Below are 115,642 nucleotides of genomic sequence, written 5' to 3'. Positions count from 1 at the left end.
GTTTTATCCCTCCACGAATCAGCTTGGAGGGGTTTTTACAGCCCCGCTGTCACCCTGACGTGGTGGAAGCGTGCTTCCCGAGGGTTGCACTTGCACTGACAGACCTAGGCTGCCTGCAGACTGCATGACATCCACACCCGAGGCATGGCATGGAGCTGGATGGCCTTCTGAACAGCCTTGAGGGACAGCGCTGGTGTTTTTCAGAAAGAGAAGCAGAAAAGCAGGTGTAGTGTAGCATCTGGGGAGGCGGGAGAGGAGGGGAAAAAAACGCCCAAATGGGAAAACCTCAAGTGGGGAGAGGAAAAGCAGCATAAAAATTAGGCAACTGCAAATACAAGTTGAAAAAAAAAAATCAAAAAACAAACCCAACAAACAAACAACAACAACAAAAAACCCCACAAACCAAAGTTGTAGAGGTTTGGTGTTCCTCTGAAGCTTAAAAGTGGCATGTTGAATAGACCCTGCTCTTAGCACGCTCTTGCCTGCCTTAATTAGCACCACGAGTGCATCAAGTGACACATTCAAGAAGAATATTAAGGGACTGAAAAGAGCCCTGTCAGACCTACAGCAAAGTTCAGAAGATTACTTGAATCATGTTCGCATATGTCCCTCTTGCGACTGCTCGGTAGGTTACTCTTCTCCTGTACTCGGCCCTGGTCAGGCCACACTTTGAGTACTGTGTCCAGTTCTGGGCTTCGCAATTCAAGAGAGATGTTGAGATACTTGAATGCATCCAGAGAAGGGCTACAAAGCTGGTGAGAGGCCAGGAACACAGCCTTGTGAGGAGAGGCTGAGGGAGCTGGGGGTGTTTAGCCTGGAGGAGGCTCAGGGGTGATCTCATTGCTGTCGACAACTACCTGAAGGAAGGCTGTAGCCAGGTGGGGGTTGGTCTCTTCTCCCAGACAACCATCAACAGAACAAGGGGACACAGTCACAAGTTGTGCCTGGGGAGGTATAGGCTGGATGTTAAGAAAAAGTTCTTGACAGAGAGAGTGATTTAGTATTGGAATGGGCTGCCCAGGGAGGTGGTGGAGTCTCTGTCCCTGGAGATGTTCAAGAAAAGACTGGATGAGGCACTTAGTGCCATGGTCTAGTTGACTGGCTAGGGCTGGGTGATAGGTTGGGCTGGATGATCTTGGAGGTCTCTTCTGACCAGGTTGATTCTATTGATTCAATTCTGTGATTCTATGGTTCAGACTAGCTTGTGCCATTGCTGTAACAGCCAGTCCTTCAACCTTACTTAGTGAAGCAGATGATGCTAGAAGGTGGAATATTTCCTGGTGGAATTTGCTGCTCTACACCCTTACTCTCTCCCTGGGCCAAGGAGATTCAGCACTGACCAGGATGGAACAGAGAGGTGAGACAGAAGTAAGAGCCCTGAGGAGGGTGAACATGGGAGGATGGCATTTTGCTGCCTACTCCAGGTCCAGACTTGAGGACTGTTCTCTCACTTCTCCTCCCACTATAGGAGATTATGGAGACTGTAAGAGAGCCAGGAGAGAAGAAAGGTAAATTGAGGGAGCAAACTCATTAACAAATACATGTAATATTATAATCTGGATAGCAAGATCAGGACTGGAAGGAAGTTGTGCTATGAACTTATATTATTTTGCTAACCCAACACATTTTCACACCTGCCAGTTTGTTCATGGGCAATCCAACCAGGCTCTGCTCCCAAAGGTGCACCATTAAGTCCATGGTTGCTCCAGGCAGTCTCATGATGATAAGGTGTGCACCAAAACTCTGCATTACAACTACTGTAGGAAGCTTAAGTCCATTTGGCAACAGGTTTTCCTGCAATCCAAGATGACAGAGATTCAGCAATCAATATACTAAGCTTCATGTTAGTGCTACAGATAAACAGAAGCTAAGGAAGTGCTTCTGAACTTCACCTGTATCCTAAAAGCCGATTGTCTTTAAAACTCAGTGTCAAAATTCCCAAGGATTTCTGTAAAGATGGAGCAGAGCAGGTTTACACACTTCATTTGTGGCAGCTGACTTGACGGGGCTGTTTATGGCTCTTGTGGCAAGTGGTTTAATATATGTTTGGTGGAGTCACTCCCTTTGGGAGCTATGACAAAACACAGTCTGCTGCGTCCCACTAAAGTGGGACAAACAAGGTCAGAAATCCAGAAAAAAAACCACCCTCCTAAATCTATCTTGTGTAGTCACAAAGGCAGGTGTGCATGCACTGTGAAGGGACAGCTAGCAGCAGCAGTGGCAGTACCAAGCTCTTCATTGTCAATAAAAATCAGACCTTTGACTCCTGAGCTATAGGAAACCTCTCAAAGGTAAACAAAGCTATCAAAAGTCCCTCCAATCAAATTCAAATGAGGGGTGAAATTTAGAAAAGGCATATAGAGTAAGTTTTGTTATTGAAGTCATAACTGCACTGAAAACTCTTATTTATAATTCAGATGCAAGCTGCAATTGCCTCCACAATCCACACTGAAAGAGGAACCTCAATAAATCTTCATCTGTCTCAAAACTCGAGCAACAGTCCCATGGGAACGTTAGAGTGAAACAATACTACAGAGGCTAATTCTGACACAGACCTGTTTACAATGTAGGTATTTCTTCCACTAGTGTGTGTTTGACAGCATCTTATGCAAAATGTGTCTTTTATACCTGGAAAAACGAACAAACAAGAAGTATTTAGTGATTCTGCTGTCCTGATTTTGGTGTTTGAAAACTAAGATGTGTTTATACATGCATAATACACACTTACATACACACATGCACAACATATATATATATACACACATATATATGCATTTTTATACAAGAGGAGCCTCAACAACCTAATTTCTCTGTGCATTAAATACAGTGACTCCTTTTTAGAATCACAGAATTATTTTGGTTGGAAAAGACCTTTAAAATCGTCAGAAGTCCACCCATGAACCCAGCACTACCAAGCCACCACTAATCCATGGCCCTAAGCATCATTGACATAGAATCATAGAATCAACCAGGTTGGAAGAGACCTCCAAGATCATCCAGTCCAACCTATCACCCTGCCCTAGCCAGTCAACTAGACCATGGCACTAAGTGCCTCATCCAGTCTTTTCTTGAAGACCCCCAGGGACGGTGCCTCCACCACCTCCCTGGGCAGCCCATTCCAATGGGAAATCACTCTCTCTGTGAAGAACTTCTTCCTAATATCCAGCCTATACCTACCCTGGCACAACTTGAGACATGTCTTTTCAAAACCCCCAGGGCTAGTGACTCAACACTTCCCCTGGGCAGCTTGTGCCAGGGCTTTACAACCCTTCTGGTGAAGAAATTTTTTTCTAATATCCAAGCTAAATCCCCTGGCGCAATTTGAGGCTGCTTCCTCTTGTCCTATTGCTTGTTACTTGGGAGAAGAGACCGACACTGCAGTACAGTCTCCTTTCAGGTAGCTGTAGAGTGAGAAGGCCTCCTCTCATCCTCCTTTTCTCCAGAATAGAACAACCTGTTCCTTCACCTGCCCCTCGTAAGACTTGCTCTCTAGACTTTTCAGCAGCTTCAGTGCCCTTCTTTGGATGTACTTCAGTACCTTACTGTCTTGTAATGAGAGGTCCAAAACTGAACACCCCATCCAAGGTGTGGCTTCACCAGTGCTGCATACAGAAGCGTGGTCATTTGGATCACTGCCCTACTCCTGCTGGCCATGCTATTTCTGACACAAGCCAGGATGCTGTTGGCTTTCTTGACCACGTGGGCACACTGCTGGTTCGCCGTCAGTCAGCTGTCAACCGACACATCCAGGTACTTTGTAGCCAGGCAGCCTTCCAACCACTGCCCCCAGGCTGTAGCACTGCATGGGTTGTTGTTGTGACCCAAATGTTTTGCTTCTCTGTTGATCTTGATAACACTACCGGTAACACCCAGTAATGCTGGCTTGCGCAGTAACTCCTGCATCACTGGACCACCCTGTTGTATGACACCTCAAAATTATTCTGGCCTCTCTGCCAAGATGGATGCAGTGGAGTGGGTGGTTGAGGTGACTGCCTTTCATTTGTACCCTCACTAATACAGTCCACAATCAAGCCTTAATACAAGAGACTGATCTCAGGTCTTGCTGGCACCACTCTGGGCTGCAGCACTGAGAGTCACTCAGTGACACCAACAGCATGACAGCTGTTTGTGCCATAGCCATGCACTCTAAAACCAGAAGTGAGTGGATCTGTGTTAAACCCTGTCCCTTGCATCTTAATAAAAAAAACCCAAAAACCTAAAGATCCAAACCAGTCCAGAGTGAAAAAAAAATCAAATTCAATGCTACTAATTCACTAAAGTACAGTAAGAACCTCAGGAACTTCAGAAAAGAGATATTTTCTTCACTAAGAGAACTGGTGATGGCATTCAGCTTACTAAAATTAGTGGCATTTAAGAGGGGCTATGTCTTTGCAAATTATTTTCACAGCTATATCTGTTGGTTTCCTGAATTTTATAGGACATATTTATACAGCTGTTTTGCATTTGGCTTTTAATGTTTTCCGTTCATTAAATCACAAAACTAATACAAGCTAAATGATCGAGATTCCTCCCACAGTACAGGAATGCTCCTAAAGCACAGTGTTATAATTTAATAAGCATCTCAACTGACTATTAAAACCCACACTATGATCAGAACTGTAATTCCAAAGATGAGGTCTTCTGAAAGCTTAAATTTACTGTGGTGAGAAGGGGCAGCTGCTCCAACTCAGCAAAATTAGCTTTTTAAACTTAGATGCCAGGGAAAACAGATGTAGATGAGACAATAACAAGACAAGCAACACAATCCACCATCAGCATGCAGCTTCATTTCTCATCACCAGAAGATTCAAAACAGGCTTCTACAGATAAATCACCAGCAAAAAGCAGGCAAGGGAAAATGTGGACCCAATAGAGAACATAATAGGGGGAACGTTTTGACAAAGTACATGGAGAAGGTCAAGTGCCATGAATCCTCTGCCTTGTGCTTTGCTGGCATAGCCTATTCTCTGCTTCTCTGCACAGAGCATTGAGGGCTAGGGCCACAGGGAGTGCAGTCAGGTTTTAAGTATCTCCAAGGACTGAAATTTCAGTCTCTGCACCCTGCACCCCATTTCCGTGTCTGGCCATCCATATTCTGCAGAATTTTGTCTTTAATAGGAGTTTTTCTTCTTGCAGTTTGTGCCTCTTGCCTCAGTTTTGCTGTAAACTTTCAGGAAGTGTTTGGCTGTCTTCTCTTTCTTCCCACATTAGGTACTCAAAAGACAGCTGCAGGATCTCCCTGGAGCCTTTCCTTCTTCAAGCTGAGCTGTTTTCTCAGCATTTCCTTGTGCACCATGTGCTTCAGCCCCCTCATTTTAGTGGCTCTCCACATAACTCAGGATGTCACCATCTGCGCTGGGAAGCTTAAAACTAGACACAGTGTCCAGATGTAATCTCACAAATTGCCTAACAGAGGTGAAGAACCACTTCCCTTGACCCTGCATTCTTGCCAACACAGCCCAGCCTGTAGTCAGCTCTGTTCACTCTAAGTGTGCACTGCTTACATTCCAGTTGTCTGTTGATTCCTTTCCTGTAAACCAACTTTGCAGACAGGCAGGATCCAACTTGAACCTCAGCAAAGGGCTACACCATGCCAGGTATAGCACTGACAAGAACCTGAGCAGGCAGGTTGGCAGGAAACCCTGGAAGTTCAGCAGTGGCAGCCTTGCCCTCTGGTGGTCAGGAACAACTGCACTTTCTACTGCCTATCCCAACGCTTTGAGCCTGGCAGTTCGTCCTGTTTCTCGGTTTTTTGCAGTCTGCTTATCTCAGAAGGTAAAAGCCTTATTAAGGTCAAAGTGGAGGCTACATGTTGCTCTTCCCCAGTCTGCAAAGCCATTCCACCACAGAAACTGAAGATCTTGGCCAGGCCCAGTATTCCCTTCGTAAATCTCTGCTGGCAGTTCCCAGTCATCTAGTCCTTAGTGTACTTAGATGGACACAGCAAATCCAGGAGGATCTGAAAGAGACTGAGATCCCTAAATGCCTTTTTTTCCCCTTGGTGAAAACATTTGCCTTTTTCAGTCACAGGGAATCTCTCCTGGCACCAGCATAGATGGCAGCTTTGCAGTCACGTTGGCTCCTACAGATAAATTCCACAAGGTCCCAAGGACTTGAAAATGCCTTCTGTGGTCTCTAGCTAAATCTCCTGCAGCAGGAGAGCGTAAAACATCTGTTCCAAACCAAATTATTCTGCAAGTTCAGCAGTGGTGGTAGGAGCAATCCCCCACTGACCTACAACAATAAGGAATGTGCATCTGAACAAAGACCTAGTACTTACCTTAGAAGTATCAGAAGCATTTTTTTCTTGTTACTGTTTGCTCCTCTCTGAAGGCTGGAGATGAGGGGCAACAGCTTTTTGGTGCCTTAAAAAACAACAGCACGCAAAAGCACAAAACAGCTGGAGTATCAGCATTAGCTTAAGGATGTCTTGGGAGACAGAAGGAAAGATGTAGTGTGATCTGGAGATGGGACAGGCAATAAGGTGCATACCTGGAACCAGAGTCAGGTTCAGCTTGTGCTGAAGTGCTTTAAGCTGCTGCTGCTAGAAGCAAAGCAAGCCAGCCTAAAGCTAGTTTAGACACACTTGGAGGAAATCCTCTACGTGGAGGACACATGGTGTGTTGAGAGACAAGTGGCATGGCACTGCCTTCCACAAAAGTAAGTCCTGTCTCTGATTCCAGGACTCTGGTCAGTGTCAAGCTTTGGACAACTCCTACCCACCTATTGAGGCACTGCAGCCTGGTCTCTGGCCAGCATGAGAAAACAGTCTCAGGACCACAGCTGTCCCTGATTTCTGAGCAGTGGTGCCACTAGACACCAATGCCTTCAGAAGTACCAGAGACAGATGGATCCACCACAGCTGGCCCTGAGCACCAAGAGCTTAAAAAATAGAAGCTCTTCCTTCATGGTTGGTTCTTGCAATGCCAGCTGACCTTAGGAGTTAGTGAGCTGGCACACAGATTCTATTATGCTCCTATTGAGGGTCCTACAGCTCCCCAAAAGCCTCTTGTTCTCCCCTATAAGCACCCTACCTTGGAAAAACGCCTATCCAAAGGCTGAACAAGAAGATACCCTGTTAACCTTTCCTCTCTTCAAGCACCAGCCACAGAGGCTGCCAATCACATCCTGTGGTCAAAACGCAGACGTACATCCAAAAAGGGGACTCTTCCCAACTGTTCATGAGACATTTCAGTGAAAAATCAGTACAGCAGTGAGCAGAGGCCATTGTACCCATCTGCTCCCACCACAGTCACTGAGGTTGGCTGCCCTATCCCTGTACATTCACATACATTTTCCTGTCTCCTAAGTAGAAAAAGATCAGTCCTCAATTTCTAGCAACAGAAAGCAAAATAATAACTAAAAAACCCCAACCACCACCACAACTGACCCGTGCCCAAAAAACAACCAACCAACAAAACATGTTCTGACTTCATATACTGCCACAACAGACAATTTCAAGAGTGTTACTTTTCCCAGATGCAAGGGGAAAGCAAAGGCTGAGGAAACCAGCATATTAAAGAGATACTAGCTTTCCAATATATGCTGCTGATCAAATGTATTGATAATATCCCAATTATTAAATCTGTCATTTTTAATCTCCACTCTTCTCACAACTTCAGTGCTCTACCAGCAGCCTTCTCATACAGACAGAGGGATAGATGCTGGTGCTGGCAGAGGTACCTGTATATGCAAATGAAAGTACATTATGTTTGTTATAGATGGACACAGCTAATAGAATGAGGAAAATTCTTTGCTTTTCATAGCTTTTTGATGCCAGAATCTCAAAAAATCTTGTTTAAAATAAGATCTTTAAGTGTCTTGCTCAAAGGTTCATGACTTGAGACTTGCTAGTCCAGTACAATACACCCTCCCTACAGCCTTTGTTTCTTCTATAATCTCTTGTTCAGCTAAACAAGTCATAAAATTTCTTATACAAATTACTGCACTCCTTAACTGTTGAGGTGATGCTAACAGAGAACTTCCCAAGTCAATAATCACCCACTCATCACTTTGGGATCTAACTTTTGGCCACCAGGAAATATAGGAGAGGCTCTGACCATCAGTTCACCTGAGAGAGATTCTGCTTATATCTGGCTTCAGCAGCTGCACAGGAAAGTTATCCTTGCAAAGTCCAGTCGAACACAGTCCTTGACATGAAAGGCTGATAAGATAGTTGTGGATTTTAACTCACCTTGCTGGCTAAGCAGCTTTCTTCTGCACACCCTTCCTCTTGGAGGTGAACCTTCTATCACTCAAGACACGTCTAGGGAAGAAGTGTTGGTTTTCACATCTATTTGATGAACTAATCAACAATAACAAGTGAAAAACAAACAAAGAACCAAAACAGTATCTTACTGAGTACCAGTTTTACTGCTGAGGTTGAGCTTCACACACATATCTAGCCCACAACAGATTTTTTGTAGGAAGTGCTCAACACAGAAGTACTCAACTGCCTTGCACACCTGATTATCTAGTTCAGGAGTTTCTAATCTAATAAAATCATTTAGGTAATGACAGTCTTGTCATGACCACAAGGAAAGTGAACAGCAGCCAGCTCCAGTTTTTTTATCAAGGTACAGGAAAAACTTCAACAGCAAGGGAAAAAAATGAATTAAATCACTATCTTTTTGTCTGTGTTATTTGATGCTTTGTTTTCAGAACTGCTGTAAGAAACCTAATCATCTTTTTTTTTTTTCCCCTCCCAAGCAAAGCCTAAAACTCAGTTACTGATGTGTTGAACATGCAACTTGCAGACTTCTCCAGGAAAAGGAGCATGAGGTTCTGCGCAGGTTCAGGCTACTCCAAAGGAGAGGGGTTAAAAAAAAAACAACAAAAAACTAGCTTTGCAAAAAGTACCTGCTGTGAACACTGTGTGGAAAAAAGATGAGCCAAGTTTTGCCATAGTTATCATCAGGATCAAGACTGGAAATTTAACCTTAGGTGATGCACATGACTGGTTCATCTCCAGTGATTCATTTTTCACAGACAGAAGCTCTTGTAGTTCTTGCTGTGATGATTATCCATGCTTTTCTTCTTCCTGTTTTTTTCTCCTTAAGGAGAAAAGCTTAAGAAGAGCTGTTTGAGTGAAGAGTGCTCAGTCCTGCTCATCAGAACAGCATGGCTTGCTGGGCAGAGCAGTGAGCCTGCTGCAGCAGTGCAGCTTACCATGCTGTCGGAGAAAAGACAGGTTCCAGCACCCATTCCACATAGCACAGACATGAACTCTCCCCCAGCTTACAGCAGACAGCCAGGAGAACCTGAGCAGCAAACAACTCAAACTACATACTTTGTGTGGATAAAAACAAAATGAAGTGGACCATACACTTAGAAATAACCTACTTGCCCCCAGTTTTCAGAGTCAGGTGGAGATATTCTAGATTACCACTGGACATCACAGTGTGCAGAACTGATCAAAGGAGTAGTAACAACCATCAATACAATTACACTTGCAATAAAATAAAAAAGGATTTATCCTCTTTCCAGTTTGTAATTCAGCTAGAAATAATAAAAAAAAAAAGCTCATGCACTTCTACAAGAGCAATAAAAAAAATTAAATATTTATTTTGAATAACAAGCTGAAGTCCAAGCTGCAATGTTGGCAAATGTAGATTTTTAAACACAGATCACGAAAGCGTGCAGAAAAATGTATTTGAGCAAAGAACAAAATAATACTAAGAATTATGCTAAACAGCAGCTGATTTTAAAGAAACAAAAAGGCCCTGTAATCACTATACAAAATATAAAATGTATTAAACACTACCATCCACAGAACAGAGGTTTATTTTAGTTTGATTATATTTAAAAATTATTTGCGTGGTTATTTATATAGTGAATTGTAAATGATTATTATACATTAACCTCCTTTTGGTCTGCAAAACCTTTGTTGCACTATAGCACATCCAATCACATTGCAGAAAGAAAAAAAAGAATTATTTTTTCCCTTACTATCAAGAAAGAAAACAATCATTGATAATACAGTAAATATTGTCAGGTCTACAAATAATGAAATTAAAAACAACTCCTTTGACTCTTAAGCGCTTTCCATGCAAAGTCAGCACTTGCCTGTTAACAGAGTGCACTACCAAGCAATGTCCAGGGTTGGAAATGCTCTTGGGTAAGACTAAACCTTACCAAAAAAAAACCAAACAAACCAAAAATTAAAGAAAAAAATAAATCAAAGATTGAATGTAATCATGCAACCCTCATACTACTGAGTATACCCATTGTGTCGCTTATCCATTTATTGCCTTTCTAGGATATCACTCAAGGCATCAAAATTAGACTTGTGATAAATATACATATAATGAAAGGACACAAACTGCTATTTGACACTACTACTGGTAATGTCTGTGCTACGTGAAAGCACCTTTAAAAAGAGCCTATGCGGCAAGAGATAAGTGTCTAAAGATTCAAAATGAATCAACAGTATTGGATAACAATATAATTCTCAACTCAGAAGCTGCCTCAAGATTAGGTGCATCTTCAGTTAATGTAACAGGAAAAAAAGGCAATGGATTTTATTTCACTAATTGCATCCACTCATAAACTGACCTAAGGCCACCAGATGTGCAGACACAACAAGTTTCTTTTTCTTTTTTACAGTTCTTTAAATTGTAGGATGATAAAGGAATAGATCTATTTAAAAACAAACACCTAATTTCATCTACATTAAGAGGTGGCACCGGGGGTTGGGTTCACGTTCTGGGTGGCCACCTGTGGTGCAACTTCAATGATTCGTGGTTTGTCTATGATTCTGGCGGTGCGGTTGCCCTTCTCTACAATGCCAATAATCCATGCTTGGTGTCCTTCACCATACTTTGGAGACTTGATCTCAGCACAGAAACGTGCTGCCTGTTCTCGTGGTAAACAGATGAGGAGGCCTCCTGTGAAGAAAAAAAAGGAGAGCATTAAAATATCTGATTGTAAAGCATTTCATCCCTGATCTGCCCAATCTCTAATTACACAAGCAGTTGGTGACTTCAGTGGATTCTGTTGAACTCCAAAGACTCCAAGAGTGGAGACAGTAGAAGTCCAAGCTCTTGCTTTACAGAAAAAAGTTTGCGCTCAAATTCACTGGGTACAGAAATGAAGCCAAAACCACACAAAAGACACTGGCAAAAGGACATCAAACTGATGCCAACAAACGACATACTAAAACAACACTGGCATTGTAAACTTTCAACAGAGGACTGCAAAGTGCCTTTACGCAGAATCATTTTGGATAAAGGTCATATTCAGATACCTATAACCACATATTGGTAACAGTTGGTTCTGCAAGTAATCCCACTGAAAGCCATGAAATCATTCAGAGTGGGACTATTACCAGAGAATGCAAGAAGCAGAAAACTGAACAGAAGCTTGGTCAGAACAGAGGCTTGTGACAGACCCTTTTGACCTCTTTGAGAATTTTCTAATCTTTCCAATAAGATTCCTGTTCCCAGAGACAACTGAAAAATACTTTATTTCCCAAAGAATTCTTTTCAGAAGCAGTACAATAACCAGTCTGCAAGCTCATCTTTCAGTTTTTAAAGCCTAAGAACACTTCCATTCCAAGAATCTCTAAGGTGGACCGGCAAGTGACTTTTCAAAAATAAATTCCACTGTCAGCTCTGGCACAAATTTTCAGGAGGCTCTGACCAAACCATTATATATTTTGGTGATATTCCTTATTATTGAATATTCAGCTTTTCTATATCTCTTACCTTTTTCACATTTAAGCTGTTACTGATGCGTGAAGCACTGCAACACAGAGCAGCAAACTCATCTGCAGAAACTTGTGCAGTTTGCGCAGCTTGCACCTGGGCATCACACTTCTCTCTGACACACAGCATCCCTTCTAAGGGATGTTAAGTTATCATATCCCACTGGAAAATGTTTGGAGAACACAGGCAAGAGACTATATTCATGCAAAAAGGAATTTAGGCATATGCTTACTCTTAGAGATTTAGTTGACCCAAAGTCTTCTGTCTGGGCAAAGGGCATCAGTCAGCAGCCTTAGTTGTGGCACAGGCTCTGAGCCAACGCTAGGGGTGAAAGGCCACCTGCTAAGCCAGCCATCTTGGACTCGGTGCCACTTCCTCCTCCATAGCCCTTGGATAACTTCTTAGCACCTCTAACGCCTTTATGTTGTGTTTTCCAAGCAAACAGTCCTTTCAGTGCTTGAGTAATGACACCATTAATTTGAGGGCAGGAGGAAGTAGCAGCTACTGAAGCACATGAACATGGAAGCACAGAAGTTATTTTTTAGGTTCTATATGAAGCAAACAAGTGTGCCACACAGAAAAACACCTATCCCTCTCAGATGTTTCCAAACATCCAGGAACTTCCTTTAAAAACAAGAAAAAATCCTGGAAGTTTGAATGACAACACTTAAACTTCTCCAAATGTATCAGACAAATCAACTGCAAAGGAATTATGTGTCATTCCCATGGAAGGCTAACTCAAATTGAAGAGAAACTTATGTAATGGTGCAAGGACATAAGAGAAGAGGTTGACGAGTGGCAGCACAAGGAATGTGCTGTCCAGAAAGGAGGTGCAGAAGTATAGTGAAGAGGGAAATAAAAAAAGAGCACAAGAATAATCTTCAATTATCTTTTCCATACACACTGTCTCTGCATTTTGGTATCACTTAAATCCACACACTCATATCCACGTCCTGGTAACATTCCTTCACAAGACGATAAAAATGTACAAAATCCCAGTTTACAATCAAGAATCACTTCCTGCCTGCTGATGACATCTCAGTTTGATCAATAACCCTTAATAGAGGCCATAAGCTATTGTTGATTGGTAGCAGGATTCCTGTCTGCAGGAACTGTAATTATTTCTCTGGTAGACTGACCCATCTTTTTAACCCTTTGGGTAAGTACTCACGGTTTTCCACTATGTATTCTACTCTGTTTTATGTTACTGGCTCTTCCAGCTGCTCTGGTGTTTATCCAAAAGACAACTGCAAGAAGTTTCCATTTGTAGCAGGACACGGCCAACAAGAGTTTTAAGCTGCTGCAATGTGCCTGTGTCAGATGAAGGGGCAGTAGCACTCTACACTGAGGCAAACAGCATTTCATGGTGCATCAAGTTTAAGATCTGCTTCGCCTTCAGCAGTGGCTGAAGAAGATGGGCTGCAGATTGATTGAGCAAGCCATCATGGTGGTTTGAGAACGCTCTGTCCTCTTCCTTTGGGGGTTGAAAGGACAGTAGTATTTGATGCCTAACCTGACTTCCCTTTCTGAAAATCTAAGAGCTTTTTTGGTAGGAGGTTTTGAACACTGATGGTTTTAACTGTTCTGCTGCAAGCAGGGACATGGACAGAAAACTTCATAATGAGATTAGACAAAGCTTTGCAATTAAGAACAGAGATACAGTTCATGAATCAAAACCAAGTGTCCTTGCTCCTGTTAATGGTTTTCTCTGACAATAACTAACAAAGGGATGAGATCATTAGCCTTGCCTCTTGTCAGACACTAACACAGCCTTTCATTTCTGCCCATCTGCCTATTTCCACAAAATCTGCACAAGTACCATGTTGTTGAGATACCTTTTCTACACTGGAAAAATTGGCTGACACCAGTCCATGGTTTATTAGAAGAGGACTGGTAGAAGAATTCAGTAACAGCCAGGTTAATAAACCAAATTAAATATTTAGAAACTGACTGCCTGATTGCAACTTTAACCTTATCATAGTTACCTAAAAGAGAGAGCAAAATCACATAAAACTGTAAGGAAATACACCACAAGCAAGTGTGCCTGAGAATGGAACAGATGACACACTAGATCTTTCCAACAATAACTTTTGTCAACAGGTGCCGAGAAAATGCACTCTGGAAAAAACCCAGCAGTCTTAAAATCGATTCAAATTCTTTTCCAGTAAATTTCTCATTGCCTGCCCACTCTGCTGAAAGACATCTGTTCACTAAAGGAGAAGCTACAGACAGAATGTTTCTGGATGTTTAAGACAAAGAACATGTATCTGTATTATGGTATGGCCAAGCCCCCAGAAAGCATCCTCACACTGGTTATAGAGGTGCAGCAAAGCAGATGCTCGTCCAGGACACCACAGCCCTGGTCTGAAAGTTAACAAGCCACCCTGGCATACCATGCCCAAAAGCATGCTGCTGCAGTGTGCTAGGCTCCCCAGCATAAGCCTGTGGGACTGCAGTTACACAGCTTTCTCTTATTTGGCAGACACTATCCTGTAACAAATCTCTACAGCCACTTCTAATGCAAGAAATGCAATGCTGTGTTGAAATCAAATATGCATGTTCTGAGGCACCCAAAGTTCACAAATAACAAGACAAGTCTTGCTGAGTTTGCCATTATTATCTATATTGAAACATACACCACTCTATGTTCAAAGACACCTCTTGCTCTCAGTCCCAAAAAGAGATCCTGAAGTCAATTGTATTCCCCTTGCAAGTACTCTTACAGCAGAACATACAACCATAATGCTTTGCATCCCTTCAGTGTAAAACCAGAATGGATATCCTCAGGGTGCAGGATGGGCAGTTCTGAAGATTTGAACACTGGGTTTGCAACTAAACCATGCCCATGCTGACTGCTATACAAGACTCTGCCATGGCCACTCACCTGCAACAGCATCTTGCAGGTCCAGATCCGTGTCCTTGCTATTCTTCGGACTCTCCGCTACTGACAATCAATGCTACTAGCACTTCGATTATGTGGACTCCTGGGCAGTAAGAACCTGCTTGCAGCTCCCAGCCTTACTGACACAGCTTGCCATGCTGCCACCAGATATTTCTGGTTTCTGCTGACTGATGCTGGATTGGAACTCTCAGAAGGGTTCACATCCCATATTCTATTACACATCATACGAGTCATTCAGTCTCTGCAGAACAGAGCGTCTCTTTAAACACAGATGGCTAAGGAACAATTCTGCAGCTCATGATAAATTGTGTATTCACTAGGGAAAACGTTTATGGCTCTAGCTGTGGTGCTTCTTTCCAGAGCTTTGGACTGTTTTGCTCCAAGGGGCCCCCTCTGTTGTGAGCTGCAGAGAACTTGGATAATATGTTTGGAGAGCAGGAAGAGGGTGGAGAAATAAGATAACAGAAAAGAAAGATTTGTTGCTACATCTTCTTTGCTTCCCAAACAAAAAGAAAAACAAAAGAGAAGACAGAAGACTGAAGGAGAAAAAGTAGATACTGAAACTTCCATCAGAAGGCAGTGATCATGCTAATAAGCAGACTTTCTACACTTATTTTTAAGGCAACTTTCAAGTTGTATTCACTACTACTGCAAGTGACAGCTTTATTAAGAGATCTCGAGTAATAAATGGGTCAGAGAACAAATTCTTTTTTGTGCTGCTAGGCACAATCCCTGTAAGTCAGATTTCATCTACATAAGGAAGACAAATATTCCTGCATGTCTGTATGCTGTGGGCAGAGAAGTCTTCAGGCTCTGCAACAGGGCCATTTAGCACTAAACTTCACACATATTTATGATGAATACCAAACCATCACTCATCTGACTGGCAGGTGTATTGCAGATATCTTAAAGAAAACTGTGCTGGGATTTTCAGATATTGGCTGTTCTGAAGCTAACAGCTAAGAGAAAAACAGAATCTCACAATCATTTTAGTTGGAAAAGACGTTTAGGATCATCAAGTTCAACCCTTAACCCAGCACTACCAAGTCACCACTAAACCATGTCCCTAAGCACCACATCCACACATTTTTTAAATACCCCCACAAACTCAGCCAGTTCATGGGCAGCCTGTTCCAGTACTTAACAGCTGTTTCAGTGAAGTTGCATCTCCTCTAGTGCAACTTGAGGCCATTTTCTCTTGTCCTTTCACTTTATGTGGGAGAACAGACTGAGTCAGAGTTGGCTAAAATCTCCTTTTGAGTAGCTGTAGAGAGTGAGGTCTCCCCTCAGCCACCTCTTTTCCAAGGAAAAAAAACAACAAAAAACCAAAACAACACCAACTCAGTTTCCTCAGCCACTCTTCAGTAGACTTGTTCTCTAGCCCCTTCACCGGCTTTGTTTGTGTTTCTTTGGACACACTCCAGCACCTCAATGTCTTTCTTACAGTGAGGGGCAAAACTGGACACACAATTCCAGGTGCAACATCAACAGTGCCAAGTACAGGAAAACAATCACTTCCCTACTTCTGCTGGGCATGCTATTTCTGACACAAGCTGGGATGCTGTTGGCCTTCTTGCCACCTGGGCACACTGTTGGCTTATGTTCAACCAGCATCCCTGGGTACTTTTCCACTGGGCAGCTTTCCAGCCACTCTTCCCCCAAGCCTGAAGCATTCACGGGGCTGATGCGACTCAAGTGCGAAGTCTGGCATTCGGCCTTGTTGAATCTTGTTATCATTGGCATTGGCCCATCAATCCACCCTGTCCAGATCTCTCTGTGGTGACTTCTTACCCTGAAGCGGATCAACGCTCCCACCCAAACTGGTGCTGTCTGCGAACTCACCGAGGGTGAGTCTGACCCGCACATGCAGACCACTGATAAGGATATCAAAGAGAACAGGCTCCAACACTGAACCCTGGGGAGCACCAGTTGTGACCAGCTGCCAACTGCATTTAACTCCATTCATCACAGACCAGATTTCAAAAGAATTCAGAATCATCGCTAACTTCACAGCAAGGGTTTCTATAACAGGGTTTCAAGAGGAATTAGAAGGCACTCACAATAGGATGGTGGTTTGGAACTTAAGCTGAGGAAGTTAATTGTGAACAGTTGTGTAGCTAACACTCATTAGCTTGGCTGTGTGCCAAACCAACAGTGATTCTGAATGCAAAGCACATGAGTTGTACATTGAAATCTTAGGAAATTCTAACATGGAGGTGCAGGTAAGGAAGAGAATGGTACAACTGTCACCTACCTGAAGTCTCTGGACAAGTCCCATGCATGAGGCCAAACATATTGCCACAAGCCTTACTGACAGCAGCCATCTTGGCAAGAACAGGAAGGTTATGAATAACAAAGGACACCTCATTTCGCTGCTGCTTGGCGAGGTTTTGTGCATGCCCCAGGATTCCAAATCCCGTGATGTCTGTAGCTGCATGTGCGTTGAAAGTGTGCATCAGTCCAGCAGCTACAAGAGAGGTGGGAAAAACAAAAAAATAAACAACCAATTCAGGAAAAAAAAATAAGCAGGAAAAGCAATGCTTCAACAATATTGTGCAGTCTGAATGAAGCTGCATACTTCTAATTTGAATCAGGTTGGATCACTGTTTTAATTCATTAAAAAAAAAAAATCAACAACAAAACCCACCCATGCTTGTAGGGAACTGGAACTCACCAATATTGCATGTAACTGCTAAAATAGTGCAATTTATCTTTAAGGTATTAAATCACGCTGAAAATCCAGCAGCATGAGCATGATCTTTTAGATGTGTGCCACTCATTTATGAGTGGTCTAAATAAACAGGGGTTTGCTCCAGATTCAAACTTCCTGAAAGTGAGGACCAGAGACATTCTGAGCTCAGCTTTGCTTCCTTAAGGGAAAAGACTAGACTCATCCTGGGTAAGTCGTCTCACATCTCTTCTCTGGCCACTCTGTAAAACACCAGAACTTAAGTTCTGGACGCTTGCAGTTTGTGAGCTCAAGATGGAAGCCTGCAGGTTGTGGGGGAGGGTCCCAGCCTCCACACCCGCACATTCATTAAATTCTTGGGCATTTGCAACTAAAGAGCTCTGAATGGGAGAAGAGCCCCTCTGCAAGCAGGACAACAGCTCCAGTTAATATTATTTAAGTGTCGTTAAAAGGTGCCTGACAAGATCAAGTGGAGAAGAATAAAACCAAGAATGCTTTGTCTTTCTTTGGAGCTTCCCATTGCATGAGCAGGACCCAAGTCCTTTTTCATAAGACAGTCATAGTCATTTATTTTTCCCAGAAGATTTTATGAAAGAATGAAAAACTGGTGGGGTGACATAACAAATGAAAACTGAATACATGAGTGAAGAGGTATGTATCCCTGTTCCTTCAGATGAGAAGAAACACCTAACTTCATTCTCTTCTCCTCGAAAGACACTTTGAACAAAGAAGGAAAATCCTGAATTACAGTTTCTAGGGTAAAAGCAGAACCTTCCCCCTGTTAAAAAGAGAAAAAAACCTCCAGGAAACCCAAAATCAAACCCAAGGAAAAAAAAACCAACTAGTAAAGAAATCATGTGCTACACTTGGAAAAGCACACAAAACTTAAAAAAAAAAAAAAGGAAGTGTAAAAATAACTGAGACCCTCTCCTTTTTTATGTTATTTTCATTCCTTTAAACCTTATTACAGTTAGGGCCTCAGAGTTGTCTAGGCAGAGAAGATAAGCAGGAAGAAATCCAACATATTTCCCTTTAAAACATCCTCTACCTCACTCAGATGTTACTTGCAGCACTCACATGAGTCATAATCATCTCCAGCAGCTTTTGTAATTTTGCTGTGTAATTAAAAGAGGATGTTTGATTTTAATTTGCTTGCTTCACAAACACTGAACAGCAAAAAGATGGGATAGAAGGGATAAAGCAGCTGTGTCGCATTTCCACACAGCAGTGAAATGAAGTTAAATATGAAACTGGAAGAGCCCACTGGAAAACCTCCCCTCTGCTCCCCACAATGCACGCATCTCTTCTTACCTGTTCTGTTCAGTCGTGCCATATTCATCATTGCTTCCTGGTATGCTAGCTCTACATCTTCTTGTGTTACCACTAGTTTGATTTTATTCCACTTTTCTGGCTAATGGATGAAATAAAGATGATTCTTTTAGATTTATAGCTGTATGTTTTAAAGCACATCCTTCCCAATCCCTCATCCAAAATGAACTTCAAAAATTCAACTGAAGTGGGGGAGAAGGTTCAACTCTGTTGTACCTCTGCCAAGCTCATTTAAAGTGTCAAGCTCTTCAAATCTTGCTTTCAGTAGCAGAGTGAAATGGAATAACCTAACCTAGGAGGAAGAACTCCACAGCCAAATGAAAAGAACTTTGTTTCTGGATGCTGGTATTTGTAATCTCTGGCTTCTTGGTTACTTAAGTTCTTAATTTCACATCTCGACACTTTGATCAGGAAAGGCCACTGATATCTACAAGCCTGGGTCTGAGGGCTGTATGCAGAATGTAATCACTAAAGCAGTTTCAGGAGATTCCTTTACAGTTTAATATCAGCATGTTCTTCCACCCATTCTCCAGTGCCTTGTATGGACTCATGTCTCCATTACATGCTAAGCAAAGCTTTTCACCCCAAAAGGGTCTCAGAACAATTTCAGAAATGGTACCTTTATAAAGGGCAATTGTTTCATTCAAAGCTGAAGTAGTTCCAGATCCAGAATGAAACAAAAGCAACCATTTAGCTGGGCAACACTACAAACTGGTTTCATTTTTTAAAAATTTTTTTTGCAATGGAAATAAAATTAGAGAGAACTGAAAGAAAACAAAAAAAATCCTTTTTGAAGCCACAATGCCTACAGCCATTCCACAGAATAAATGCATAGAACAAATTTCTTACTAAATCAAAAGTGCACAACCTACTAAGGACTGGTATATGATGTTGCATTGGGGAAGGCTCTTGTCAAAAACGCTCTTATCCTTAACAAATGAGCACTGACTTTGAGGGGGTGTAAGACAGAATCCAGACATGGCAAGAGGGAGAAAGACTGGTCAGCCAAAACAAATCATTTGTTGAAGAGCAAGGAAGTATAGCAGTGAGATCAGAGCTTCTGAAACTTGGTTGAACTGGGTCTACCAATTAAGTAAGAGAGAGTGAATAAAAATAACAAATGAGGCTATTAGAGAGGGGACAGAAAAGTGATTATTCTTACTGGGAGGATGACTGAAAAACCTCAGCAGTCATTCTGCCTTAGTTTTCAAAATCATGTTTCTGAGGCTGATTATGTGACAGAAACTGGTCAGATTATGGAAATGGAAATCACAAATGAGGTGGAAGCAGAATTCAAGACTGAGGCTAGATGAGCCACAAACACAGGTAGGATACAAATTAGATGCAAATTCCCCTCCAATATAGCAAGCAGATACCGGGGCTAGTGGACAGAAAATAAAAGGCAGAAAAGTTCACAAACATTCCTGAACATTATTTTAAAGCAAGCTTAGATTTCCAGATGGGCAGGGTCTGTAGAAAAGGGCTAGAAAGCCCCTTCTGAGGGGGCACATCACAGCAACTGCTTTCAGGCCTTTCAGCTGAAATAGGAAAAAGCAACAGGATGCCCATTCCCAGCTGTAGACCAGCTTAATCAGTCCACATCAGCAGCCTGGCAGCCAAAACCAGAGCAAACAGCTTCAACACCCCAGCACATCCCTGACCCTGGCCCCTGGGGCCCTGTGCCTGCAGAATCTTTGCAGTCTCTCACTTTGCACCCTATGGCAGCTGCTGCTAGCAACATGGCTGGGGTGTGGTGGCAACAATGCTGGCAGTAACCAAGCAAAGGAGGCACAGATTTTTGCCTCCATTTGGATGTTCCTATTACTTGTCACCAAGAGCTCATTTCCTACTGCTCTTTTTAAATACCTCAGCTTCTATGGTTTAGGGTTTTTTTTTCATCTGTTTTGCAGCCACACATGTCAACATTACACTTTTCTTTTCTTGCCTCAGCATAAATTTGCTGTGTTATGCACCTTCTCTCTCTTGTATTTCAATGGAAAGCCAAATTCCCTGCTGAAATTTGATTTATGAGAGGATTTGTGATGGGTAATTCTAATTTCACTTTCCCTACTCTTTCACAAAACAAAGCTGAAGAAAAGACAGCACAGCTACGCAGAAACTTTCCTACCACAACCAAAGATATATGCTGTTTACGTGTAATAGGAGAATTGATTTCCTTGCTGTCCTCGTTTTTCAGACTAGAAAGTGTTTCTGGTTGACAGTCAAGGAAATTAGAAGTACTTGAAATATGTGGAAATTCAGAATACCCTTAATTTGCAAGTCTGTTTGTCAGTACAATAACAGATATGTTAAGAATTAAGATTATGGCCAGAAAACATACTATAAAATTGGTGTCTTGCTGTTCCACTTCATTTTCATTACCAAGATTATCTGAGACCTTGATTCTTCTATTTGATTGGAAAAATGCAGAGGTCAAAATTGCTAGGCCAGACCCTACAGTGGTCTCATTCTTATCCTTCAGACTCCAATGAAGGTTTAAGCTGGTGCTCTCACATTCTGCTAACATAGGCTTTGTAAATAGAATTCATCTGACAATGAAGTGGCCAACAGCCATGACAAAGTATATTCCAGCTTACTCCTCTGCCAGTCTATTAGCTCAGTAGTCCCAAAACTAGAAAGGATGTATCTTTTTGAAGTGTAAACTGAGCAGTTACAATTCTCAAGACATGTACTGGGGGCGAGACAACATAAGCAGATGCCAATTTTGCAGTCACTTTTCAGTTCAGTAGTTACATTTTTGCCTAACAGATGGAAGCATGTCTACATACATAATACTGCTAGAAATATTCTTATGGAATGCACAGGGTAATATATGTGAAACATAGATATATTTCCATGTGGACAAGCAGAAAGCCCATGAATGCAGACAGCAATCTTGGCCTAATTGCCATCAATAAACTTTTGCCAATTACTTTGGCAGTGGAGTAGGACATAATTTTACCCAAGGTGCTAGTCTGTTGCTCTGTTAGTAAACAAATCTTATTACAGTAATGGCTAAGAACTAATGAAGAATTAGATGCAATGAAGATGAACATACTAAGCATGGAATAGTAAACTGGCTCTACTCTCAGAAGTTCTGCATGTATATTCAGATAAGGCTGGTACATATCAAGGAGACAGAGGTAGTGGATCTTTCTCAACTGAGCCCTTAGTGTACCTACTACACTGCTGAACTTTGTCATTTTGAGGGAATGAGGAAGGTCACTTTGTAGCTCACACCCTCTTCCCTATTTCTTTTTTCTCTTTTGCAGCATACTCACAATATCTAGCCACTGGTGTACAGCTACTGCCACTTGTGTTCCCAAAGGTTTAGTTAATACAAGCACATCTCCTGGCACTGCATTGTCTGGCCTGAAAACAAAGAATTAATGTATTAATTACAAGGGAGATTCACACATCTTATTAGGAATAATTGCTGATAGTTACATTTGCATGTATCTTGTCACACAGTTAAAAAAAAAAGACTAATTGCAGAGTTACTCTTTGGGATTCATTGACATGGGATGCTATTGAGCAAAATGCTGCAAACTTATTTAGAAGTGCTAATCCTTCTTTCTGGGAACACAACAATGCTTGCAGACAGATACACACAAAGTTACATCTTTACTTCCAGGTTACTCGAGCTGTAGGATAGGACAGGGAAAAAGCCTGCCCTTTGTTACTTAGGGACATAGGATCACCATCACTAGGATCATAAACATGTTCATTTGTATAGTGTGACATGCCGCAGTGGGGCATTCAAAATCAGCTACTTTTAAGTGGACAGAATGCTGCACAGCCAGCAATTCTGTAGTTCTCTACAGTCACAGTGTAACTGAATCACAGAATCATAACTGGGAGATGTTTAAAATATATGTATATATATGACAGAAATGTATGCCCCAAAACAGTCTTCAATAACTCTCTTGTCAAAAGGAGAACTGGATCAAAAGATACTGGGGTGTGGGAAGAACTAAAAAGATATCCTGTTTGAAAAAGCAAGTATGTCCAAAAGAGATGTAGCATCTGTTGAGTGCTAAGGACAAATGCAAGCAGGAGAAGGTACTGCTCTATTTATCAGGAGACCGATCACAAGATCACAACATGGTATTTAAAGGATTTTTACTGCATCCCTTCAGACCAGTGCTTTTGATTGTTTAGTGATTTAACTTACATTATAAATTCATTAGGCTGACAGACTGTCGTGGCCACTCCTCCTAAAACAATCCAGGGATTTAACACTGTTTGGCCACCAGTAACAGAGGTTCCTGCCTCTTCTGCTGCATCTTTGAAACCCTGGATAATTAGAGGCATCACTTTGTCTCTTTCCTAGAGATCAAAACAGAAGTCAGAGTTCCATACACAGCAGTGCTAATCATTTAAAAACTGGTCTAGGGCTTCTAATCACTCAAGCCAACTGCCCTCATGGCAAACAGTCCATGACAGGAAAGCCAGCCTTATGTTAGCCTCCTGAAACTTGCATGTTATCCCACAGAGTTATGGATTCACAGCTTTTTTCACAAGAAAAGGTGCAGAGACATACTTATGATGAAGAAACATCCATCAAAAGGTCATAGAAAAGTAATCAGAGTTCTGAAAACTCAGAACAACAATCCCAGCTGTAATCAGGTATGGCCACAGCAGTGCAGCACAGTAAGACAAAGTTAAATCAAACTGCATTTGGCCTCCACTATCCTGAAAAGTTTCAGCTCACTTCTTTCTAAGAATAAACATATTTTTTTCTGCTAGTGCAAAGCAAACATGCTAGTCACTTCCATAAAAAAAAAAAAAAAACCACCACATAACCATTTCAGTTTCTCCTGCTTCACAGGTATGTTACAAAGATTGCATAAATGAACTAAAAGCATCTGTTCAACTTTGATACATGAACTGATAAAAAAAATGCTGCCTTGAAGTAGTATTGTCCTGAACTCACAAAAGAGGGACCCCATTTTGGTGGAGATGAAATCACAGAACATTAGAGGTTGGAAGGGACCTCCAAAGATCAAGTCCAACCTCCCTGCCAAGGCAGGATCCCCTAGGGTAGTTCACACAGGAATACATCCAGGCAGGTTTTGAAAGTCTCCAGAAAAGGAAACTCCATCACCTTTCTGGGCATCCTGTTCCAGTGTTCTGTCATCCTCACTGTAAAGAAGTTCCTCCTCACATTGAGGTGAAATCGTCTATGTTCCAATTTGTAGCGATTGCTCCTTGTTATATTGCTGCTGACCACTGAAAAGAGACTGGCCCCATCCACTAGACACCCACCCTGAGATATTTGTATACATTGATAAGATCTCGCAGTCTTCTCCAGACTAAACAGCCCCCAAGTGAAGGTAGCAGCAGCAGCTTACAATGCCACAGAAAAGTGAACTTTTAGCAAGTGACCTCAGAATGTTTATGAGGCAAGGTCCATGCTATCAGCCGAGACATTCAAAACAAAAATGTATCTTCAGATTTTGAGGAGAAAATACACTGAAGGTAAATACATTCTAAGCACGTTTAACTACTTTGGTCTTCCTTCAAAAGAAAGTACCAGAAATCTTACCCTATCTGTCATTTTATTGCTGACTCCAAGGAGCATCAACATGTTGTCGCATTCTGTGACCCCCATGGCATAAAGGTCACTTAGGACATTGGCACAAGCTATCCGTCCCTGAAAAGAGAAGAGACAAAAAAGTAATCTGCAAGACTGCTCGGAATGTTCAAACACCTGCCATGAACAGAACTTCCAGCACGAGTTTGCACTGAGACAGCTACTTATTCCACAGGCATTAGGAAACCCACCCAGAGATGTGGTATGATCCATTTCATGCAATGCATCCATCTACAAGTGTGATATATGTTCCTTTTGCAGGCAAGAAGACCAAGCTGTCTTGGGCAACATACTCTCTTACTACTGACTGCTTAAGAATCCCACAACTGAATTTAAGATAGGTGCTTAACTTTAGAGGCTAAAAGGCAAGTTCAGTGAAATCCAACTTCAAGAGATGTCCCTGCCTATGGCAGGGGGTTGGAGCTGGCTGAGCTTTGAGGTCCCTTCCAACTTAAAACATTCTATGATTCTGTGTCCTTCACTGCTGGTGACACCTTACAGCCCTTGCTGAGACCCTGCTGCTGCCAGGGCAAAGAGGCAGGACCAGCATCCCCATGCTCCCCACCTGGGGAATGGCAAATAGGATAAACTTTGTGATGAGGTTTTCCAAGAAGTTTTCCAGACAAAGCAAAGTGTCTCAGCCCCACCACAACTGCTCTGCGATATGCAGAAACCCCAGTAATGCACACCAGGATGTTCTTTGGTTCCCAGGCAACCAGCAATAGAACAAGAGGACACAGTCTCAAGCTGTGCTGGGGGAAGTATAGGCTGGATGTCAGGAGGAAGTTCTTGCCAGAGAGAGTGATTGGCATTGGAATGGGCTGCCCAGGAAGGTGGTGGAGTCACCGTCTCTGGAGGTGTTCAAGAAAAGCCTGGCTGAGGCACTTAGTGCCATGGTCTAGTTGACTGGCTAGGGCTGGGTGCTAGGTTGGACTGGATGATCTTGGAGGTTTCTTCCAACCTGGTTGATTCTATGATTCAATAACAAGGTCAGTTTAGGTAATCTGGTATGTTTCTAGTAATTTCCTTCCAGCACAAAACTGTACACATTGGAGAAGACAACCACTGCATGCAATGCCCAGCTGCTAGGAAGCCAACCCAAAAAGCATACGCTACTGCACCTCTTCTGCGGTGGTGTGCATGGGAGACAGGGACCTCGGTGAGCAGCCTGTTTATTCTTCTGCACTACCCTGGAGGCCACGTCTCCACTCTTAAGATTTTAGGAGTACCCTTCTTCCCAGAGGATACATAATCACACTGGGGTGGTTTTTCTGTCAGAAAGGCTGTAAGAAGATATCTGCAGAAAACAGTGTGTGCTGAGAATTAAGTTGCTCAGGGCTCCCAGAAACTGGCCTTGTCACTGCTATTGAGGGAAAATGTTTGTCCCTTGCCACATGTATGGTGGGAGAGATGTGGCCTCTATTGTTTTGTCAAATGACAGGGCTGAATTTTGTTGCAGCATATACTTTTGTGTGTGTGAACCTCTCCACTGATAGAAATTTTATTCAAGACACCAGATCTTCTGTTGAAGATTCCTCTAAGAAGTCTTGAAGCTGACAGAACCAAAAAAAAATCACCTGGATTACACAATCTTAGCTATTTTTGCTAAATTAATAGATCCAAGTAAGGGTTTTCTGGGGTGTGGACAAGTTCAAAGGAGACACCAAGTTTCCTAATGAAGATACAGAACTTTTATACAGGATGTGCCCTGTATCAAATTTTACAACAATTTTAAAACACAGGACAAATTATCTGGTGTTATTTGGAAGACTCCACACCTTTTATTAATGTTGGTTTAGGTTTGCAGCTGCAGAACTGTAATCAGCATCTGGTTTTAGGATTTTAAATCTGCCTTTTTCATGCAGGTACCAACATGATAAAAATAACAATATGCTTATTTGACAGTATGTGGACTACAGAAAGATGCTTCTCCTGAAAGACAAATGAGTAGGGGGAAAGCAAAAAAAAAATGAAGGACAGAATCTAAACACAATTACCACCATCTCTAAAACTTTCCCATCTACTCACATATAAAGGATTTCTGCAAAAGTCACTTTTTTAGACAGCTACCTTACCTGCTTATGACATGAAATAATACCTCCAAATCACCATTAAATATAATCCAATTTTTCATACATTCAAGATCTTCCAGTAGCATTAGGGGAGTCCCTTATATTTCAACTGGAATATGTTTTAATCACTTAAATCTTAAACCATTAAAAGAAGAGTGACCTGTATATTAAATGGTTTGATAGACATTAATTTTCTGGATGTTAAGAACTCCAAAGCCTGCTATTTCCTTTTTCTGGAAGGGGTCTATAAACCCATTCTTCACTATCTTCAGTATTTACCAAGCAAACTGCTGGTTTATGTCCTCTCTGGAATGACAGATAAGTTTTTAAACCCACACTAACAACAGCTCTCTATTCAAATAGTCAGAGGTCAGTCTAACACTGCTTCTGCCAACTGGCAAAACTACCACAGAAACAAATTCATGGAGTGCAAGCCTCAAGTCTGAAGCAGCAGAGAGGACAACATATAGCTTGTGAGCACTGCTAAACATAACAGAATTCACAAACAGTGTCAGCCTAGCTGGATCCCTCATGCTACCCAACTGCTTGCTTAGTGCCCCTGAAACACAAGTATCTATGTGCAGTACTTCTAAGAACTATTTGTAAGAGCAGAGCATGGAGTATCAGATCTCTGTCCCCAGTCTGGAGTGAAGGTTTTCCTTAGAAGACCACCAGAAAAGACCCTGGAATGGAGGGGAAATCTCACTCTCGAACCAGCCAGTTTCCTGCTCCTGTCCTCAAAATGGCATCTCCAGAGTGACACAAAGGCTAACATGAGTTCCATTACCAGTGGCCTGATATTATTATGGAACTTACTTTCAGTTGGTTGTAACTTTTCCAGTATCAAACCATTTAAGATGAAGAATTTGTATGCTGGATACAGATTTTACAGGTGTACATTCAAGTGAGACATCAGACAACGTGGACTAAGTGTTTTCAATAACAAAGCCAAAGAGAAGGGGGAAGGGAAAAATAAGGAAGAGAGGTTTTGCATATAACTGCAGAACTTTACTTCAAAATAGGCAGTGAGAAAGCAAGAGAAAGCTGTTTTCTGACACAGAAAACTGTTCAGCTGAGTCCACATGCACTTTTGCCTTCCTCAGCCATTTTCTAATCCCTTCTGTCAAGTCACCCAGCCTGCAGTTCATTTGCACTTTTGGCTTTCCCTTCATGTGTCCCCTTCCCCCAAATAGGAAGACGGAGCAGGTAAGGAGCTGACAGCAGACATCATGCACAGAGAAAGGAAGAGACTCTAAATCAGGGAACACCTGTCTAGAGACAGACTAGGTAATGAGACAGAGCAGAAGAGCAAGAAGCAGCGTAGATTGCATGTGAGCGATAATGAGAACAAAGTGGTAACAACAGGTATGGATCAGGGAGCACCTAGATTGAAAATGGAAAGAAGCAGTTGGAGAAGCAGGACAGCAGCGGCCTGTCTTGAACCAAGAACTCCATAGCACACTCCTTTACAATCAAAATTCCTGAGTCTCACCATTCCTCTGCTCTTAACTGTCCCATTACAAATTGTATTTGACTGTCCTCAAACTGATATTGGTCCAGACCAGAAAGTGGTCATCTGTTTTACCCCCAGGTACTCTAATTCCCACAGGTACAAGTAAAGGATCCAGCAACTCCAACTCTGCTGGATCATCACTGCAGGAAACAGCAAGACAGCAACTGAGAGAATCCCTGCTCCAAGTGTTTAGGAAGAAATACAAATCTGTAGACAGATCAGGAAGTGGCAAGCCACTACACTAAAATTAATGTTGACATGAAAGAAAAGTGAAGGACTCCAGAGTTAGAAAACACCAAAGCTAGAGCTGCATGGATTACAGTATAAACTGGAACTGCAATGCAATCATTAAAGCTGCACTAAGGGCGAATTTATATTTCAGTCCTACCACACCGGTATAAACTTAATCTGGGCACAGGCTCATCTATCCACTCCTGCAGCATCTCAAACCCTTTGTATCTCCAAACAAAACAACTCTCTCCCTTCAGCATGGCCTTCTCACACTGCCTCTCACAAGAGAAGATATTTGTTCAGATGAACTTGAACACAGCTCGCCAACAACATTTTTTTTTCTCCCCTCTGGTCCCTGATGAGTTCCCACATATTAGAGCAAGCCTCTTGAATCAGGTTTCTCAGGAGAGCTCAATTCTATACTCTTGAGGCCAGCCTGCAATCTTGGCTTGCGAAAAGGGAGCTCTTCTGGAACAGAAATCAAAGGAGACAGGCTTGCTCTTGTATACAGCAGCTAGTCAAGCATGCTAAAATAAAAATTATACTAGTTGGTCCCAATCTCAAACTGCATGTCCAAAATGTGTACCTAACCAGGTCTCAGAGAACAAACAATGAACCAACAATAGCAAATAAAGCATCTGACCACATAAACAGCAGAAAAGCATACCTTAAAGCAGTCACATTCAAATCACAGGAAGGATGAATTCTAACATTTCTTAACTTCCACTTAATGAACACCTCCTGCAGAATACCCTACAGCTTTGATGAGTCTTTTTTTTAAAGTCCATTTGTTTTCCCATGACCTTCTGCTCTAATCAATCCTGACCAATCACTAAAGACAACATCACAAAGGAATCTCTACTGTGAGAAGGGCACAGAAGGAACCAAAGTTAAAGTGCACACAGCTTCCAACAACACATTTCAACTTCCCCATCTGCAAGCAGAGGTAGTACAACCAGAAAAGTGGTGTTCACAAAGCACTCTGAAATTGCCAGGAACTACTGCCAGGTACTGTCCTTTAGGCATTTCCAGTTCTAACATGTTACCTGGTTATTTCAGCACCTCAATTACAGTGTGGTTCTGCTTGTGAGTGGAATTTACTGTCTGCTGCTTCATAGCTTCCCCCCTACACCTCTTTTTGGGCATTTCAAGACAAATAAAACAAAACAACAGATGGAGGAAAATTTGAATTAAAGGTGGCAGTTCTCAGAACTTTCACTAACAGAAAGCAGCACTTCAGCATTCCTGACTGACACAGGAAAGATTACAAGATAAAACTATGCCTTCACATGTATTTAGGAAAGATTCTGAATGCAGTTAATCAAACAATTAGCACTGCACATTCAGAAGCAACAGCTGAAGCTGCCATGAGCTGAGGAAGTCAGAAGCATAAATCAAATCATCAACACAGCTAACAACTAAGTTTAGACAACTTACCATCATATAAGGATCATCCACAATAGGATAAATATAATCTGTTGTCTGGACCAATGACAAACCTCCATGCCTTAATGGAATAACACAAGTGTCCATCCCAATTCCTGTGAAGACAGAAATTCATCAGTGAGGTAAGCAACTTTGCCCTTAATTGTCTCTTGCCCTTAACAAGAGAACTTATAAAGCACATCTCTGAAATACAACTCACAACACTGCCTGAACAGACATACCAAATTCTTTCCTTAGGAAAGGCATATAGCACATGTAAGAGGAAAGTAGAGAATGTAAACTCCTGACTGGAACAGAAGTGTAAATTGCTGAAAGCAATAACTAACCATATTTCACATTTTTTCAGTGTTATAATAATGTGTTAAGAATATCTGTGTCTGTATGTAAGTACATTTAGAATTAAGAGGAAATACATCAATTAATATTGTCAAAAGCAAACAGGCTTTCCTGCCACTCCAATCTCAACACAAACAGGGATGGCTTTAAAAGGACATAGCCTCTCATAAATGGCATTTCCTCACTTCAGGAGTCATACAAAGAACAACCACAATTCACAGCCTAGACCCCCAGTGAAAGACAATTCAACCACTTGGAGCTTCTGCAACTGTTAACCTCGCCTCACTTCTGTGAAGCTGAAAGTCAACAAGATGAATTGCTAGACAGGGAAACTCTTCCAAGAAAACAATCCTATCAAGCACAGCCTTCTCCCTGCTGGTGGATATTCCAAACGGAGTGACAATAAAGACACCTGGCATTCACTGCAATGCAAGAGCCTGCTCAAAAGCGGCTGGTGAAAACTCACCATGCTAGCTCAGTTGTGCTCATCTCCATACCCTTGTGCAACAGTAGGCAGCTCACCTCCCTCCTGGGCTGCCAGCAAGCTACCTACAATTACTCTGCATACCTTGCAGGACAAGAGGCTTCAGCCAACTTTCAGGAGCAAATGCCAGACAGTTACTTTTCCCCATGCATTAATGAAACACACTACCTAGAAAGAGCTGCAAGTCAGTATTTGGCAGTGTCCCATAAAGGAACAAGGCAAGCTGCTGTCATCTGAGGTCCTACTGAGGCCACAGAGCCAAAGGTCTGTCAGGCAGTAGGTAGACAGTAGATGGAGAGGATCTTGCCTCTCTGGCCCACTGAGGCAGAAAATCTTGCCTTAGAAGAAAAGAGACATTAACAGAAGCTCATGAGCAGTAATTCAGGGGTTGGTCATCCTCTGCAGAAGTTATCAAGCCACTTTGCATGATGCCAAATGTCTCTAGGGAAAAGCACACAAGCAGTTACAGAGAAGCGGCTGTTTTGCCCACAGTTGATCTCTTCATGCCACAATGCTGCAAGATTGATTTAACTTCTGTGGTTTTCCACAACTTCAGCAAAAGTGCTCCTTGACCAACAGGCCAAGGGTCATTAACTGTTCGTCGCAGGCTAAGTTTCTGCTCCACCACAAAAGGACTAAGTAAGTGAATCTGTTCAGAGAGATGACTGCAAATAGTGATTTCAAGGCCTATGACAGCTATGAGGCTATCGAACTCGCAGCTCCTTACTCACAGATACACTCACATATAAAACTGCAGCGATGTTTAAAACTGCAGAACTCAAAAGTATTGAGCTTGAGCCTGCTACCAGCAACTTCCCTCTTAATCGTGTCTCAAAAGCATGGTGCATATATGCCCAGGCTGTAAAGTTACCTACCTGTCTATCTATATATTTTTAAGTATAAAGTATCAGAGGGAAATCACATCAAAAATTTGTTGGAAGACACATTTGTTAAAGGGTTACTCACCACAAAAGCATATTTTAAAGAGACCTGAACTCTTTCTATTGCTAACAAAATTTCCTCATACATAATATCACACCTACACATTGATGGCATTAGTCTACTTATAAAATTTTCATATATAAAAGAAAAATCTATTAGCAGTTCCATTACTGTTTAGAGCCTGTAGGTTTATAAGAGAAAAACACAAACCACAACAGCTAGATAATTAAATCTGAAACAAACTATTACTGATTTTAGAAAATTGCCAAATTGAAATGCTGTTGTGAACAATTTATTTAGAAAAAACCCACACAAATAGCAATTTGGGGATAAAAGAAGCTAGAAGTGTCCTTCATTAGGGAGTATTAAATTATAGTGCCACCCCAGCTCCACAGACAATTGCTGTTTAGATATTTCATACAAAGATGGCCATTGTTTAAGCAAGAACACAGACTCCTTACTAATCCATCACTGAATTCAATCTCTACCAGAATAATGGGTTGCAACCTGTTAGCCTCCTAATAGACAATTAGTGATGTTAAAAATATTTTAAATAAGGATATTATACACTAAATTGATAATAACCTCAGAATAAATACTACACTGATATTCCCAAATTGAGGAGAAAAAACAAGTCATTCTGCACTGCAAAGTAGAGATTGTCTATTTACTCAGTCCTGCATATTCAAACAGAATTAAGTGTCATTAAACACATTATCCACATTAATTTATCTATATCAATATTAGGTACAGTAGCTGGTATCAAAATACATACATTTGCCCTGTTCCCCATGTAGGTGGCTTGTGCAGGTTATTTTCCTTAATGCTTGCATCATTGTGCAAATATCAAAGAGAAAGTAAAGCTGAAAAGGATGGAAAGACAGACTTTCCCAGGTAGCTTCTACAGATGAGCAAAAAAAATTACAGTGGGGAACAAAAGGACTGAAAGGAAAAGTGACAGATGTGACAATCTATGCCTAGTCAACTGAAGTGAGAAAGTTTTCTCTTGCTCACTTTCTCTGACCCAGGAATGGAGGGGAGAGAGAAGAGAATTTAGTCTATCAGTCACCTAAAATTCACTGCATTCATTGCATACAATTTAAAAAGCAATGTATGCATATTAAAAAGCTCCAGACATTAATTAATTCAACTTCAGCTGGCAAAACATCCACCGGGAAAAGGGAGGAGGAGACTAAGGCCTAAGCACAAGCCTACCACAATGGCCATTCCTGAATGATTTTTCTTTGTAGTTGAAGGCACTGCAGGATGTTAAATAATTAAAATAATATTCTCGTATTCCAGATGCCAACAAATGACACCATGAGATTCATTCTTCAGATTTCTGGATGTTGTGCAGGCATTATACAACATATAGTTTCCAAACTGATTAAACAAACCGCAATGAGATCATAACACTAAGCAGACCAAACAGAAGGGCCACACATGCCTGTCTGGAGGAGCAACTACTTACCCAGCCTGGGCATAACTGCTCCCAGGAACTGTTCATCCTCCTGAAAATGGTTTTCCTGCAGAGATTCAAGCAGTTTCTGTAAGACATCCTGAGGCACTTTGCAGCCTGTGCCTTTCAGTTCAGTGAATCGGGTCAGACGGAAGCTCTTGTCCAGTTCATAACTTTCTGGGTTAAAGGACTCCCGAACAGACATGGTTCTCCTACACGGACTGCTGGCCTTTCCCACCCCAGAGCAACAGTATCAATTTCTCTGCTGATCAGTCTAATTAAAAAAAAAAAAATATTTGGAACATTAGAAATTCCTAGGACCTGCAAGACAACAAGTTTTCCACATGGAGCAAGTTATAAAGAAAGAGAAAGCATTCAATGTCATCATTCACTTAAGACAAGGTGGGCACATCTTGCGCAACTCATTTCTCCAGGACTACAAAGGAACAACTCTTCCTATTTCCTCACACTTATGCCAGGTGAACCAGAGACTTAATTTCTTTTCCAGGTATGCTGCATATGTTTTTTATTATAAAAAAGAATCTAACACACTTACCAACCTCATTTAACAGAGGTAATGAAAGAACTAACAGTTCCCAGAGCACTGAGGCAAATTTCCAAAAGGCAGTCTGGGCCCTGATGCAGCAGCAACGTACTCAGCGGAGGCATCTGTTTGTACTCAGCTCAATGCGGGGCCATAATTTTATCCATTAACATATTAATCTCAAAAATAAGATGCTATTAAAATAATAGCTTTGCTTCAGTTCTGATGTAAGAAGCTGAAACTCCATAATACACCTGTTCTCCTTTGGGGAAAACACAGCCCCGGTGTTCAGTTAGCACAGGTAACAGAAAAACAAAGAGGCCTTATTTAAACAGCCTGGTTTACCTACAAACAGGCCAGCTTACCTTTTAAGATGTTTGAAGACTTCAAAAAGTTAAATAAAAGGGGTTTTGCCTCTCAAACCCTTTTTTAGTCAACTAATGATACTAAGAATACAGAGAATTGCCCATTAAACTGACAGAACAAAAAGACACTGATGCAACTCATTTAATTAAATTCTTAACAATGCACATCTAATTTTAGACTGTTTTTTCCAGTCTGACTCACAGACACCACACTCCAACACTAGTAAGAGGCCTAAGAGAGAGACTGATCTGTCGCAACAGGACTAGCTATGATAAAACACAGTGCATCTCTCTGAGAAGTTTCCAGGAATCATTAAAAGCAACCTGTCTGTGGCGGTTTCTTAGAAAGCAAGGATCCTGCCTAGAAAGAACAGAGTCCAGCAGCATTACTGACAAAATTTCATACTGATGGTCACACTGTTGCAAAGTTAAACTCAAACCCAACAAAACAGAAGGAAGCGGCCTACATTTACTCAATTTGACAACACCAAACAGAAGAAGTAAATATACAGGCTGTGCAACTGATTTCTCCTATAAAGCACTTAGAAACATGTACATCCGTTTCATAAACGTTTAAGCCTACTAATTTATTGACTATACTTCCTAGGAATTGAAGTTTAAGCTCCCAGGGAACTTTTGATGTGGAGCTCAACTGCCCTCAACAGCGCTTTCCCTCCATCTCTGGGAGGCGTGGCACTTAATTAAAACAAATCTTCCGAAGCCCAGGCTCGGGCAGTAATCCAAACTGGAGTTTCAAGAACGTGTCTTGGATGTGCAATGAATGCAGTTCATAGCTGTTGTCTTCCAACACGAGACATTAAACACTTGCAACCAAAAAGAAAAAAGAACTTAAAGACAGTGCCTGGAAAACAATCTGTCAACAGAAATGGTGACAAAAGCTTATCAAGGACAGGGGGATGTGGGTTTTCCCCTCCTTTACTGTTTTTTGTTTAATTAACTGTAGAAATTTGTAAAAAGCAGCCTGCCCCACAAGGGAAGCCTTTTCCTTCATCGAAGTAGTAACGACAATAAACTTAGCACCCCCTACCTACTTACACAGGCAAGGATTCAGAGGCCAGAGCCTAGCAGGAATATTTGCAGCCCTGAGGACTGTGAGAACACAATAAATTATGTTCCCTAGTTTGAAAACAAATACCGAAACAAACAAGATGACTTTATTTAACGACATACATCCACAGTGCAAAAGCACAATAACTTTGTTCACGAAGACCTAAACAAAGCTGCCTGCGACTGTGTATTTCACGGACTTGCCACGGAAGCAGCCTTGCTTGAGAGACCAAGTTTCTTGTGACTGCTGGCAGTCTACGCGGGCATGCGATTTGAGCGTTCAGCATCCTTTCCCAGCAAAGGGAAACACCTCTTAACTCTGATGTTTCTTACTTATAAAAACCACCACAATAATTATTTAAAACTACCGTTTAACCCTCGCTTCCTTAAAGAGCAGAGAGGGGAAAAGCACACGAGTAAAAGAGGAGAGAACCAGAGCCAGGTACCTACCCGAAACAAACCCAAGAGCAACTAACGGCAACTCAACCGGCCGAGACCAACAAGGTGAAGAACTGCAACAACCATTTATCCACGGAGTGCGGCGAGGCGCGCTGCAGAGAGACATGTCTCAGGGACACCTTAAATTTCCAGCCGCTGCCTTTAAAGGCAAACCCAGGCCTTCACTGCTGCTCTTTGTGCAGCCGCAGAGAAGGAGGGAAGGCGGCAGAGGGGAGGAAGCGCAGCCGGGCTCTCCCCCTCTCCCCGTGCCGAGCACCCGCGCATGGAACAACCTTCCTCTTTCCCGGCTCCGCTGGGGACAGATGCGCAGGGGGAGAGGGGGCGGCTCGGCCACTGGGAAGAGACACCCCCACGGGCCCCGAGAGCGGCGCGGGGCGCACGTGCGCGCAGGTAAGACGTCACCGGGGCGGGGTTAGCCCCTCGCTGGCGGGGGGGGAGGAGGGGCGCACGAGCCCGCGGCACCGGGGCGCGCGCCAAGCCGCTGGGGGAACGCTGGGCGCGCGCATCCTCTGCCCTCCCTCCCCCCGCCGCCGCCACAGCTCCATAAGGGGGAGGGAAGGATGAGATGGGAAGTGAGGGGGGAGGAGAAGGAGGGAAAAAGAGGAAAAAAAAATGTCGGCGGGCAAAAATATTAACCCGTCCGGTGCCGGTACTGGATTTTTTTTAAAGCGGCCGCGGCGGCGGCGCGGTGAAGCGCACGCACAACCCCCCTCTGTCCCCCGCCCTTCCCCCGGGGCCGGGCTGAAGGAGGGCGGCGGGGCCCGGGGCCAGGCGGGCAGCCCGCGCTCCAGCGGCTCCACGCCGCTCCCCGCGCCCGGCCCAGCATAACGGCGGAGGCGAATTCCCCTTTAAATCTCCCCGCCTTGCACCCCCACCCCCCCTCTCCTCCTCCTCCTCCTCCCTCCCTCCTCAGGTCTCCCTCTTACCGGCTCGCCTCCTCGCCCTCCGCCTCCTCCCGCGAACGGGACTCCCAGCCCAGTCCCACAATGCACCGGGCGCGCCGGGCTCCCTCAGCACCGCCTGAATAGAAATGCTGCCGCCGCCGCCGCCGCGGCCGCCGCCGGGCACGGGGGGGTTAAACCTCCCCCCCCACGCGTTCCCCGCCGCTCCCGCCTCTCCGCTCCACGCGCCTCTCCTCGCGCGCTTCCCGCCCCCTCCCCTCCGGCGGCCGCGCGCGCGCCGTTTCCCCTCCGCGCGCCTCCCCCGCCCCTCCGCGCGCGCCCCCGCGTGTGCGGCGGCGGCGGCGGCGCGCGCCCTGCTGCGGCGCGAGTTGCCGCGAGGCCCCCACCCCCCGCGGCCGGCCCTGGGCTGCCCGGGCGAGTCCGCAGCGTTCGGAGTGATTCCGGGAGCGAGGCACCTACCGCTCTCTGGGTAACCTGTGCCAGTGTTTCACACCGTCATCGTAAAGACCTTCCCAGCTGCCTCAGACTCTTCTTACAGGAGAGGTGTTCCAGCCGTCTGCCCTTTTTTGTGGCCCTCCTCTGGACCTGCTCCAGCAAGCCCATGTTTTTCCTGTACTGAGGGCTCTAGCGGTGCACACAGTACTCCAGGTGAGGTCTCACCGAAGTGGAGTCGAGGAGCAGAATCCCTTCTCTTGGCTTGCTGGCTATGCAGCTTCTGATGCAGCCCAGACCTTGTTTCCGAGTGCTCCACCAGTGCTGAGTTTTTCCCAGAAACTGGATGAAAAGTCACATTTTATCCGTGCTGCACCCAAAAGCTGGGCGAGAAGGAAACAGGAGGTCAGGTGGACTTGACAATGGGCAAAATTTGTTCGAACTGAATTTTTCATCAAATCATAGAAGAGTTTGTGTTAGAAAGGACCTGCAAAGGTCTTCTAGTCCAGCCTCCAGGCCGTAAGAAAAGAACATCTTTAACTAGATCAGGTTGCTCAGAACCCCATCCAGCCTGACCTGGAGTATTTCCAGGGATGGAAATTGCAACATGCCTGTATGGATGCAGAGCCAAATCCTCGGCCCAGGGAAGCTGGAAGAGTCCCCAGATGTCATCTCCAGCAGCCCCTGTTGGTGCGTGGCCCATGGAGGGCTGAAGTTACCACAGCAGGAGTGCCACAGCCCAGCTGGATATGTCAGCTGGTGACTTTTTTACCCAAAGTCTGTGTTGGAGCATGCCTCAGGAAAAAATGTCTTGTTTTGAAGCAGGTGGTGATGAGTACAGCACAACCCTAAAAAGCTGCACTGTACAGCCAGGACACCCCTTCTTGTCTGAGACTATTTGCCTGAGCCAACCTCTCTCCACCACTGATTTGCAAAGCATCCCATTTTCTTCTTAAGTATTTAAGATATAAATCACTGAATTTTGACGTATCTTTAACAAAGTCTGACTGCCAGCATCTTCTTGGTTCATTTTTCTACCTGAGAAATTGTTACAGATAGCATAGGGCCAAGTTTTACATTGCCAAAGAGATAAAGAAGGCACTTTGCTGCCTGTAATTTGCAATTAAGTAGCTAATTAAGTAATTGCCTGTTAATTCAAAGACTGCCTTTTGTGCAACCCTCTTTGAAAAAGTCCTGCCTAAAAACAAGCAGAAAGAGAAGAAAATAAAGTGATGTATTTCTTACCTGGTTTTAGTTACTCTTCTAATCTCTGAGTGAACGTCAGTGCCCCTGAATTGTGCTGCAGAAGACCAGAGGTGCACAGGAGCTGCCAGCACCAAGCAGGCACCTTTAGGAAGTCATTAATATTTTTTGTACAATGAATTGATTTTCAGACTCCTCTGTGTTGCTCTCCCAAAGCATTTCAAGCTCAACACACAGAAGTTGTTTCTTTGTGAGCAGCTGTGAGGCATTTGACTGACGATTTTGATAGTAGAGATGAACTGAGGACACAGTGCCCACAGTCCTGACTTGGAGTTTGAACTCTTCTTCGGTGTCTCTCCCTCCACTCAGAGAAGCAGGTAGATCTCAAGATCTTCTGATTACTATTGATCCAAGCTGATTTGCTGAGGCCTGGCTTCATATCATATCTATGTGCTCCTTGACAGATTATTTCAATCTGAAAAAAACAAACCCTAACAGCTGAGAGGCAATAATCACTTGCTCCTATCTAACATTTCTCCAGCATTTAGCTATCACCTCTACCACCAGCACCTCATTAAAAGCAAAAGTAAATCATGCAACATAATGAAAACCATAATATATAAAAAAAAAGTCCTGATTTCTTAGCCTTAACTTAGAGGTTTTATTCCTTTCTTTTTTTCATCTTTTTTTTTTCTCCACATCCATGAGGGTAAAACACTCGTTTCTTTAATATAGGAGTTTAAAAAAAACAAAAGTGAGATTTCCATGACCAAAACAAAATCCACATACATGGAAATTCACACCAAGATGGTGGGGTCTGGTGGCACTGCCCTGTGTCCTTTTTATGCAGGAGTGGGAGGGAGATGCATGTCTTGTGGGTGCCAAGCCAGGGGGTGCTCAGTCTCTTCCCATGGTTGGTTGTAGCGTTGGGATGGTCGCATTTGAAGATGGAGGTGTGGTGAGAGCTATCCAGGAAAGAAAACACATGTAAGGGTATCCATGTGAGCCATTAGTACTGGTACAGATGTGATCCTCTAGAGCTGAAACTAAACACAACAAGGGTACAGAGAGTTGGGCACTATGTGTAACTAACTGCCCTGTTTAATTAAGAGCATTCTTCTTTGCATGGCAATGGTAGAGCATCCTCAGGTGGGCCTGCAATGTGTCCTGGTGGGCTTGTGCATCAGTCCTTCCCACCTGTGCTGGAGTGAGTCTTTGTGTGGGCAAACAGTAGCTTTGCCAGCGGAACAAGGCAAGAGAGAGCAGTGAGCCACATCTCTGCTGCATCTTCAGGTCACTCTTGATGCACCCAGCGTGCATGTACCCCACCCATAATTCAGCTCCTGGTGGACATCTGGGATCAGAAAGGGAGTCCCGTGCCTCCAGGGCAAAGTCCTTTTGATGTAGGATCATAGGACTATTAGTTGTATAGGGTTAACCTTTCTGGGGGAGTGACCTTGAACCTGACTCCAGGTGGTCTTGGCCCCTCCCCAGGGGTGGGTCTGAACACCACCAGGTGATTCATGGTTAGCCCACTCCCCCTTCCTGTCTGAAGATCTCCCACTGCCCACCCTCCCTCCCTGCCTGCCTGCTCGCTCAGGAGGAATCACCATTTTCTGTTTCCTGCTGCTCTTTGTTTCACCACGTGGCCATCATCACCATGAGGCAGGCAAAACCCATTGCCATCACAAATCTGGTTGTATATTTACATATTTTGCACCTTGTTTTCCCTTCCCTACACCTTCCTAACTTCCCTACCTCAGATACCTTTTTATTTATTGTTAAACTTTTCTTCTTTTTAACTTCCAAATCGCAGTGAGATTATTTATTTGGGCCTGCACACCTTTTCCTCTATCTCCATCTAATTCCTTTACTTTTGGGAAAGAAGGGGGAAGAGAGAAGGGCATTCTATAAATTGTTATTGGTTCTATCAACTATATTTGAATCTCTGGGAATTTAAATCAGAACAGAGACATTAGTGTAGGAAAAGAACCTCCAAGGTCATCAAGTCCAACAATTTATGCAACACTGACAAGTCCAGCACTAAACTATGTCCATAAGCACCACATCTACTACACGTTTTCAAGCAGTTCCAGGGATGCTGATTCTACCACTTAACTGGTCAGTCCATTCTAGTGCTTAACCACTCTTTCAGTGAAGATGTTTTTCCTAATGTCCAATCTAAACCTCCCCTGGTGCAACTTGGAGGTGTTTCCTGACATCCTGCCACTTGTTACGTGGGAGAAGAGATTGACCCCCACCATGCTACAGGCTCTTTTCAGGTAGTTGTAGAGAGAAAGAAGGTCTCCCCTCAACCTCCTTTTCTCCAGACTAAACCACCCCAGTTCCCTCAGCTGCTCCTCATAAGACTTGTACTCCAGACCCTTCACCAGCTTCACTGTCCTTCTTTGGACACACTCTGGCACCTCAATGTCCTTTTTGTGGTAAGGGCCTAAAACTGACCACAGTACTCAAGGTGTGGCCCCACCAGTGCTGAGTGCAAGGAGATGATCTTTTGCTTAATCCTGCTCACCACACTATTTCTGATACAGATCACCATGCCACTGGCCACCTGGGCATACTGCTGGTTCATATCCAGTCAGCTGCTGACTAACACTTCCAGGTCATTTTCCACTGGGCAGCTTTCCAGCCCCTCTCCTCCACGATCATAACTAAAACCCTGAAAGAGTAGTGATGGATCCAGAAGCCCTGAGAAGAACCCAGACTTCTGGAACCACCTGCTTCATGTGACATTTTCCTAGAGTTAAATAAAAGTTTTCTAGCATTAAAGATGATCAAATGCCTCTTTTTTTTTTTTTTTTCTTTTTTTTTATTCCCCTGTTCCCAAAGGCTTTTTTGCTGTCTGTGTGCAGAATCTCCAATAGAAATCTGGAGCAATTTGGTCCAATGCCATGAGAACAGTCTGCTTTGCACACCTTAAGAAGTGGTAAAAGGGAAAAAGCAGGGGGAAAGGCAGAGCTCTGTGTGTCACAGCCCATCAAAGCTGGCTGCCTCCTGTGCTGACAATGAGGACGAGACACGTGTCCTCAACCTTTGCTGGTGCAGGGCTGCATTTCTTCAGTCTTTTTTACTTGGATGACTTGGAGCATAGATAATAAGCAGCTCAGATTTCTTTGGCCAAAGTGACTTGTTGTGTGTACATGCAGGTTAAATTTAAGCAGTATTTCTGAGCCATGTAGGCTTCTAACTTGGTTCTGCATCACTGGTGTTCACAAAATGATCAGCACTTGAACTCTCCCTGTTCTGCTTCTTAAATGTCAGCAGAAACTTCTTTTAAAAATAAAACAATGCAGCCTCCCCCTGCAATGTTTGTAACCAAGAAGCAGCAGCATCACAAAAGTATGAGAAAATACTGCTGATTAAAACCAGGGTAAGAAATGACAGGGAAAAGTTTCTTCTGTTTCTTTCCTTGCAGAATTCACAATGAAGGGGCTGATGAAATGGGACCGTCTGCTTCAGCCTGACCTGCACTGAGTATTAGGTTTAATGCACTGAAACTACTTCCCCTGGCATGTGGGGCTGGTCATTTGCTCTTGAAAAACAAAAAAAAAAACCAACCAAACAACAAAACTTTACTGGGATATTTTAATTTCTCTTGTTGTAAAGCACACCTCACAGCACTGCTTTCCCCCCCACTTCTCTTTGTTTTGACAAAGCAAAGTAAGTTTATGCTGTCATTGGCTTTCCTTGCCTCATTTTCCCTCGTCATGCTGTGTCTCATTAATACACAAGGGGTATTAAATAATAATGATGCCAGTAGTGGCCTCTGTTGTGCTGCATTTTGCTTCAAGGAGCAGATGTTCTCTGTCTTTGTTTTCTGTCACCAAACGGGGACTTTGCCCCTTTAACCTTTGATAAGGTGCTTTAATAGCCTGTGATGTGAGATTTTATCAAAAGCCTTGGCCAAAGCCAAATAAATAGTACTTGCCTAGAAGCTTTTATTAGAGGCTTCTATCGTGCATTGCAACAGTTCAAGGAAGTGCTGTTTCCTCTGCATTTTTGCAGGCTGTATTTGGCTGTATTGCTGTATTCACATTTGGTCTGAGTGCCCTCTCAGCAGCTATGGTGGGTTCAGGCTGGGCTGACTCCTCGTACCCCTGCACCTAAGTGACCATCTGCCATGGAGGGGGCATTGCATAGGTAGTGATCCCAACTACGGCTCTGCAGCCCTATATGATGCTCCAGCACCAGCCCTGAACAAACCTGCACCATGTACCAGCCAAATACTGTGATGTTCCCTACAAACAGTCGATGGGGTCCAACTAGCCATCACCTGGAGCCCAGCAACTGCAATGAGAGACAGGGAGGACAGCATGTGTGTGAATGCTGCTGGGGCCTCTGTGCTTGCTCTCTTGCTGTGTGCCTGTCCAGGGGCTGCCACTGCACATTAAAGCTCCACTAACCTATCCCATAAAGAGGCACCCTTGTACCACCCCTGTCTGCCTTGTCCCTTTTGCAGCATTCTATGCTCCTGCATTTGGCCATTAGGGGAAAGTTCATCTCCCAGTTTCTACCTACTTATTTGCCTGGGCATCTACATGGCTCACACAGACAGCTGTCAGTTGGTAGGTGAGGGCTTTCCCTGGGGTGGATGGACTGAACTATAATTCAGGTGGAAGTACATCTGACCCTGGAAAACTTTGTGGGCAATTTGAGAGGATGGCACTTTGCAGCCAAGATCTGCCTCTGTGCTCTCCCAAAGCCTCTTGGCAGTGTAAGATGTGATTTCTGATGAATTCTCCTTGGTCTTACCCACATCTCCCCAAAATTGCATTATATTTGATATTCCCACCCCTGCTTTGACGCTCTTGACCTCTTTGCATCCTCACTGTGTCACATCTGGGGAGCATTTCACCGATCCCACTACTTCTGCCAGGCTGGAGCAGCAGACACTGCTGAGCTGCTCTTTGTTACTGGCCATTTGGTCACCACATGGAACATAAAATACATGGGGCTGAGACATGCAGCAGCCTCTGCCACACTTCCTGCAGAACCACGGCCCAGCCTACACATGAACCACCTCCTCCCCCTTCAGGCCCCAAAAGTTCACCTGTGCCAGCAACTGCTGCTTAGGTGGGAAAGTCTCATGCCTAGCATTTTGTGTTAGCATATTCCTTATGTAATTCAGTCTTTGCAGGGCTTTATTTTCCCAAGCCATGCCTCAGCACACTGACCCTAGGCATCCCCAGTGCCATTCCCCCATGCCAAAACAAATATTCACGACCAGGGGAGCGCTGCTCCTGCAACGTGCACAGCACCAGCATGACCTCATTGTCACCATCACAGTACTGCCCCAACCCCATGCACAGCCCATACACTTTGTGCTTTTCTGCACCCGGGTCCTTACCAAGGCCTGTGCCTATGAATAATTCAGGAGCTTCACCTCTCTCCCAGCTTCGTGTGCCACTACCCTGCTTTGGTTCAGAAAGGATTGTGTGATCCTGCCAGCCAGACCTGCAAGTATTCAATACAGGCTCCCTTGGCATGAGCCTTGAACGCTGACTTCCCAAATTGCCGTCTGGAGCAACGGGTGCAGCTGAGCTGAGCCAGTGATCCTATTCCAGCTGCTGGCACTCACCAAACATCTGCCTCGCCTGTGCTGTGCTTGTTGATGGAGCTGTGAGCAGCTCCCAGCACATCATTTGGGAATATAAATTGAGTTCTTCTGAGCTGGAACCACCTGCTTCAGATAATTCCTTTGGCAAGGAGTTTTCTTATTTACTCTCCATCCAGGATTTCTGCCTCCCACTACTGCCAGTCCTACCCGGTAACTGTGGGGGCGGGTACTGACGGGTGGCAGTTTAGGTGGACCTGTGGGGAAAATGCCATCCTGCTGCCAGAGCAGAGCAGAAGGCAAACATGCTGTTTAAATTGTATAATCACAGACTGGTTTGGGTTTGAAGAGATTTTTAAAGGCCATCTAGTTCAAGCCCCCTGCTGTGGGCAGGGACATTTTTAACTGGATGAGGGTGCTCAGAACCCTCATCCAACCTGACTTTGAACTTTTCCAGGAACGTGTCATCCACAACTTTGTGACAAACTGTTCCTGTGTCCCACCATCCTCATCATAAAAATCTCTTCCTTAACTCAAATCTAAATCTACCCTCTTTCATCTTAGAAGACTTCTTATACCTCCCAGCAGGACTGATACAGATGGGTTGAGACTTCATCTAGAGAAGTGTGCCCAAGCCCTATTGAGATGGAGGTGGGACACTATCCTTTGCCACTGATAGGCTGAATGGCCTTAGCTTGGACTCTGTCCTTCTTTGAGTTCTTTGGTTTTTGAGGTGCCAGGTACTTGTTAGTGCCAAATGGAAGCTAGCTGGATGAATGAGCAAAGCAGCATGCAGCTCCCATGGCAAACGTGGCTGTTGTAAGGAGTAAAACAACCTCAGAAACCCTGCCTGCATTGCCTGCTGGAAATCAGGATAATGCTGGGTGCTGTTTGCCCTTGGTTTCCTTTTTGCCTCCGCAGGGTGCCATGCAGCCCTCCAGGTCTCTCTGCATCTCTGCTCCTTCTTCTACCACTGCAGTGTCCGTTAAATGAGCACCTAATTAGTATCCATGAATTCTTGCCTTCCAAAGCAGAGCTGAATTCCACTCTAGAATTATTCCATCTGGACACCTAAAATTTGAATAAATGTGGAAAAAAGGTGTACCATCAGCAAAGCACTCTCAGGGCTGCGGGCAAGGAGTCCTGGAAGAGGCCACACATGCTTGATGTAACCACTTCTTTTCACAAGGGTCACCATTTTCCTTTGGAAAAGCAGGAATAAACTAAACTCAGCCATCTAAGCAGGGGTTTGATAGTTTACTCTCCTTGAGGGGCTGAATGTGAGCATGTTGTCATAACAGTCTCACAAGACAGGAGGAACCTAAACATCTCTCTTGCAGCCAGTCCCCTTAGCTGGGGTGGAAGTAATGTTTGCTGAGCCGAGCCCACATGTAGGTACTACTCCAAGAAACTCCTAGGAAGCCCCTGATTTATATGCAGTGAAAGATGCAAAGGCTGTTTCACATGGATGATTGGAGGAGCTGCCAGGACATGAGAGCCCTCCCACTTCCCACTGTGCTGGGACATGGGGATGGATGAAGGAGGGCATTGGGCTGCATAAGGATGCTTGGAAGTGGTAGGAAGCACTGTAATGTGGTGGTTCACATTCTCTTAAAGGGCTTTTTTCCAGGCATTTAAAATAAAAAAAAATCATAAGCCTTATAGGGAGAGCAATCAGTATTTTCCCAATTCACCATTTCTTTCCCATGCCACATTCAGCTGGCGGCCAGTCACTAGTGGTGTCCCTCAGGGATCAGTGCTGGGCCCCATCCTCTTTAACATCTTCATAGATGATCTGGATGAGGGCATGGAGTCAGTCATCAGCAAGTTTGCAGATGACACCAAGCTGGGGGCAGATGTGGCTGGGTGGGAGGGCAGAAGGGCTCTGCAGCGGGACCTTGACCACCTGGACAGATGGGCAGAGTCCAATGGGATGGCGTTCAGTAGCTCCAAGTGCAGGGTGCTGCACTTTGGCCACAACAACCCCATGCAGAGATACAGGCTGGGGTCAGAGTGGCTGGAGAGCAGACAAACAGAGAGGGATCTGGGGGTGCTGATTGATACCTGCCTGAACATGAGCTAGCAGTGTGCCCAGGTGGCCACGAGAGCCAGTGGCATCCTGGCCTGCATCAGGAATGGTGTGGTCAGCAGGAGCAGGGAGGTCATTCTGCCCCTGTACTCTGCACTGGTTAGACCACACCTTGAGTACTGTGTCCAGTTCTGGGCCCCCCACTTTAAGAAGGACATTGAGATACTTGAACGTGTCCAGAGAAGGGCAACGAGGCTGGAGAGAGGCCTCAAGCACAAGCCCTACGAGGAGAGGCTGAGGGAGCTGGGATTGTTTAGCCTGGAGAGGAGGAGGAGGCTCAGGGGTGACCTTATTGCTGTCTACAACTACCTGAGGGGTGTTTGTAGCCAGGAGGAGGTTGCTCTCTTCTCTCAGGTGGCCAGCACCAGAACAAGAGGACGCAGCCTCAAGCTCCACCAGGGGAAATTTAGGCTTGAGGTGAGGAGAAAGTTCTTCACTGAGTCATTGGACACTGGAATGGGCTGCCCAGGGAGGTGGTGGAGTAACCATCCCTGGAGCTGTTCAAGGCAGGATTGGACGTGGCACTTGGTGCCATGGTCTAGCCTTGAGCTCTGTGGTAGCAGGTTGGACTTGATGATCTATGAGGTCTCTTCCAACCTTGGTGATACTGTGTTACTGTGATACTGTGATCCCATTGCCCCTTTCAATACTGCAGCCGGTTTTGAATGTACTTCCTCAGGGCTTGTGCCCATGATTTGCATTAAGTAAACTCTCCATGGCAGCATCTGCCTTTGCAGGACATCATGTTTGGGCAGTGGGATAAGCCCATGGGAAGGGGTGAATGCTCAGGACGGCTTGGATTTCCCTGGAGAGATATGGGACAGCAAAGCTGGCTGAGGGACCATGCCTGGGGGAAAGCAGTAAAGCCAAATCCAGCAAACAGCTCCTGCCTGGGCTGCTTTGATTTCCAGAAAGGCAATTAACACCTGTCCTGATGCAACTCCAGGCTGGAGAGCCAACCAGTAAGAAAGAGCTGCTCTTCCCAGATGCAAAGCATTGCCCTAAGGCAAATCCACTGCTTGATCGAGTGATGCCTGTGGAGTGCAAGGAGTCACTGCAGAGCTGAGTCTGACCATTGTTTTTAACTCAGTTATTTGATTTAATCCAAGCTGTAGACCCAGACCTTGCTATGATTAACATTCTTAGCACTGTCCATGTAACTATGGTGTAACTGATGGGTCAGGGAATAAATGCTGGCTCAAAAAACCTGGATTTTTCCCCTTTTCGGGGGATTGGTTTACTATGTGGCTCTGCAAAAGTTGTGAATGTCAGAGGGTGAGGAGTGAATGCAGGATAGGAGAAACACGGGGAACTGCTGACAGGTCTCCTACAGCCGTCAAAATCAGCTTCACATGCATCTTCTGACAGTCAGCAGATAGAGGACAGGGACAGAGCAGTGAACTCAACTCAGTCTTACCAGTCTGGACAAAGACTATAGGCAGTAGATTATAGAATCATAGAATGACTTGGGTTGGAAGGGAGCTTTAAAGGTCATCTAGTCCAACCCCTCTGCAGTGAGAAGAGACATCTTTAACTAGAGCAGGTTGATCAGAGCTGCATCCAACTTGTCCTTGAATGCTGCCAGGGGTGGGGCATCTACCACCTTTCTGGGTAACCTGTTCCAGTGCTTCACCACCCTCACTCTAAATAATGTCTTCCCTTTATCTAGTCTGTCGTGCCTGATTTTGGTGGTGCATTACACGGGCAGGTCAAAGTGGTTCTGCGGAGTTGGTGGTGTTGTCTTGCACTGCATCCTCAACATCCCACCGGGAAGGATTTGGCATATCTGGAATGGGCAGGCTTTGTTCCAAGGAACTCCCCACTGCCAGGAGACCCCTGCAATGCTCACAAGATAAAGTCCAAATATCCTTTTGGGTGAATTTCTCACTATTAGAAGCAAAGATAATATTTTAGAGGTGATCTCTTTGAACAGACAATGACATTCCTTGAACAGACAATGATATTCTTGCGAGTTATAAACTGAGGAGGCAGAGTTCAGGGTAGAAATTAGCTTTTAAGTTCAGCCATTTAAGATATCAGCATTAGGTTTACTCTAAAACTTCCCAAGTGTGAGGCAGAATCACCTCGCCCACCCACACTCAGAAAATATTTAGTCATTTCTAACAAGTTAAACAAAGCCCTTTGATTGGATTTATGCTAATGGCTCCTCCGTAGGCATTTCTGATTCATTTACATTTCATTTTGAAATTGCCTGTGTACATTGCTGATTCTCACCAGCACCATTAGCAGATAAAAAGGAACAAGTAGCGGGTCACAGACGCCACAAGATGGCAATAGTTGAAGAGCAATTTGTTTCTGGAGGAAGAGATCTGGGATTCACCAGCAAACCTTCTCTGGGAGGGCTCCTCGCTGCCTGTGCATTAACCTTCGCATTTGCAGAAGGATTTGCGTAGGACAGAAACAAAGTAGAGCTGGGCGGGTTCATCTTCCCACTCTCAAGACAGGGATAGAGGAGGACCAAGATGTGAGAGCTGTTCAAGGTCCGCCCAGCAGTGTCCTGCCTCCCAGTTTCATGGAGCAAAACTTGCAGTGTGTGACACAGGAGGTTTGCATGCCCAGAGACGGAAGGTTGAGTTTTCCTGAGTCTGAGTGTTTTGGGTGGGTGACAGCCAAGTGCTGTGCAACACCCTGCATGCATCTACCAGCACCTGATTTGAAGGGCCAGGAGAAGAGGTCTCAGCCCCACAGTACCCCTAGACCAAACACGGAGGGAACTGCAATGGATCAGTGGATAGGGTAGCAGGGTAAGTCAGGCTGCTACCTGCTGGATCCTATATGACCTACAAACTGCAGTGGCAGGGTTCAGGGCTTCTGTAAGACCTTTGATACAGTCACTCCTCAACACTTTTGCCTCTAACCCAGAGAGGTTTGATGAGTGGGCTGGTAGATGAATAAGGAATTGGCTAGATGGTCATGTCCAAAGACTTGCAGTAAACTTTTCAATGTCCAAGCAGAAACCAGTAAGGAGTGGTGTCCCCCAGTGATTTCTGCTGGGACTAGTACTGTTTTATATCTTCATCAATGACACAGTGGTTTGTAGAGTGCTCTTAGGAAGTTTGCAGATAGATCAAGCTGAGTGGTGGTTTATTTGCCAGAGGGAAGGCATACTTCCCCTTTTCCAGCCAGTGAGAACTTTGTCAGACAACCATGACTTCTCAGGTACGATGGATAGTGTTTTAGAACTTATAACTTCATCCACCAGTTCCCTCAGGTTCCTATGGGCTTCTGCACCTTCAGATTCCTTAGATGGTCTTGGACCTAATCTTCTCATACAGTAGGCAATTCATTCTTCTTGTCCCTTCTGCTGCCTTCTGTGACTTGGCTGGTGTGAACAAGTGGAGCTATTAGAAGCAATCCAAAAGCAGTCCTCAGCTATAAGAGATTTTATTCTGGTGAAAGCATCCACCTCTATTCATTAAAGTGGGTAATGGCTTGCATGGAAATCCTAGCAGCCTGGGATTAAGTTTGTGGCTGCATCTTCCCTGGTTTAGTAGCACCTCCTATTCCTGCCTGCAGCTCCTCTGGAGTACAGGTTGTCACAGATGGGGCAAGCAAAAGATGTCCATCATCCTTGTTGGCAGTCATCACACCTGCAGGTACAGCTTCAGTCTGGAATTTTCTCTGTCATCCTAAAGAAGCATCCCTTTTTCTATGGACAGGGATGTGGAAAGTGAGAACATCACTGTGGAGTGGATGGAAACGAAAACCAAGGAAGAAGCAAAGCAGCCTGGGGAAGGAGATCTTCTCTGCCTTGCCCTAGCCACTGTGCTGGATGGAGACTGCAGGGATGCTATCCCACTGGGATGGGTGCTGGGAATCTGCACATAAGTGACTTGTGGTTGAGGAAGGAGTCTCTGCTGCTCTAAGTCCTCCCCAAGGGGACATTAAATGAGAGATGGGGGATGATCCATCATGCTCAGTGAAGGGCAGTGAAGAAACTATGTGGGGGCTCATTGCTATAATAAATGTTAAATGCAAAATCTGTTAATGCATGTTTTGGCATGCTCTATGCTCTCCAGGTGATGAAGCTGGGAAGGTGATGCTCTGATGAACAGAGGAGACAGGAAATGGAGAAGATCTTGCAGCAGTGCTCAAAATTTCATCTCTTTGGGTTGCAGTACATTTGCCACCACATACTGGCTCCCCTCCCAAAGGATGGCAGAACCTGGGTGTTCAGGGTGGCTGTGGGCTGCTCACCAGCCTCTGCCTGTGCTTTAGCCTGAGGGGAAGCAGCATCCCCAAGCAGGGTGTCTCTCCACAGTGGTGGATCACAGAACCACAGAATGTTAGGGGTCAGAAGGAACCTCTGGGGATAATCTAGTCCAATCCCCCTGCTACAGCAGGTTCATCTACAGCAGGTTGCGCAGGACCACATGCAGTTGTGTTTTGAGTATTTCCAGAGAAGAAGATCCACAACCTGTCTAGGTAGTCCATCCCAGTGCTCCATCACCCTCAAAGTAAAGAAGTTTTTCTTCATATTCAGATGTAAGTTCCTGTATTCCAGATTGTGTTTGTTGCCCCTTATCCTGTTGCTGTGCATGACTGAAAACTGTCTGGCCACATCCTCCTGGCACATACCCTTTAGATATTGATAAGTAATGATCATGTATGGTGGACCAGAGGGACAGAAAAAGTGAATGTGTTAGGAGTCAAAGGCACCAGTCCTGGCCTGTCAGATGGCCAGGCTGTGATGTTTAGGCAGATTGTATGCAGACAAGGGTGTTTCTCTTCCCATGGCAAATCCCATTCCCTGAAGGGTGTCCAGCTCAGTCTGGCTGCCCTTGATTCTCTCCACAGCATCAGCCCAATAAGGGCAGGGTGGATGAAAAGACAGGAACTGGATATCAACCTGTGGTGCTGCACACATTGGGCAAGTCAACGTGTGTTCCACGGAGGCTTTGGGGTCTGCAGGCTTTGGGGACTGGGACATCATGACCAAAAAAAAGAAAACCAAGGGAGGATGGTATCACCTGGAGCATGTGGCCTATGAGGAGCCTCTGAGGGTGCTGGGGTTGTTCAGCCTGGACGAGACAGAGAGGAGACCTCATCACTCTCTACAATTACATGAAGGGAGGTTGGAGCAAGGAGTGGGGCAGCCTCTTCTCCTTAGTGTCAAGTGAGAGGACCAGAGGAAATGGTTACGAGCTGGGCCAGGGAGGTTCAGGCTGGATGTTAGGAGGTATTTCTTCACAGAGAGGTCTTTGAACACTGGAATGGTCTGCCTGAGGCAGTGGTGGAGTCACCCTTGCTGGAGGTATTTAATCAGCATGTGTTCCTTGCAGCTAGGGACATGGTTTAGTGTTGACACTTCAGTGCTGGCTCGAGGGTTGGACTGGATGATCTTTGAGGTCTCTTCCAACTGGTGTGATTCTGTGATTCTCACCAGCCACAAAGTGAGTTGTGTGCTGTGGCTGGGGCCTGTCACCCCTGAGGCAGGAGGCAGAGATGTGGCTGGCAGTGGGGAAAGCTGGGGTCTGAGTGCACATGTGAGGAGCTCAGAGAAAGGAAAACCAGAAGGGAGCAGAGAGGTCCAGCTAAGAGCCAAGCAGTTTACACACATCCCCTGTGCCCTGATGAATGGAGACATGAGATACAGTCGGTGAATCCTGAAATCTCCCAGGATTAAATGATTACATTAATCTTTGCTTTCTCTAAGCCGAGGCAGCAGTGGTAGCCACATGCTGGTTCCAGTCCAGGTCTCTCCATGCTAACTTCATGGTGACTTGTAAGGAAGCTGGCACAGCTCACAGTATGCTCACATGAAAATGTCCTCCTTGCCCACATCAAGCCCATACTCACTTTCACCTGATTTCTCCTGGGCACTGCTTGGCATGGGACTAAAATGGAGCAGGAATGTTGTGGGATTATCATAGAATCATAGAATCATAGAATCATAGAATCAACCAGGTTGGAAGAGGCCTCCAAGATCATCCAGGCCAACCTAGCACCCAGCCCTATCCAATCAACTAGACCATGGCACCAAGTGCCTCATCCAGGCTTTGCTTGAGGAGCTCCAGGGACAGTGCCTCCACCACCTCCCTGGGCAGCCCATTCCAATGCCAATCACTCTCTTTGGGAAGAACTTCCTCCTAACATCCAGCCTGTACTTCCCCTGGCACAACTTGAGACCCAGAGAGGTTTCTCTGGAAGCCTGCTGGGCTGATTTCCTTGCCGGAGCGCAGGTGAATGTGCTGTCCACATGCAGGTTTGATGAACCACCCCAGGGCAGGGAAGGTGCTCCAGGCCACCTGCTTGGCAGTGGATGGCAGAGCTACATGGGCTGGCCTTTTCCATCTGCCCTGGCCTGTCCAGGTGTGGTGCTTTTGGGTCCCAGATGCCTTTAAGAAGACCACAGAGACGAAGTGCTCCAAAAAGAGAGAGAGTCCGAAGGGACAGACCTGATCCCCCCAGGACATTGTAACATTGTTACCCCGCTCTGCTTCCCAGGATGGGGCTTGCAAAGCAGAGCCTAGCTGCCGTGGCTCTCTTCCCTGCCTGCACTTCTTGCCTCCCCGGAGGAGCGCCGGTCCCTGCTCACACATGCTCTGCGCGGGGGGATGGCTCCTCGCTGGCAGGGGACCCTGACCTGCCTCATGGGGCCTGCCGAGGCCTTGCAGGCCTGAGCGCGCTTTTGGCCTGCTCTCAGGCCTGCTGAGCCTGGAGGGGTGGAGCACCCTAGGAGGGTTTGATCTGGTATTCTGGATTGGTTTGTGAACCTGCTCATTCTGCCCCTGTGCTCAGCACTGGGCAGGCCACACCCTGAGTGCTGTGTCCAGTTCTGGGCCCCTCAATTCAAGAGAGATGTTGAGGTGCTGGAAGGTGTCCAGAGAAGGGCGACAAAGCTGGTGAGAGGCCTGGAGCACAAACCCTATGAGGAGAGGCTGAGGGAGCTGGGGGTGTGCAGCCTGGAGAAGAGGAGGCTCAGGGGTGACCTCATTGCTGTCTACAACTACCTGAAGGGAGGCTGTAGCCAGGTGGGGGTTGGTCTCTTCTGCCAGGCAACCAGCAACAGAACAAGGGGACACAGTCTCAAGTTGTGCCAGGGGAGGTCTAGGCTGGATGTTAGGAGGAAGTTGTTGCCAGAGAGAGTGATTGGCATTGGAATGGGCTGCCCAGGGAGGTGGTGGAGTCGCCGTCCCTGGAGGTGTTCAAGAAAAGCCTGGATGAGGCACTTAGTGCCATGGTCTAGTTGATTGGCTAGGGCTGGGTGCTAGGTTGGCCTGGATGATCTTGGAGGTCTCTTCCAACCTGGCTGATTCTATGATTCTGCCCGAATGCCTTCTGAACCTCCCTATAAACTTCCAGTCAGCGTGCAGCGTTTCTGTTTTCACTCTCCAAAAGGAGCAAACAGCATTTCTGCCCTCTGCCATTGGGTATCTCAGGGCCCTAAACCAGCATGACAGGCAACGTCTGAAGATGACATTTCTCCTGGGCACACTGGTGATGGACATGACCAGAGGAGATCTCTGGCCACACTAGTGGTTGCCACCCCCAGCTGGCCCCACAGCCAGGATCCAGCAGGACTCACAAGCCATCACAGTCCACTCACCCATGACAGCTCTTGGACTGGATGATCTTGGAGGTCTCTTCCAACCTGGTTGATTCTATGATATGATTCTATGATATGATATGATTCTATGATATGAAGATCTTCACCCCATGCTGGTTGGTGGCTTCAGGGGCAACCACAGCATTGTGAACATTTTAATGCAAAGTTATGCTGGGATGAGCTGCATGGGAGAGCAATTGTCAACAGACCAGTCATGTTCCCAGACCTTCAGGAAAAAATATGAACCAGTTTGGTATCTTTTGTGCCCAGAGTCCAACTAATGGTGCCCTATCTGCCACACCACTTTGTAATGCTCTACAAAGGCCCATCCAGAGGGTCTCACAGAGGAGCCAAAGCAGCTGCTTCTTGTCTTTGGCCCAGTGTTTCAAGTCACAGGGCTTTGCTCAACCAATCTTGATGTCTGAATTTGCTCTCCGAGGGATGCTATTGCTATTTGGCAGTTACTTTCCTTGCTCTGCTGTGGTGAGGTCTTCCAGGGCTGGAGAAGTATCAAGTTCAGCTTGAGATGGACTTGGACACCCTGCAAGGACTCCGCCTGAGGAAAATTTGGGGGCAAAGCAGCTTATTTGAAGGCAGCTGCTGGAAAGATGGATGTTACCTAGAGTGAGCCCAGTGCCTGCATCTGCCCAAGGGAGTGAGAGAAGCAATGATGAGAAGGTGAGTCACAAAATGCAGCCTCTTCTCTTACCACCATCCCTCTGGTCAACAATTGCTTGCAATAACAAGCTGGAATGTTATCTTCATTCCTAATGAGCTGCCTTGCTCATCCTGACTCCTCTATGCCTCTGACGAGCTGAGTGGAGGAAGGAGCCAGTGCAGAAATACCAGGGGAGTGTATCCTTGATTTCCAATTGCCCAAGTATTAGCTATTTTCTGCCCCTGCTACTGACACATGCATGCAGGAGGAGTAGGAAAGCTGATGGAATTATTTTTAATCTTTTTTTTAAGCTCAGAATCAATGTTTATGCACCAGAGCTAAATTATTTATACACATAATGTTATAGGTTTCACATGGATGGCTTTTATTAGCATTTGGCAGATGAGAAATCATACCTGACCTACTTGTACAAGCCCCTCTTGAGCCTTTCTGTGATGACAGGGTGTCAGGAAGGAGTGAAGGTCCTCACCCCAGTCCAGCTGTGGGGATGTGTGAGCAGTGGGAGAGCCAGTGGAGGGAGAACAGCTGTCTCAGCACCTCCTGCAAGGCATTTTGCCACTTTAGATATGAGGGAGAACATGCACAAGGGGACTATTTTTGAAGTCTTGCAAAATCCTGGCTACACTTGCCTCTCTGGTCCCATGGGTTTTTTTCAAGGACTGTGCCCCTTTTCTTCTGCAGTGAAGGAAAAATGCGCTTCCCAGTGAGGCATCACAACCTCAGCAGAGGTTTTGGGGGAGCAGCTTTGTCTCCAGGAGGGGTAGCTCCATCAGGACCACACATCCTCAAGTCGCTCCAACTTGACAGCATGCATTTCCCCTGAAAGACTCAGCCAGCCTTTTCTAAACCAACATGTCACAGGCACTTGAGATGGCTTTCTTCTTGTCTCACAATTAATGCATTTTTTATAAAGCCCAGGCTCCAGTTTCCTTTCATGTTACCAGGAGGATATCCTTTTCCTTGTTAAGCTTCAGAAGGATATTTTTTCACCCAAAGGATTAATCTCCAGTGTCCTGTACACAGGACAGAGGGATGCATTGGCCAAATGGCCCAGTGAGGATGCTGGTGCACCACAGGAGCCCATGTGTGTGTGCTGGCAATGGTGCTTGCTGCAGCCCACAGCCATTTCAACAGGTGGAAATACAGTCCTGCAGCAGTACTTGCTGGTAGCTTTGCAGCACAAAGGAGATTCAGTGCCTTGCATATACTGGCACACACCAATCTTTCTCATTCCCAATTGCAGCACAAAGGTGGACGTCCAACTGGATGTCACAAGCTATGGTGGATGAACCTGCTCCTGTTTAAAAAAAGCCAAACAGACCCACACATCTGCAGCACAGAATGAAAATATTTGTTCTTTGGAGAAGGATGAAATTTGTTCCATGAAGCTAGAGAACCCTAACTGTGATGCGATGCTTGATGAGTTACATTCATATCTGAAGTCAGTTTAGGCATGTGGAGGGTGCTGGCAATCACTGTTGAGCTTTTCGTGTTGAAGGAGTGTGACCATGTGAACAAGGCCAAGTGCAAGGTCCTGCAACTTGGTCAGGGCAGTCCCCTCTATCAATACAGCTGTAGGATGTACTTTAGGGATGCCCTGCCAAGAAGGGCTTTGGAGTACTGGAGGATGAATAGCTGGAAGTGAGCTGGCAATGTATGCCTGTAGCCCAGAAAGCCAACTGTATTGTGGAATGTATCAAGAGAGATGTGGCCAGGAGGTGTATGGAGGTGACTCAGACCCTCTGCTCTGCTCTGGTGAGACCTCATGTGGAGTATTGTGTCCAGGTCTGGGGCTCTTGACACAGAAACAAAATGGACATGTTGGAGTGGGTAGAGAGGAGTGCCACAAAAGTGATCAGAGGGCTGGCATGCCTTTTCTATAAGGAAAGGCTGAGAGAGTTGGGATTGTTCAGCCTGGAGAAGAGGAGGCTCTGGAGGGTGACTGTTCCAGTCTGGGCCACGAGCATACCTGGTTCTGGAGAACAAAACCGACTCGTACCCCTTTTCAGGGGTGAGAATGAGGATACTGAACGCTGATTGGAAGTTTTACAGAGAAATTCTGTTTACAAGAGCATATATACAAAAGGCAGTCAGGTAGAGTAAGCATAAAATCCACTGGGCCTGAACTGGCCTTCTAGAATCCTCCGCCCCTTTCACCCTCAGTCAGCCTAATGGTAGGCTGAAACCGCCCCTCCAGGCTGGGCCTGCGAGGCCTCAGTGGCCCAGCTCCCTGCCCACCAACTCCCACACCAACCGCAACTGAGAGCGTGTGCTGCTCGGGGAAGTGGAAGGAAGAGAAGCAGGGAGAAGGGGGAGAGACCAAGTCAGGCACTATCCTTTAAGCTGTCATACTGGAAAAGGAATAGATTTAACAAGGCCAAGTGCAGGGTTCTGCACTTTGGCCACAACAACCCCAAGCAGCGCTATAGGCTGGGGACAGAGTGGCTGGAGAGCAGCCAGGAGGAAAGGGACCTGGGGGTACTGGTGGATAGTAGCTGAAGATGAGGCAGCAGTGTGCCCAGGTGGCCAAGAGAGCCAATGGCATCCTGGCCTGCATCAGGAACAGTGTGGCCAGTAGGACAAGGGAGGTTATTCTTCCCCTGTACTTAGCACTGGTCAGGCCACACCTTGAGTGCTGTGTCCAGTTCTGGGCCCCTCAATTCAAGAGAGATGTTGAGGTGATGGAGCATGTCCAGAGAAGGGAGACAAAGCTGGTGAGGGGCCTGGAACACAAATCCTATGAGGAGAGGCTGAGGGAGCTGGGCCTGTTTAGCCTGGAGAAGAGGAGGCTCAGGGGGGACCTCATTGCTGTCTACAACTAACTGAAGGGAGGCTGTAGCCAGGTGGGGGGTGGCCTCTTCTCCCAGGCAACCAGCAACAGAACAAGGGGACACAGTCTCAAGTTGTGCTGGGGGAAGTATAGGCTGGATGTTAGGAGGAAGTTCTTCACAGAGAGAGTGATTGGCATTGGAATGGGCTGCCCAGGGAGGTGGTGGAGGCACCGTCCCTGGAGGTGTTCAAGAAAAGCCTGGATGAGGCACTTAGTGCCATGGTCTAGTTGACTGGATAGGGCTGGGGGATAGGTTGGACTGGATGAGCTTGGAAGTCTCTTCCAACCTGGTTGATTCTGTGATTCCATGATTCTATGAATTAGGAGTGACATAAGAATAAGAATATTACAATATCCTGGGATGGGCCTCTGTCCCTGTGGTTTTGTTTAAGGAGGACCTGGGATCCTTCAAGTTACCACAGGGATGGACCTAGTCATGGCTTTTAAACACCTAAAGGGGGATGATAAGAAAGGTGGAGAAGGGGCCTGTACAAATAGGAGAAGGGGCAACATTTATAAACTGAAAGAGGGTAGGCTTAGGTTGGACATGAGAAAAAAAGCGTTTACAAGGGTGGTGAGGCACAGGCACAGATTGTCCAGAGGCTCTATGGATGCTCCATCCCTGCAAGTGCTCAAGGCCAGGTGGTATGCTGTTTCAAGCAACCTGATCTAGTCAAACATGTCTCCACCTATGGCAGGGGGATTGGACTAGATGGCTTTTAAAGGTCCCTTCCAACCCAAGTCATTCTGTGACCTATGATTTAGTTGCTCTTTCAACACTTCCCAATGGAGAAGGGCTGCGAGGACTCACACTATGTCACACAGATAGTGATCCATGCAGCCACTGAAGCATAAAGGAAACTCTCAGTAGACTTTTTACCAGCACTTCATCCCTAGCACTCCTTACATAAAGCAGAAAAGGTGTGGTGAGCTGCTCTCTCACTTCGCTGCTCTTTGTAATTGATGGAAGATTACCAGGAGCATGTTACTGCAGGAAATATTTTCTAAGGCTAAACAACACTTGATGAGGGTGTGATAATAAATTACCAAGCATGCATCTTGCTACTCCAAATGATGAGTATTGGTTTGTCCTTCCTATGTGTTGTTTCCATAGAAGCAGAGCTTAACCTTTTAAGTGCAGATTATAAAGACACCTAATTCAATTAAAATTAGACTTGAAGCATATCAGCACTTAATACTCAAGGGTTATTATATGACTGGATATAGACATCGTTCTGATTGGCAGGCACCACAGTTTCCATCTGAGACATTTGGAAAAACAGATTTGTGGTGGGAACTTTAGGGTTTTCCTACACCTTTCCTTATGAAGTCCATTAATTGCTAGCTAACACCTCTGAAATAGAACCATAGAAGCACAGAATGTTAGGAGTTAGCAGGGACCTCCAAACATCATCTACTCCAACTCTCCTGCCAAAGCAGGATCACCTAGGGCACACCACATAGCAATGTATCTGGATAGGTTTTGAAAGTCTTCAGAGAAGGAGACACCACAACCTCTCTAGGCAGCCTGTGGCAGTGCTCCTTCATCCTTAGTAAAGAAGTTTCTTTTCATGTTGAGGTGGAACCTCCTGTGTTTTAGATTGTGCCTGTTGTTCCTTGTCCTATTGCTGGGCACCACTGAAAAGTGCTTGACACCTTTAACTTGACACTTACCCCTCAGATATTTCTAGATGTTGGTGAGATCCCCTCTCAGCCTTCTCTTCTCAAGATTAAACCACTCCAGTTCTCTGTCTTTCCTTATAGGAGAGATGTGCCAGTCCTGCAACAATCCTTGTGGCTCTCTGCTGGACTCTCTCCAGCAGGTCCCTGTCTCTCTTAGAATCATAGAACCAACCATGTTGGAAGAGACCTCGAAGATCATCCAGTCCAACCTATCACCCAGCTCTAGCAAATCAACTAGACCATGGCACTAAGTGCCTCATTGAGTCTTTTCTTGAAGACCTCCAGGGATGGTGCCTCCACCACCTCCCTGGGCAGCCCATTCCAATGGGAAATCACTCTCTCTGTGAAGAACTTCCTCCTTGAACTGGGGAGCCCAAAACTGGATACAGTATTTTAGCTGTGGTCTCACCAGGGCAGAGTAGAGAGGGAGGAGAACCTCCCTAGCCCTGCTGGACATGCTTTTCTTGAGGCATCACAGGATGTGCCCTTTTGGCCCTCTTGGCCAAAAGGGCACATTGCTGTTCCATGGAGATATCCCAGTCTGGTACTTGGGTAGACCTGGCCTCCCAGATGTCAACTGGTCTTTCTCCATGGAGCTGCTTCCCAGCAGGACAAGCCCTAGTCTGTACTGGTGCCTGCTATTATCCTTTCCCAGATGCAGGACCCTCATGCCTCCGAATCTGCTCCTCTGGGAACCCAGCACAGAACACAGGCACAAAAATGCAATTAAAGTTATTTATTGTAGGTTTTCTTTTCTGAACTGACAAAGAGGGCTTCCCAGAGCTCGATAACACGACACAATGTTATACACCATTTCACAACTAGTCCCTTGTCGCTTTATTAAGAACATAGTAATTTAAAAATATCTAAATATTTACATATTAATAAAACATATATACAGAAGATTGAGACATTTTTACCTAAATATGGAATGATTTTTTTCTTTTCTTCTTCTTCTCTCTAGTAAACCCTATAAAAAGATTTCTGAAGAAAGTCTGAACAGTAGTCACAGTAAGTAAACACAAATGCAATCTTCCAAATTTACAAAACGCTGATTCCGTTGCTGAAGGGTTACAACACGGACACAACAGACTGGTGCCCCCTGCCCAACGCAGGCAACTCCAAGCCACAAAGGAAGGAAAGACTCAAATATTAAGGTTTGCAGTGCATATGCAATCTAGTCCACAGTTTCCAAAGTTTCAGAGAGAACATGGTCATTCCTAACAGTCCATGGTAGGTAGGCAGGGAAGGGTTGGGAGCCTCATTTCTCAGGTGCTGAGAGAACAATCTGCTCCCGCTGATTTCGGTGTTATTTGTGGGCATTCAGTGACATCTGATAAAACAGGCTTTGGGATTGTTAAAAAAAAAGACTAAATATTTTGAAAACCATCCCACTCTGTAATAGCACTTCTGTTGAGACACTCAAAGGCCAAATGGTTTCCAAAAAAACCTGAAAGATGCACCTAAGATACACATGGAGAAAGGGAACACAATAGTAAATGCTCTAGCAAGCTCTCCCTCAAATTGCAGGAAACTACCTGGTGATGGATAGATGTTGCAGGTAAGACCTTCTAGACTTTTCCCTAACATTTTTAAAGTGAATTTAGTGCTGATGAAAGGTGCAGAAGTGAAGGTTTGCATGGAGGGCCGTGTACAATTCTACCTTAGCCCTGACCTGAAAGGACCAACCCTTTCAGCCTCTAAGAGGGTAGTGCAATTTTTTGATCGATTCAGTCATCTTAACTGCTGAGATACCAATAGAGTGCCAGTCAAAAGGTGACTTTTTTATTTAAAAATAGGTGAATATTGTTGCCAAGGGCAGCAGTTGAAAAATCACAGTGTGCAGACCCTCTTCCTGGAAATCGGCAAACTAATACATTTTGAGATTGAGGTGGTAAGGGCAAGCTGGGGGGAGGGGGGAAAAGGAGGGGAGAATGACCACCTCCAGCAATCTGCACTACAAAGATGCTCAAAAGCCATCCCCACTAAGACCATGTAGGGGAAATTGTTTGAGGAATAGCCTCTCCTTGCTATAAGGGCACTGCTGGGAGGAATCCTGCTTTATTTCTTGCTAAATCCAGCAAGAACTTTTTAATCACAGCTGTGTACAATTGGTCATTGGTTCCATGGTAGCCAGGAAAAGAAAAAGTGGGTCTGCAGAAGCAAAGAGCTTTGCTGAGTCAAATGCTCACTGAGCCCCTGGGTTTTGTGATGGAGAGAGATGCCACTCAAATCCCCAGGGACAGGAAGAGCCACCCAACTGTGTGTATCCACCTCTGCATGGCTTAACAATGAAATGCTGCTGGCAAGCATACAATCACGTGGAAAAATACAATCATGGAGGAAAACCAAAGGCAAGAGGATGTGTTCTGAGTGGATACCCAGCTAATTAAATAATGCATTGGATACAGAGGGAAATCATCTTTAATTAAGATGAAGAACAGTGAAGCAGTCTGGTGGTTTCATTATTTGAAGTTACAAGGAAAATGCATGGAGCAACAGGAAGTTGAAGGGAAAACATTATGGATGTCCACATCTTCTGGTATGCTGAAATTCTTGCGCCGCTCTTGAGGGAACATTATTGGAAGGAGAGGATGCTCCTACCCACTAAGAACACTGATGCAGGATGTGAAATTCAAACTGAAAAGTCTGGGTTTGTGTCTATCAGGTGATCTGTTGTGGTGTCAAAAAGGCTACCTGAAGGAAGAAAGAGTTTGGGGAAAAAATCAGTTAAAAAACCCTCTAAAAATTAAAGAAATCAGTAATTCTGAGGAAAAAGAGAAATTATTTGAGTTCTAAGTTTAATTTGTCATGGAGTTAAATGTAGGCAGTGGATGCTGACTTCCACTTAGAGCAGAGCTCAATGGGCTGAAGAAAAATCAAATTAAATAGACATTTTTTTCTCCTGAGTACCGAACATGCCAACCAAGTTTCTTCACAGAACACATCATGCACCCCACTTCAGATGTAAAGCACTGCGTTAGACTTTGGCACAATCTGCGTTGTGCTGCTCACCCCTTTGAAGTTACAATTCTGAAGGAGTGAGAAAAGCACCACATGAATTTTAAACCTGGAGTATGGACTCCACAGCACTCCACAGCAGTCTAAATGCATACAGAATAATACATACATGTGTAAAAGGTGCACGGTATGCTTATAGCCCATCTTTTTAAAAGCACTTTAAGAATGTGCTTTTTCTAAACAGAACAATGGAAGATGGACAGAAGAATTACAAGAACACAGGGCAAATAGGAGACAGACATCAATCAGTCTGAGAGGCAAATACAACCCAATGAAAAGGGAAGACGCATACAATCATGCACTGGAAGGATAAAGATTTATATTACAATAAAGGATTTATAGTCAAGGTTTCTAAAAGGTTCAGGGTTTTTTAAGGGTTCGTTTTCTTGATATTGTATTTCAAGAGAAAAGGAGACAACCTATATAGAATTGGATTGTTCCTGTTTTCTTATCATCTGTTTCTTTACCGAGAGATTGCTCTGATCTTTTCACAAAGCCGTATCACCCCTGGACCTGAGGATTGCGTTGTTACTGTTTCGCTGCCTTTTAGCAATGGGGAAATTCTTTCTCATCTTGAAATTAACCCCAGTGCGGATAAACCACACAAACTCAAAGCAGAGATGTGGTCCCAAGCACGGTATAAGGAGGGCTCTCTCATGGTTCCGTGCTGTGCATATCATTCAAATCCAATTTTCAAAATAAGGATTCAAGAAAAGGGTGCTGCAGCTGGCTTACATTTGTTTCCATATGCAGAACTTAGGGGCTGTGCCTTCCTTTTGTTTTTGTTTTAAAATGCAAAATCCAGATGCTTCAAGTCAACTGTAGACCAAAATAAGATGACAAGAGGAGAAACTTCTGTACTGTGAGGGTGATGGAGCACTGGAACAGGCTGCCCAGAGAGGCTGTGGAGTCTCCTTCTCTGGAGACTTTCAAAACTCACCTGGATGCATTCTTGGGCAGCCTGCCCTAGGTGATCCTGCTTTGGCAGGGGGTTGGACTCAGTGATCTCCAGAGGTCATTTCCAACCTCTAACATGCTGTGATTTTATGAACCCTTCTGCCATACTAACTTCTACAGAAAGCCTCTAAAAACTGTCACATCTTTGTTCAGATAAAGATCTTCCTCACACCTTCCAGGTTCCTCTATCACCAAGAAAGTAATCACTTTTTTCACTTAGTCCATGGTAATTACCCCTGGAGCTGTCTGATCTATCTCAGCTCAGGCCTGGACATAGCCGTCAGCTTTTTGTAGGTGCAAAAGCTGCAACTGTGGAAGACCTGGTCTTTGATAACATTTGTTAGAGGCAATTCTTCCAGTACTTCCTGGAGATTTATCTGTCAATGTACCAGCTCGTTTAAGTGCCATGGTTCTTCCAATTTACTTTAAACACCCTTCAATCAACAGCTTTTAAAGCAAAGGCCCTCTTGGTGTTGAGAGTGATTTTAAAATGGGAGCATGATTTCTGCTCAGAAGTGCTAAAATATAATTGGAAAAAAAATGTCCTCCTTAGTTTTATGAGGATGTACCAGCTCCATTTTTTTCATAAGGCTTCTGAGTTCTAAAAGAAGGTTTTGAAAACAAAACACCTCCTGCTCTCCTCGAAGCCCAGGACTTTGCTGAATGTGTGCACAGAGAGAGCAGGTTCAAACCCGGCTGTAGGCACCTCTACCAATTAACTGCACTCAGACCAAATTCCTGCTGGTTCTAAAGGAGGGACGATGCTCTAACACAAGCTGTTCCCCCTTTCTTTCTGGAAGCAGACCTCTTTTCTACCAATAATCAAGAGACCTGAGAGCAACCACACTTCTGACTGAGGTGTCTAAATGAAATGTGAGCCATAGGCTATGATCTGAAAATGCATAGGTTGAGGCATTTCAGCACTGCTATCCCACATGTACCCAGATCTTGTTCATAATGTCACTGGTGTCACAGGCAGGATTGTCTGAGCAGGAAAGGCAGATTAAATGTATCTGAGTTAGCCTTTTTTTTTTGGCACCAGCACTTACTGTTGATTCAATTCATTCACTCTTTACAGCTTTGCTCAATTCTTGGAGACCAAGAGATCAGGCATCCAATGTCTGTCAGATATAGTTTCCATATTCCACCTCTTCTCCCTATCCACTTTTCTGCAAGATCAACTCTCCTCCAGCCAAACAATCCAATTTGGTCTGGTTTATCTCTAGCAACACTCCAGGTTAACCACTGATCACTGACCTGCAAAGTTATTTAGGTTGGAAAGACTCTTAAGATCATTGAGTCTAACAGTTAACCTAGCACTGTAAAGTCCACCACTAAACCATGTCCCTAAGTACCACATCTACACATCTTTTAAATACCTTCAGGGATGGTGATTCCTCCACTTCCCCAGGCAACCTGTTCTAGTGCTTGATAACTCCTTTGGTCAAGAAATGTTTACTAATATCCAGTCTAAACCTCTCCTAGCACAACTTGAGGACATGATTTATCTGACATTAACTGACATCTGCAGCCCAACATGCCAGGTACTGTACAAACACACAGGCAGAGAGACTCTTCCCCAAAGATTTTTCAAGGTAAACAGAGAAGACAGCTGAATAAATCACACAAAGGCTCTCTTCAAAGAACCTGTCAGTAACACCCCTTTATAAAACCAGCTGTACCAAGACAAGGAAAGACCTCTGTAAAAGTTACACTCCATCTCTTTTGCTACACTCCTTGATAGAAAGCATCTGTATTTTGTCTCTCTGTCATAATTACTGTCATTATATTGTCTGTATATCACTTAAAATCATTTACTTCCAAGAACAGTATGATATTACATGGATACATACTAGAAAGAGGCACTCACACATGTATAATAATGGGTGTGAGTCAAACACTTGGCTTACAGCCTGTGAGTGTCACCTCCCCCACCAATGCAAACTGCAGCCTTGTTTATTTAGGTGTCCTTCCACAGATAGCACTTTTCAACTCAAAAACTGCATGTCTGGATGCTCAGAGGTGTACAAAGAAGAAGACTCCAATGATGACCTGCTCATGGGTGGAAAGGAAGTTGTCTTCTCTACCACAATGATCTTAGTACACTCATTTCTATCAATGATGGACAACCCAAGTAGTGCTACAGAAACTGTGCTCAAAGAAAAGCCCAGCAATCCAGTCATTCTGCTCCTCAAAATGATTACCAGAGCAATGAAAGGATAACACTATGTCACATTACTAACCTTTATGAGGGTTCTCTTGCAACAGAATTGCTTCCCTCCCTGATAAAGGAAATGAACAGGATGTCACTTGGAAGAGACCTTTCAAACCAGAGCTTCCTGCATCTATTATCACAACTGTACCCTGAAATATTATTCAGTGTCTGGCCAAGAAAGCAGCACAGCAGCTCCCAGCCAGCATGCACTCCCAGCCCCCACTGGGTCCATGCCAGAACAAGACTATAGCTGCTTGTCCTCCCAACTGCTTCGCTGGTCCTATTCCTTAGTAACTGCACGTGCTCCGACAGCGGGATTTCAGCCGACAGCGCTGCACGGCTGGCAGCTGCTGCTCCGGCACACAGCAGCAGTGTGTGAAAGCTCCTGCTCCAGCCCTTATGCAAGAGGGATCAGGAAGCTCTTACACAAGAGACAGATGCTGCTGTGGTACAGTGCTCTGTTGTCTACCCCATAGCATCCAGGTACTGACCCATGTGCTCAGCAACCAAGCACCAGGCCTGTCCTGCTCTTCACAGCAATGGCATCGCTTATCTCCAACCACCCTTTGTTGCTACAACTTAGAAATAGGATAAAAATGCACCACGACCCATAAGTCTATTTGTTTACTCAAGATCTTCCCTCCAGTTAATTTGACTTTGGTGATAACAGGGAACATCTTGTTGAAATGGCAGAGAAATGACTCTGTAATGAAGGGAAATGACCATCTCCTCAGGCTCCAGTCCCACCGAATTTTCAGAGATGGCAGCTCAGCTCCTACTATCAGGGCAGTTATTGATGGACTGACTCTTCATGAGAGAGCGCTTCAAATTTTAGTCTTAGCCTGTCTTGATATCAACACCATGTGCAACCACATGCAAAATTCTTCTTTCCCACTCCACACAGCTGCAGAGCTGCTGTTTAGCAGCTGTCAGGCTTTTAAGGCAGGGTAGCTGCACTTCAAGAAAACCTAAACCAGTACTTAACTAACATATAAATATCTTTGCAATCTTCTATGAGCCTAAGATGTTATTGCTAATACCTTGGACAACTAAATGGGCAATACAACACAAACTGCTGTGTTAGTTCCTACCAGTAACTCCATTAAGATTAAAAAACCACCTGAAATATTAGGGATGACTGCAGGTCCCTATCTGCCATGAGAAAAGTAACTTACTAGCCTTATTAGCTTAGCTGTCACCACGAACCTTGAGGTTTCATGAATATGAAATAGAGGGAAAATTGTAGTATTGTGATGTATTTGTGTTTTTAATGCAGGCCATTCAAAACTTAAGATAGCTGGGTCCTCCTGTGTACAATTACATGACTGTATGTGGCACACCAGGATTATTGAAACCTGCTTCTGTGCCTTAAATAAACGAACACACACATGGGAAGCTGATAAAAATTTTAATGCATTTTACCTGTTTGCAGTAGAGAAATGTCCGGCTTCTCATCACAGTCAGTTGCCTCTGCTGATTACAAATATAAACAAGAAATCTCATTACTTTTACTGAATACAGAAATGTGATTAAAAAGCCAGAGAGTGTGGAGTGATTCTGCATTTTCTATCTGCTTCCTTCAGCTGCAATTTGCTACTGTTCAGTTAAAACCTCAATGCTTGAAGGAAAAGGTCATATCATAAAAATGCAAACTTAAGCGAGGGAGTTGCGTACTAAGAAGCAGCTGTGCCAGCAGTGGGACAGAGTAACATCTTTTAAGGTGCCATGATATCCAGATCATAGAACTGCAGAATGTTACAGGTTGGAAGGGACTTCCAGAGATCATCAAGTCCAAATCCTGCTGCCAAAGTGGGATCACCTAGGGTAGGCCACATCCAGGTGGTTTTGAAAGTTTCCAGAGAAGGAGACTCCATGACCTCTCTGGGCAGCCTGTTCCAATGCTCAATCACCATCACCATGAAGAATTATCTCCTCGTGTGGAATCTCCTGTGTCATAGCTGGTATCCACTGTTCATTGTCATAGAATCATAGAATCAACCAGGTTGGAAGAGACCTCCAAGATCATCCAGTCCAACCTAGCACCCAGCCCTAGCCAATCAACTAGACCATGGCACTAAGTGCCTCATCCAGTCTTTTCTTGAACACCTCCAGGGACAGAGACTCCACCATCTCTTATTACTGGGCACCACCAAAAAGGCACTGTCACCTTCATCTGCCACTCACTGACACCTGCCACTCAGATATTTAAAACATTAATAAGATCCCATCTTAGCCTTCTCTTCTCAAGACTAGAGAGCCCCAGGTCTCTCAGTTTTTTTTCCACAGGAAAGAGGTTCAAGTCCCTTAATTATCCTTGTAGCTCTACGTTGGACTCTCTCCTAGGATGATAAAAGGTGTCATAATCATCTAATAAAATCACGTATGAAATATCCCCTGCAGTGCTTGGATGAAGGAACCTCTCTGGCTAGCAATCCACCCACAACAGCTGCCTACAGGAGAAGGATGAATATTCCAAATTTTGCTCCCAAACATCCTGGGGTCACAGGCAAGGGTCACAGGCAAGGGACAGTTTTATTAGGGCAGAATGTCTGCAAACATGCAGGCAGGTACATGGCATAATTAAGAGCCCCATGACCATGCAGGTAACTTGTCAATCACAGTGGAGGCACACACATGCTTTCGACCCACAGCTTATGCAAGAGCATTTGACTTCATTTAGCCCATGGTGAAAGCAGGCTAAAGGCCTAATCTGTTCGTCTTATATTTGCCACAGGCCAAGGGGAATGCATGAAGATAACTAATTTGGCTCAGGAGATGTGCAGGGACTTGTTAGACTGTATAACCTGGGGTGTGCATGTGAACCCCAAGAAAGTTACAGGCATTGTAACAGGAAATCAGTGCCTAACTTACTCAAGCCATATTCAGAATGCTATTACCTTTGCCTTTTGATGCTGCAAGGTGATATTTAAGGCCTTTAAAACACTATGAGCTCTTTGACAGCAAACTAGGTGTGGTCAAAACAGATCAGCCCATTACACTGTACATGTCTGTACATCTACTTACTTCATTCCACAACATCTATAGGGATCAAATCTGACCAAGGATACTGATGCACTAAGCAACTTCCTTCAGCCCCACCTAAATCTAAAGCAACTCTCTTCACCTTTTTCATGGCTCTACACACAAGGATGTTGAGTTGTTGTGTATGGAGAACTAGTCCAGCTCTTGATCTACATCAGTTTCCTAATGTAGATCCATCAACCCTTGGCTATGCACCCCTGGACCAAGAGTCTGCTCTCTCTCCCACATGCAAGGATATCAGTTTAGTTTTGTCCCTCTACTCAGCTCTGCAAAATTAACTGAACTAAAGAAAACAGAAACAAACCAACTCCCCTAGTAGTAAGCAGCTTTCCTGCTACAGAGCATTTAAATGGAGAGACCTGGCAAGTACACAACACAGACCTGCAAGTGACTGTCTTGAGTCAGCACCTTTTCCTGCTCTGAGAAGGTGACACACTGAGCAGAAATAAATGAAATTATTTTTACAACTTATCATGAGAATCTTGAATTTTTGAAGGAATGAGTGGCTCAATAGTTGGGAAGAAGTTACCTAAGCTGGTTTGAATCTGGACTGGCGAGGCATTGGAATAGGTTGCCCAGGGAGGTGAAGTCATTCACTGTTCCTGCAGGTGTTCAAGAAATGTGTGGGCATGGCATTTTGGGACATGGTTTAATGGCCATGGTGGTCTTGGAGGTCTTTTCCAACCCAAGCAATTCTATAATTCTATGACTGGATGCACAAGGGAGGAGACAGCACAGTGAAACAAGCAGCTGAGAAACAACTAACAAGCACATCTTAATCTGGAATGACTTTCTGAGGCCAATTCTAGCTATGCTATGAAGAAGCATGTGCACCAAGCAATTCTATAGCAAAGCCACTCAGCAGACAAGAGGCAAAGCTGTAACTGGCCCCTTGAGTTGAAGGGATCCAAGCTATGAAAATGAAAATGCAGATCTGAGCACTAGCAATGGACTGGAAAGTCTTCCCTCTGTTGAGACCAGGGTTGGTGCCACCTATGCCACCCACATAAGCGATAGGTTTTCTGGAAATCTCAGCGATAGGTTTTCTGGAAATCTCAGCAATGACTCTTAGAAGTAGCTCTAGAGATGCAGTTACCTTTCTGCCTAAATATTCCTCTTATGCCTAGTCCAAACTGAACTCAAAGGAAGGCAGTAATACAGAAAGAATCAAACAGAAACTAGAAATCACCTCTCTTTCAGAGTACAGGGACTCAAGTTCTCCAACTCTGCAGAATCAGTTTTGAAGTTACCTCTCCATTTTAATCTGGCACAAGACAGATAAGGTCCAGCTCTCCACTGATTGTTCCAGGCCCATTCCTCATGCCAGCACAAAAGTCTACATGGCTAACAAGATCACAGCCAGGTAAAAACTGACAACATGAATGCTTGTGGCACTGCCAGAAAGGGAGGCACAGCAGATGTCCAGAGAACCTACTCACTCTTTTCAGAAGCTGCCTGAATTTATTTTATGACACTGAAGCTCCAGATGAAGTATGTCACAAAGCCATGACAAACACCTTGACCTCCTAATGTGGATGTAAACCATCAGCTTCTCACATGTCATTCCAAGCAGAAAAGAAGGTTTGTCTTTGTCAACCACACCCAGGGACTGCCAGCCAAACTCTACTTGTCTTGAGCCAGCTTGCAAGACAAGGCAAGTAAGAATAGAACCTACTGTGGGAATTGAGAGCCTCTTTCCTTTCCTTGGCTTAGAGAGAAATCAGTAGCTCCTGCAAAACAGTCCTGGCAGCTGTTTCCTCAGAAGTCCTCCCCCAAAGTGTTTAGCTTCTGAGGTACACGTTTGTCTGTTAAGTGTACACCTGCTGGTTTGCTCCTTGTACATGTATGGTTAGGGCTGGGAAGATAAGGCAGCAATTACTCATGTTAATATTGCTGTCTCTAAGATACTGGTCACAAAAGCACCATACTGCACATCAGACTACATCCTACTCCCTTCCTGGCCCTGTGTTCATTATTAAGCAAAAAGTCAACCTGATCTCTTGCAACATGTGGCTATTGTATCAAAAATACAGACAAAAGAAATGAGAAGGATGAAGAGAAGTAGAAAGCAAATAAAGCCCTCATAAGGAAACCCAGAAGCAGCAGTTTGAACAAGGATGCAGGAGAAGAGTTAAGTGTGTGTACTTCCTTTAGTCCTACTATTTTACACTGGTAAACAACAAACTAATGTTCATTGTAAACAACAATTCAAGGCTGAAGTATTGCAACATGTCATTTATTTAATCCTGCTTGAAATCAGCATGTTTTCTAACACTGCTGTATTTTCCTTTATGGAGTAGGGCAATCAAAAGCTTCCAGGTGACACACAAGGTGATGACTTTGCATGAGCAGCTCTCACCCTGTGTACTTCGGGAGCATTACTCACATCGTATCAGCTTTTCTGTCTATGCATTGGACAGCTGCTAGAGAATAATGGCTTAAAGGCTCTTCAAAACATAAAAAGGGAGGAAGAACTTACTGTGAGAGATGTGTGACCCCTGACTTACTGCTTATTAATGGATGGAGAGTTTAGTAATCAAAAGGCTTGGATGCTACCTCTGGCACTGAGGTGACATGAACAGCAAGTCAGTTCCTTCTGATTTCACCTGCTTTAAGATGTCTATGCTAATGGTCGACTATCTCTCTCTGTGCTGCCACAAGCGTGCCACCAGCCACCTACCCATGCTCTCTTCTGCAAAGTGAAAAGACCACTCCGTGGGAAACCCACTGCTTCAAATTACAAGGCAATCTGCATTGTAATTCATGCTGCTTTAAGAGAGGAAAAGCATGCACATGCATTTTCCTTTGACTTCTTCCCTTCCAGGGCTACTTCACAGCCCATCCCAGTCCAAAAGGGTTCAACTTCTCTGCTGGGAGAAGACAGAGCAGGTACTATGAAGCTGTGCCCCAGTATACTGTGCTATTGGCATGAAATGGGATCAGTAGTCAAGGCTGAAGAATATTATCATACTCTTTAATTTTAATTATAACATCTGTTTGTAACATTAACCTCACAGTCTCTTCTCCCCTTTGTGACAGCCAACTTGTGAAATTTTGAAAAGACTGAACAAGGCCAATAAAAAATTAATGTCAGTGACAGCTTTATTCTCAGATCTAACAAATAAAATAAAATAAAATAAACCTACCTGAGTCTCAGATCTCAGGCAATCATCTAAAAGAACTAAGAAAAACCCAAAACAAATTAAAAAAAACCAAAAAATCCAGATATGAGAAATATTGTCACTGATTCAGAACTTAAATGAATTTTTATCTGGCTTAGGATAACAACCCTTCAAAATCCACATAGGGGAACTATTTTCTAGAAAGCAGAATTTTAAAGTGTTTTTTTTTTCTTCTTTTCTTGTTAGCTTTCCAATTAGACAGCTTTTCTGGCCCTAATTTTAGGAGATGAAACAAACAATAACAATAAATAAGGTTGAAGCTGGGCAGCATCTATCATCCAGTGATCATGATTTCATTTAACTTGCAAACATTCAGAAGAGCACACCCTATGAGAAGAGGTATGAAAATCAGGTCCACCCCACTCATTTGCTAGAATTCTCTGAAATTATTAATATCACTGAAAGCTAAGGCAGGATTTACATTATCAGGCTGAAATAATGTTTCACGGGATAAAGCAGAGAGGGCTGCTCATGAATGCAGTATCTTACTGCCTGGTTTGAAATGAAAAACTAATCAGAGGATGTACTAAATGGCTCAGGGGGAGGCAAGCAACACGGAAAGCCTGCCCCTTCTCTTTTAAATACTTCTGCTGTTAAAATTTAGCCCTGCTCAGTGGTGACTAAGAAGTTGTCTCATGGCTTCTGGAAAATGAAAGGATCACCTTAAGCTTTCTCCACATAAAGCCTGCTCATTACAACAAACCAGAAAGCAATGCAGATGGATTGGTGTGATCAGGCACCAAGGAAAAGTGTTGTCTCAGAAGGCCTGGGTTGAATTTAGCAAATTTGTCCTTGGGCACCTTGATCTATAACCACAAACACAGGCCACGTTTCACTAAGCAAATGGAGACAAAACTAAGACAAAATTACCTGACTTGAGAGTATGGGCATGAGGGCTCAGCCTATGCTCCACTGCCCACAGGAAGACTGGAAGAGCTCAAAAATTCCTCTGGGAGCTTGAGGAGTCTCACATCTCAACGCCTGTGATTTCTGCAGTTTTCAGAATTTTAAAAGCTAAGTTTTGTAATGTGGAGTCCTAGGACACTTTATTCTTATAGGCCATCAAACCTCCTGCCATATCTGCCTGCACCTCCTCTTTGGTCTCTGACGGTTACATGCAGCTTTAACAATTGTGGTGCAGTTTCTCAATGAATAGTTAAATCACACAACCAGTTTTAGATCAGGATGAAGCTGCTGAGGGATGTGAGACTGTATTAGTAAACATTGCAACATCTTTCCCTCAGTTCTGCAGACCTCCCCAGGCATCTGCTAGCAGCCATCGCTGGAAATAAAGCAGGAGAGTAGATGGAGCCGTTGCCTGACCAGCTCTACATCCCAAGTATCAGAAGCTCATAGTTCTGCCATAAAAGTACTAACAAATCTTATTTCAACAAGATGAAGATGTTCCTGCAACCAGCTGTCTGGTTCTGTCACCCTGCTGCTATCTACTGCTTTGCTGTCACAAAAGCTTTGGAAACTTCTGATTTGCTGCAGTGCATGGTCAGGTTGGGTTAGCTTAGCCAGCAGTGGAGATGTTAAGGTGTAGAGGGGCACAGAGTTGTGTTCAATCATCCCTGATAAATTGAAAAGAGCATGTCTGCTGTGCACTTGAGGGAATGGACAGTAAACAAAACAACACCAATCTAGAGACTGTGCACTTTTTTTCAGCAAGTAAGCCCTAGGAGCTGCTAGGTATTGCTCACCACTCACCCACGTAACAGTTAACCAGTTACCTTCTTTCTGCAGGCAGAGACAGATATTGGAGCCTGTCTTATTCAGTCACACTATACTCAGCTTCACTTATTTTTCTTCACAGTCTTGCTAGCCTAGAGATAATATCCTCTGCTTAGATTTTCCTATTCTGAGAAAAGACCAGAGATGGAAGTGGCCCCATTTGAAAGGCAAAAGCTGAATGCCATTGTCATTTTAATTAATATCCTGCAGAGGCACGAAGAAAAGCAAATAAAAAAGGATGAAAGAAAATAAAAATCAAAACAAAATTAGGTCAATCCTCTTTCCTGAGGGATCTTCTGCAGACAGCCCAAGGACCCTCTGCTCCCCATATCCCTGCACTGCACTGATCACCTTATCGAAGCCTAGTATCCCACTTCCCCTATCCTGGGGGAGGGCAGACAGCCTTAGAAGGGGCAGAAAGCAGCCCTGTTGTACAACACCAGTAATCTGACACTGTCTTTAACAAGATTATCTTGTATCTCTCTCTCTCTTCCCTCCTCCAACACGCACAAGAAACCCTTTTTAAGGCCAGTGCTGGTTTGCTTCTCTAGTTAGGGGAGCTTATGATACTCAATAATCTGCCCATTTTCCTCCTCCTGTATTATTTCTGTCTCTGGGTGTTTGTAATTTTCCCCAGTCTTATGATTTTCCCTCCTAGCAATGACAATGTTATGGGGAATGATTTCAGGTGCCAGTCCAAGTGTGTGTTTCAGAGACACAGCGTTGGACAGAGAATGCCTGCCAGACAGGATGCTGGAGAGGGCATTTCCTGCGGTCTCACTCACACTGCCATGGCCACAGGGACTACGAGCATCCCCTGTGGAGTCACCAGATCTCCCCTCCCATCAACCCACCAATGCTAACAGGCATTTAATTGTGGTGATGGGCAGAAAGCAAGAGAGGAAAAGGCAGGCAGCTAAATACGGTAGCAGTGAGGACCATGTTTAAGGATATTCACACAAGTGATGTGCCTCAGACAACAATGTCAGATGCACCTGGGTAAAGATGGGCAGGAAATACAACCACAAGAGAGCCTTAAGAAAACACTAAGATGAGGAAGAATAAGTCAAGCCTGCTATGAGAGCCCCTTGTATGATAGAAGGCATGAAGATGGGAAGGAGACTAGTTAAGGTTTAGAAAGTAATTACATGTCTCTTAATCAGTGATACTGCTTTCCCACAAATTCTACTGGTGTTTATTGCTGGAGCTGAGAGCTCACCAGCTGCCTGCTGCTGGGGTGAAAGCTTAGTGCTGACCCTTCACCGCAGGCTGGTTTCACCCTCAAGCATGCAGGCTGTCCCAGCCTAAGCTGAGCAGCTCTGCTGCAAAACTCTACCTACATTACCTGTTACTCTGTGCTGGCAAGCTACTCCTATGTATTGCAGACCCTTTCTGGCACAGCCAGGGTGAATGTTGGAGGTTTTTTTTTGCTACAGTGATGTTGATTGTTTCATGGGGAATGTGAGAAAATTCATCTTTCCTTCCAGACACACAGTTTAAAGGGAAAGGTCACTTGGGTTGTGTCTGAACAGTACAGTGAATGGCTTGTCATTCACTCAGAATAGCTCAGAATTAAAAGACTTCCACCTGTAACCCTGGGTAGATCAGTTAGTTTAGGACTCAGACTTCATCAAACACTGGGAAAGAGAGTTAGGGTGCTAATGGGAAGGGGTTAAAGGTAACATGTGGGAAAGACTCGAAGTTAACTTGGCTGCAAAGACAGCCAAATATAAAGAAACACTGTACTTAACACAGACACCTGCTAAAATCTCACAGGTCTAATTTCCACAATGATCATGTAGAACTCTACTGTCACCAAGAAAAACACCACTGTGGACACAAAGGCTCTTAAGCTTTTAATCTTACACTGACATATTACGCCTCCATTTTTTTTTATACATACCTGTGCCTCTTTTTAATCGTCTTCTTGCAAGTTTAATTTGATCCTGAAGAATCTGGACCCAGTCCCTAGGACCAGGAAGTTTATCCACGTGGTTAGCAGTGCAGTATTTTTCTGTAAAGACTGAAATAAAAAGATACCATCTTTTTGAAATGTGCCACCAGAATGGAGAAAGGGAGACTGGAGAGGGTTACAAACAAAATACATCAAATAATCCACTTATCATAAAAAAAAAAAGGCATTTAAATGGCCAAATTTAGGATTGTGAGAACAGAGTCCAACCCAGCATTTCACAAGTCTACCTTTCAGAAGACATTTGGGTGTGTAAATACCACAGAAATACCACAGTTACTACTTATAGAAGCTTATGCCAGGCAAGTGGTTTACACTTGATGTCTTCTGCTCAAGAATTTCGTACGAAACCCTCACAATGAAATATCAGACTTTGAACTGAGTCTCCAGACACGGCAGGCACTTCTAAATGTTGCCTTGCATATGGTCCAAGTGGAGAGCTGAAGATCTGGTCATTTTGGTGGCTTTTTGGTCAGGTTTCTAAGGCTGCAGGCAATCTGATGAAAGATAGATATCCTGCCACTGTGCAAATCTCTACAGTTATCATACTGCCAAATCAGATGTAGCAGAATGTTTATGAAGCTGCTGAAAAAAAACAACAACTCAACAAACCATCTTTGAGAAAGAAAGAAGTATCCTGTAGGCCCAGTTTTACATTTAGTAAAAATGGTACATAGAGGCTCAATGTTCTCTTCAATTCCATACTTACAGCAAACTTAGCAGTGTTACACCAAAAATACAAAGCTATAAATGGAGTGAAACTGATGCAATTGATTTTCATCACACAACTGAGAAGTGTGCAAAAAAAAAAAAACCCAAACAACCAAACAACCCAAAACAAAAGCAGAGATAGGAAAAAAAAAGATTACTGTTGGTATTGCTATTGCAGTCTTGGTCAGAGGTCTCAGAGCTCACTGTCCAATTATGACTAGCAAACAAAGAGAGGAAAACTGATCCCAGCTGAAGGAATTTGTAATCCTTGAGAACAAATGTCACACAAATGGGACGGAAAAGCGTGCAACATAAAATGAGAATGTTGTTATTTTTATACACAGGCTTTTGAGGCAGTGCTAGCTGGTGAGTATGAGGAGATTGAAAGTAATCACACACTACAAACTCTTTCCGTGTTTGGAGCTTCACAAAACCATTGCATGAAGGTCATTAGCAATAATTCCTTTGTAGTCCGTGCAGCAAGAACATCAGACCAGTCCTGAGGGCTTCTCAGAGAAGGAGATACAGCCCCACACATTGTCAGTGTCCAACCTGAAACAATTATGCCCCTCTGAAGGCAGAAATAATCTTTTCCTTCTGAATCCATACTGTACCTCACATAATGGCAGCCTGATCAATGACTTAATACTCCTACTGACGTTGCACACACACTTCCAGTTTGTGACCAGGGCCTGGTGACAATCTGTGACATTAAGCTGTACCCAGATGACTCAATGGAGGTGCCTGCTGTGGGAATTTTGGCTCCTGCCTGCTGTTGCCTGCAGAGGAAGCCAACGTCTGGCAGACTTGGAGAGCCAATATGCTAACTTGCTTCTCTTCTCTAACTTGTTTGTTCTTCTCTTGAACCAAAGTCAGAATAGCTTTGATTGCTCAATATGTAGTTAGGGAAACACTAACATGAGCACAAAGGAATGGGAATGCAATAGGAAAGAAGCAGAAGAGGTACCTCATGTCTAGTCCATCTGAGCTGCATGGTACTAACTACTCCTCCATTATAGACCATAGACTGGTTTGACTGAAAGGGACTTTTAAAGATCATCTAGTCCAACCTCCCTGCCATGGGCAGGGACATCTTGCACTAGATCACTAGATCAAGTTGCTCAGAACCCCATCCAACCTGATCGTGAATGTTTCCAGGGATGGGGCATCCACAGCTTTTCTGGGCAACCTGTGCCAGTGTTTCATCACCCTCATCATTGAAAACAAAAGTCTTCCTCATGTCCAATCTAAGCCTATCCTCTTCCAGTTTAAAACTGCTGCACTTTGCCCTGTCACTACAGGCTTTGGAACAATGTCTCCATCTTTTTATAGGCTCCCTTTAAGCATTGAAAGGTTGCAATAAGGTCACCCCAGAGTGTTCTCTTCTCCAGGCTGAATGACCCCAACTCTCTTAGCTTTTCTTCACAGGAGAGGTGCTTCAGCCCTTGGATCACTTTTTGTGTCCTACTCTGGACCTGCTTTAACAGGGTGCTGAGGACTCCTGAGTTGGATGCAGTGCTCCAGGTGAGATCTCAGCAGAGTGGAGATGCAGAATCATCTCCCTTGACCTGCTGATCACACTTATTTTGATGCAGCCTAAGATACTGTTTGTCTTCTGGGTTGTGAGTGCACACTGCCAGCTCATGTTCAGCTTTTCAGCCACCAACAACCCTAAGTCCTTCTCTGTGTGGCTTCTCTCAATACCTTCATCCTCTGGTCTGCACTGATACCAAAGATTGTCCTGCCCCAGGTACAGGACCTTGCTCATGGCCTAGTTAAACTTCAGAAGGTTCACATGACCCCACTGCTTAAGCCTACCAAGGCCTTTTTGGATGGCAGTGCTTCCCTTTAGCAAATCAGCTGCATCACTCAGCTTGCTGAGGCTGCACTCAATCCTACTGTCTGCATCACTGATGAAGATACTAGAAGTCCTGGTAGACATCCCTGAGGTGCACATAACACATCTCAACACAGTTTGTTGACTTCTGCAGGGAAGGACTTGTTGGATTTCTAGTCACAACATAAAGCAAAAATAACCACTTCTGTTTTTTTTGGGGGGGTTCCCACATCTTTCCCCCCCCCCACCATTTTTGAGTGAAGACTGATGCAACTATCAAGGGAAACTCATGGGCCAGGAGAAGCACTGCAAACGATTCAACAAGTGCCACTGAACACCCAAAGTCATGAGAGAAGATGACTAATCATCCTTTCCCAGAAGCATCACATTACTTGTAAGGAAGGCAGTTAAAATGTTTTCAGGCAGGAAGAGCAATTTCCAAGCAAACAGTCTCTCCTTTAAGTTCTCTGCTCATTATTGGCATGAATGTAGCCTTTTCTCCACTTTCATATCTCTGTCATGGAAAAGACTAAAAGTGCCCCTACAGGGTATCTGAGCACGTGGTGGAGGAACATCCTAATGGTAACAGAGCAAACAACGTGATGTTGTTCTTGTGGGGACTTCATACTGGCTCAGTTATTTCTTGGAATAAATGAAGCCACAGTGTCTGACAGCACAGCTCTTTGGAGGGAGGAAGGGTGCTATTGGAGTCAGTCTGAGTCAAGATCCACAGGAGGTCAGTCCTTGGTATCTTATTCCAGCACAGCTTTTAGGGATGGGCCCCGCTATGAGAGGTTGGGTACTAGGATTTGGGCAGTACTGTGAATGCCAATAAAGATCCTTGTTATTACCAGAGCACCTGGCAGTACTGTCATGGACAAAATTTATCTCTTGAAACTACAACTCCTCCCTTTCTTCCCCCAAACTCAAGTGAAGAGGTTAAACCAAGCCTCAGAATTTGCTCCAGTAATGAGCTTAGCTACTGAAACACATTGCTGTCTATAGTGGGTGATGACTGCTGTTTCAACAATGCTGCTGCATCTACTGAAAAACATTTATTTTATCACACTCAAATTAGGCTATTAAAAAAAAAAAAGTATTTTTTAACTCCCTTTTTTCCATTTAACTTATTTATTAAAGCTCTTAAAGAAGAATGAGCTATGGACAGGCTGAATTTGGCTTCAGAATGTGGCAGATCATTGAGCACATGAAAAGAAGGTGTAAAGTTCACGATTTAAATCTAATCTTAAGCATAACTATGAGGAAAAAAAAACCCTGCCAATTACTGTGTAGAATGTATTAGGGCTATGACATCACCACAATATATATACTTTATTTCAACTGCACAGGTTGAAAAGGTCTTCTGGAGATGTCCATGTCCAGCCTGCTGCTCAAAGCATGGCCAACTAGATTCTGATGCTCTGGGCTATGACCAGTCAAGATTTGAATATTTCTGAGGATGGAAATCTTGCAGCTGCTCTGAGACCCTATTCCGTTGTTGAATCACCCTGATGTGGGAAAAGCTCTTCCTTATATCATGCTGAAATTTTTCATGTGTCCAGTGCCTCTCTGTGCCTGAGAAGAGTCTGACACCATCTTCTATAGATAGCTGTGGACAGCAGTAACGTCTCTCCTGAATCATCTTCTCTCCAGTTCTTTCAGCCTCTCATATGTCACTTCTCATGCATATTTCACCACTTACCTTCTTTAGCACTGTACGTTTTGGAGGCTCTCCACTGATTCTATGATTCCATGATTCTAACTACCTGAAGGGAGGTTGTAGCCAGGTGGGGGTTGGTCTTTTCTTCCAGGCAACCAGCAATAGAGCAAGGGGACACAGTCTCAAGTTGTGCCAGGGGTGGTCTAGGATGGATGTCAGGAGGAAGTTCTTGCCAGAGAGAGTGATTGGCATTGGAATGGGCTGCCCAGGGAGGTGGTGGAGTCACTGTCCCTGGAGGTGTTCAAGAAAAGCCTGGCTGAGGCACTTAGTGCCATGGTCTAGTTGATTGGCTAGGGCTGGGTGCTAGGTTGGACTGGATGATCTCGGAGGTCTCTTCCAACCTGGTTGGTTCTATGATTCTATGACTCAAGCCACTAAATCAACGTCCTTCTTGCATGGGGAGAGAAGGCCGTACATGGACACAGAGATGTTTGGAAAAAGTTCCCTCGCATTCTTTTGCTGCCAATGGACTTATAGAGAAGCTCTTATTTGTTATGTTTTCTATGTTAGCATTCTGTACCTCAGGACAAGTCACAGCCTCTAAAACAAGCTCTACATTGCAACACAGCCTGTCTTTTGTTTATTTAGGTATTCTCCCTACTATGTCAGATTTCAGATTGAGAGAATCTAGTCCAGCATGTCTGACCTAATACTTGCTGTCTGCATGTTGAGACAACAGAGTTTGGAGACACGTGTGTTTTCCTAGAAGCCTGAAAACAGGGACAGCTAAGAAAAACCACCTAGTACAGGATTCTGGTACTATCAAATTTGATCCCACAAGTGAAGGGCTACCACCATTCTTGTGAAGCATCAAACTCACAGTATCACAGTATCACCAAGGTTGTAAGAGACCTCATAGATCATCAAGTCCAACCCTTTACCACAGAGCTCAAGGCTAGACCATGGCACCAAGTGCCACATCCAATCCTGCCTTGAACAGCCCCAGGGACGGCGACTCCACCACCTCCCCGGGCAGCCCATTCCAGTGTCCAATGACTCTCTCAGTGAAGAACTTTCTCCTCACCTCAAGCCTAAATTTCCCCTGGCGCAGCTCAGTCCTAGTAAACTATTTAGACAGCAGACACAGTCAGATGCAGTGCAAACCTCAGAATTTTGATTGAAGAGGGTCAGTGATGCTGTTAGTTAGTTTTAAGGATTTCTTCACGTCTCAGATATCCGGGAAAAGAAATAAATTCTCTTATATGAACACTGAGTTTCTATCCTTAGAGCTTGACTTCAGAAACCAGGATCATTTGCTTAAAATGAACACAAGCTGTCCCCATAGAAGCTATTTTTAAACAACTGAATGAAAGGGAATAAAAATAAGACTGCATATTTTAATAGGCCTCACACACGTCAGAAATTCTAATCCCCTTACACCCTCTTTAGCTGAGAATATGTTCCAATTACACACAAGAAAGCAAGCAAGACACATACCTTTTATTGCACCCACAATATTTTGGTCTAGTCCTTTCCGGTTGTCATTGAGCCCTCTTTTCCTTTTGCCATTTGGTAAAGAGTTAGCCAAAGTCTTGTCATCAAAAAATGCACAGACCAGCTTCCTAAAGAGCAGGCTTCCTGAGCGGGTATAGTTTGATAATATAGAGTCCAGCTGAGATTTCGGCATGTAGACGTCAAAGCCTTCTGCAAGTTGCACTTCTGGCTACCAAAAGAATACAACTGTTTTAATTAAACGAGCATTCAAAGGCATTATTTTACTTCAACCCTGTGTTTAGTGAGACTTTACAACCACTTAAACCCCAGCTATTCAGTTCCACAGCAGCCTACCTCATGGAAATCAAACCCCTTCAGTTGAATAAGCACCTTAAAATGCAAATAAAATCATTATGCTCATGTCTAGTCACCGTAATGGTTAACAATTACTGACATTATTTCTGCTGCACAGCAAGAGAAAGGAAAAGAGATACCTTTCAGTACTGGATAACAGTGACAAACCAGAGGATCATCCCAGAGCAGTACTCTTACACAATGCCTTTTGGACATTTATCTCACTGTTTTATGGGGTTATGCCAAACGATGTGAAGGAGTGTGCTGCGGTGCAACCAGGCATTTCCAAGGAGCACAACTACAGGACTAGCAGACCCATCCAAGTCGTTTCACAAGAAGGCTTCCAGTGTAGATGACCCGTATCAGCAGAAACATATCATGAGTTTGAGGCTGCCCTTGTAGCCAGCACTTGGTGATCATTTGTTTCTCCCTCCTATTCATATTCCCAAAATCCATCCTTAGAAGAGGATGATGTTAGCTTATTTCAGCATAAAAAAAACTTAGTTGTAAGTCACAGGGATTTATGTGACTGCTAGAAACTGAGATGAAGAAGAGGAAACAAAATCATCCTGTATTTCACTAGAGTCAAGTACACTGTGGGTCAAAGCAGAAAAAGGCCTTCAAGGAAATTCCCTTACTAAGTCTTTTTACTGCCCCTGTCTGTACATATCAGAAATTACACAACATTCAATCACAGAATAGTTTAGGTTAGAAGGGACCTTTAAAGATCACCTAGTCTTTCAAGTATTTTCTTTTGTGACTATCTCACAGTGCTTACACATTACATCTGTATGGAATAACTAGAGACCTAGGATGTGTCTAATTCTGGGCCCCTCAATTCAAGAGAGATGTAGAGGTGCTGGAATGTGTCCAGAGAAGGGCGACAAAGCTGGTGAGGGGCCTGGAACACAAACCCTATGAGGAGAGGCTGAAGGAGCTGGGGTTGTTTAGCCTGGAGAACAGGAGGCTCAGGGGTGACCTCATTGCTGTCTACAACTACCTGAAGGGACATTGTAGCCAGGTGGGGGGTGGCCTCTTCTCCCAGGCAACCAGCCATTGCAATGGGCTGGCCAGGGAGGTGGTGGAGGCACTGTGCCCCTGAAGGTGTTCAAGAAAAGCCTGGATGAGGCACACAGTGCCATGGTCTAGTTGACTGGCTAGGGCTGGGTGCTAGGTTGGACTGGATGATCTTGGAGGTCTCTTCCATCCTGGTTGATTCTATGATTCTATGAACATAGGTCTATGTCCGTTTGGATGTGTTCCTCTGTCTGTGTTAGATAATATTGTCCTGCTCTGGCAGGGGAGTTGGACTCAATGATCTCCTTGGGTCCCTGCCAACCCCTAACATCCTGTGATCCTATGATGAACATACACCATGAACAAACTAAATTTTTTATTATTTTAATCTACAAGTTGGCAAGGGAGGAAAAAACAGTGGTCATGATGGGCAAAAATAAGCTAACATTACATCCAAGCTCCTAATAACTTACACTCTTTTGTCCCTACATGAAAATATATCCACTAGTGATGGCTTGTTTTCCAAGATGTTTACAGAGTGTTTCCCATCACATCACCTGCAAACATCTTCAGTCTAGACAAAAGAAGGAGCTGCCAATCTCAGAAGGATTTGGCTCCCTATCTTCCCATGGATTTAAAAAAGAAATCAGCATCAAGAGAGGTACAGCAAGCAGAGTATTTTCAAAACACATACTGTCATTGGTACATGTGCATGGTCAATAAACCCAAAGATTAAAATGCCTTGGGAAGCCAGGGTGAAGAATCTTCAAATAGGCAGATAGCAATTAAAAAAAACCCAAACCAACCCAAATCTAAAAAGCAGGTAGGTTACTCAGCTTCTTCTGGATGAAGCATTGGGTTTGTTTTTTTTTTAACCTTGAGAACTTTCCAAATGCTAGGTCCAGCAAAAGAGTCAGAGTCACTCTATTTGACAGTCTTCTGCTGTAGGTGTGTTTCTGATGCTTCAAACTTTCTGGTGACAGAGAAGACTTTAAAAAAGCAAATAGATGTAGGACAAGTTTACAACTTGGGGAAAAAATCTGCTTCATGTTAATCAAGAACCAGAATGTAGTTGTCATGGTGATGAATATATCCTGTCCTACTCTGTTACGTGGGTTTCAGGTCCTACAAAATCAATCTAAGATGACCTCAGTGATACAAGTTGCTTAGGGCAGACAAGTCATCTTCACTAGTACAGCTGTGAAAAACATTTCAAACCTTACCAGTGCACCAGCATGGAGGAAACAATAATATTTCACTTCTGACTATTTTATTCTTAATATAGGAATCAATTTGTAAGTCAGTGAAATAATTTGAAGGCAAAATGCTGATTTATGCTCACTTTCCTTGAGCAGTAAACTATTTTTCAATCAAAGACAATCAGCACCTAATAGAACTTTATGATCACTCTGAATGCAATTTCTCAAAAGGAAAAGCATTTGTTAGTAGATAATGATGGTGGCGTAAGGAACTGGTGGGTAAACTATTTGTGTACAAAAAAATAAGACCTGAATGCCAAAGGCTTTTGCTGTGCTGAAATTAGCAGGCAGTGAATTAGATTTAATCCTAGGCATTTTAGTAGGTTCCACCATGCAGATTAGAAATAAAACACTGTAACATTAAAACAAACACAAGAAAGCATAACTAAAAGATCATTACTTTGAAAATCCAGGTTCTCTGATTGACGAGCCACATAAAGAGTCAGCCCCACAAAGGCTTTTTTCCACTTCTGCCAGAAGCAGTATTTCATCTCAGCAAATGTGAACTAATCGCACTGGTTTTGGTAGTCCTGTGTAGTTTTACACACCTTAAACAGAGCTTTTTCTTCAAGTTCAGTAAATATTGGCAAAAGAAGAGCGGCAGCAGCCCTGGCGTACGACACGGCACACACACTACAGACAGCCCCGCACACCGTTCTCAAGGGAGCACTTATTTATGGCGCTGTGTAAAACGGCTCAGTTTTTCAGGCGCTCAGACAGGCTGGTCGTGAGCACACTAGAGATGCTTATGAATAAATGGAGAAGGATAATATCACCATTCATTCTGAAAGAGGTCACTTTCTTTAGCCTTCTCGAAATGTTTAAGGTCACATTTTGTTTTCGCTGTTAAATATATCTGTTTCAAAACTCAACTGTTTTCTTTCCAAAGACAAAACAACATCAATTTGTTTGTCTTGGGCTTCTGGCTCTGTAGATTTAGCCAACTACTGCAGCAAGCAGGGGGCAAAGCATGGGAGGGCAGATGAGGACTTAATTTATGAGCCACATGTTTTCTTTTCTTTCTTTTTTTTCTTCTTTATTTCCCTTAGGTCAAATTTGCACCTAAGAAGAATTGTGTCCAGTGATGGAACACATTCATAAAGTCAAATTACATTCCATTGCAAGTATAAAACTGTTTTCAAAACTGTGTTTCAAGCTGAAAAGTGTGCCATAAGCTAAGAAAAATTATAAGCACAAATTGCAAATGGGAGATAAATTACCAATCCCTCCCCAAACCATTCCCTCAAACATTATTAAGCAGAATGCTACAAAAGGAAAACCTCTGCAAAAGCATCAAACTAAGTTGCTCTGTATCACTACACTGACTCTGTGGCATGAGACTGCAATCTAATTAGTGGTGTGGCTTGCATCTATATAAGTGAATTATCATGACTGCTCTTTTTTATTATTAGTTCCCAGTTCCAGAAAGGTAGAGCATTATCTGCTGCATTGTTTTCATTTATGCTTATTGATACTGAATTTAATTATGTTTTTCTAGCTCATAGTACTTAGGAAATTGGAAACTGCCTGCTGAAAATTAAAAATATATTAGAGAAATTAATGACCAGTTTAGTCATCAGTCAACTGGTTCAGGCAACATCTATTTAGTTGTTGAACAAAGCCAATCAGCCACCAGAAGCATGAAATCTCTATCAACATGTACTGTTCCATCAAGCCAGAAAACATGCTTCCTACAATCTTACACGAGAAAAGCACAGATTTTTAGAGTGGCAAATTTTGGCCCCTTCAGTTACACTGACATCATCAACAGTGCCAAGGCCCTCACCCAGCAACCACAGAAAGCAGCGAGACTTGAACATCTCTCCTATGCAGAAAAGACTGAGAGAACTGGGATGTTTAGTCTTGAGAAGACTGAGAAGGGATCTGATCAATGTCTATAAATATCTGAGGGGTGAGTGTCAGGATCTTTGGTGGTACCCCGTGACAGGACAAGGAACAACATGTACAAGCTAGAACACAGGAGGCTCCACCTCAACACAAGGAGATACTTCTTTACAGTGAGGGTGTTGAAGCACTGGAACAGGCTGCTCAGAGATGCTGTGGAGTTTCCTTCTCTGGAGACTCTCAAAACCCACCTGCATGCATTGCTGTGTGGCTTGCCCTAGGTTTGCCCTGCTTTGGCAGAGGGGTTGGGCTCGATAACCTCTGGAGGTCCCATCTGGCCCCTTCTATGTGTGTGTGTGAGACCACCAGACTAGATGCAGCAAAGATTGAGATAAGGAGTTCCCTGAAGCCAGTGAGACCAGCCAGGCATGAAGCAGCACACAAATACATCTTGGCAAGGTAAGAGCATAAGTGTAGCTTAGGTGCACTCATCAGCAAATGACAGGATTGTGAAGGGTTCACACATGCAGCACTTTTCACAGCTCCTGGTCTCACGGTGGGTCTTGGCAACAGAAGAGATGAAGAATAAGTTTCTACTACAGGCTCAAACAACAGGCAGCCTTCAACTCAAAGGAGAACTGCATGCTCATGGAAGTTGAAAAAAAATAAACAGCCCAACACTTTGTAATTAGCACTTCCCATGTCTAACCCTACTGTCTCCATTCTCCTACCCAAGATGTGCTTCTTTATTCTAACAAAAAGTAGGAACACACATCAACCTGACTTGAGTACAGATTGTCCTGGATCAGTTAATGCTTTAAAATCCTGTAATCTTGTGCATTAAAATATTAACTTACATCTGACGAAGCTGATTCAAGGATAATTCCAAATCCTGAAAGAGGGGTTTCTGGTTTTAGAGGGGGTTCAACTTCTTGCAGACTCGATCGTTCTGAGTTTGCCGACAGCTTTTTTTCATTCTCTGCAGAGTTGGATTTCTTATTCATGGGAATTGGTTCAACAGGTTTGAGGGGCAGTTTTTTCTTTTTATTTCTCTTTCTTGATATTGTTGACTTTTGTGCACAAATCAGAGGAACAGGAGGTTGCTGTCTATTCTGAGTCCCAACTGAATGAAAGAAAGTAATGAATTACATTTACAGACAAAAGCACGAGTACAACCACACAGAGGCAACCATTAAACTACTGATACACTGCACCTGCATCTTCTAGATAGGTGGTAGGGGTTTCAGCCTATCTGTGCATGTGAAACAGTTACACTTGATCACATTTACATAATTTTCCAGTCTGTACAACGGGGATAATGACACTGAACTCTACTATGATGTTTTCCAAGACATACTGATGAATAGCATTTTAGGAAAATCAGGCATATCAGGATCTTTTTCTTAGTGACCACTGGATGGCTGGTGACATAGAGGACTTCAGCAATGATTATGAAAACAACAAAAATGATCAGGGGCCTGGAACACCTCTGCTACAAGGACAGGCTGAAGAGGCTGGGGTTGTTCTGCCTGGAGAAGAGAAGGCTCCAGGGAGAACCAATAGTGGTCTTCCAGTACATGAAGGGGGTCTACAAGAAGGCTGCAGAGGGTCTATTTACAAAGAAGGTCTATTTACAAATTTGCCATTGGAATGGGCTGCCCAGGGAGGTGGTGGAGTTGCCATTCCTGGAGATATTCAAGAAAAGCCTGGATGAGGCACTTAGTGCCATGGTCTAGTTGATTGGATAGGGCTGGGTGCTAGGTTGGAGTGGATGATCTTGGAGGTCTCTTCCAACCTGGTTGATTCTATGATTTTAAGGCCTGAAGTGATAGGCAAGGCACAGTGGTTTGAAAGGAGAGAAAAGGAGATTTAGATTGGATGTTAGAAGCAAATTTTTACCACGGGGATGGTGGAACACTGGAACAAGTTGCCCAGGGAAGTGTTTTGAGGCCTCATCCCTGGAGATACTCAAGGTCAGGCTCGATAAGGCTCTGAGCAACTTGTTCTAGTGAAGGATGTCCCTGCTTACTGCAGGAGAGTTGGACTAGATGACCTTTGAGGTCCCTTCCAATCCAAACCATTCTATAATTGCATGCTTAGCTTGTACATGTAGTGGTTTGAAAACTAAAAGCATAATAGTACAAGCTGAGAATAATACAAGCTCAGCTGTTAACTGAGATTCTCAACAGTTTTGAGCATCTCCTCCTGATAAATTAAGATAACACAAGTGCTAGTGCAATTGCACTTATTTTTATGAATGTAGTCACTAAGTTAATTAGCTTAGCAAGAACATTTCAAGTACCATTATGTCAAGAATGAGTGAAAATGCTATTCTGTACTTTAAATCCTGGGAAAAAAAGTTATGCAAGGTTGCATCAGATCGTCCTGCTCACACACAGAAACTGACAGTTCACCTGTTACCTCTAAAATCTAAGGGACTGTATTTATATTTATCAATATTTTGCAGTATAAATTAAGGGACCAATCCTGAACCTGTGCTAGTGTGAGCAAGTCCTCCAAAAGAATGCTGTTCAAATACAATTACACGTCTGGGTGAATCAGTAAGATCAAGGTCAAAGTAAAAGAAAAGCTCAAAGTGCTACACATGCAAATAAAACTCATTCAAGCGACAAGTGAACTACAAATATTCCTCATCTACAAACTTCAGGAGAAAAACACAAACAAATCCCCAAACAAAACCTTGGAATACTGTTTATTAAAAGATTTCTAGGATACTTAATTTCTGATTTACAAGACTGCAATTTGTAGTTTATCATTTAAGACAGAAGGGTGTTTAAGTACTATTACACTTTCACTACTTGCACTTACATGTTTGAATTTTATTTTTTGGTCTTTTAGCAATTAAAATGCCAAACAATTTTCCTTCTCTGCAAAAGTCATCATTTCATACCTACCAGAAAATATGAACTATTCCCAGTGAATTAAGAAGTTCACTAATTAACAAAGTACTTATACTGTAGACACATAAAAAACAAGAAACGTTTCTGTTGTAGAGGAGCCAGATTTTCTGTCACAAACCCCAGTTCTGTACCTCTCATCCACAAACTCTTTTTAATAATTTCAATGACATTGGTGTAAGTGAGTAAAGAATTCCCTGTCCCAGCACAGACTGCAAAGCTGAGCCTTTGTGGGGTTCTTTGTAAATCCATGGTTTCAGAAGAAGTGTTTTTATGTGTATCAACTGCTATTACAAAACCGGTCTGATCTTTCCCACTGCTCACTCAAGCATTATATGCTGTAGAGACAAGGAGTTTAGTCAGCCCTTCACTCCACCCATATTTCAGTTGATTACTCAACACTCCCTTTTTCACAGAGGTCATATCCAGCCACTCTAAGAGAAAAGCCTCTCTGGCTCTGCTCCTCATCACTCAACACTGGACAGCTAACTCAACCGACAAAATTTCCAACATCTCCAACTCCTCATTAGTATTAACACTAATTTTTTTTGCTGCAGCTTCACAGTGGCCTATGATGAACTACCTAACTCCCAGATGCAATGATCTTGTTATCTTCCTGGTTCCAGTGCTCTTTCAGCACTGCACTGTGCTGTTTCAGCTTCAAACCTAGATGAAAACTGAATCGTTTTCCACAATGAACTGATTATGTCTGGTTCAGCCAGTAGAAGGAACTGGTAAACCAGCCTGAAGAAGGGGTGGAGGCCACAACATGCAGCAGCTAGCTCAGTTGAGGCTGCCACAGAGCTGTAACTTTAAAGGTCTTTCAACAAAGTGTTACACAATAGCTTTAAGTGGCCTTCCAATATTTTCTTTACCTCTAAGATATGTGAACTGGTAAGCAGATAACAGGTAAAGTGGCATTTTGGGCCTCTGAATGAATAAACTGTGAAAACAAACTGGGAGTGGTTATGTCACACTGACCTACCCACTCAACTCCCATTACTAATCACATTAGATTTTTAGGTTTTAATTTCACCTTAAAAGATTCCTAAAAGATCTTATCTCAAGTTACAAGTAAGGATCTGAGAAGTTAATATTACATTTGACTTTGAACAATGTGTCAAGGGAGCAGCAAAGAGTCCAGCTTTTCCTGAGTTTCCACATAGGCAGCAATAGGACAAGGGGGGATGGTTTCAAGCTGAGAGACAGTAGGTTTAGACCGGATCTCAGGAAGAAGTTTGTCAGTACAAGGGTGATGAGACTCTGGAATAGTTTGCCAGGGAGGCTGTGGATGCCTCCTCCCTGAGGGTGTTCAAGGCCAGGTTGGATGAGGCCTTGAGCATCCAAGTCCAGTTGAGAGGTGTCCCTGACCATGGTAGGGAGATTGGAGTAGATGATCTCTGAGGTCCCTTCCAATCTAAGCCATTCTATGACTTTGCCTAACAAGAAAATCATAGAAACATGGAATATTTTGATTGGAAAGAATCTCTAAAGATCATCTAGTACAATCTTCCTGCAATGAGCAGGGACATCTTTAACTAGATCACAGAATCACAGAATGTCAGAGGCTGGAAGGGACCTTGAAAGATCACCTAGTCCAAACACTTGCAGATTAGGGTCACCTATCACACAGGAATGCATCCAGGCAGATTCTGAATATCTCCAGAGAGAGAGAGTCCACAACCCCCCTGGGCAGCCTGTTCCAGTGTTCTGTCACCCTCATAGTGAAAAAATTCCTCCTCATGTTTACATGAAACTTCCTATGCCTCAACTTCCACCTATTGCCCCTTGTTATACTTGTTATGGATACGCAAGTAAGGAGCCAGTCATTGTACCTGCTTGAATCTGCATCAGTTTCCGCATGGTCTTGAGCTCTTGAAGAATAGCCTGTAGGGTTGACTGACAGTTACATGTACAGCAGTTTGGTCCAACTGATGAATTCACCATTGGAATTTCTCCTGAAAGAGAGAGGAATGAAACAGGGAAGAGATGACATAATCCACACAAAATCACCCAAACAACTACTACCAGCAAGCATTTGAAACTATTATCAACATACCGAACCACAAAATTAGACCCGAGGCAAGAAAGCAAATAGTTTTCAACACAGCCTTGTTTAAAAGGAAAGGGTTACTAGTTTTTATCCAATTGCTACTATGTGCAATTATATACAGCAAGGGATGCAATGTTACACGGGCTGGAGAAGACTTCTCAGAGCGTGAATACAATGCACTCTTCACAGCAGGGCTCTCTATTGTCAGGATAGTTCATCCTGAATAACAATAGCACCAAACCTCATTATAAACATCCTGACTTTATCACACACACACACACAAAAAGCCCATCTCACAGAATGCTCTCACAAAGAATGAAGACAGTCTGTGTAATAAAGGTTTATACTGTGCATGAAATGAGGGCCTAAGAATTTTTAAACTCCTTGAATGTTACATGTGATTCTTTACCATGTAAAGAACAGAGAATGAAAATAAAACACCCTTTGGGGAAGGAAAAAGAGAAAAAAGGAAAGGATGGAAAAGAATCACCAGCAAGGAAAGCTGGAAAATCTGCTCCTCTGTTTGCTAGGGTGGGATTATTTCATAAAATCATAGAATCAACCAGGTTGGAAGAGACCTCCAAGATCATCCAGTCCAACCTAGCACCCAGCCCTAGCCAGTCAACTAGACCATGGCACTAAGTGCCTCATCCAGTCTTTTCTTGAACACCTCCAGGGACAGTGACTCCACCACCTCCCTGGGCAGCCCATTCCAATGGAAATCACTCTCTCTGCGAAGATAATTTTCTGTGATATGTTTTCCAGCACTGTGACCTACAAGATAGGCTTTCCAGAATTTCCCTCTAAAAATTAATGTAGTTGTTTAAGATTTTACTTTCCTAGCAGTTCTTACTAGTGTTTAACATACTTCTACTTCTATCCCTTGGCAGTGCTTTTATTACTGCCTTGCCTTCCAGAAGTTTGTGTATTGTAGATCCTGAATTAGGCCAGGCTGTAACACCTGAGAGATGTCAAGGTTTACCTCAGTAGTTATATCCTGTACTTTAGTTTAAAATAGCTGTATCCATAGCTTTAATGCTGCAAACAAAACTTTCAGAACTCCACAAAACAGCTAGCAGTATCTGCCTGAGACTCAGGCCCCCTTCATTTCAAAATGTGCTTCGAGTCATTTAAACTGATGGCTGGTTTACTGCTCATCAAAGCATGCAAGAGGAGGAATGATCATTGCAAAAAGATAGATACAAATGGATCTAACAAAAATCATCTTGCTGGGTGTCACATGTGGTGGACTTCAGAGAGTGCATTTTCCTTTTTCTTTCACAGCCTGACAGTTTTCAGGTGCCCTTTAACCGTTACCTAGCTAAAGGGAATAAAAGCAATTAATTTACTCTTTGCTCAGAAAACCTTCCATTTTTCATTATTATTTTTGCTTTCTTCTGAAGCCAAACAGTTTATTAATACCTTTCCAGGTTGGTTTGTGTTCTTCCAGATATCAGATACCTTATCAGAGCTTCCTGATATCAGGCCCATACAGATATCCTGACCTCAACCCTCACTTGAAATGGCTGAAATTTTGGCCACTGCACGATCATTCTCAGCCTGCCTTAGTTTATAGAATCATAGAATCAACCAGGTTGGAAGAGACCTCCAAGGTCATCCAGTCCAACACAGCACCCAGCCCTAGCCAGTCAACTAGACCATGGCACTAAGTGCCTCATCCAGGCTTTGCTTGAACACCTCCAGGGACGGCAACTCCACCACCTCCCTGGGCAGCCCATTCCAATGGCAATCACTCTGGCTGTCAAGAACTTCCTCCTAACATCCAGTCTATAGTTCCCTTGGCACAACTTGAGACTGTGTCCCCTTGTTCTGTTGCTGGTTGCCTGGCAGAAGAGACCAACCTCCACCTGGCTACAGCCTCCCTTCAGGTAGTTGTAGACAGCAATGAAGTCACCCCTGAGTGCTTCCATTGTGTTCCTTCATCCTCAAATCTTCTTTCCCAGGCACCTGTTCTCTACATCCTTCAATTCAGTTCTTCAGCTCTGATGTAACCTCTATCAAACTTGAGCCAACTGGTGGACATTCTCCCAAAAGTGAGCTACATGTTAAGCTAAAGATTAACACTTATCCAACACTTACAGATTGTTGACAACATCAGGGTGTCACTCTCCTACTTTTCTCAGATACTCAGATTGTCTGCACTGTTGCTAATGCAAACGCTGATATTTTAAAGTACCATCCAAGGAGAAAACCTGATAATACTGCATTAAATAGAGTAGTTTAAGAATCTCTGCAAATCCAGAAAATACCAATGCAACACTTCCACCAGCTTCTTGTCTCCAAGGTTGCAACAACTATAAATAAAGCAACTTTTTAAGAGTAAAAAATTAACCGGAAAACAGGCTGAGAGTCCCAAATTAAAACAAAAAGAGGTTCCTGACTCAGCAGGACTCTGCCTAGTTTGATCTTGCCCTTCCTTTGTACACTGTCTATTCACTGAAAGTTCCTTGGGGCATGGATGGGACTTTATCTTTCCAATGGTCCATGAAAGTTAGTCTATTGTTACAGGTACAGAAGAAAAAAAACAAAAGTTATCTTTAGCTTTGTGGCAGATGACTCAGAATCCATCAATTCGGCTCCACTAAATACTTAACTGTTAAAGGTCAGCTTTTATGTAGGTGAGGTTCACAACTACTTGTAATTTAACAGCATCAGCATAAGTCTGTACCTTTCAGTAAGGCAAGCAGGTACCCCAGAAATGAACTTCCAGCATATTAGGAGAGTTTTATTCATAGAGGACAAATACATAGTAAGAACATCTGTCCTCCAGTGCTTCCTCAGCTGTTTTACACTAATAAGCAACTCAGGATAAAGCCTGTCCTCTCTTTTGATCAGAATCCAATATTCTACTGGAGTTCTGCAAAAAATAACTGGAAGGCTACAGCAGGAGACAAGGCTGGTGGCTTTTATTTCCTTCTTAACAAAGACTCTCCACCGTGTTGAATTGCATGTGAAAACCTGGAGAAATTGTCTCAGTAAATACCTATACATCTTTCCTGCTGCAATATAATACGTTGCTAATGAAAGCACAGAGGCACACAGGTTCCTGATGGAAAACCAAAGGGTCTATTTTCCCATTGAGGCATGGGGGATTTACATTATAATCCCCATTAGCACTGATAGAAATTACCCATGTAAATCTACTATAGGTACTGGAAAAGGGAAAAGAGACCACCAATATTTCAAACCAAAGCAGGGTTCTACTATCATCATATATATTCATGAGGAGGTTTTATTTTCTTTCCATCCTCCCTCCTCTGATCAGTTACTGTGATGTAAGAAGCATCTTGGAGAGTGTTTTCAGTCATTGTTCCAAGCACTATCTTTATCATTTTTAGAGGACAAAAGCAGCCCTTTTCAACTTGTTATAAATCAGTTTTTAATTTTAAGAGGAGAACGGGCTTCTTATTTTTATGTAGTCTTTAAAGAGCCATCTCTCTCTCTTTTGGAAGCTTGCCAGCAGCCAAATTTGATACCATCTTGTATGAATGAGAGAAGGAGATGACACAAATACACCAGTAACTTCCTCTGTTGGAGCAGCAGCTAGCCCAGTACAGTGGTTCTTGCAGCTGGGTCTGCTGAGAGTGATTTCACCTGGTGTAACATTGCTACTACAAGTTTCTATCTGAACAGCATGCAAGTGCAATCCACTGACATAACCACATGCAAGTGCAATCCACTGACATAATGAATGCAAGCGCAATCCATTGACATAACCCAAACATTCAGCTGCTGCATCACTGCTGGATCTGCTACAGAACACAAGAATGGTTTAGACAGATGGAACGTGTCCAGAGAAGGGCGATGAAGCTGGTGAGAGGCCTGGAACACAAATCCTATGAGGAGAGGCTGAGGGAGCTGGGCTTGTTTAGCCTGGAGAAGAGGAGGCTCAGGGGGGACCTCATTGCTGTCTACAACTACCTGAAGGGAGGTTGTAGCCAGGTGGGGGTTGGTCTCTTCTCCCAGACAATCAGCAACAGAACAAGGGGACACAGTCTCAAGTTGTGCCAGGGGAGGTCTAGGATGGATTTTAGGAGGAAGTTCTTCCCAGAGAGAGTGATTGGCATTGGAATGGGCTGCCCAGGGAGGTGGTGGAGGCACTGTCCCTGGAGGTGTTCAAGAAAAGCCTGGCTGAGGCACTTAGTGCCATGGTCTAGTTGATTGGCTAGGGCTGGGTGCTAGGTTGGACTGGATGATCTTGGAGGTCTCTTCCAACCTGGCTGATTCTATGATTCTATGCTGTGAGTTTGTCTCTTACAGAGCAAACATGCTACTCACTCCTTTCTACTACTGTTTCTACTAAATGCAGTGGGTCGCAGATGTCTACCTAACCTCCTGGCTTGTGCAACTCCCACCTTAAATCTGGCTTGGAATAAATCACTTTGCTTTTCAAGCACGTTCCTACTTTCACCTCTGTTGCAGCAGAGGGAAGTTGGAGCAGATGATCTCCAGAGGTCCCTTCCGACCCCTACCATTCTGTGATTTTGTCATTCTGTGATTTTTGTGATTCTGTGAATGCCCAGGTTCCCTCTACTACACCTTTCCTCCCTCTGTCTGTTTTTTCCAATACTTTTCTCATGACTGTTTTCTGTATCAGCACCTCCTAAACATCCATTCCAGCCTCTCCTTCAGCCACTTTCACCATGTCAGTAGATAACTAGTTAGACACACTAACTACATGCCTATCACATTGAGATTTGAGTAATTCAGCCAGTCTACAACATATTTTTTGTCTTCTTGGCATCTATCCACAACTGACAGATACAGTTTCTGGAAATCCGATCACCTACTGCAGATGTTTGGACATCTCCCCAGTGATGACCTAGGCCTCACAGCCTCAACATAATAAACTCACAGCCTACCTGAACATTTGCTGAGTTTAAACACCATGGTGGATATCAAGGAATAGTATCTCCCTTCAGGCATTGTTCAGCATTTCAGCTTTTAAGGACTCTGTCCATCCCCTGAATAACATCTGTATTGCTGAGTTCAATGTTCAGGCTCCCAATGCAAGGATGTGGGGAATCAGACATGTTGCAATGGACGTTCAGAAGAGCTGCATACTGGTTGAGAAATGCATCAAAAGCTTTCCTTTCTTAGAGACCAAGCTTCAGAGCTGCCTAGCAGGATCACAACACCCCACTGGAAGCAGACATCTCTAATCAAATAGCTACTCAGATCATCTTTGTAAAGGTGGCCAGCAGAGAGGGCTCACACCCATCTTTATGTAATAACCTGCATTCCTTTCTGCGGCAGGACAGCTGCAAAGGGAGGGGTGGAAGGGGCCTCCTGGTACACTTCTCCAGGAAGCACAAGCCTGAGCATTTCTCCTGTCCAGCTCAGGAGGTCACTCAACCCAACCCTTTTACCATCTCACAGACTATTCTGACCTGCAAGAGATGGTAAATTTGCCAAACCTTTCCTCCTCAGATGAAAGATTAAATCTCTGACATTTTCTTGCATATGGGGCCAAACCCTGTCAACACATTTTAGCTCACATGCTGAATCAAGCCCCTCAGGGGATAGAGGTGCTGCTCCACCTACTTTCTGGATTCGGGAAGTAGGCATCTAAGCTGTGCAGGCTTGTGCACTTCTGTGCATGCAGAGAACTGTCCCTGTCAGTGCCCAGGGACTCTTGGGGCAAAGAGGGAGATAAGTGACGAATTTCTTGTGCTCCCACATTTAGAAGGTTGTTAAGAGTGTTTTCCACTCTCCCCTGGATCTGGACCTTTAAAAAGCAACTCTCAGTCTCTCTCTCTCTCTCTCTCTCTTTCCAATTATAGAATAAATAAAAGCAGCATGATTTGCTGCAACATTTGTCTTCAGGTCAGCCAGTATCTGTGTGTGGATCATTGTCTCCACAGAGAAACAAAGTGGTGAAACCTAGAGCTGTGTGCTTTCTAGTACAGTGTCAGTATTTCCTACAGCACTGTACTCAGAATCAGAAGAGTGCTTTGCATTTAAACTGTTACAAGCAATGAGAACTTCTATGCCTTTACAGAAGGACACACAGCAGAATCTCCTCTAGGGAAGCATGAATACCTTCAGAATGATCTGGAAATTGATAATACTTTCAGACACAGTCCCATGATTTTTTATGTTACCTTTAAGGAAACCTCCTTTAAATTTCAGTTAGAAATTTTTCAGGAGAAAAACTTTCTGAGTTGAATTTATGTCATTAAGGAAGACCTTCAGGAATCTGGCTGTAAAGCCTCCATTCTCTGTGACTTAAAAACAGAAAAGCATTTTAAGGGCACACTGCCACCTACTTTAGGGCAGAATTCTCTGCCAGTACAAGACAGACCACGCTCTAGTACATGCTGTTCATAGCTGAACTCCATCATCTCCTTTTCTTCAATGGTTCTGTCAGAATAAAAGCCTAAAGCTGCCATGGGATTTTGTACCTGAAGTTCAGTAGCCACTTATAAGGCTGATGCCATCCCCTTGTGAAAGTTAGTAGAATCCTGCTCTGCAAGTGGTGTCACAACAATGCTACATTACTCATTGGAAAGAGGAGTGGTAGAGGTTGACATTTAATTAGCTATGAATTCAATAACAATGGCAAAATCTGTTTTAATAAGTACTGTACAGAAATTAATCTGAAACAGTGTTGAGTAATTCTGCCCTATCACCAAGAATCCATTTTAAAAGCTAAGACAGATGGTAGCAGAATGCACCATGCCCACTTTCACACCTTTTCCAAGTGATAACTATGTGCTCATTTCATAGGCTCTGAACTCTAACTGCTTTCAGTGCAGCAGTGCAATAAATCACCACAACAAAGGCAAAACTGTAGTACAGTACAAGGAGAGGAAATAAGAAAAGTATTATTCTCAGTATCTAATGCAGATCATACCATTGGACGCCACGGTTCGCGTTTGATTTTGGAACGTTTTGGATCGAGTTCCATACTGCCCTGAAAAGTGGCTAGCTTGGGGTGATAACTCATTCCATGCACTGCTCTGTGGAGGATGGAGGCTCGCCGGAGGCTCTGCAGAAGAATTCAGGTGCTGGGCCCAGGCTAAGTCTAAATCTTGGGGCTCCTCCTTCAGTTTTTCTCCTTCTTTGCCAACTCGTTGATAGATTCTTCCAGTGCTGTCATTCAGTAATCTTCTCATCCCTGTAATTTGTTTTTTAATTTCCCGGCTTTCATCTCCTAATGAAAACAGAGCCACAGTTATCACTGCAAATTAGCAAAAACTCTAATGGGTAGAGATTAGCAATTTTAGATGCCAGTAAGAGTTGGAGCACGAAAATAAATAAATAAAGGCAAGACAGAAAAGAGAAGGTTGAGCAGTTGTTGGAATGAACCAGGCTACGGTTTAACATAGCAATGGCTGACATCTCTCTCGTGGCTGAAAGACCTGCTGAATTTTGCTTTCTTGGTACCATTTCTAAAGCTTTGATGAGTAAGATTATTTTTCTCCAGAAGGAAATAATAATAATAATAATAGCTACAGCGGTTTCAAACAAACTATTCTTTCAAGAGGCTGATCCTACTCAGGCATTGACATCAGCAGATATTTTCCCCAAGTAAAGCCTAAAGGATGAGATCCTTTATATATGAATTTGCTGCATGCTGAAGGATAGATCCTACAAAGAAAAAGTAAACCACAAAAAGCACCACACCACACAGACCACAGGGCAACACATCTATTGATTTTATTGAACAGCATCAGGTTCTCAGTTCACAGAATTTAATAATGCTGGATTATGCAGGAATAAATGAAAAAGGCAGCTAATGTGTGAATACCTACATAGAGCCTAACTGCTGGGTGGCTTAAAAATGCAGATTATGAAAACAAAATGAAAATAGAGACGAGAAAAAATGTGACTGTTCCAAATAAACTCAGGGCATTTAAATAATAATTACATACTTTAATACTCCTGGCAGCAGTTAAGTATTAATTTTACGTGTGAAACTGCTGATTGCACAATGAATATATGTGTTTTGGGCAGATAGCAGCTATTTTGCTCATTAAAGCATATACTACATTTCACTGGTAATAAGGAAGCATTTGTAGCCCCTTCTGGAAAACCAAACAAACGAACAAACAGCTTCTATTTTTTTTTACTGGTAACAGAAAAATCAAACAGCCTAAGCAAATGGAATAAAAAAAGATTGAGAATTTGATTAATCAAGCCCCACCCCACCCCCCTTTTTTGCATACTTAATACAGGAGTACTTGGCATCTTCTATGCAATTTACATTTGTGCTTCCTAAAGTATACATGGTTTGGGCAAAGTGATACTGCAAAGGAAACTTCAGAAGGACAAAACAACCCTCCAAGAACTATGATGCCATGACCATTGCCTCTGGTTCAACAGGGTGTTTAAAAGTGTGCTAATGCCAGGCACATGACCATTTTATCATCTCAACAACGCTGCTCAGACTTAGGTGGACACTTGGGCACCTGGCTAAACCAGACAGATAAGAAAGCAGGAAATCCCTGTCCAACATGGGCCAAGCTCAATCTGGCTGAGAGATGCAGCGAGCTCAGTACACCCAGGGATGTGTAGCACTGGAAGATGGAGTTAGAATCACAGAATTATAGAATCAGTCAGGGTTGGAAGGGACCACAAAGATCATCTAGTTCCACCCCCCCTGCCATGGGCAGGGACACCCTACCCTACATCAGGCTGGCCACAGCCTCAGCCAGCCTGGCCTCCAAAGATGGGGCCTCAACCACCTCCCTGGGCAACCTATTCCAGGCTCTCACCACGCTCATGATGAAGAATTTCCTCCTCACATCCAGTCTGAATCTCCCCACCTCCAGCTTTGCTCCATTCTCCCTAGTGCTGTCACTCCCTGATAGCCTAAAAAGTCCCTCCCCAGCTTTTTTGTAGGCCCCCTTCAGATACTGGAAGTTTTTGCTCTAGGAGATGAATAACATGAGGAGCTGAGCTGCATGATCTGCTCCAGCCTCTGCTGAAACAGAACATCTCCAGTCTGACCTGGCGCACTGCTTCCCTGGGTCAGTGCCAGCTGGCTCCAGCCCACCCCAATCCAGCAAAGAGAGTAGGTGGTTTGCAAGAAAGCTTCTAGTTCAAACTTAGCAAAACATTTGTCAACCTGGTACAGTGGTACTCCAGCACTATTTCCACTCCAGCTAAAGAGGCAAGAAAAACTCCCTGCAAGTAAGGCCTGCACTGTGTTTATTTTGTTGGTTTGCCTGCAGATTGATGTGTGTGGGTGTGATTCAATTAACAAATCACAGCACCAGTTCCTTCACAGTGACACTTTTTGGCTCCAACCCAACCCGCGGTTGACTATTTGCAGTTCCCAAACTCAAGAGGTCACAGACTACCTTGGGACTCCAATTACTGAGATACTCAGGCCAGTCACATCCTGGGCTGCATCAAAAGCAAAGTGGCCAGCAGATCAAGAGATGTGATTCTGTCACTGGTATAACCTCACCTGGAGTACTGTGTCCAGCTCTGATGTGCTCAACAAGCACAAAGGACATAGACCTAATAGAGTGGGTCTCTTCTACTCTGAAGACAGGCTGAGGAAGCTGTGGTTGTTCAGTCTGGAGAAGAGAAAACTCCAGGGATACCTAATAGCAGCTTTCCAGTACCTGAGGGAGGACTACAAGAAGGCTGCAAAGGGACTGTTTACAAAAGCCTGTACTGATAGGATGAGGGGCAATGGTTTGAAATTAGAGAAGAGTAGATTTAGGTTGGATGTTAGAAACAAATTCTTTACCATGAGGAGAGTAGAACACTGAAACAGGCTGCCCAGGGAGGTAGTTGAGGCCCCAGTCTGGGAGATACTCAAGGTCAGGCTTGACAGGGGTCTAAACAACCTGATCTAATGGAGGATGTCCCTGTCTACTGCAGGGGGTTTGGACTAGATGACCTCTGGGGGTTCCTTCCAACCCAAACCATTCCATGATTCTATGACTGCCTTTCTCCTGTATGTGGCTGTAGCTACCCATATCCAAGCTCCAAATGTGCCCACCGCAGCGGAGTATGAAGCGATTCCACTTAGCATTATACCAGGCTCTGAGAGTCCTCTTGACAATTTGGATTTTTATTCAACAGCAACATGTATCTGGAGATCAAAAATATCCTCCCACCCACTTTCTCCTGTCAGGCATAGTGACTGAATGCTACATGGCTGGTCGGGTGACATGTTCTTGGAAAGATTAAATTTCCCTTACCAATACATGAAATATTGATGTTAATTGAGTTTACACAGCCTTTATTCTGGCCCCTGTTTCCTTCATATAGACACCTTCCTACTCAGTGACATAAACATAATTACCTCCAACTAGAAAAAACCCCTACTTTTCTGCTACAACAAACCCTGAACTTGTGCCCTACATAAACATGTCTTTGTGTTTAGGTAGCTTCCTATTTAAACAGGAAGATTCCCCCTTTGTGCACTTGTTTGTTGGGTTTGTTTGTTTTCAGGTTTTTTTCTGCTTGCATTTTATTTTTGGTTGTTATTGATTTGTAATTTTGATTGTTTGTTTTGGTTGATTGGTGTTTCATTTTGTTTGTGTTTTTTGTTGCTGTTGTTTGGTTTTGTTTTTTTTTTAATGTCTTCTGTTTTGTAAGGAAGGGCACTGAAAACATACAGGGTCTAAGACTGATTTTTGTCTTCAGCGCAAGTATACATCCCCATCTCTGCCAGTTAGGACTTTATACAACCTTTAATTTGTAACTGGCCAGCAAGCACCCTTCCTGACATGAGTAGAGTATCATAATCATAGAATCAACCAGGTTGGAAGAGACCTCCAAGATCATCCAGTCCAACACAGCACCCAGCCCTAGCCAGTCAACCAGACCATGGCACTAAGTGCCTCAGCCAGGCTTTTCTTGAACACCTCCAGGGATGGCAACTCCACCACCTCCCCGGGCAGCCCATTCCAATGGCAATCACTCTCTCTGGCAAGAACTTCCTCCTAACATCCAGCCTATAGCTCCCTCAGCACAACTTGAGACTGTGTCCCCTTGTTCTGTTGCTGATTGCCTGGGAGAAGAGACCAACCCCCACCTGGCTACAGCCTCCCTTCAGGTAGTTGTAGATAGCAATGAGGTCACCCCTGAGCCTCCTCTTCTCCAGGCTAAACAACCCCAGCTGATGTTACACTTAATCTGCAGGCAGGCACAGAACAGTAACAGATTTAATGTCTTGCTCCCTGGCTATCTCATTTGGTTATTAGCTCTAGAGCCCAATGATAACATTTTTGTTACCAGCTATTCCACTGCTGATGATTTTCCACAGATAACAACCATATAATTAATTAAAAGAAAGGAAAATGGGGCATAGAGAAAACCAAACAGCTAGCCAGGTAGCCTTCCTTTTTCAATGCTGAATGGGATAATCAGGCACTGAAAAAAAAAAAAGTCAATTACATAAAAATCTGCATTACCCATCTGTGAAAAGCCTCCTGAAATAAATATATGTTGAGGTCAGAGAAGAGCTGTGGCTATTTCAGCCACTCCTTTACGTGCACCTCCTCAACACTCTCAAAGAGATGGGGATAACTGCGATAAGCAAGCTATTGGATTTCCCAGTTGGACTCCCCACAAAATTCCCTTGGGTTTACCTGAAACCAATGAAGTTACTTGCAAAATACTAAAGTACTTTCAAAATACAAGTCAAAATAGACAGGCATAGCTAATTGCAGCCCTCTATAAGAACTTTTATGTAAAGATAGTCACGACAAAGGCATAGGAACTATTTCTTTTAACTGTAGGTGTTTTTGTGCTGGTCCCTTATATACAATATATTTTAGCCATGTGGCCTGACTGCAATCAAAGTCCTTATTACATTAAATAGTCAAAAAAAGGTAATTTCCCTCAAATTAATGTCAATCTCTTTCCTCATTCAAAGTATGCACAGCATAAAAATGTCCTGCTTTGAAAGTTGTAAATATGTTAAGGTTTACAAATGCAAATCCTAGGACGCAGCTGTCCTGGGATGGAAGCTGCATCCATATGGTAAGGGTGCACCTGTCTGGAGTAATAACCTGCAAATAACTTCAGTTAACAAAATACTATCAGCAATTCCTTGATTTTATTCTTTACCCCTATAAGCCTCACCAGCTTGTCACTATCATGCTTATTAATATAAACAGAGCACACTGCCTACAAGCAAGTTATTGTACTTTGTGCTAGTTCAAAGCTAGCAAGAATGCTTTGTTGAGAAGAACGGTGCTAGTTTGAAGCCAGCTAGAATGCTTTGTTGAGAAGAACTAGATCACAGGCTGTGAAAGGGAAACAGTGATGATGTTTACTTCACTCATAGGCTTGCTGAGAGGTATAAAAACAAGAATCCAATCACAGATAAGGCACTTCTTCTTGGGGCATTGCCTGAGCTGCATTTCTCTGATTAATCCACTTTGCTTCCTAACCCCCTGTCTGAACCTCTGTTCTTCCTTGGGATTGGAGTAAGGTTGAGAGGGGTAGGGGGAAGGTGCAGGGGTGGTTGAGAGTCCCTCCTGGGGACTCAGGTTTCTGGGAGGGCTGTTGTGTTTCTGTATTACCTTTTACCTTGTCTATTTCTGTCTATAACTGTATACACTGTAAATATCTGCTTGTATATTGTGCTAGCTGTAAATATAAGCTTCATTCAAATTTCCAGAGCTGGCTGAGTCCAGTCTGGGTGATTTCCAAAGTGGGGGGCAGGTAACACCCAAACCATCACATCCTTTTACCAAATAATTTGTCAACCATTACCATAGTGCTACAAATAATTAAGAAAATTACATGCATATGTTAAAAGATTAATTTTATTCCAGTGGCACTGAAGTGGTAGCCACATCTGTAATTAATGTATGTGCTTTAAAGTACATAAATGAGTTAAGACTGGACAATCATCTGTATTTAATGTTTCCTTCATTTGACTTATAAAAATAACCATTATCTTGGCCCAATATTTTGCAATTAAGTTATTGACTTTTAACACTTCTGTTTTTCCTATGCTTTGGGAAATATTCCTGAGTAGTTAACATTTCAGTACAGTTTGATTTGCTATGAATTAGTATCTAATATCATCTTGTGGGTTTTTTTTGCAAATGAAACTCCTACAGAAAGTTCTCCTTTTTTGGCTAAACAAATAGGGCTTTATCCTCCTTCAGGCTGCATTCTGAAGGTACTTTACATCTCACAGATTTCCCAGCCTTGTGCCAAGCTAGGCTGAAATTGGTGGATGATTTGAGAAGCTACTGGGAGAGTAGGACTGGTGGAGACAAGACCATGTGAGCTGACAATGTTAGCCCAGTTTGTAAGGCAACAAGGCTTCAGCAGTGAGGAAAAGTGGAAGTTGATGCATATGGCTTGAAAGCTCAATAAAACATATTAAATAATTGTAAGGGGTTATATAATCAAACATATTAAATAGCAGTTTATTAGACACCACTTGAACGCTGCCCTTCCTGGAAGACAGCCAGCAAAGCTCAGCTGCTGTGTTTGAAGATTTTGCAAGGGCTAACTCAGAGCAACTCAAGGAATCAGAAGGCATGTGCATGCAAGGCACACATCTTGCTGCACAGCCACACTGAACTCGCCAGAACACCTCTTGGAATGATTTAATTTTATATCATTTAATGTCACATGAAGTATCTCCTCTGAAGTTATCCTAGAAGGGAGGTAGTCATCCTTTCTCAGCAAAAACTCTACCCACGTGAAATCGTAACCTTCAAAACTCAAGACATTTTTGACATTGTCATCTTGTACCACAACTGGTCCTGAAACAGAAGATTGTGAAGGTCAGCGTGGGGGAAATAGAGGAATCATGTGCACGATTCCTTATGGGATCAAAGGTTTCCTCAATCACATGGAAAACGGTTGTCACCGTTCTGTGGATAACTTAAATTGGGCATCTGTGTGCAGCCAAATTGATCAGGTAAATGTGCACTCCTCAGGTAAGTGACCCTCTGTCTTTGCTGGCATCTGAGACCTTACATTGAACAAGGAACACAGGCAACAAAACACTCTGAAAATTAAAATCCTAACCCCCAAGTCACCAGGGAAAGCAGCAGTGAGGAGCAATGTTAAAGGGCCACACAAGCAGCACAAGTTATAAGCTGGAGACTCTGTCTACCCTAAGGTAACATATAGGGACATTTAAGTTGTTTCAGTTGAGGCATCTTGGCAGTGCTCTAAAATGCCATTTAAAAAGCACTTTTCTATCTTTAAGTCACCATACAAAACAGTAAGATTCTGTCTGCAGGAAACCAGATCACCCTCGAACTAGAGCCTCTACTTCTTCACTAAGTGTGAAAGTAGATGGGCTGACTGACATCCCCTGATTGCAATGAAATGTGGAAAATTAATAGGCACCACAAACACAAACACACACAAAACAATTTGCAGAATCAAAATCAAGATTAAGCCCTAGGACCATTTAGGATTTGAGGGGCCTATTTCCATGCAAGCTGTATCAACCTAGGTGGCCTGGCCACCATCATCACAAAGTAATCCTTTGGAAGAGCTTGGGGAAACACTTTCAAAACACTGGACAGGAGCAACTACACGAGCAAAAGTTACACACTTCCACGCCACACTGCAACAGCTAAACCACTCAAAGGGTAAGTGAGCAACTGTTCAATAAATGTATATATTAATAGGATTGTATAATTAAAACAGTAATAATAGATTTGCAAGAATTTCCTCCAGTTCTTGGAAATATCCCAGGTCAAGATGAAGCTTCAGCCCCAAAGGGAAATGCTTTACAAAGTTAGATCACTGGAGGACGCAGATACAAAACCCACACTTTTCTGCAGTCTTAATTACAGAAACTCCTATTGCAACAGTTAGACTTGGGATAGAATTCTATTAAAAGTAACAAGTGACTTCACAGATTTGTGTTAAGTCAACTTTTTTCCTCTGTGAATAAATTGCAAAGGATATTATTTCTGGAACAGAATAGATTCTTGAAATTAGTGACTAACTTATGCACCGCTCCCCTGCTCCGAGAACACATTATTTATGTTTACCATGACACAGTGAAGTTATTAATCTGCTGCCTTTTCATTTCAACAATGTGAAACGCTGTAAAATGCACAGACACCTGCATTACAGTACATTTCAGCTCCACTTTATATCAGTCATAAACATCTCTGTTTTGGACATCTCTTCAAAACAAATGCTCCAAGCACACTGTGCATTGCATTCGATTTTATGAAACTATAAAAGTTCTTCACTGTTAATTACACAGACAAATGTCTCATCACACATTTGATTACCAGGATAATATAATTACTTTTCTACATTAACCTTTCAAACATAGAGCCTGAATTTCAAGTTGAAAGCACTGTAAAAACACTCAGTCTGGAGGTGTATGATAGTTCCGGTTTTTATGATAATAATAAAATATTAAGACTGAAAAAAAGCCAGTGTGGTGCACACAAAAGATATGCAATTGTTTTATAGACAGGCTAGGCTTAATCAGCATTGTCCACAAGATGCAGATGTACAGTCCCCTGCATTGAATCACACAATAGCTTAAGTTGCAAGGGACCTCCAAGATCATCTACTCCAACTCCCCGCTATGGGCAGAGACACCTCTCAGCTAGACTTGTCTGCTCAAGGCCTCAACCAGCCTGGCCTTGAACACCCCCAAAGAGGAGGTATCCACAACCTCAAGAGAGATGTTGAGGTGCTGGAACATGTCCAGAGAAGGGAGACAAGGCTGGTGAAAGGCCTGGAACACAAACCCTATGAAGAGAGGCTGAGGGAGCTGGGAGTGTTTAGCCTAGAGAAGAGGAGACTCAGGGGTGACCTCATTGCTGTCTACAACTACCTGAAGGGACATTGTAGACAGGTGGGGGTTGGTCTCTTCTCCCAGGCAACCAGCAACAGAGCAAGGGGACACAGTCTCAAGTTGTGCTGGGGAAAGTATAAGCTGAATGTTAGGAGGAAGTTCTTCACAGAGAGAGTGATTGGCATTGGAATGGGCTGCCCAGGGAGGTGGTGGAGACACTGTCCCTTGAGATGTTCAAGAAAAGCCTGGCTGAGGCACTTAGTGCCATGGTCTGGTTGATTGGCTAGGGCTGGGGTGTAGGTTGGACTGGATGATCTTGGAGATCTCTTCCAACCTGGTTGATTCTATGATTCTATGATTCTCCTTGAGCAACCTATTCCAGAGTCTTACCACCCTTGTACTGAAGAACTTCTTCCTGAGATCCAGTCTAAACCTACTCTTCCTCAGCTTAGAATCATTCCCTCTTGCCCTTTCTCTAGACATCCTTATGACTTTTAAAAGTCCCTTTCCAGCCCTCCTGTAGGATCCCTTCAGGAATTGGAAGGCAGCTCTAAGGGCTTGTATTTCTGAGTCTGGGCTAGCAGCTCTGTGACAGTAGATTTATGCTGGTAATTGGTAATAGCTGAAGAGGTCTGCCATAGATCTTGTACATATTCAACGTTTAAGCACTCCACTCTGGGGGCTGCCTCCTTTTCAGGTTGAGCAGTCTCTCCTAGTATCACATAACTCCTTCCCTTCAAAGCAAAGGAAATGACAGTCCTCATCTGCAAAATACAGTACAGATATTCCCCCAACCTCAAATTTTTTTAGGCTGTGCTTAGTACGTTCTTCATCTAGAAGGACATGACTTCATGTTTGCCTTCTTACCAGAACAAAAGCTGGAGAGGAAAAGCCTTCACATACCCACCTCCAACACTACACCACATAAGCAAACACCCCAAGCTCCATTCAAAAAGCAGTTGGACTTTACACCATCACAACCATCCCAAGTCACATCCAGTATCATATTCCTCTAACTGCACTGAAGCTTCCTCTAGTTCTCAGCTTACATTTACAGAGCCATGTTTTGTCTATCTGTGCTGGTGCAAAAAGGCCATCTAGGTTTAACAGGTCTTTCCTGGCACTTGATCCTTAATATACCTGCATGTTAAACAAACTGGATTCTTCCAATCTACACATTTACCCTAGAAGCTCCCCTCTTCTCAACAGTGCATCTCTTCAGTTTGAGTTTAATGCTCTCGACTGTCCAACCGAAACACAGGCGTATCCCATTCAAGAAGAAACACAGCCACATGCCACTGCTGATACAGTTTCACTTGTGTCCAGGCTGGCAACAGTGTCAATGTAGCACCTATCACACCCTAAAGGCTGCACCACAGTGAGGTTTCAACGGCTGATGGCTTGGATCAGATAGATTGGAGAACAAACCTGAACTGGAGAACAAACTTCATTCCAAACCAGCAAGGGGGAGCGAAAATTCTTCTGTGATGAATTTTGGCATAAAACAGTGAAACCAAGTGAAGCAACAATTATACCCTGAAGCTCAGTGGACAGGACACCAAGATAGTGAAAGTGTTGTGATCCCAGCAGCCCTGAAGCTTGATGAAAGATCAGCCTATGCAATGTGAGTTTTTTAAAGGAAAGCTGGAATGCCAAACACCACTCATTCCAGATTTCTGCTGAAAGGTGGGAGTTCAGACTCTGAGTGCTCCTCATCCGAGTTCAGACCCTGCCACTGCTTTCCCTGCATCTCAGATCTGCGCCTTTGTCACTTAGGAATCTGGGTAAAAATGGATGCCAAAGTAACCTATGAAAATTGAAGTGGAGCAGGTTATGTGAGCTCTGAATAAGCTATTTAATGGAACCCAACCTCCAAGGAGCTAAAAGCCCAAACCAAGCTGTCTACAAATCTTGCATGGCTATATTAATTCAGCCTTGTAAACACCATCACAGTGAGGAAATCTGAAAGCTGGACACCATCAGGAAAACAGCACCTCTCTCCTTTCATGGCAACTGAAGGTGGGCTGCAGGACACAGCACTGCATCTCTGTGCTTCAGTACCTGGCAAGGAACATTCACGGCAACTGAAGGTGGGCTGCAGGACACAGCACTGCATCTCTGTGCTTCAGTACCTGGCAAGGAAGATCCTTGATAGGACTCACATTCTTAAAGGCTAAATTCTGACTGTCTCTTCAAACCAATAAACTTTAGGCACTTAAATGCCAGGGCATGTTACAATGACAAGCTGGGCATACTCAACTCCCCCAAAAACAACACCCCAAAACAAACCTGAAGACAACACAGCCAAACCAAAACCAGAATCAACTCATCTGACTCATGACAAAGATGTCAAAGCACAGACTCCTACACACGCTTAGAAGCATCCTGGCTTAAGCAACTGCTTAATTCCTGCCAAAGCTTTATCATGACTTAGGAAAAGAACATATTCAAAGTAAGCCTTTGGTGGAACTCACTCCATCTGGTTTATCAGACTTCACCAAAAGTGCTTACAGAACAGATAATTCAAACAAAATACAGCAGCCACCTTCACTTCTCCCTAGAAATGGATGTAGGAAGAAATATTCCCCCAAAATCCTAATTGCCAGAAACTGAGAAGGAAATTTAACACAGCTCTCACCCCCGTGTAAAGATTTCAACCATCAGAAATTCCACAGTGCCCAACAGACCCTCATGTCTCTTCCATTTGTTGCTGACCTCTAGAAGAGGATGTGGCACTATGAATTAAGGAGACAAAGGCATTTTGCATGCAGATTGACTTGAGGTGCTGATTCACACACTTGAGATCAATGCTTCTTGCTGGCTCCAGGAGGCAAAATGCACAGATTAGAGAAATCTTACATCACTTTATAAAAATTATTAGGCTTCTGGTGCAGAAAAGGAGAGGAAGACATCCTAAAATCTCTTCTGGGAGCACTTGTTGCCTCCAAAGCCTGAGCAAGGTGTCCAAGAGTTTGCTTTATACAGCAACAGTCATCACAGTAGCTTAAAAATCTGGCCCTTACTCCTCTGAATTAGGCCTGGCAAATTTTTGCCAGGAGGTGCTTTGTCCAGATGAGGACCTGGATATGACAGGACAGGGCTGGAAGCAGGAAAGAAAGAAGCACTCTGCAGCAGAGAATTTATACTGGACAGAAAGCACAGATTTAGGAAAGATAAAGGTTTGCTGATAACCAGTCCTATCATGCTGTAGTATATATCATGCTGCAGACTCTGTATTACTTCTCTGTTTTCCTTACACATTTTTAACTGTTGATTTAATTTAATTTTGCCATGGCAGGATTAGCAGGCAAGCTACAGAGGTGAAAGGACATTACATTAAGACAGCACATTAATTCTCTATCCCACCCAAGGCAGAAGCAAAACCAAACAAATAGCAGCTTCCTGGAAATTGAATTTCTGTTATCCAGATGTCAAAGATGTAATACCCCAATTACACAAACTATTGCCAGTGAAGCATGCCAGCGAATATGCAATGTAAATGGGGTGAGCACAGAGCTGCAAAACTGCAGAGTCAGCATCTGGCTCTCTGAGTGAGTGATAATTAGCACTGTGTGTAGACACTAATAAACATTTATGTCTGAAATTACAACTTTTAGCAGTGTTAATAAAGGATATATTGGCAATTCTTAGAATAAAAGGGTCTTGAAAAGAACGTCCTATTAAACAATGGCAGGCGCTTCCTGTGCTTGCACAGAGGATTTTTTCTCCTCCCTAATTGCAAATGGCCACGCTATGTTGCTTGGAAATTAATCAACACAAGCACATACCTAAAAAAACTGGTTGTGTTTCTTTGGTCTCCCCATTAACATCATTGCTGTAGTCAGAGATCTTATATATCTCGTGATGGTAATCTGGAATGAAAAACGATAAAAAAAATTAGAACTCAAGTGATCTGGAAAAAATGAAGGCTGAACACATTGCTAGACTTTTACTACATAATTTATCAATGGATCTGCAGTTTATTTTACGTACATCAAATTAACCACAGAAAATGTGCTCTGTATCAGCACCTCCTTAAAAAAAAAAAACAACCAACCACTTTGCTTACGGTGGAGAGCTTCAGCTCAAATATTTCACAGATCTTAGGGAACAGCTACGCCTGCCCTAAATTACTGTGTTCATTTTCACAGCAAATTATCCCACCAGATGCCAATTATCTGGCTTTGTGCTTTACAGATGGAAAGCAGATTTATAACAAAATCTTTACCTTCCCAGAGACCAGGGGAAAACTTTTAAACTCCACCTCAATATGCAAATCAGCAATGTACATTAGGGATGCATCATTCAGCTATACTGAGCTAGAATCATAGAATCAACCAGGTTGGAAGAGACCTCCAAGATCATCCAGTCCAACCTATCACCCAGCCCTATCCAGTCAACCTGTATTGGTGTCTGGAGGATCAAGGACGCCTCAAGATATTCACCTCTAAAAACTAATGTCTGTGATGACCCTTAGAATAAACATTAGCATTTCATATGCAGAGATGTCATAGGACTTAAAGCAAGCAAACAAATAAATAAGTCACCACTAAATTGCTATTTCAAAAAGAAGAACATTTTGCCATGAAGGTCTCTGCTGTAATCCCAGGCAGGTGTTCAGTAAAACCAGAGCTTTATTTACATGTGTACAGAGGGAATAGTAAGTCCAAGGGGAAAGAAAGAAGTGTGTAAAGGCAGCTCTCTTGGATGCTATTTGTGACTCTGCTACTGGCACACACTTTGTCCTTCGGCAAATCGCTCAAGACTGAACAATACACTCAGTGTCTCGAAACAGCCACCTCCTCACCTAGGTCCTTTAGCACCCTCCCAGTTCCCAACACTCTCAGATACTCCCTCCATAAACTGTTTTTTTATGGTTACCTGCCTCACAGAAAGCGAGGCAGAGATTAACTCCTAGAAGAGCACTTTGGGGGACTCAATTAAAAGGCACAACCGAAACAGAAGGTGGCATAAGCAGCTCCTCCTCCTGTGAGCAGCACACCTGCACGTCTGACAAAGCAGCTATACGACCAGAAAGGGCTCCTGGAAGCCAAACTTTTTTGTTACGTGCTGCTTATTTGTACAACACGACTGTCTCAAGGGCACGAGAGGAGGAACAACCCAGTAAGTAAACTAGAATTGAGCCTAACACAGCAAAGCAGAAGAAAGAAAAGGGCCTGCAAAGAAAATGAGGGGAAATAAAACACAACAGGGAGTTGGAGAGGTCAATGATGAGGTGCTACAAAGAAAGCTCCTCTGCCTACTGCACACACCCAGCAAGTGAAATGGGTAAAGGTGAAGTTTGAGCTATGACATTGAGGAAGTAAAGGCCCCATTCATAAGGCCAAAAGTATGGGCTCCGTGCTGACAGCCTTCCATGGTCATTAACTGTCCTGCTGAAGAGGTGCAGAGATGAAACAGCTTGGTGGGCACCTGCTGATCAGGCAAGGGCATCCCACCACACTCTGTGTTTTCAGCTTCTCAAGGGCATCCAAGATCTTCTGGGAGCAAGTGTGTGGAAACTAGGAATTAAATGACTTTCAGACGCATAGTCCTTAGATATACACATTACACTTCCCTCCATACATCCTGCTGGTCACAATACTCTTCATATCTACAGCTGCTGTCCTCAAGTCACTACACTTCGTCCCAGAGGCTGGTGTGTTTTAGTGCAGGAATGAATTTTCTCTTGATCTGGTCATTATTGATCATCTTGGTAAGGTGCCCTGAAGTTTGGAAGCTGGGGGAGGGGTGCACAGAATAAGCACTGTACGGACACACATTATCAACAGATGGTGTGTTACCAACAATTGACACAGCATACTCTTTTCTCTCTGGTTTCCTCCTTCTGCCTCAGATGTCACAGTCCAGGCACTGCAAAATCCATATCAATTTCACAACAGCAAACACTAAACTGTGACATTATGGAATGACTCCTGCAAAAGGCAAAGGCCAATTACAAGAGGCAACTATTTACACGTAATTATCTTTCTAATCAACTGTGATAGTTAAAAAGAGTACGTGAGTGCAGATTCACATGCAAAATGTGATTTTGATCTCCCCCAGCCTCCCAAGTACAAAGACATAATTTTCTCTCGAGGATATGTTTTTTAGGGTAGCTTTCTATTTGACTTTCCACTTACAAAAAGAGACCTCAGATAAAGTAAGAATTCTTAATACTGTACCACTGTAACTGAATTTACCTATTAAAACAAGGTTAAATATACTGTCTAATACACTGAGACATATCTAAACCTGCATTGAGTGGCAACTGAGTAATGGCAAAATAGTCATCTATTTCTGATAGTGCACATATTCTTTTTACAGCTCCATTAGAACAGAAATAAGACCATGTCTTCAATTTCAGTTTTGCTTTTCCACCTGTTTCACTTTCAATGCCTCCCCTCTCAGGCTTCAGCCTAGTCCTGCACTAACTCTGCCTCCAAGTCAGGAGCATGTTCAATATCAAAACCCTAAACCTGTTCTCTGTAGAACTGAAACTTTCAGCTGGTTTCCTAATGCATATCGGTCCCCAATACGCTTCAGGCAAGTCTGATGGGTCACTGTCTCTCTAGTTTTTAACAGTGGCTACGTGTGATGCTTCAGAGCCCCTCACAACAATACGATGGTCGTTTATGATTCCTACCAAATAAGTTTATTTCCATCTTCATAATTTTTCACATTGATTATGATTTTGCTGAGTGCCTGTGAAGACATCGTTCCTCAGACCGACACTCGTATGTATGTGTGTGTCCTCTTTCCCAAGTGTGACATTACACCCAAGCAGTCACCTGCCTTGAACTTGGCATGCAGGACACACACAGCGTTTCATGGAGATACGCCTGTCCAATACTTGGAAACACAAAAGGAAGAAAGATCTCAAGTCAAATCCATCAGGGAAAAAAAAAAACCCAAACCCAAAACACCTCATCAGTCGGAGAAGGAATAAAGCCTCAACCTAAATAAATCCCTAGGGCTGGGAAGTCCACCTGTTAAAATGCCTACCAACGCCTGGATCTTTTGATTATTTATTATTAAGGGGGAAAAAAAAACCCAACAAGAAGACTGAAACACAGAGCTGTGCTGCTTCCTCGACATGAATCCGAACACTTTCCCCCCGTGATCTCTTCTAAAATATCCTCTTTTCCCAAAGCAAACACACCCCGAGCGAACAAGTTACACGCCAGCGGCTCTCTCCTACCCACGTACAATTAATTAGCTGCGTGGATTTTAATAAAGCAGCCACTGTTCGGCTTTTCTTTGAAATACGCAGTCAAGGGGAGGAAAAAAAACCCACCCAAAACACAATAAATCCACAGGAGTTGAATACTAAGAAGGTCCGTAGCCGCTCAAGTGTCATTATTTTTTTCGGTCGCTTCCCGATTTTACCTTTTCTCTCCCTCCCCCGCTCCCACCCCCTCCCCTCCAAGCAGAATTTACCACGAAACACGACCCAACTTTATTTTGTGCAAGGTCTGCCTGGGAAAAAAAACAGAGACACGTCCACCTTTCTGAGGTGGGTTTGGAGGGGGGCTTGTTTTTGCAATTAGAGGAACCACACAGGCAAAAAATAGCGTAAAAAAAAAAGGGGGGGGGGGGAATAAGGGAGGGAAGGGGTGGTTAAAAGAAACAATAATTTAAACAAGAAAATAAAAGAGAGACGTGCAATGGTTCCGGGGAGTTTAACCACAGGATCGCGGAGTTAAATAACAGATAGGGCGAGGGCGAGGCGATACGGGGGAGCGGGAGCACAGGCGTTTCGTAACGCCCCGCTCCCCCCGGTGTAAAAGTCCGGGCTGCCCCCGGCGAGGGAACAAAGCCCGGGCCGCCCCCGCCGCCCCCGGCCGCCGCCGCCTTACCTTCGTTGATCAGTTTAAAGCTTTGGGATTTCCTGCTTCTCTTCCTCTGGGTGAACTCCATGGTGCGGGCAGGAAGGAGCGGGGCGGCCGGGCAGCCACCCGGCGGTGGTAGTGGTGGTGGCAGGACCAAGGTCCGTCTCTTTAATCAGCAAAACACGCGGGGGTTGGGAGACGGCGGCTCCGGCGGCGAATAAAGGGATCCGGGACAAGTTGGCTCCAGTCTTCACCCCCCCCTTCCTCGTACCTCCCGCCCCAAACTTTGAGGGAAAGCGGGGTGCGGCGGGGGGAGCCCCGCGGGGGCGATGCCGGGCAGCGTCGCCGCCGCCTTCCCCCCCGCCGGCTGCGCGGCCGCGGCCCGGCGGCGAAGGGCGGCCCGCAATGGCTCGCCGCCGGCTCCGGGACCCCGGTGCCACCTGCTGGGGGAAGGCGGCGCGCAGCCTGGCGCGCCCCGCAGCGGTTCCGCCAGCCCCGGCCGTAAGCCGCCACCCCGAGGCCGGCCCGTCGCCACACGACACGCCGGGGAAGGCGGCCGGCGTTCGCCGGGCCCCGCCGTGGGGAATGCGGAGAGAGGGGCTGGAGGGAGAGTGGCTGAGAGGGCAGCGCCATTTTGTGTCCCCCTTGTCGCCGCTTGCGCCCCCCCCTGCTCACACCCCCCCATCACGGGCACTGGCGTGCCCCCCCCGCCACATGTTCCGCTTCCCGCCCCCGGCGAGGCGCAGCGGCTCCCCGGCGTGCCGCGGGGTGCCTGGCCGTGAAGCAGCGGGCGCCTCGCTGCGGCCTTGCGCCACCACCACCGGGCGCCCGGGGCTGCCTCTCTGCCCGCGGGCCCCGACAGCCGCGATGGGTTTTCCTGAGGAGCACAGCAGGGCAACTCTTCGTGTTGAACGGGACCAGAGGCATTCCCAGGCCAAGGTGCGATGGGGATGAGACTGGACTTGGCGCTGGTGGGGCCGGGGAAACTAGGCAAACGCCAGAAACGGGGCACCGCTGACAGCTCCTTATTGCCTCCTTTCCAGGGAGTACCACAACATCTCCACGTGCGTCGTGGAGCAAGGCCGGAAGGAGTGTGCCGGGCTGGCAGGGCCAGGGGATGCTAGGCTTCAGCCTTGCTCCCGAAACGCGGAGCACCGGGGCGAGAGAGACCCGAGTCCTCCTCCTGCGCAGTGCAGCTCATAGTCGGAGGTCACCGGAGCTACACCACAGCTGAAACCGGTGCTTTGATTTTCTTCACCACTTGACACCTTCAGCCATACTTCCAGTTCGCTCACTGCACCGAATGCTTTCCTGGTGTACCGTTTTTTTTTTTACAGTGAAGAGTACTTTTGCCTGTTGCCTGCAGAGGAAGGACACAGGCATTTACAGTTATGACTGCCGATAACTGAAAACACAGCTCCAGATCGTCAGCCTGTGTTGTACGTGTAGCCAGGCTGTGTTGTGACAAGGAGAAGAGTATGTGATACTCGCATACGCCTACTCCCAACAGATGCAAATGCAGATCTTCCTTTGGTCTCTGCAGGAGAATCCCATTGGCTCCAGTAATATTGACTGACCCGATCGCTTGGAATAATGACACAAAATTAGTAAGGGGAAAGTAAATTGAGTGTTAACGGAGCCTATTGTATTGTAACTGCGTGCACAAGGCAGAGTCGGAGCTGAAGTCTCTTTTGCAAGGTGCTGTCCAAATGCCGCACGGAGCCTACCTGCTTCCAAACAGGGAAAATAGGCTTGATGGTGAAGCATTATCAGAAAATATGCCTAATGGTGAAATTTATTAGAGTCTGGAAAATTAAATTCATGAGGGAGGTGATGGAAACCTCACAGATTGGGCAAGGGTGTAATTTTCTATTAAATTGCTAAGTGGAAAATCCCAGAGGCAATCAATATGCTACTTTTGGAATTTTCCTAAACTTTGCTGCAAGACTTAGTGAAAGGAAACTGGGCTAACGTACTATTTAAAATCCTGCATTATGTATTTTTGGGAGGATGCTGAAGCAGCAGAGGTAGACGGATGTCATATGCTGTTTGCTAAATTGTGTGGGTCCTGTTAAACTCTGCTACAGCACAGCCCAGCTAGGTCTGATAGGCAGTAGCAATGTGCCTAAATGTTGTGTATAAAAAGGTCTTTTTTTTTTTGGTTTGGTTTGCTTTGTTTTTTTCCTCCCCAAGCAGTCTGCAGATTTCTGTCTGCTAACTTTATTTACCAGACTTGGAGCACTGCTCAAACTGTCATGTTTGACTCTCATCCTTCCTGGGACAATAGGAGAATTTTTATAAAGCATAAGGCCTTCATTTACTGTTCAACTCACATGATGGGCTTTATCCTGCATTTGCCAGAGGAATGTGCTACCAAAATGAAAAGGTCTTTTTTGTTTGTTTATTTTTTTTTCCTTTACTCAATTTTGTGAAAGATTTTGGGGTATAATCTATGAAAAAAGAGATGTTTCATCAGCTGCTCTCTTTCTCCTTTTCAGTTCTCGTTGTTAGATATTTTTTTTTCATGTGAAGGGACACTCATGATTTTAAGTGACGTTTCAGTCTGGGCACTGCAGTTTCAAGTAATGTTTTCTGAGAGTTAGCACATCCCCTTTTAATTACTATTTCTCATTTTGCTACTTGTGAATTACAGAGATTCATTCTTTTCGGTGTGCAGAATAAGCCTGATCCTGCTAG

The 115,642-nt window shown here is 44.0% G+C and overlaps 2 protein-coding genes and 1 long non-coding RNA gene across 8 annotated transcripts; 1 reads left to right on the top strand and 2 right to left on the bottom strand.

Annotated features, from left to right (window-relative positions):
- Nucleotides 1–9,530: 9,530 nt before the first annotated feature.
- On the bottom strand, nucleotides 9,531–36,260 carry SEPHS1 (selenophosphate synthetase 1). 3 transcript variants are annotated; one of them, XM_064142630.1, is made up of 10 exons: nucleotides 36,067–36,260; nucleotides 35,132–35,232; nucleotides 32,717–32,978; nucleotides 29,475–29,578; nucleotides 24,174–24,281; nucleotides 22,800–22,954; nucleotides 21,907–21,997; nucleotides 18,608–18,707; nucleotides 16,862–17,074; nucleotides 9,531–10,886 (listed from the first exon to the last, which is right to left on the bottom strand). In XM_064142630.1, the coding sequence occupies exons 3-10, from the start codon at nucleotides 32,907–32,909 to the stop codon at nucleotides 10,672–10,674; spliced, it is 1,179 nt and encodes a 392-aa protein (XP_063998700.1). In that variant the 5' UTR covers nucleotides 32,910–32,978; nucleotides 35,132–35,232; nucleotides 36,067–36,260; the 3' UTR covers nucleotides 9,531–10,671. The 3 variants fall into 3 exon arrangements, with proteins under 3 accessions (XP_063998700.1, XP_063998701.1, XP_063998699.1); XM_064142631.1 differs by lacking the exon at nucleotides 35,132–35,232; XM_064142629.1 differs by lacking the exon at nucleotides 36,067–36,260 and having other exon boundaries at nucleotides 35,132–35,332.
- On the top strand, nucleotides 35,312–37,498 carry LOC135174937 (uncharacterized). Its single transcript, XR_010302150.1, has 2 exons — nucleotides 35,312–35,530; nucleotides 36,581–37,498. It is a non-coding gene; the product is annotated as an uncharacterized LOC135174937 (long non-coding RNA).
- A 982-nt stretch (nucleotides 37,499–38,480) lies between these two features.
- On the bottom strand, nucleotides 38,481–113,321 carry BEND7 (BEN domain containing 7). 4 transcript variants are annotated; one of them, XM_064142625.1, is made up of 10 exons: nucleotides 112,973–113,321; nucleotides 108,902–108,985; nucleotides 96,252–96,551; nucleotides 89,157–89,279; nucleotides 85,261–85,526; nucleotides 79,932–80,157; nucleotides 74,158–74,277; nucleotides 65,719–65,769; nucleotides 64,325–64,363; nucleotides 58,825–60,800 (listed from the first exon to the last, which is right to left on the bottom strand). In XM_064142625.1, the coding sequence occupies exons 1-10, from the start codon at nucleotides 113,031–113,033 to the stop codon at nucleotides 60,739–60,741; spliced, it is 1,332 nt and encodes a 443-aa protein (XP_063998695.1). In that variant the 5' UTR covers nucleotides 113,034–113,321; the 3' UTR covers nucleotides 58,825–60,738. The 4 variants fall into 4 exon arrangements, with proteins under 4 accessions (XP_063998696.1, XP_063998695.1, XP_063998697.1 ...); XM_064142626.1 differs by lacking the exons at nucleotides 58,825–60,800; nucleotides 64,325–64,363 and adding an exon at nucleotides 38,481–38,642; XM_064142627.1 differs by lacking the exon at nucleotides 64,325–64,363.
- Between the last annotated feature and the right edge of the window lie 2,321 nt (nucleotides 113,322–115,642).

Source organism: Pogoniulus pusillus, chromosome 4 (genome assembly GCF_015220805.1).
Source record: "Pogoniulus pusillus isolate bPogPus1 chromosome 4, bPogPus1.pri, whole genome shotgun sequence".
Lineage (NCBI taxonomy): Eukaryota > Metazoa > Chordata > Aves > Piciformes > Lybiidae > Pogoniulus > Pogoniulus pusillus.
The sequence above is the reverse complement of the archived record's forward strand: the minus strand, read 5'-3'. Positions and strand labels throughout refer to the sequence as shown.

Excerpts from the sequence above, each read along its gene's own strand:
- BEND7 (XM_064142625.1), bottom strand. The coding sequence starts at position 113,033 with ATGGAGTTCACCCAGAGGAAGAGAAGCAGGAAATCCCAAAGCTTTAAA. Across the intron at positions 85,527-89,156 it reads ACTGATGCAGATTCAAGCAG|TTGGGACTCAGAATAGACAG; the intron begins GTACAATGACTG and ends TCTTTCATTCAG. Across the intron at positions 64,364-65,718 it reads CATTTCTCTACTGCAAACAG|GGAGGGAAGCAATTCTGTTG; the intron begins GTAAAATGCATT and ends TTCCTTTATCAG.
- SEPHS1 (XM_064142630.1), bottom strand. The coding sequence starts at position 32,909 with ATGTCTGTTCGGGAGTCCTTTAACCCAGAAAGTTATGAACTGGACAAG. Across the intron at positions 24,282-29,474 it reads TGGATGATCCTTATATGATG|GGACGGATAGCTTGTGCCAA; the intron begins GTAAGTTGTCTA and ends TTCTCTTTTCAG. Across the intron at positions 18,708-21,906 it reads TACACCAGTGGCTAGATATT|CCAGAAAAGTGGAATAAAAT; the intron begins GTGAGTATGCTG and ends TTCATCCATTAG.